This window comes from Electrona antarctica, assembly GCF_951216825.1.
Source record: "Electrona antarctica genome assembly, chromosome: 17".
NCBI lineage: Eukaryota > Metazoa > Chordata > Actinopteri > Myctophiformes > Myctophidae > Electrona > Electrona antarctica.
This window is the reverse complement of record NC_136798.1, coordinates 38,541,903-38,686,081: the sequence shown is the minus strand read 5'-3', so window position 1 is coordinate 38,686,081 and position 144,179 is coordinate 38,541,903. Positions and strand designations below refer to the sequence as shown.

Below are 144,179 nucleotides of genomic sequence, written 5' to 3'. Positions count from 1 at the left end.
GTACTCGACAAACTATACTACAAAACTGATCGAACATTGGCCAAATTGTCAAATAAATAAGAAACTTTTATTATTCTATGATGAATCCATATATTAACTAGAAATATGCAACTTGTAGTGTGGTTGCCTCTTGTGATACATTTTACCAGCATATAGTTTATATAAGTGGAGATGCTGATGTCATATCTCATACATCATCATAATGTAATTAATAAGTTATTCCCCCTCATAACTTCCACAAAGTTGTGTGTAAATCCCTAAACGACCAGCGGGAGGCAGCATGGCACCACCAATGCTCAAGCAGTATGTATGCTGTTTTTTAAAGCCACAGAAGAAGCAGAACCAGAAGTTGGAACAATAACAAACAAACAAACGACACAAACATGGACGCGGTGAGGAAGGTGCTCGTGCACGTCCTCTCCAAGGAGATCCGCGCGGCCCCGCAGCGCGCGCACTTTCTGCAAGTCAGTTTAAAATTGTGCATCTCAAAACCCAGGGGTTTTAGTAGTGTTGACATGTCTGCGTATTATAAGTGACTTTGGGGTTGTTTGGGCTGGTTGCCTGGTTTATAAAGTGTAGTTGTTAATTAGATTCCAATTTCCAACAATGTTGTTTACTTTAAACCAGTGGCTCTCAACCATTTTGTCAAGAACCCCCAAAATATTTTTGTATTTCTGCCCGTGTTGTGAACGCACCATTTGGACTTTAATGTTTGTATAGGGTAGTTTAGTTATGATGATGTAATTCTATGCCAGCTAAGTCTGTGGACTTTAATGTTTGTTTAGGACAGTAAATGACAACGTAACATAAGACATAATCTTGCTGATAATTCATCTTGTAATACATGTATTTAACTTTTCACTGACATGAGAACATCAACATTTGCCCCCAAACATCTGGACGCCCCTCACTTCACACGAGTGTTGTACTGCTATGATCATAATTATTGTATAATAATAACTAGGCTATCCTCCGTCCTTTTTTTGCAAACTGTTATTACAAGTAATGAACGAATGAATCAATCAATCAATGGTGAATGTTTTGTGGTTTCAGAGCATAACAGGGTACTTCAATAACAGTGTTGTGGTTTCAGAGCATCACAGGGTATCAATAACAGTGTTGTGGTTTCAGAGCATCACAGGGTATCAATAACAGTGTTGTGGTTTCAGAGCATCACAGGGTATCAATAACAGTGTTGTGGTTTCAGAGCATCACAGGGTACTTCAATAACAGTGTTGTGGTTTCAGAGCATCACAGGGTACTTCAATAACAGTGTTGTGGTTTCAGAGCATCACAGGGTATCAATAACAGTGTTGTGGTTTCAGAGCATCACAGGGTACTTCAATAACAGTGTTGTGGTTTCAGAGCATCACAGGGTACTTCAATAACAGTGTTGTGGTTTCAGAGCATCACAGGGTATCAATAACAGTGTTGTGGTTTCAGAGCATCACAGAGTACTTCAATAACAGTGTTGTGGTTTCAGAGCATCACAGGGTATACTTCAATAACAATGTTGTGGTTTCAGAGCATCACAGGGTATACTTCAATAACAATGTTGTGGTTTCAGAGCATCACAGGGTACTTCAACAACAGCATGGAGGACCAGGCGGTGGTCACATGTTCCCTGGAGGACAACCGCTTCATACTGTCTGCTGCCGGACAGACGTCTGGACCACTGGGAAGACACGTCCCGCTGAAGGTGAAAATAAATAAAAAATAATGATCAGATATACAACCTTGTTAAGACTGCTCTAAGATCACCTACACAGTGAATGAATGAAGGGCATCATGACACTCCTACAAAACAACAGTGGTGGAAACTGGACAATAACTAAGTACATTTACACATACTACTTTCTTTGGTAAAAAGGTTGTTAAAGCGCTATAGTCTATGGTTGTACAATTTTTAAGTATTTCCAATTTCCCCAAAAATTTGAGTATTCCACCACTGCAAAACAACCACTTTAGAAGATATGTAATATGTAAACATATCTAACAACATTAATATTTGCAGACACGTTAAAATGACTATTTACCTAATACTGGTTAAAACAGATGCAAGACATTCACAACAAAAGCTAAAAAATAAAACATAAAAACTCCAGTCACTCCTCCCTCTTCAATGGTCACTTTGTACAGTCTGATTATTAGGTGTTTGACAGTAACAAAGTGATTGCCATCAGCTGAAGGTCGTCTGACTAGAACTACAATAAACATGGGGGCTGTAGTCCATTATAGTCCAGGAAGAACTGACTCTGAAGGCGTCATGGTCGCCAAAATCATGTTCAATAGGAGGTGCAAAATCGGCAACATTGCCTTTGAACGGTTCCCTTGTTCCTTAACAGTTCCCTTAAAATCTACCATATTTTTATAATTTCTGATGAACACAAATGCAATCATACATACATACTGCATACATATTATTGTAGCAGTTCTCAAAGTGAGGTCCAGGGACTTTCTGGGTTCCTTGAGGGGGTTCCAAATGGACCCTTACAAGTCTGTAACTCTGAGAGTGTACAAATGGAACCAAATGGACTATTATGTCTAAAGTCTTTCTTCTTTAAAAAATAATCATTAATTAATTATTTGGAGTTTTGATTGGCCGGCTGGCTCTTTGTCGCACCCAGAGGGCGCCCTTCTGTCCCTTCAAGCACCTGTCAGTCACAGAGGCAGCCGCTATCCCATTGGACGTGCAGCAGCGGGGCGTGGACGTGGGTGTGGCTGTCCTCCTCCAGTCAGCCAATCAGAGAGTGCTGTTGACGAGACGGGCTGCTGGACTCCGAATCTTCCCAAATATCTGGGTTCCACCAGGTATGTTTTTAATACCGTATTATTAGTATTATTGTTGATAACTATTGTGGCCTCGAGAAGTGAGTCCACTATTGTTATCGTATATATATTGCCGGGGCTGTTTTCTCTCTGGGCTGTGACATCTCATGGGCTAACCAATAGGAAGACGGAGGGTGGGTGGTTACGCCGTTTTCATTGGCCACTGAGCTCTGACGTCATGTGGGTCAATTGCCACTCTTTATTCACGCTTTAGTTCCGTTTTATTATCCGCCCCCCTGTGATGTCACCAGGGCCGTTTTAACATCCCGAATGGGCCCAAGTTTTTATTTGTTGCTGAAACCTTCCATATATTTAGTCATAGTTTTAGTCATGAAAGCTTCACTTTTATTTTGTTTTTGTCAGTGAAAAAAGGTAGAAAAATCCCACTTCACACTGTGTGTGTGTGTGTGTGTGTGTGTGTGTGTGTGTGTGTGTGTGTGTGTGTGTGCGTGCGTGCGTGCGTGCGTGCGTGCGTGCGTGCGTGCGTGCGTGCGTGCGTGCGTGCGTGCGTGCGTGCGTGCGTGCGTGCGTGCGTGCGTGCGTGCGTGCGTGCGTGCGTGTTCTCTGCAGGTGGTCATATTGAACTGGATGAGCAGGTATGTGTTGTGTGTTGAACATCAGTGTAACTTCAGTGACATTTTCATTCATTGCCCCGCCCCCACCAGCGATTATTATTCTTTCTCACCGAGATGGCAGTAATAAGACTTCGTAGGGGTGCTCTTATCATCGTACATCATAGACACTGTCTATTTGCTCAGACACTATTATGTAGAATTCTCCATTCATTGTCAATGGGAATGTAATGTTTGTGTAGGACAAAGTTTGTGAACATACACTAAAAGCTGGATATAGGAGGAGCGCCCCTCAAAAATCACACTCGTGTGAAGTGAGGGGCACTCTTATCTTCAGACATCATCACATTACGTGGTACAAACACACACAAAACTGTGCATAGGAGGGGCTAGCACCCCTCAATGACCAAATGCGTATTAATGCGGGTTCGTTGACAAGGACATCATGGTTGTGATTGACAGCTGCTGGAGGCGGGGCTTAGAGAGCTGAGGGAGGAAACTGGAATCAAACTGGAACCCGAGGATGTTTCACCCGAATTACTGGGACTGTGGGAGGTACACGCTCGCACGCACGCACGCACGCACGCACACACGCACGCACGCACAAATATCCAAACCTGATACGAATCGATACGAAGTCACGTGAAACGATATATTATATGTTTGCATATCGTTATAGTTGGATCGTTGAAAATAAAATTCAAGCGTCGATACAGTTACTGTATCTGTTACTGTATATATTTATTATGTAATGTTTATCCTCCTGTCTCACACCTTGACATATATGATGTTTATAATATGATAAAAATGTATATTTATAATGATATTATAATAACGATGTGTTTTGTCTCCCTGACAGTCCGTCTACCCTGCCATGTTGTCCAGAGGAAAACCACATAGACACCACATAGTGACGTACATGTTACTACACACAAACTACACACACGTGCAACTACAGGTCTGTCTGTCTGTCTGTCTGTCTGTCTGTCTGTGTCTGTCTGTGTCTGTCTGTCTGTCTGTCTGTCTGTCTGTCTGTCTGTCTGTCTGTCTGTCTGTCTGTCTGTCTGTCTGTCTGTCTGTCTGTCTGTCTGTCTGGCTGTCTGTCTGACTGTCTGTCTCTCTACCTGTCTGACTGTCTGTCTCTCTACCTGTCTGTCTGTCTGACTATTTGTCTGTCTCTCTACCTGTCTGTCTTTCTAGGAACAGTTCTCTCCGTGTCCAGAAGAGGTCAGTGGATGTTTGTGGGCGGAGCCTCTTCTGGTCAGAGCGATGGTGTCGGCTGTAGACGGTGAAGAATCTGACGTTCTATTGGCTGGTCTACCTCCCTCTGTCAGGTAATGGCGTCCTATTGGCTGATCAATTGGCTGATTCTTCTGACCAATTTTATTAATAGTTGATGGGACACTTTTCCACTGGGGAGGCATTGGGGAGGCACTGGGGAGGCACTGGGGAGGGCACTGGGGACAGTGGGGAGGCACTGGTGGGGCACTGGTGGGCCATTTTTGAAACGAGCTCCTCACCACTCGCCCTACACACTTCCACTCAGTTTGAGCATAGCTATATAAATAATAGACGCAATGCAATGCAATGCAAGTGGATGAGAGGAGAATTCCGGTGCTGTCTCTATTATTTATATATCTACATTACATTACATTACAGTCATTTAGCAGACGCTTTTATCCAAAGCGACTTACAATAAGTGTATTCAACATAGGTAGGGAACAAAAACTACTAATCACCAGAAGTCTTTAGTGCATTTTCTGCAAAAACAAGCAACCAAGAGTATACCTAGCGCTAAGGTAAAAGTGCAATATATCAGCTACCTATTTCCTTAAACAGATGAGACAAAATAGCTAAATCAAATGAGCATGAGCTAAAACAATTAAGTGTATCGACTAAACAAGATCCAATAAACAATACAACAATAGAAAACAAGCGTTCGTACAACTAGTTAACAACAAGTAGGTCAGGCAGAGAGGAAGGGTAGTGTTTCCTGAAGAGGTGGGTTTTCAACCTGCGGCGAAATATGGGCAGTGACTCTGCTGTCCTAACTATGCTCAAACCAAGTGGAAGTGTGTAGGACGAGTGGCAAGGAGCTAGTTTCAAAAGGGGGGGGGCTATATCTTGTATCCCTTAACCCTTATCCCTAAACTAATTTGCCTTTTTTTACTATTTAAAAAAAACCTTTTTAAATAGTTCAAATAGCCGATCTACAAGCTCACAATGTCTCGACGGCTTTTGAACTATTTTAAAATGTTTTTCAAAATAGTAAAAAATGGCAAATACGTTTAGGGATAAGGGGATAAGGGTGGCGCAAGATGGAGCCCATATGTGTGTTTACCTTGTGTATTGTAAGTCACGCTTGATCAAAGAGCGCCTGATAGATGTTGTCCAGATTGTAAATTATATAATTTGTGCTACTCTATTGTCATTGTTGTGTGTGGTGCAGTATGTGGTCAGATGGTTCTCTCACACTCTCAGAGGTTCCAGTATCAATGTTGTGTAATGGGGGGCACATACTGTACGCTGGGCCGACGTAACAGTCCGAACATGCGGCAGACCGACAACATGCGTGGCTGGTTAAGACTCACCCGTGGCTTCCCTGTAAGGGTTAGGTTATGGTGTCGGACTAATGCTTGTCGGACTGTTAGTACATCGGACCAAACACATGCACCCGTGTAATGGTAACCTGTGTGTGTGCGTGCGTGCGTGCGTCTGCGCGTGCGTGTGCTGCAGTGTGTGTGAGGTCTCTCCAGACGGCTCTCTCGCCCTCTCAGAGCTTCCGGTGTCAGTGCTGTGTTCTCGGGTTCCCAGCAGTGGACCGGACGTAGAGCGGGTCAGCACCGGAACCAAGTTTGCCCTGGAACTGTGGCTGGAAACCCTGTAGGACCACCACCTCGTCTACAGGACCACCACCTCACCGCGGCGATGGGGGCCATGTTGGATTTGGAAATAAATATAAATATATAAATACATTCACTGATTCAGTCCCATTCCTTGAGCCCTAAAGCCTAGAGTTAAGGTGGCCTTACACTAGCCGATAATCGGGCATTTTTTGACGCTCGGGGGGTGCCCGACTCAATCGATCTGCTCGGGGCCGCTCAAAGCGCGATCGGGATCGGCCCGATCAACATCAAGAATGTTTGATATTTGCTCTGCCCCGCTCCGATTATCCTGTAGTGTGTATCAGATTTCAGATTGAAACAAATCGGCTAGTGTAAGGCCACCTTTAGACGACCAAACCACCTTCCAATTCTGGCGTGTGCTTATGGACCCCACCGCTTTTCGAGCGAGACCGGCTGCTGTGATTGGCCAGTATAGTTGCTGTGATTGACAGTTCTTCCTTCCTAGCCTTCCTAAACCTAACCTTAACCCTAACCTCAGTAGAAATATGCCTCAACCTCAAATAAACTATGCCTGTCAGGAAGCCACTCAGATAAAGCTGGTCTTCTGGCAGCCGTCTTGGATGCCATCTTGAACATGACGCCTTTAATTTTTCTAGAGTTTTTAGTATGTTCTTAAGCATGCCTATAGTGGCACCAGCATATCATTTGGAAAACCTTTTGTATCGATGTCTTTTGGGTTATGCATATAAGCCTATATATATGTCATATATTGACCAGTCTCATTTGCATATGGGCATGGGGGCTCAATTTGTTAGCCTATTTAAACCTTCATAGATAACAAATCCACTGAGAAACTGATCTCTCCACGATCCGGAAATAACCCAACAAGTATACTTTCCGTATACCAAAACATCTGTTTATTTCACTTCACCGTGACATTAATTACATTTTAAGTCACCTGATTATGAAGAATGATCTGCATTGATGTCGACCCGCTCCAAACTCACTAGATAAGTAAACCTTTTTAGATAGCTCGAGACTCCTAAATCCTATGTCTCCTTGGGCCAGGGATCGCATGTTGTGAGCTTGTAGATCAGCTATGTTCCCTACTTCTTAAAAGTATTTATTTTCCCTCTAATTAATGTTCATGGTATTTTATAGCAACCAGAGGCTCATGTATAATAGTTTATTGCACTCACCCAGCATTGGGGTTTATTACTGTACATTTCCCGTACACTACAGCATGCATGAGGCCTTGTGTGTGGGTGTTATATTTTAGTGGAAGCAACTTTTTATTTTTTTGTATTATATTAGTATTATTATTAATGCATTAGTACAATGAATGCATGTCAACCAAAAAAGGAAACACAGGAAATTACGTAATTTCAGTCAGACAACTCTTTGAAATTTAGAATATATATTTATTGAGCATATTTGAGCATAGATAGGCTGTCCCTATTCATTCCCTGTGACACTAACATTTTAGTTAAGTTATAAGCCAAATAGAATTACAAGGAATGAGTTAAGATCCCATTATCTAGAAACAGAGTCTACAGGTGGATGCTGGGGAGGCGGTGCGATTTGCAAAAACTTAACAGCAAGCTAGGCAGCAGCAGCGACGCACGTCCGCACAGCAGGAGGGAAGCCAGGAATGAGCAGTTAGGCAGAGAAGTTTAAATAGCCACTCTGATCAGGTAAAGAGTGCATCGATCAGGTATAGGCACGCTCATAAAAGTTGTATGCCTGAACTAGCTACGCAGGCTGCATCATTACACCAACAAGTAAAACATGGCTGATAAATGATGAGGGATCGATGATGCCGATGAACTATGATGGATGTGGTTTCATGGTCGCAACTTCACAGGGTTTTCATTGCTTGGCATTGATGATGTCAATGAACTCTGGCTTGAGGGACGCTCCGCCCACAAGGAAGCCATCGATGTCTTTCTGGCCACCGAGCTCCTTGCAGGTGCCACCGGTCACGGAACCTCCGTAGATGATCCTAACGGAGTCGCCCACGGCTTCAGACACGTTGGCTCTCAGCCATTCCCTCAGCTTCTCGTGAACCTCCTGCGCCTGCTGCGGGGAGGCTGTCCTGCCGGTGCCGATAGCCCACACGGGTTCATAGGCCAGCACGACCTTGCTCCAGTCCTTTACGTTGTCCGCGAAGAACTTGGTCTGAGCGAAGACCACCTTCTCCGTGATGCCGGCCTCTCTCTCTTCCAGCTTCTCGCCGACGCAGGCGACGACCCGGAGGCCGTTCTCCAGAACGTGGGCCGTCTTCTTACCGATGAGCTCGTCGCTCTCTCCGAAGACGTGGCGTCTCTCGGAGTGTCCCAGGATCACCCAGTGTGCTCCGCAGTCCTTGATCATCGCGGGGCTGATCTCCCCGGTGAAGGCACCCTTGGCGACTTTGTAGCAGTTCTGAGCGGCCACCCCGAATTTAGCGTCCAACGTAGACCTGACGAAGTCCAGATAGACGGCCGGAGAACCGCACACCACCTCGACGCTGGGGTCCACCTTGGTGCTGTTCAGGGTCTTCATGAGCTCGCCGAGGCTCGCCTTGTCGCCGTTCATCTTCCAGTTACCACATACGAAGAATTTCCTGCTCATGTTTGCGGTTTTGTGGATGATCTTGCACTGCTTAGTCCTTTTAGAATGGTGTTAACCGTTGATTCCAGGCTGTTGCCTGTCAGTGTATTTATCTGAAATGAAGGGTAACTTTATATGGAGCTTGGCTGGATGCCTGTCACGATGATGTCTACATTGGCATGATTTCAGCACTTAATGTCCCTGTCATCTCATATAGAGCTCTGGATCAGCCTGGTCCAAATATGGAGTTTGTGATGTCAGACATGGATATCATATGTTGGTAAGACGATGTCAGATATCTCCATATATGGAGTAGCAATATTCAGTGGGGTAATTCTGGCTACCTATCGAAGACCTATGTGAAAGCATTCGTTACAGTATTTATTGTAATACTCACAATACATTTATAATCTGAATTTGTAACAAGTAACACAAGTGTGATGGCTGCAGTCACACCGCAGACTGCGGCCATCACACATCACACATTTAGATTATTATTACTTTTCTTGTGCCCACCGTGCTCTGACTTATGGTGTGTTACCCGTTCAAATCACATTATAGAAATAAAGGTGATGGGTCTCACACATCGCATATCACACCCGATGTTGTGATGTGAGGTGATCAATGGTGATTGGGTGCACCTGCATCGTCACCACTCCTTAAAAGGGACATTTACAAACTCTCCACACTGATGATAGCCGAAACGTCTGTCATTCCATCATGCAAGAATAAAAACTAAAGCGCAAGATTATTATTACAAAATGTACATGAACAAATTAAGCCATATTTTATACTTCTATTGAAAAATAGCAGAACTTGCAGATTTTTTTAAATGTAATACTTTTGGTATGTAAGATATGTTGATGCCAATATCTAGTAACAAAGTTACAAAGTAACTTTTTGAATACAGTTTCTACATTGTAATATGGCTACTTTTACAGTAGGCTACTCGAGTAAAAACTTGAGCCGGTTCCAGCACCATGAGCTCCGTATTCGGGCATGCCTGACCTATGGTTGACTCAGCAGCTCAGGCCATAATTAAAGTAGAAATGCACTCTGTCGAGCTGCCAACTTGCGTTTGGCACACAAGCAGGCAATGAATGGCCTGCGTGTGCGCGAGCAGAGCGCACAACTTATGTGCAGTGCTTGAACGTTCTGTTTGCGCCCAGCTCTCCACCGCCAACTACTGTGCTATAAGCGGACCCCGATCAAGTTATTGAAACATCTGACATATTGGCCTATAGTTCATACTATAAACTTAAATTGGTTACGTCATCCACATACGTCTTTTTTTTTTTACATAAAAACACACAGTTGTGTCATCAGCCAATCCCTGATTGGCCGAGCAACGCCACCAACACAAGGAGGCAATCCAAAGGGTCAAAGGGACCACCCGACATACATAGCAAGCTGCCAACTCACGCTCTGATTGGTCGAGCCAGTCACAAGCGTACGCACGCAGTGCCCTGATTTAAGGTGTCACCGACTGTTCCGTCCGATCTAAAGTCGGTGGTTTGTTTCATAATAATTAATATCATTCTGTCGAAAGGACAGAGAGCAAGTGTCAATAAGTGACATCTCAAAGCGTAAGCTCAACCTATGTCAGGGGAGAAGATAGTCACATGACCTAATCACCATGCCTGATGATAAGGGTGTTTCCTCTCTCAGAATGAGAGGAAATAGCATGGAGTAAACCCCCCCAAACAGTTGATTGGATCAAGGCCGGTATAAACAAGAGGGCACTGTGAGACACAGAAAAGAGGGGGGATAAATTCCTCAAACTTTTTTTCTTTTATCCCACGTTTTTGTAACCCATTTTTCACCCCTGTGTCAATAAGGGCCTTTCTCAGCCCCACCCTTCTCCCATTGTTTATATTGTGTTTAGTTTCCAAGATGGCCGCAGCACCAAGAGGGGGTGAGGCGGAGGTGAGCGGGTGGGGACCTTACTGGGCTGCATTCACAAATTCAAGACACCCGTCTTGCGTTTGTCTTGTGTCTGTTTTTAATGGCTGCTCCAATGCATTTCCAATGGAAGCCCATATGGTTTGACCAAACATTTTGTTTGATGGGGGGCAGAACACATCCATCAAAGCTGTGTTCAGACACAAGTCAGGTGTCCGACACAAGGCAAGTGTCTTGAATGCAGCCCAGTAAGGGCATATGTCGACCCCGCCCGCTCACCTCCGCCCCACCCCCTCCTGGTGCTGTGGCCATCTTGTAAACGAAACACAATATAAACAATGGAAGAAGGGTGGGGCCGAAGAAAGGCCCTTATTATCTAATGTAATCCTGGGCTCTACACACCCTCCACCAACCTGGGGAGAGCAACGGACTTGAACTCATGTTTCCTTCATGCATGAGTGTCCAAGTTGCTCCTTTACACCTGACAGGGGGGAGTTTCCTTGGTTGGACGTAGCGTGTGGAAGGAACACGTTATTCCAACCAGTTCCTTTCCCCTCCATCAGGCGCACTGGCTGGCCAGGGGGAGGAAGTTTAGAGACCAGGATTACTGCATGTTTTTTCTGAGGGTACCTAACCTAGGGGACACGGGGAGAACATGCAAGCTCCACACAGAAGGGCCCTTTCGCCAACCCCACCTCGGGTATGGGCACTGATGCGGAGGAGAGAACACGCCGCCAGCACCCATGGCGTCCCCAGCGGGTATCGAACCCAGCTGTGGGGCGACAGCACTACCTAGTGTGCCACCGTGCGCCTTCAACCAATGATCTTGATAATCTTCAACAATCTCTGAACTCGTCTCTTCGACACAGACCTTTCAAGGCCGTTAGTGTGTGTGTGTGTGTGTGTCGCAAATATACCAAGATAATATGGACGTAGACATAGTCTGATGGTTTTTCTTTTTTTTCTCTATGTTTTTAATGGTGATTTCGATTGAAATCGTTGAGTTTATATGGTTCACAGTAACTTCACATTGTGAGCCGTGTGGCATTCCGTATTATTTGGGCAAGACTGATGTCACATTTGATGACGTGAGATTCAAGACGACACAAATTAAAAGCCGACTGCACAGAGTTTGAGGACAATAGAGGCTGGCTGCACAGAGTTTGAGGACGCAAAGAGAAATAAAGGTTCCAGATTGAAGGACATACCACTCGGAGCTTCTCAAACATCCCTGGATTGTGACATCAACCTCTGCAGTAGGTCAGTTTCCCATTTAAGCAGCTTAACATGTTTCACACTTTCACTTCATTCTCAGTGTGTAGAAATGGTGTCCGCCAGCATTGGCCTGTCTGAAGAGCTCTTCCTGTGTTCTATCTGTCTGGATGTGTACACCGACCCAGTCACCACTCCATGTGGACACAACTACTGCGAAAGCTGTATCACACATTACTGGGAGTGATGTGTGTCAGTGTCCACTGTGTAACGAAACCTTCTATAAAAGACCAAGATTGTCTGTTAACAAAGTTCTCCGAGATGGCGGACCAGTTCAGGAGTCACAGACTGAAATTAGAATACGAAGCAAAGACAGAGACTGAAGTTCAGCAGATGATACAGGAGAGACGAGTAAAGATTCAGGAGGTCAAAGACTCGGTAGCGCTCAGCAGGAAAGATGCAGACGCAGAAATAGCAGACAGTGTGCAGGTTTTCAATGTAATCATCAGCTGTATTGAGAGAAGCCAGGCTGAGGTCATTGGTGTGATTGAAGAGAAGCATAAAACAACAGAGGAACAGGCTGAATGTGTCATCAAAGAGCTGCAACAGGAAATCACTAATTTAGAGAAGAGAAGCTCTGAGCTGAAACAGATCTCGCACACTGAAGACCACCTCCACCTCATCCAGAACGTCACATCCATCAACACCCCTCCACCCATCAAGGACTGGACAAAGGTCAATGTCCATCGGCCTTCATATGTGGGGACTGCGAGGACAGCTGTATCTCAGCTGGAGAAGACACTCGGTCAAGAGAGGAAGAAGCTGTGTGATGCTGAGCTTAGAAGGATCCAGCAACATGCAATGGATGTAACTCTGGACCCTGACACAGCACACTCCCATCTCACCCTCTCTGAGGATGGAAAACAAGTGAATGATGGAAACGTATGGAAGAAACTCCCAGACAACAAAGAGAGATTCTCTACATCTGTCAGTGTGTTAGGAAAACAAAGATTGTCCTCAGGAAAGCTTTACTATGAGGTCCAGGTTAAAGGGAAGACTGCCTGGAGTTTAGGAGTGTCCAGAGAGTCCATCAACAGGAAGGGAACTATCACACTGATCCCTAACAATGGTTACTGGACGATATGGTTGAGGAATGGAAACGAGTACAAGGCCAATGCCGGCCATTATTCTGTCTTCCTCCCTGTAAGAGAGACGGTCCAGAAAGTGGGAGTGTTCGTGGACTATGAGGAGGGTCTGGTCTCCTTTTATGATGCGGAGGCAAGAGTTCATCTCTACTCTTTCACCGGCTGCACCTTCACCGAGAAACTCTGTCCATACTTCAGTCCATGTGCTAATAATGGCGGTAAAAACTCTTCTCCTTTGATCATCTCTCCTGTCATTCAGTAGCCGACGGCCGTATAGCCACTCAACTTGCTCAGTGGCTTTCACAGATGGATTTTATTGAGATGCAAGAAAGTGTTTTTTTTTTTTACAGTAATATTTTGAATTGAAGTTGCACAACTATTTTATATTTGTACTGTACAATTTACATTATTATTTGACCAACATGGAGCTTTAACTTTTATACAATATTATATTTTACTTTTTCCTACATCAGGACCCTCGTAACTCTGAGAATGACTCTTTAGTCTTTAGGGTGTTGAGTGTTATACAAATGACATTGTTCTGGTACTTTTAAATGTTGAGTTTCTTCAGTATTTCAATCATGGTGTCTAGTTATTAATTTGCCATATAGGCCTATTGTAGTGCATCTCTACATTGGATCTCAGGGTTTGGGGACCCCCAGGGGTTCTTGACTGCAGGTTCCAGCTAAATTATAAATTTATATCATTATATGCAAATCAATACAACAAGATAACTATTTTGCCTAAAGGTATCATGGACCGACAATATTCAACTGAACTGATCAAAATCAGCCTTAGATGTGGGTTCAAGAGATAAACATTGTGTGAAATGGAGAATGTGGTCTAGTGCAAATCTAATGTGGGGTCCTTGAAATGAGAGTTAAGACAACCATGAAATCTAGATACTAGAATGTGTATTGTGTAGGCTAAGTATATAGGGGGGTATTTGGAGACACACCTAAAGTGTATGTAGGTTATCTGTGCCCAGTGTTTTTAGAGAGACATAAACAACTATGAAAACAAACCCAAAATAAGCAACTTTTAACCTATTTAGGTTAAAATCTACAAGCTTTTAAATTGGCTATTAAAAATAAAATAAAAAGACGATTTTTGAAACCTGTGAGAACACAAATCTGACAGGTCCCTGGGTGCCATAACATTTTCAGATGGGGGAAGAGGGACACATTTTGGGGGGTCCTTACAGTGTGTGTGTGTGTGTGTGTGTGTGTGTGTGTGTGTGTGTGTGTGTGTGTGTGCGCGTGTGTGTGCGCGTGCGCGCGCGTGCCGCGTGTTAAGCTCTGCCCCCTCACCAGCCTCATCAGGGACAATAAAAGATTGAGCTTCAGTTCAGATCAAAGTCAAACACACACAACTTTGATTATTTATTAGTTTATTACGGATCCCCATTTAGTCAATCTCACTACGGTGAAGACTACTCTAACTGGGGTCCAAAGTATTGATTGAAGTATTGAACATGTTGAACAAGTATTTATTAACAGTTTTCTCAGAGTGAGGGAGGACTCACAGACAGTTAGGGAGGACAGACTGTAGGTCAGGAGGCTCTATCTTCACTTACACACCTCTTCCACGAGGGGGGCGAAGGCAACCGTTTCTGGATCGTGTAATGCGCATGTGTGAAACACGTTAGCCCGGAAGTACTAAGTGCGTGTGATGCGTTATTATTTATCCCACCCCAGTTCTAGGAAAGCCCTGCTGTGATTGGCCAGTAGTCGTTGTGATTGACAGTTGTCGTTTTTGCGACCAGTCATTATTCCTACAACTACAAGTACAACCTATCTCAAACCCTAACCCTAAACCTAACCCCCCACGGGGCAGCGCACACCTAAACCTAACCTTAACCCATGTCTAACCAATGACTAGTCTAAACTAAGTATGCACCCCCCTAAACCTAACCCGAACGGCCTAACCTCAGTAAAACGATGCCTTCCCGGGAGCCAATCAGACACATGGTGAGGCGGGTCTACCCTAGAACGCTGGTGGGATTCATAATCACGCGCGTGCGATAGGTAGTTGCTAGTTGTTCAGTGGCGGTCACCACGATATAACTCTATAATTATAACTCATAACTCAGATAGTATCTCGGTGAAAAACGTGTCATAAAGGAGGTAAAACGTGTAAAATGGAGTCTGTACGCCTGAAGATAAATGAACACATGACGTCGGTGGGAGAGGACATATTGTGTGTTTTGGACAAACAGCAGTGTGGTGCTGATGTTTGTTGTGTGAAGCTTGATGTCAGAGTGTTTGTGTTGGAGCGTCTCCGTGCTGTTGCAGAGTTCATGTGCAACCTCTTCCAGAGAGAGATGGAGACACTAGGAACTCTAGAGAAACAAAACAAACGGCTGGACATTGATTTTGATATGGACCTCGAGCTACACACTGCAGGTATGGCTAACTACACACTGTACACATGGTGCAGTAGCCGCAATTTGCAACTCTAGATTTTATTATAATGGGATGAATCTAGAGTTGCAATACCCTCCATTGACTCCCCATTCATCCAATTTGTGTTTGTGATCCACTGTAGACATGTTATGAGCTACTTTCTGTCAAGAAATTATCTGCAGGTGATTCTTTTTCTAAGTGTTGGAGTTTGGAAGCACTCGTCGTAAGTCACTGAAGGGCCCTGCGCACCACCTGTTTTGAATTTGCACATAATGCAGGAGGCAGCAGTGCAACCCGTTAATAAAAACAAGTGCTTCCAAACTCCAACACTCCATCACCTACAGAGAATTTGTTTGAGTGAGAGATCGTCATAATCATGAAATGAAATGAAATGATTACTATATTTACTCAGGGTATCTGGGCTAAGCTCAAGAACTTGTTTCCAGCCAGGCCCTGTTCATAGAACATTTCATCGTAGTGGTTCAATGCCTTGTTCAAGGGCACTTCAGCGGTGGTAATTTTAACGTGTCGGACCGCTGATTCGAACTGGCGACCTTCCGGTATCAAGACCGCTCCGCAATCCGTTCGGCCACCGCTGCCACTATCATGCTACCAGGCAGGCTACTAGTGGCCACATGGTCAAAGAAAAACCAGGGCAGGGCCGTGCTTAGCCCCTTTCGGGACCCTCGGTTAGCTTTTCTGAATTTTGGACGGCTACCCTAGGGTCCCTGATCGGCTGGGGGGTAGAAGACCCTCCGCTCCGCGTCGGGTCTGCCTACGCCCCCAGCCATTGTAAAATACCCGGTAACTCAGGTTACCTCTCGTGGCTTATTGCTTAAGTCTTATTGACACAGAGTATGCCTGACAGACACACTGCAGACAACCTGGCTAGTAGGTAAACTAAACGATGCAGTTGTGGAGGCTTGGTAGCCTAGCTGGCTTTGCCAGACAACGTGGATTCACTCACGCCTCCTCCATGCTACGAGAGTGAATCCACGTTATCAGTATGGTCAAAGCCAGGCTAGAGGCTTGGGGACTGAAGATGCGTTAAAACCTTACGATATGTATTTGTTTCCACTGTCGCTTCAATCGCTTCACTTTGGTCCCTTCGCTCCAGCTCACTCTTTTTCATGCACAATCTGTAGCTGTCTTCCCCCTCCCTCGAGTGGTGGATTGTTTTATTGATATAACAGATATAAAAAGTACACAGTAATTTAACATTGGGAGTGTAACCAAATGGACCCGGTCATTTTGTGGTCTCGAAACACCTTTAGGCTACCGGGAAAGTGTGTGCAACAGTGCATGTGTTCACGATAACGCACGTTAACGTTGGGGCTGCTAATTCCCCCGTCCGGGTGGACTGGGACTCGACAAACCCTGTTGTATTTGTCTTTTTTTAAAGGATAAAAATACCTGGTTAATAAAATCTCTCCATTTGGCTAGCCCTAATTATAACTACTTTTATTTGACGATCATAAATAAATCAAACTGATTGGCTGATTGAAATATGCAATGATAATGTGATAAATATCTTATAGTCCTATAGTCTCTATAGTCTAGTCCTTATTTTATGACACATATGCAAAATTATTATTAAAGTCCTTATTCATGTCCTTATTATTCCTTCATTCCAGACCAGTGTGTGGAGTCCAGTCTGCAGGTGAAGATCAGTTCTCCAGCCAGGACTATTAAACAGGAACCTGAAAACCACCTAGATCTCAGTAAGTCTCTGTCTTTACTTATTTTATTGGTTAAAGTGGACTGGTACTGAGATACTTCAAAAAGACAACAAGAAATCTCAAAACATAGTTACACAAATTAACTGCTTATGACGGAGTATTCCGGCATATAAAATCCAACCATCAGCTGCTTCTGACGCAATACTCCGTCATATAAGCTTTTATAATGATAGAAAATGGGAATGCTGTAATCCACATTATTTATTTATTTTGACTTCGCCTTTCCTTCTTCAGCACTCTTTGACCGGTTTCGCGCATGCGCCCTGTCGTTCACTTGTTGTTTACGTGGCGACTAAAGTTGCTCATAACTCTAAATCTATGGCGCTCTCCATGGTTTTGACCAAACGCCGATGTTCGGAGGTCCTTTCTGATCGCGATTGGAACATTAGCGTTTTCTAGAGCAAGGATGGCCTCATTACTACAGTATCGGCTTTATGCTTCAATAAACAAATGATACTACAGTAACTAAACAACAGTTCTCAAACAAAAACTGCTTAAACTAGATCACCTGAAACGGTAGTAAACAAATAAATTGGCCTGGGACATTCCATATTATCATCTATATGATAATGGCAGCCACACATTGCTATTTGCTACATTATAGTACAGTATAATAGATCTTGAACCTCGGTCCCAATATGAATTTAACTTCAAATTTATTTATTTTTTACAAGGTGCATCAACATTAAATGTGTGACTCGGTCACCCTGAACAGAGTTGAATTATCAGACTTATGGATTAAAGTTTTAAACTCTAAATTCAACATTTCAATTGTCAAAATAAAACCAATACCTGGAATATTTCAAAGGACTATAACAAAAAACAAAATATCTGAATTCCCTTCCAATCTTACGGTAAAGAGTAAACCGAAACTCAACATTCAAAACTCAAAAGCAAACGGTCAGTGTAATAAAATAAAACATCTGAACTGCACTGCAGTCCCAAAATCCCAATATCAATTCACATTTGACTTACCGGCAAACACATAAGGTGCATTTGCCCATCGGGTGCATTAAGAGAAAATCTGTTGCACAGTAGCACTTGCAATCAAAAATAAAATTTCAATGACATTCAATCACATTTGGACTTACCGGTAAATACACTTGACCTAAGGTGCATTCAATTAAAAAAAAAAAAAAAAAATATATATATATATATATATATATATATATATAAAATATATATATATATAAAAAAATGCAATGACATTCAAAGAAAATAAATAAATTAATACTCGCTGTCGCTTTCACTGATGCTGTCCTGAGTGTCCTCCTCTGTCTCCTCTTTGATTATTGTCACCGAGCCGTCTCTCTGGTTTGCATTGAGGAAGACTAGTGTATTAACATGGGAAGGATGCAGACTTGAACGCCGCTCGCTGGGAGTGCTGGTGGCTCGTTCTTTGCCCACCACGCCAGCGGGTTTTCCATTGTGGATATTTGGGGCAACAGTTGGTAGTCGCGCAGCTCTTCTGCAGCCGTGGTGGCTTTATTTTGTTCCATACTTTCGTAATTGGGCCCAAACTACTCTTCAAAGTCACTCTCCAGTCTATCCTTTTTTCGTGGGGTCTCCGGTTCCACTCCAGCACTGTCCTTGATGTCTGAGGTGGCATCATCATCTATGGTGAAAATTAAGAGACATTAATTGCGTTGTTTTATTTCTTTTTTAGCTACAATTATTTGCAATATAATAATATAGTAAGCAATGTAATATAGTGAGCAAATATAATATAGTGAGCAATATAATGCAATTTATAATAATAATAATAAAATATAGTGAGCATGAGCAATATAATATAGTGAGCAAATAGGAATACGGGATTTCATTGCTATTAGCTAACATTAGTGGGGTTTTGATTGGGATTAATTTAGTTAATGATCGATCATCACCTCTCGCTCCAGGATCGGGTTGTTTGTCTTCTCCCGGGACCAGGTCCTCCAGATGCGCCCAGGTGTCCTCTGATATTGGCTGGGAGGAATTTTAGTTGCTTAAACCGGGAGTCCAGCATGCATGCTGTGATTGGGATGGATTTTGCCAAACCATCAGTATCCAACTTGAAGCGTTTTATGAGCTGGTTCCTCACGGTGTCCTTGAATGTGCGGGTAATAACCAAATCGGTCTCTTTGGCCCTCAGCGTGTTTCCAACGAGGTTGAGTAGGACGGGATAGACAAACGACAGCCCGACGTGAGTCTGTCCGCACATTATGGTTGTTGCCTTGGCTAGAAGCCTCAGTACAGGTATCAACTGTTCCATTAATTCCCACTGGCCGCTTTTAAGGGACAGGGCCTTTTTCTGGGACGGCTTCGTTGTCCCCTCGTCGTTGAGAACCTCCTGTACTGGGATGCGCTGCTCAAACAGACATTCCACCATGGGGAACGTGGAATTCCAGCGAGTCGCACAATCGTTTTGGAGTTTGCAGGGATTCTTACCCAGACAAGGCGTCTTGTCGGAAATGTCCGACAAGATGGTAGTGCATGAAGCAGATCTTCCTGTGCAGTGGCATACAGCAAGCAGCACACTGGTATCTCGTCTCACTCCGCTTATTCCTCAGTTTGCAGACTCTGCATTCCCTCATTGGGTTCTGTTTTTTGGCACCGGATGTGGGTTGAATCTTCACCGGAACATGGTCTGTTGGCAGAGGTGTGATGCGTGCAGAGAACATGGTCCGAGGGTCACGCCCCCTTGGTGCCCTAGTTCGTTTCGTGGGGCTGGTCCACGCCTTGACCAGACTTTCTATGAAGGACATGTCTCGATCAGCTCCCTCAGGATTTTTCTTCTGGTATAGGTCGAAGGCATTGAAAATACAGATCTGCAACATATAGAACACGTACTTTTGTGCATTTGTAGGACTTCCTGATGAAGGGGTAGTAGGAAATCCATTGGTCAAGTTTATCCACGCCATTCATGCCGTTGTTGTATTCTTTCACACAGACCGGCTTGGCGGCCTTCCTTCTTCTTCCATCTGCAGATGTCAACCATCTCATCTGGGTGGAAGGTTGTCACCATGCGAACCACCTTGGTGTCTCTCCAATGCCAATGTCAGAACCGTGTGTCTCACGATTCTGTCCCCGACTGCCAGGTTGGAAGTGGATGCCTTTGCCACTTCCGGTGGCGCCCCTCTGTTTCCTCTGAGTGTTCGGCAGACATGGGTCTTCATCCCAAGCAGCAGGTTGCACATGGTGACAGAATTGTAAAGGTTATCCATGTACAATGTGTGGCCCTGGTGTTTTAGGAGCGAGGGAACTATCTCAACTAATGTGCCATTAGTTAACTTAGTTAACTTCCTCATGAGACAGTCGAAAACGGGGCGTATTTTGTAGAGCCTCTCATTTTTATCCACCTTGAAATGAACGAAGCGCAAGATGTTCTGAAATCTGTTGCGAGCCATGACCTTGGCGAAGTATGGTGTGGCGGTGATCTCGGGGGACCAGTAAAGTTCCAGAGCTGGTTTCCAAACTAGACTCGTCAGAAAAAACAGTCCAAGAAAGCTTTTAGTTCCTCCCTGGTGACAGGCACCCAGTCATGGGCTCTTGAGTGTGGCATAAATGGTATTTCGGCAATGGACTTCTCCGCATAGACGTTTGTCTGATAGACAATCATATCCAGGACATCATCCGCCACAAACAAGCTGAGGAAGTCCACTGGCTGGTCTGACTGTAGCTCTGCAGCACCGTTGATCGGCCCAGGTGTAGCAGTGAAAGGAAAGTAGGCTGCCACGGCACTTCCTCCATACCACGCCAGCCAGTAGACACTGGCTCCTCGCAGTCACAGCCCTTTCCCCGGCCTGTGAATCATAGAAATACAATATATACATTTAGAATAGGCCTACATGTACAATAAAATGCATTACTGGTGGAGCTCTTGCCCCTGTGACCCGAGTACAGATAAGCGGTCTACACATGCCTACATGTATTTAGAATAAATAAGAAGTAATCCAGAGATGGCCTCCTGGTGGATTACCATGGCACATCTGGTGTTCCATAACTTGTTGACCACAGTGCAAACAACCATCCAAAATAAATCCTGCATTTTATCAGTAAAAACCCCATACATTACTGCATTATGAGTGACATCTTCCCCCACATGTAACTAGACCTCTGGCAGTCTGCTCAATGGCAGGTGCTCAATGGTTTCATCAACATTGCAATTTGCCACAGGGCATTTTGTAGTTTTTACTAAACGTCTCCATTTTACCACCACCCTTAGGGCAGTATTATGCGTGTCTTAAGTACCAGGTCTTATGACTTAACTTAAGACCTGGAGGCGTGGTCAATGCCATTTGGCTATTCTGAGTGGCCAAATGGCATTGATCACGCCTCCAGGTCTTAAGTTAAGTCATAAGACCTAGTACTTAAGACACGCATAATACTGCCCAATGTCTTCTCACAGAGACCAGCCACATGACATCCCCCTTTTTTCTGATATTTCTTTACTATCTCCATCAAGCCGTTTGTAGGCGAAGATAACAAGGTAACAAGTCTCACCAATTACAACAGGCCTACATGTATTTAGAATAATAAATAAGAAGTAAAATAAATAATCTTACCTCTAGACACAACACCATCAGCAGCATCATCATCCACAATGTCACCATCCTCCTCCCCAGAGCCTAGAAAATAACACATTACATAAAAAAAGAACAAATACATTTTCACTTTTAGAAGACATTTTACCCAGTCAAAGATCATCCACATTCAGTCACAAGTGAATAAAGTGATATCACAATAAAAACTAAAACTTACTGGCAAATGCATCAGCTCACTGGCAGACAGGCTCACTCTGAAGGAGTGTCCTGTTCCTCTTCTGGCGGTGGCCTGAACGGTTTCCACGTCAAGTCCAAGGGATCGTCGACGTCAGATTCTGTAGAAAGTAACACACACAACACCACAATTCAAATAAGCTTTATTGGCGTATAATCGTTCAACATGCGAGTGTATAGAAACATACACACATCAATTAGCTTTATTGACAGGGACCGGGCTACCATCACGGCTGCGGCCAACTGAACGCCCGCTGGCTCCACGTCTGGGAGCCCGGCTGGGTGCAGGCCCAGGGACTGGAACGGAGGCACCTCGCCCAACATCACTCTGCCCAGGGACTGGGCTACCATCACGGCTGCAGGCCCAGGGACTGGAACGGAGGCACCTCGCCCAACACCACTCTGCCCAGGGACCGGGCTACCTTCACAGCTGCAGGCCCAGGGACTGGAACGGAGGCACCTCGCCCAACACCACTCTGCCCAGGGACCGGGCTACCTTCACAGCTGCAGGCCCAGGGACTGGAACGGAGGCACCTCGCCCAACACCACTCTGCCCAGGGACCGGGCTACCTTCACAGCTGCGGACAGCAAAACGTTCGCTGGCTCTTTTAGGGCGCTTTGGAGCAAAATAAACTATTGATAAACTAAACTAAAATAACTGGAAATAACTAACTATACTTACGATCTAACGACCGGACTAAACTACACAGGGAAACTATGCTTACTGGACGGCTATCAACAAACTACTAAATCTAAAGATAAATCTACTTACGGACTATACTTGGACACTATCAACACAACTATACTCTCTTCTCTCTCTCAAAATGCGACTTCTCAGTTCGTACCTACTCCCACTAAGAAAATGTGGGTCAAATTGCCTTTTTATATTGTTTGTGTTCTGATTACAAATTCCTTTCATGTGGTAGGGCTGTACTGCCTTGGGGATTCCAAATGCATTGTTTTGGGTTCCATTGTATGAGCCATCAGCGCCATCTCCTTTGATGGCGCTTTGGAAACATTTTTGCTTGAGTAGCTGTTGTTGTGATCACGTGGTCTATGGTTCCCTTTGATCGGCAGTTTATTTTGGTGTTGAGTTGGTGGGCACCACGACCCACTGCGGACCGCTGCTAGAGAAAAGCCTTTGATCAACCATTCCTTTGACCAAGTTTTTGAACACACTATTTCTGACTTATTTTTTTTCATCACAGAAGCATGAAGTTTGAGGGCGGGCTGGGGAAGGGTCCCATGTAATGTTCAAGTTCTTTATTAATGTCCCCGCGGGGCAATTTGGTTTACAGCAGGTCGTAGAGGTTTGAAACGTAAAAACAGTACAACACAGCAACAGACATGAGACAACACAGCATAGGACAACATGGCATGGGCACATCTGTGCAACTGATAAAAAGGACAAGAAAAAAAAAGAGAGCATCCAACTAAGTACAGTACAAAGTGACATCATCATAAAGTGCTAGGTACTAAAACATCATCGTCATCATCACTTTTCCTTTTTTTTGTACCTTCTTTCGGCAGCATTAACTGCTCGGATCGAGGCAGGGACAAAGGATAATTTGTACCTGTTTATTGTTGTCCTAGGGACACACAAGCGAAAGCCAGATGGCAGCAGCATATACTCTGAACTGAGTGGGTGGGCACTATTTGAGTGGATGGACAGGGCTTTTGTGAGCAGCTGTCTATTATTATAGAAGAAATACAGGCTCTCAAATTGGATGCCAGTAATTTTAGATGCAGTTTTCACAATTCTCCCAAGGGAATTTCTATCATTGATAACGAGGTTACCATACCAACAGATACAGGAGAAATAAATAACGGCATGTATGTAGGCACCAATTCTATAGAACAGTTTCATCAGGCTTTTGTCCACATTAAACCTAGCCAATTGTCTTAGGCAGTAAACGTGTTGCTGGCCCTTCTTGCATGTCAGTGTTTGCGTCAAATTTAAATGTATTATCGATGATTGTGCCAAGATACTTTCCACTGGCTGGCCTTGGATGACACTGTTCAGGGTAGGACGGGGGGTACGTCTAAAGTCGATACAGATCTTGTACAGATGTTAAGTTCAAGGAAGGCATCATTGCACCAGGACAGGAAATCATTCATAACCTGCCTATGGCCCTCCTCGTCATTGTTAAGCAGGCTGACGATGAAGGAGTCGTCAAAGTACTTGACGATTAACCTGTTATCGTGATTACTGTGACAGTCATTCGTATATAAAATATACAAGGGGGCAGAAAGAACGCAACCCTTAGGCGAACCAGTGGATGTGGACAGAAGGCTCGACAATGTCTCATTAACCCTTACACATTGGGATCTATTGGTAAAAAAGTCAAAAATCCAGCCCACCAGACATGGGTCTAGACTCTAGACCGAAGGTGTTCTCTACCAGAATGTGTGGCTGGATCGTATTGAACGCTGATGAAAAATTAATAAAGAGCAGCCTGGCATGTTTATACAGTAGGTTGAGTAGAGTGGCAGTTGCATCCTGGACGCCCCTGCCTTCCCAAACTGAAGAGGGTGTAGTAGGCTCTCAGTTTTAGACACAAGTTCTAGCTTGACTAGCTTTTCAAACTGTTCCATGATCAGGGAGGTGAGAGCCACCAGTCTGAAATAGTTGAGCGTTTTGGGTTGTTGCTCTTGGCAACACGTACAACAGTGGACTGCTTCCAGATGGACGGCACCATCTGCTGGCTAAGAGATAAGTTAAATATATAATGCAATTTCAGCCACCCTTTGGCCAATAGTTGTGGGCTTCGCGTCTTCACCGTTTGGTATATCGCTCTACCATATTGCCAAGTTTTGTGAAAACTGACAGCATGGTTAAGCCAGAACTGAACAGTTTGGCAGAAGAAGAAGAAGCATACAAACACATTGAGGGACCATAGGCCCTTCCCGCTTGTCCCCTCAAATATAATCCACCACTCGAGGGAGGGAGAAGATAGCTACAGATCTCGCATGGAAGACAGTGAGTGACTTGAGTGAAAGGATTGTTTTTTAAACCAACTCTGACCTTCGTGGTCAAAGTGAAGCTTTGAAGCAACTGGAAACAAATATATATCTTCAGGTCTGAATGCACCTAAAGATGGGTTTTGTACGGGTATGGTCCGTGATCTCTCTGTACTGCTTGGGGTCGGAACTCATATTTCTAATAATTGCCGGGTCCGTTCGCCTCCGGTTCCGACACCTTAGGAATTCTAATCCATTCGATTCTAGATTCAAGCCTTTTATAGAGTCTCATTGTATCTTCTCATTGTATCTCTTTCCTAGACTGTCTGCACGTCCCTGTGTGTAAAGAGGAGGTTTCCTCTGAAGAGGAGTGGAGCTCCATTCTGGTCCAGGAGGAACCACAACCTCCACAGATTAAAGAGGAACAAGAGGAGCTACTTGAAACACCAGAAGTTGCTGGTGGGTCAATGTTGACATTACTAGCAGTGAAAAGTGAAGATGATGAAAACAGAGGGACAGAGGCTGTAGCCAGCACCTCAACTGAACACATGAAAACACAAGTTGATTTAGAGCACTGTGGAACATCACAACCAATTAGTGATGACCAGCTCCTCTCTTCACACTGTTCTGAATCGGTCACTGAAGACAGTGATGAGTGGGAGGAGACTAGTGGAGATCAGTCAGCTGTAAAAACACTGAAATCCCAAAACACACGAAATGTGGGAGGACAGTGCAAGCTGTCCCAGGACCTGAAATCAAATGAACAAACTCACTCCATGAGGAGTCACACAGGGAAGAGAAGTTTTAGTTGTACAGAGTGTGGCAAAATGTTTAATCGAAAGCAACATCTGTCGTATCACACAATGATTCATACAGGCAAAATGCCATTTCCTTGTACAGTTTGTGGTAAAGGCTTCACTCACACAGGTAATCTAAAAACACACATGATAACTCATACAGGCGATAAGCCCATTTGTTGTACTGTTTGTGGTAAAGGCTTCACTCACACAGGTAATCTAAAAACACACATGATGACTCATACAGGCAAAAAGCCATTTTCTTGTACAGTATGTGGTAAAGGCAGTATTAGTGCAAGTCATCTAAAAAGACACATGATGACTCATGCAGGGAAAATGCAATGTTCTTGTACAGTTTGTGGTAAAGGCTTCACTCAGGAAAGTCATCTAAAAACACACATGATGACTCATACAGGCAAAAAGCCAGTTTGTTGTACTGTTTGTGGGAAAGGCTTCACTCACACAGGTAATCTAAAAACACACATGATGACTCATACAGGCAAAATGCCATTTTCTTGTACAGTGTGTGGAAAAGGCTTCACTCAGAAAGGTCATCTAAAAACACACATGATAACTCATACAGGCGAAAAGCCCATTTCTTGTACTGTTTGTGGTAAAGGCTTCACTCACACAGGTAATCTAAAAACACACATGATGACTCATACAGGCAAAAGGCCATTTTCTTGTACAGTATGTGGTAAAGGCAGTATTAGTGCAAGTCATCTAAAAACACACATGATGACTCATACAGGCAAAAGGCCATTTTCTTGTACAGTATGTGGTAAAGGCAGTATTAGTGCAAGTCATCTAAAAACACACATGATGACTCATACAGGCAAAATGCCATTTCCTTGTACAGTTTGTGGAAAAGGCTTCACTCAGAAAGGTCATCTAACAACACACATGATGACTCATACAGGTGAAAAGCTCTTTTAGTATAGTATGTGGCTGTAGTAGTAGGCTGTGTTAACACAGGTCATACAGGAGAAAAGCCTTTTTCTTGTACAGTTTGTGGTATTGGCTGTGTTGGCACAAGTCATCTAAAAGGATACCGGAGAACTCGCCAGTTTACCAACTCGCCGCAGCGAAAATTCTTCATCAATGTCTTCATCGTTATGCTAACATGCTGTCTTCATCAGTGTAGTATGTCAAACCCACAGCTGTTATAGTTCATTTCCAAAGTGATCAAATTATTTTGTGCAATTAAATGGTCAGCTCAATTATGATAAAAAGTTGAGTATGTGAATACCAATGATAGTAGACCTACCAATTCAGGATATTGTTTACTAATTAATTACATTGTTTCGGTACTTTGGTGTTTAAACGTTAGCATTCCTACTTCATCTAGTGTAAACTCTAAACAACTATCCTCTCTCTCTCTCTCTCTCTCTCTCTCTCTCTCTCTCTCTCTCTCTCTCTCTCAATCTCAATTCAATTTAAATAAAGGTGAAGTTAAAACTAAAATGCACTAAAATGCGGCGAGTCAGAAAACTGCCGAGTTCTCCGGATACCATAAATTACACACAAGGACTCATTTTCAAATACCCTAAGTATGAAACGGGTTAAAATAGTCATGATTTTTGATGCTATATGAATCACTTTGTTGACCTCCCCTTTTTTCTTGACAACATTGTGACCAACTTGTTGTAGATTGCCTATTTTCTGTGAATTACGACATGCCCAGAGCAGGGTTGCTATGGTTCATGTGGTCATCTTTCTGGGGTCCCTCTGAACACCCTAAAAGGGTGAATATCTGCAGACAGGGATTTTATTTGGAGGCTTTTTAGGGTGTTTACTAATGAATGACATTGTTACAGTACTTTTTAATGTTGAGTTTCTTCAGTATTTCAATGATGGTGTCTCTATTAACATTTGTCAGTTTGTCAGACTTGACATGTTTTGAGTTTCTAGATAAGGTTTGTTCAAATAGTGGATTTACAAGGATTAAGCTTACAATTATTTCTCTGAGATGAAGTTGAGTAATAGTTTAACAAGTGCTTCACAATTGTATAAAGACAGTACTTGAGTAAATGTACTTCATTATTTTCCACCAATCAATGCAGAGTTTTTGTATACTATTTAAATAGTCTTGAGAAGAAATGCTATTTGTCCCAAAAAAAGCTTTCTACCCTCTATAACAGGGGTTCTCAACATTTTTGGCTGGGGACCCCCGGAAATGTATCAACCCCCTCCCCACCCCCAATACAAACTGACTGCAAAAATAACCTTAATAATAGAGACAATATATAATAAATGAATACTGAAACCAGGTATAATCATTAAGGAATTGTATGCATGTACTCTATGTGTGTACTATGTAAACTCTTCATTTCCATTTTCCAGCCATTCATAGGAAAAACAAGTTTTCTTTTTCTTTTGAAAATAATTTGGGTACCCCCCAAAATAATGTGGCTACCCCCCGAGGGGTCGCGACCCACGGGTTGAGAACCCCTGCTCTATAACATGTATATAATGATGCAATGTGACAGCTCCATTTACAAAATGCTGTACCCCCTCCAACTGTTCTCTCATGCCAATAAAGGTCCTTTGAATTTGTGTGTGTGTGTGTGTGTGTGTGTGTGCGCGCGCGTGTGTGCGTCCTAGGGTCAGTCTGCAATTTAGGCATTTAGCAGAAGTTGCATACGTTGCCTTTGCATATATATGCCTGTAAGGTTGTTGAGGCTAGGGCAAGTGCTACGGGCTAAAATGGAGTCTGAAGAGGTGGGTTTTCAGCCTACGGCGGAAGATTGGGAGTGATTCTGCAGTTCTGATTGCAATGGTAAGTGTTTTGGAGCCAGAACGGAGAAGAGTTTGGGACTTGGGGAGCATTGTCCAGCTTCCCTGCATTGGCTGATCTGAGTGCGCGGGAGAGTTTGTAGGGTCCAATCAGACTTGCAAGATATTGGGGTGCAATACCTTTGGTTGCTTTGAAGGGCAGCATCAGAGTTTTGTACTCTGTGCGGGCATCGACCAGGTGCCAATGGAGGGAGCAGAGAAAGCGGGAGACGTGAGAATTTGGGCTGGTTGAAGACCAAGCAAGCTGCGACATTCTGGAGCAGCGGCAGTCTGACCAGGATACAATGTGTGATGTAAACAGTAACACCTCACTTTTGTCTTGGAGTGTAGAAACACCTCCCAGCTCTCCTCCAGTTAACTGCAGTCTCAGGGCCCATTTCAATTTGAAAGGCTCATAACAAAAGTCACCTAGATGATGATGATGATGCTGATGGGCCTTCATCAGAGATATATACATAGACACAAGTTTCATCAACACGTTGACTGTTTTGTCTTTGCCAAAGAAAGTAAACCCAGAGATGTTAATAGTTAATTTCCAAATTGATCAAATTATTTTGTGCATGGTCAGTTTAGAATGATTAAAAAGGTGAGTACTGGTTGTGTGTGAACACAAGAATGTGTTGTCCAGACTCCAGACTGATGCATCAGATGTGGGTATAGGAGCAGCGTTACTGCAAGCAGAAGCAGGTAACCTTCATCCCATCGTCTACATCAGCAGCAAACTCCTGAAGCATGAGCGACCATATTCTGTGGTCAAAAATACTAAAGCTGGGGAATCACACAATCTGACAATATCAACATAACTGAATGATATAAACTTATTTATTTTGTATAGATTTGTTTGTGTATGGATCTTATTTTGATTCAACATGATGGAATTTATTATCTATAATTATTCCATTATATATATTTTTGAGTGGTGTAAACCACTCCAACAACTGGCTTTGTTAGTTTACGTGTCCACGTGTTTGTTCGTACCAAAAAAATGAGCATGGTTGCTATGGTCACTCAGTTCACACAGGTGTGATTTCATTACGTCAGACATTACGTCAGACCACAGCTGATCAGGCTATATAATACCTTACACCACTCAGTTCACACAGGTGTGATTTTTATAAGAACAATTTGAGTAAGGCATGTTCATTATTATATCCATTCATATTCAATGCAATAATTATTATATCCATAGATACTGTATGCATGCAATAATGGTGCAGTAATTAATAGGGGTAATATGGGTACCTCACGATACCATATATATATATACCATATATATATGGTATATATATATATATATATATATATACCATATATATTGTGATATTAGGCCCTCGATAACGATAATATCACGATATTTGATATATTGCGATATATCGATATATTGTATGACATTTCATCAACGATATATCACGATATCTGCAACTACAAAATACTTGGAACTGAAAAAACCCTATTGTCGTGCTCGGACACAAGGAGGGACACACACATAGCTGTCTATAGTGGTTGCACCACTCAAACACTAAATGAATACTCAATAAACTCCCCATTTGCCTCATACCCTCATCATAATGCCTCACAAACACCACCAACTGACCATTATCACTGGTATCATCATAATACCTCACAAACACCACCAACTGACCATTATCACTGGTGTCATCATAATGCCTCACAAACACCACCAACTGACCATTATCACTGGTGTCATTGTGGCAGGATGGGCGTGAGCGTTCCCACGCTGTCACGACCCGTCCTCCGCCCACTAATTAATGGTTTGATTTGTAGTGGCATTTATAAGGCAGCGCGTCTTCCGGTTGCATTAGCTGTCTGTCTCTTCTCCACAGTTGGGAGATATTCCTCTTCATTTGAGGCATTCTGAAACGGCTGTTCTGTCGGGGAACAGTGCGTTCAAGTGACACTCTGTGAAGCCTCGGGGCTACACATTGAATACCTCCTTCTGGAGCTCTGTGTGAACGCCACCCCGTTCCTATTATCTACCTGGCTACCGCTGCGGTGAAGCACAACGGCAGTATACGTGTTGGCCTCATTTACAGCTGGGCCACCACCCTGCTGCTTTGCTGATACTTACCATTCCAACCATTCTCATGTACCACCGAGTCTGAGAACAATCACACAGCCACGAATGGTCCCAGTGGTTGGATTGCTGCTCGCCTGAGTCTGGGCCTGGTTCATTGTAACACTCTCGTTTAATTCCATTCCTCTATTATATTGTATTCATGCAGTGTCTGGGCTTGTATGTGTATATATAGATATATTGTGTATTATATCATACATACTTATATTTATATCGTGTACTATATGTGATATAGGTGATTTAGATACGACCGGCTGAAGAGAATACTGTCATTGTAGAATACCTCCCACTGTGAAGTGCTGATATATATATTTATCCTCCTTATCGGTCCGGTGCTGGGGATAAGCTACGCTGGAGCAGCTGACGGCCGTCCAGTGGTGGCGGTAATGCCCCTTTTCCCTTAGTTTACTTTTCCTTTGTGGTTTATTTTGAGTTGCTGTGTTGTGTTTTGTTTGTATATTGCCACCACCCTGGACCGGTGAGCCTGCCCAGCTCCCCTCCTCCCCCCAGTACTGGCTTGTAGTGGTGTGATATCCCTAGCTCTAGGCACTTTATAGTCACTTGCACTTTAACCCTGTTGGATATTGCTATATTTGCACCGTCATATTGATAAATGAAATGTCTTCTTGCTTGATGCCATGTTTTAATTAATTATATATATTGCTGACCAATTATTTAATAAAGTATTTTGTATATTGGTTACACACGTTTCTGCCTTGCCTTTATTGTTACTGAATCTGTGTTGGGGAGTCATTACGTGCTCCGGGTGTTCAGTATTAGTATAATATTCCTGGGGTGCAATTCCCCAGGTGCCGTAGTTGGCTACCTTAATCAATACCACCCGCCACATTTGGCGTATGTCGGCAGGACTTACAAATAAAAAATAGGCTTGGCAGAGACGTGTTTTTTTTTCCTTTTCCTCTTTTATTTAGCTAGGACAGTTGGTATCTGGTGTTTAAAAAAAGAAAAAAAAGAACTGTGGGAGTGTATATGGTGTGGATTTTGGTAATTTGTTCTTTTTCCAGTGTGCAGCAAAGCAGCAGTGTGTGGTGGTGGGACGTGAAAGGACCCCTTGGTCACCTGAATTGGCTCCCTGGTTTCTTCTGCAGGGGTTGGGTACTGCTTCAATTGGTCGTAAGTCTTGAAATGTCCCTGATCCCGTCATGGCTTCGGGGGCTGAGCTACAAGAGCTCTTTAGGTTCATCTTACGGTGGACATGTTTGCCTGAAAAGGAATCTTTGAAATGTTTCATCGTTTTAGAAATATAGTGCTTTTAAATTTGAGAAATTCAGAATGGGGGTCAATGGCAGATTTTGGCAAGTAAAATTTTGAGTGGGGTTTGAACCCACAACCTCCAGATCATGCAGCCAGTGTCTAAGTCACTGATCTACTTGCTACCTGCCACAATGCAGTCTGTTCTCTTTGAGTACAACATTGATACAAAAATAAAATACAAAAAATACAATAACAGGAGATTTGTCTATTGTTTCTTTTGCTGTTGTTTATCTCTAGACGTTCGAATGTTTATGAACCACAATGGAAACAAGTCTCTGGCTCTTCTGTCATTATCTATTCTATGCACAGTGGCTCACTGGGTACAGATCCTGCCTGGAAATCAGGAGGCTACAGGTTCAAGTCCTGGCTCTGACATAGTATCCCATAATCATGAAAATATGACATACTATAGTATGCCGTCCCAAACTATGGACTATAGTATGTCGTTTTTTCATGATTTTCATCTTTTTTTCAAATCCTCCAAAATCACGAAAAATGACATGCTATAGTATGCCGTCCGGAATAAAATCTAACTTTGGCATTCTACTAGTCCTACATACTTACACCTAGAATCCCCATTCAAACCTATTTAGGTTCATCTTATGGTGGACATGTTTGCCTGAAAAGGAATCTTTGAAATGTTTCATAGTTTTAGAAATATAGTGCTTTAAATTTGAGAAATGTATAATGGCAGATAGTGGCACATCAAAAAATCACTTTCACCTAGAAACTCCATTCACACATTTTATAATTCAGCTTACTGTGGAGACACATGCTGGAACTTTTTACTTTGAAATGTTTTGTAGTTTCTGAGTTATTTAACTTAAACGCCCAATGCATTCTCAATGACAATAGCACAAACTTTGGCATGCTACTAGTCCTAGAAACCCCATTCAAACCTATTTAGGTTCATCTTACGGTGGACATGTTTGCCAGAAAAGGAATCTTTGAAATGTTTCATCGTTTTAGAAATATAGTGCTTTTAAATTTGAGAAATTCAGAATGGGGGTCAATGGCAGATTTTGGCAAGTAAAGATTTGAGTGGGGTTTGAACCCACAATCTCCAGATCATGCAGCCAGTGTGCTAAGTCACTGATCTACTTGGTACCTACAACACAGTCTGCTGTTCCCTTTGAGTACAACATTGATACAAAAATAAAATACAAAAAATAAAATAACAGGAGATTTGTCTATTGTTTCTTTTGCTGTTGTTTATCTCTAGACGTTCGAATGTTTATGAACCACAATGGAAACAAGTCTCTGGCTCTTCTGTCATTATCTATTCGGCCTTTTAAGAACAGCATGCACAGTGGCTCACTGGTTACAGAGCCTGCCTGGGAATCAGGAGGCTGCAGGTTCAAGTCCTGGCTCTGACATAGTGTCCCAAAAGCATGAAAATATGACAAAATATATTATGCCGTCCCAAACCATGGACTATAGTATGTCGTTTTTTCATGATTTTCATCTTTTTTTCAAATCCTCCAAAATCATGAAAAACGACATGCTATAGTATGCCGTCCGAAGCCATGAACTATAGTATGTCGTTTTTTCATGATTTTCATCTTTTTTTCAAATAGTCCAAAATCACGAAAAACGGCATGCTATAGTATGCCGTCCGGAATAAAATATAACTTTGGCATTCTACTAGTCCTACATACTTACACCTAGAATCCCCATTCAAACCTATTTAGGTTCATCTTATGGTGGACATGTTTGCCTGAAAAGGAATCTTTGAAATGTTTCATAGTTTTAGAAATATAGTGCTTTAAATTTGAGAAATTTATAATGGCAGATAGTGGCACATCAAAAAATCACTTTCACCTAGAAACTCCATTCACACATTTTATAATTCAGCTTACTGTGGAGACACATGCTGGAACTTTTTACTTTGAAATGTTTTGTAGTTTCTGAGTTATTTAACTTAAACGCCCAATGCATTCTCAATGACAATAGCACAAACTTTGGCATGCTACTAGTCCTAGAAACCCCATTCAAACCTATTTAGGTTAATCTTACGGTGGACATGTTTGCCAGAAAAGGAATCTTTGAAAGGTTTCATAGTTTTAGAAATATAGTGCTTTCAAATTTGAGAAATCTATAATGGGGCTCAATGGCAGATAGTGGCACGTCAAAAAAATCACTTTCACCTAGAAACTCCATTCACACTTTTTATAATTCAGCTTTCTGTGGAGACACATGCTGGAACTTTTTACTTTGAAATGTTTTGTAGTTTCTGAGTTATTTAAGTTAAACGCCCAATGCATTCCCAATGGCAATAGCACAAACTTTGGCATGCTACTAGTCCTACATACTTACACCTAGAAACCCCATTCAAACCTATTTAGGTTCATCTTATGGTGGACATGTTTGCCTGAAAAGGAATCTTTGAAATGTTTCATCGTTTTAAAAATATAGTGCTTTTAAATTTGAGAAATTCAGAATGGGGGTCAATGGCAGATTTTGGCAAGTAACGATTTGAGTGGGGTTTGAACCCACAATCTCCAGATCATGCAGCCAGTGTGCTAAGTCACTGATCTACTTGGTACCTGCCACAACACAGTCTGCTGTTCCCTTTGAGTACAACATTGATACAAAAATAAAATACAAAAAATAAAATAACAGGAGATTTGTCTATTGTTTCTTTTGCTGTTGTTTATCTCTAGACGTTCGAATGTTTATGAACCACAATGGAAACAAGTCTCTGGCTCTTCTGTCATTATCTATTCGGCCTTTTAAGAACAGCATGCACAGTGGCTCACTGGTTACAGAGCCTGCCTGGGAATCAGGAGGCTGCAGGTTCAAGTCCTGGCTCTGACATAGTGTACCAAAATCATGAAAATATGACAAAATATATTATGCCGTCCCAAACCATGGACTATAGTATGTCGTTTTTTCATGATTTTCATCTTTTTTTCAAATCCTCCAAAATCATGAAAAACGACATGCTATAGTATGCCGTCCGAAGCCATGAACTATAGTATGTCGTTTTTTCATGATTTCATCTTTTTTTCAAATAGTCCAAAATCACGAAAAACGGCATGCTATAGTATGCCGTCCGAATAAAATTATAACTTTGGCATGCTACTAGTCCTACATACTTACACCTAGAATCCCCATTCAAACCTATTTAGGTTCATCTTACGGTGGACATGTTTGCCTGAAAAGGAATCTTTGAAATGTTTCATAGTTTTAGAAATATAGTGCTTTAAATTTGAGAAATCTATAATGGCAGATAGTGGCACGTCAAAAAATCATTCACCTAGAAACTCCATTCACACTTTTTATAATTCAGCTTTCTGTGGAGACACATGCTGGAACTTTTTACTTTGAAATGTTTTGTAGTTTCTGAGTTATTTAAGTTAAACGCCCAATGCATTCCCAATGGCAATAGCACAAACTTTGGCATGCTACTAGTCCTACATACTTACACCTAGAAACCCCATTCAAACCTATTTAGGTTCATCTTACGGTGGACATGTTTGCCTGAAAAGGAATCTTTGAAATGTTTCATCGTTTTAGAAATATAGTGCTTTTAAATTTGAGAAATTCAGAATGGGGGTCAATGGCAGATTTTGGCAAGTAAAGATTTGAGTGGGGTTTGAACCCACAATCTCCAGATGATGCAGCCAGTGTGCTAAGTCACTGATCTACTTGGTACCTACAACACAGTCTGCTGTTCCCTTTGAGTACAACATTGATACAAAAATAAAATACAAAAAATAAAATAACAGGAGATTTGTCTATTGTTTCTTTTGCTGTTGTTTATCTCTAGACGTTCGAATGTTTATGAACCACAATGGAAACAAGTCTCTGGCTCTTCTGTCATTATCTATTCAGCCTTTTAAGAACAGCATGCGCAGTGGCTCACTGGTTACAGAGCCTGCCTGGGAATCAGGAGGCTGCAGGTTCAAGTCCTGGCTCTGACATAGTGTCCCAAAAGCATGAAAATATGACAAAATATATTATGCCGTCCCAAATCATGGACTATAGTATGTCGTTTTTTCATGATTTTCATCTTTTTTTCAAATCCTCCAAAATCATGAAAAACGACATGCTATAGTATGCCGTCCGAAAAAAATTATAACTTTGGCATGCTACTAGTCCTACATACTTACACCTAGAATCCCCATTCAAACCTATTTAGGTTCATCTTACGGTTTTATTACGCAAATTACGAATGTAACTATGGTTATGTGAATTCCTGGTTGACTGCCAGTAATAACGGTCACTCTGAATCTTTCAGGGCGAGAAGATTCTTAAGAGGCCGGGTGTGGGCTGCCACGTGCTTATATAGCCTACCGGGACGCACGGGCAGCCTACACGTCACATGACTTTGTTTATATTAAGACTCGACCTGCGCGGAGCGCAAGAGGCATATTCACTATTGTTTACTGCCTACTGGCAGTCATCGTAACTTGCGTTTCTAGGTGTAAGTATGTAGGACTAGTAGCATGCCAAAGTTTGTGCTATTGCCATTGAGAATGCATTGGGCGTTTAAGTTAAATAACTCAGAAACTACAAAACATTTCAAAGTAAAAAGTTCCAGCATGTGTCTCCACAGTAAGCTGAATTATACAAAGTGTGAATGAAGTTTCTAGGTGAAAGTGCTTTTTTGACGTGCCATAGTCTGCCATTGAGCACCATTATACATTTCTCAAATTTGAAAGCACTATATTTCTAAATCTATGAAACATTTCAAAGATTCCTTTTCAGGCAAACATGTCCTCCGTAAGATGAACCTAAATAGGTCCGAATGGGGTTTCTAGGTGTAAGTATGTAGGACTAGTAGCATGCCAAAGTTTGTGCTATTGTCATTGAGAATGCATTGGGCGTTTAACTTCAATAACTCAGAAACTACAAAATATTTCAAAGTAAAAAGTTCCAGCATGTGTCTCCACAGTAAGCTGAATTATAATAAAACCCCGTGTGAACTGAGTGGTGTAAGGTATTATATAGCCTGATCAGCTCTGATCACCCGGATGTGATTTCACAACTGGCTTTTTTTGTGCAGAGAAAATGACCATGGTTGCTAAGGTCATCCAGTTCACCCGGGTGTGATTTAATTACGTCAGAAATTATTTTGAACATAGCAACCATGCTCATTTTTTTCTGCACACAAAAGCCAGTTGTAGGAGTGGTTTACACCACTCAAAAAGTGTGAATGGAGTTTCTAGGTGAAGGTGCTTTTTTGACGAGCCATAGTCTGCCATTGAACCCCATTATACATTTATCAAATTTGAAAGCACTGTATTTCTAAATCTATGAAACATTTCAAAGATTCCTTTTCAGGCAAACATGTCCACCGTAAGATGAACCTAAATAGGTCCAAATGGGGTTTCTAGGTGTAAGTATGTAGGACTAGTAGCATGCCAAAGTTTGTGCTATTGCCATTGAGAATGCATTGGGCGTTTAAGTTAAATAACTCAGAAACTACAAAACATTTCCAAGTAAAAAGTTCCAGCATGTGTCTCCACAGTAAGCTGAATTATAAAAAGTGTGAATGGAGTTTCTAGGTGAAAGTGCTTTTTTGACGTACCATAGTCTGCCATTGAGCCCCATTATAAATTTCTCAAATTTGAAAGCACTATATTTCTAAATCTATGAAACATTTCAAAGATTCCTTTTCAGGCAAACATGTCCACCGTAAGATGAACCTAAATAGGTCCGAATGGGGTTTCTAGGTAGGACTAGTAGCATGCCAAAAGTTTGTGCTATTGCCATTGAGAATGCATGATTGATTGATTGATTGAAGAATTTATGAACAGATTGGAGAATTACAGTACATTTCAAACACAACTCAATACAAAACTGCAAAAGTGTTAACTGTTGACAACACCATAAAGCATTACACTTGTGTACAATAGGGTCCACCATGTGCATTGGGCGTTTAAGTTAAAGAACAAAAAAACAACAAAACATTTCAAAGTAAAAAGTTCCAGCATGTGTTTCCACAGTAAGCTGAATTATAACAAGTGTGAATGGAGTTTCTAGATGAAAGTGATTTTTTGACGTGCCAAAATCTGCCATTGACCCGATTATAAATTACAAATTACAAATTTGAAAGCACTATTCTTTCTAAAACTATGAAACATTTCAAAGATTCATTTTCAGGCAAACATGTACGTCGTTTTCCATGGTTTTCGACAATAAAAAGGCGAAACTCATCGGAAACCATGAGAAATAACAAAAATGATTGAGCAAGAGCATTTTGAAACCGTAAACCTCCAGATATATTCTTCTCCAAATAACCATTAAACACTACGGTGGGACATTTGTTTTATTCTCATATTCACAACTAACACAGCAATGTACACATTGTCATATAGTGAATAAAGTATGGCAAAATTACAGAGAAATAATATATCATCAAATTATTGGCTTAGAAATGCGACAAAAAGAAAAGGAAAATCTCCAGGTCTTCGTGGGGTGTGTAATTGAAAATAAGTCATCTTTTGGGTGAATTTCTCCTTGTGTGTGTGTATGTGTGTGTGTGTGCGCGTGCGTGCGTGCGTGCGTGCGAGCATGTGTTTGCTGTACTGTACGAGTAGCATGTAGACATGTGTTTGCTGTATTGCTGCACCAGAGGCACTAGGCAGTCGGGTCCGTGCGTGTGTGCGTGCTAGCATGTGGACATGTGTTTGCGGTACTGCTGCACCAGTGGCACCAGGCAGTCGGGTGCGTGCGTGCGTGCGTGCGTGCGTGCGTGCGTGCGTGCGTGCGTGCGTGCGTGCTAGCATGTGGACATGCGTTTGCAGTACTGCTGCACCAGAGGCAACAGGCAGTCGGGTACGTGCGTGTGTGTGTGTGTGTGTGTGTGTGCGTGCGTGCGTGTGTGCTAGCATGTGGACATGCGTTTGCGGTACTGCTGCACCAGAGGCACCAGGCAGTCGGGTGAGGCTGCCTGCAGGAGGAAGGGATGCTGGAGCAAAGACACTGCGCTGGAGCGCCCCCTGGTGTCCCTCATCAACATGCACGACAGGAAGTCCTTTAGTACCGGAGATATCTGGCCACGCAGACAGACAGACAGACAGACAGACAGACAGACAGACAGACAGACAGGTGTTAGATTCACTCATGTGATATTCTTGGCTCACTTGTCTGAAAGCTCACAACGCGTCGTAGTGAGACATTTTTCGCCATAGTTTTGGTCGAGAAAATCAACACTGGACTGTGCATGTCGAGTATACCTTGTTTGGGATCCGTACAGTAGGGAGTGGGCTCATACCTTATATGGGTTCTGACAGTAGGGGGCGGGCTCATACCTTATATGGGTTCTGACAGTAGGGGCGGGCTCATACCTTCTGTGAGTGGGTTGCTGTCGGTAGGGGTGGGCTCATACCTTATATGGGTTAATGGCAGTAGGGGGGGGGGGGGGGGGTGTCATACCTTATGTAGGTTCCTGACGGTAGGGGGTGGGGTCATACTTTATGTGGGTTCTTGATGGTAGGGGGGGGCATACCTTATGTGGGTTCCTGACATCAGGGGCGAGGTCATACCTTATATGGTTTCCTGACAGTAGGGGCGGGGTCATACCTTATATGGTTTCCTGACAGTAGGGGCGGGGTCATACCTTATATGGGTTCTGGGCAGGGGATCATACCTATTATGTGGGTTCCTGACGGTAGGGGCGGGCTCATACCTTCTAGGGGGCGGGGTCATACCTTATGTGGGTTCCTGACGGTAGGGGCGGGCTCATACCTTCTAGGGGGCGGGGTCATACCTTATGTGGGTTCCTGACGGTAGGGGCGGGCTCATACCTTCTAGGGGGCGGGGTCATACCTTATGTGGGTTCCTGACGGTAGGGGCGGGCTCATACCTTCTAGGGGCGGGGCCATACCTTATGTGGGTTCCTGACGGTAGGGGCGGGCTCGTCTCTCAGTCTCTTCATGGCCGCCACGGGAGTCTCGCTGAAGTACGGAGGTTCTCCGTCCACCATCTCTACCACCATGATGCCCAGAGACCACACGTCCACCTGCAAAACATGAACTCATTCAATGCCAGACAAATGGACATTTAAATCGCCCAGTGCCACGGTCTTGTCAGAGTTTCCATACAGTGGGTCGGGGACCTATTTGTGGGTCGCGGACACATTTTTATGGGTTCCTTAATTTTTTGTTTCCTACATTTTGTTTTGAATTATAATTTCAAAACATTTTCAAAAAACATTCCCCAAAAAGCAAAAAGTTCAAAATTCAAATCAAAATCAATGATTTTCTTTTCAGTAATTTCATGGAGAAACAAAAGAAAAATCTAAGAAATTAGAAAACAAATATTAAGGAGTGGTGAAAATAGCCGAGCTTGTAGATCGGCTATTTTCACTAGTTTGTGCACCAGTTTTGCTACTAGTTTGGGCAAACGGCTAATCTCTCTTTTGGGTCTCGGCCTGAAAAGTCTGGGAACCACTGGGTCCTAGACCATACATGGGCAACTGGCGGCCCGGGGGCCACATGCGGCCTTCACCTTCACTTAATGTGGCCCTGAGGTTAATATCAGAATATTGATTAATTATTGATTTCAGCTACAGTACAGTTACAGTTACAATTCCAAACATGACCCGCTTTAATTACTTCAGTCTATAGTAGCTTAATGACTAGTATTAAAATGTTAGTCTTTTTTTTTTTATGTCCAATGAATTTGTATTCAGTTCATAAAGTTAACATAATAAAGAGCATTTGAAATTAAATTAGAAAAATACTTTTCAGGATTCCAATTCAAATACCGCAAAACAATTATTCAGGATTTCAATTCAAATATAGCAAAAACATCTGTCAAAACGCGTCGCACCGCTTGTAGATCGGCTATTTTTGCTACGACAGTAATATGCAATGTGGGCCCTCTGGAGTGAGTGTGGAATTATAGTGGCCCTCTGGAGTGAGTGTGGAATTATAGTGGCCCTCTGGAGTGAGTGTGGAACAATAGTGGCCCTCTGGAGTGAGTGTGGAATTATAGTGGCCCTCTGGAGTGAGTGTGGAACAATAGTGGCCCTCTGGAGTGAGTGTGGAATTATAGTGGCCCTCTGGAGTGAGTGTGGAACTATAGTGGCCCTCTGGAGTGAGTGTGGAACAATAGTGGCCCTCTGGAGTGAGTGTGGAACAATAGTGGCCCTCTGGAGTGAGTGTGGAACTATAGTGGCCCTCTGGAGTGAGTGTGGAACAATAGTGGCCCTCTGGAGTGAGTGTGGAACAATAGTGGCCCTCTGGAGTGAGTGTGGAACTATAGTGGCCCTCTGGAGTGAGTGTGGAACAATAGTGGCCCTCTGGAGTGAGTGTGGAACAATAGTGGCCCTCTGGAGTGAGTGTGGAACAATAGTGGCCCTCTGGAGTGAGTGTGGAACTATAGTGGCCCTCTGGAGTGAGTGTGGAACTATAGTGGCCCTCTGGAGTGAGTGTGGAACTATAGTGGCCCTCTGGAGTGAGTGTGGAACTATAGTGGCCCTCTGGAGTGAGTGTGGAGCAATAGTGGCCCTCTGGAGTGAGTGTGGAACTATAGTGGCCCTCTGGAGTGAGTGTGGAACAATAGTGGCCCTCTGGAGTGAGTGTGGAACAATAGTGGCCCTCTGGAGTGAGTGTGGAACTATAGTGGCCCTCTGGAGTGAGTGTGGAACAATAGTGGCCCTCTGGAGTGAGTGTGGAACAATAGTGGCCCTCTGGAGTGAGTGTGGAACTATAGTGGCCCTCTGGAGTGAGTGTGGAACTATAGTGGCCCTCTGGAGTGAGTGTGGATGTGGAACTATAGTAGCCCTCTGGAGTGAGTGTGGAACTATAGTGGCCCTCTGGAGTGAGTGTGGAACTATAGTGGCCCTCTGGAGTGAGTGTGGAACTATAGTAGCCCTCTGGAGTGAGTGTGGAACAATAGTGGCCCTCTGGAGTGAGTGTGGAACAATAGTGGCCCTCTGGAGTGAGTGTGGAACTATAGTGGCCCTCTGGAGTGAGTGTGGAACTATAGTGGCCCTCTGGAGTGAGTGTGGATGTGGAACTATAGTAGCCCTCTGGAGTGAGTGTGGAACTATAGTGGCCCTCTGGAGTGAGTGTGGAACTATAGTGGCCCTCTGGAGTGAGTGTGGAACTATAGTAGCCCTCTGGAGTGAGTGTGGAACTATAGTGGCCCTCTGGAGTGAGTGTGGATGTGGAACTATAGTGGCCCTCTGGAGTGAGTATGGAACTATAGTGGCCCTCTGGAGTGAGTGTGGAACTATAGTGGCCCTCTGGAGTGAGTGTGGAACAATAGCGGCCCTCTGGAGTGAGTGTGGAACTATAGTGGCCCTCTGGAGTGAGTGTGGAACTATAGTGGCCCTCTGGAGTGAGTGTGGAACTATAGTGGCCCTCTGGAGTGAGTGTGGAACAATAGCGGCCCTCTGGAGTGAGTGTGGAACAATAGCGACCCTCTGGAGTGAGTGTGGAACTATAGTGGCCCTCTGGAGTGAGTATGTGGAACTATAGTGGCCCTCTGGAGTGAGTGTGGAACTATAGTGGCCCTCTGGAGTGAGTGTGGAACAATAGCGACCCAGTGAGTGTGGAACTATAGTGGCCCTCTGGAGTGAGTATGTGGAACTATAGTGGCCCTCTGGAGTGAGTGTGGAACTATAGTGGCCCTCTAGAGTGAGTGTGGAACTATAGTGGCCCTCTGGAGTGAGTATGGAACTATAGTGGCCCTCTGGACTGAGTGTGGAACTATAGTGGCCCTCTGGAGTGAGTGTGGAACTATAGTGGCCCTCTGGAGTGAGTGTGGAACTATAGTGGCCCTCTGGAGTGAGTGTGGAACTATAGTGGCCCTCTGGAGTGAGTGTGGAACTATAGTGGCCCTCTGGAGTGAGTGTGGAACTATAGTGGCCCTCTGGAGTGAGTGTGGATGTGGAACTATAGTGGCCCTCTGGAGTGAGTGTGGAACTATAGTGGCCCTCTGGAGTGAGTGTGGAACAATAGTGGCCCTCTGGAGTGAGTGTGGAACTATAGTGGCCCTCTGGAGTGAGTGTGGAACAATAGTGGCCCTCTGGAGTGAGTGTGGAACAATAGTGGCCCTCTGGAGTGAGTGTGGAACTATAGTGGCCCTCTGGAGTGAGTGTGGAACTATAGTGGCCCTCTGGAGTGAGTGTGGATGTGGAACTATAGTAGCCCTCTGGAGTGAGTGTGGAACTATAGTGGCCCTCTGGAGTGAGTGTGGAACTATAGTGGCCCTCTGGAGTGAGTGTGGAACTATAGTAGCCCTCTGGAGTGAGTGTGGAACAATAGTGGCCCTCTGGAGTGAGTGTGGAACAATAGTGGCCCTCTGGAGTGAGTGTGGAACTATAGTGGCCCTCTGGAGTGAGTGTGGAACTATAGTGGCCCTCTGGAGTGAGTGTGGATGTGGAACTATAGTAGCCCTCTGGAGTGAGTGTGGAACTATAGTGGCCCTCTGGAGTGAGTGTGGAACTATAGTGGCCCTCTGGAGTGAGTGTGGAACTATAGTAGCCCTCTGGAGTGAGTGTGGAACTATAGTGGCCCTCTGGAGTGAGTGTGGATGTGGAACTATAGTGGCCCTCTGGAGTGAGTATGGAACTATAGTGGCCCTCTGGAGTGAGTGTGGAACTATAGTGGCCCTCTGGAGTGAGTGTGGAACAATAGCGGCCCTCTGGAGTGAGTGTGGAACTATAGTGGCCCTCTGGAGTGAGTGTGGAACTATAGTGGCCCTCTGGAGTGAGTGTGGAACTATAGTGGCCCTCTGGAGTGAGTGTGGAACAATAGCGGCCCTCTGGAGTGAGTGTGGAACAATAGCGACCCTCTGGAGTGAGTGTGGAACTATAGTGGCCCTCTGGAGTGAGTATGTGGAACTATAGTGGCCCTCTGGAGTGAGTGTGGAACTATAGTGGCCCTCTGGAGTGAGTGTGGAACAATAGCGACCCAGTGAGTGTGGAACTATAGTGGCCCTCTGGAGTGAGTATGTGGAACTATAGTGGCCCTCTGGAGTGAGTGTGGAACTATAGTGGCCCTCTAGAGTGAGTGTGGAACTATAGTGGCCCTCTGGAGTGAGTATGGAACTATAGTGGCCCTCTGGACTGAGTGTGGAACTATAGTGGCCCTCTGGAGTGAGTGTGGAACTATAGTGGCCCTCTGGAGTGAGTGTGGAACTATAGTGGCCCTCTGGAGTGAGTGTGGAACTATAGTGGCCCTCTGGAGTGAGTGTGGAACTATAGTGGCCCTCTGGAGTGAGTGTGGAACTATAGTGGCCCTCTGGAGTGAGTGTGGAACTATAGTGGCCCTCTGGAGTGAGTGTGGATGTGGAACTATAGTGGCCCTCTGGAGTGAGTGTGGAACTATAGTGGCCCTCTGGAGTGAGTGTGGAACTATAGTGGCCCTCTGGAGTGAGTGTGGAACTATAGTGGCCCTCTGGAGTGAGTGTGGAACTATAGTGGCCCTCTGGAGTGAGTGTGGAACTATAGTGGCCCTCTGGAGTGAGTGTGGAACTATAGTGGCCCTCTGGAGTGAGTGTGGAACTATAGTGGCCCTCTGGAGTGAGTGTGGATGTGGAACTATAGTGGCCCTCTGGAGTGAGTGTGGAACTATAGTGGCCCTCTGGAGTGAGTGTGGAACTATAGTGGCCCTCTGGAGTGAGTGTGGATGTGGAACTATAGTGGCCCTCTGGAGTGAGTGTGGAACTATAGTGGCCCTCTGGAGTGAGTGTGGAACTATAGTGGCCCTCTGGAGTGAGTGTGGAACTATAGTGGCCCTCTGGAGTGAGTGTGGAACTATAGTGGCCCTCTGGAGTGAGTGTGGAACTATAGTGGCCCTCTGGAGTGAGTGTGGAACTATAGTGGCCCTCTCCATCGTCAAAGTTGCCCACCCCGGTCCTATAGACAGTCTGGGCAGTATTATGCGTGTCTTAAGTACCAGGTCTTATTACTTAACTTAAGACCTGGAGGCGTGGTCAATGCTGTTTGGCCACTCAGAATAGCCAAATGGCATTGATCACGCCTCCAGGTCTTATAAGACCTGGTATTTAAGACACGCATAATACTGCCCTCTGTCTGCATGGTTACCTCGGTTCCGTACGGCGTCTTGGCGATGACCTCGGGAGCCATCCAGTAGGGCGTGCCGACCAGAGACTTCCTCTTGGACACCTCGGCGCTGATCTGAGCACAGAAGCCAAAATCTGACAGCTTGATCTGAGGAGTCGGTTAGAGCGAAGGAGCAGGAAGAGTAAAAGGAAGATGATTTTTGTTATCATTTGTGCCAAAAGGTAAATCTTTATCCGATTTAGACCCGAGTTAAAAACGTTCGCTCTGAAAGAATATACATTCAAAGATTTGCGCCACATTTTTACGATAAAAAAAGAAATAGCAGACCTACAAGCTCATAGCGCGGCGCGCTATGAGCTTGTAGATCTGCTATTTTTCAATATAATCTTCAAATAACTGTTCAGAATCTAACAGCTTGGTATAGAGCGTCACATATAGTCCCGCGCCCGACGACAGAACTCGGAAGAGAATTTCCCATTCATTTTTCCCATAGACGTTTCAAAAAGTATGTATTTAAAGACCTTTTCTAAGCCTCGGACAAAGCCAATTCTTGGGCCGATCAAATAATGATAGAAAGAAGAAAAATCACACCCATGTGAAGTGAGTGGTGCAACTCCGTGTGGGGGTTCCCAGGGGGGGGGGGGGGGGGAGTTCCAGACCCCCAGGAACGCGCCCAGGGGGCTGGGCCGGTTCCAGCGTGCCGCCCCGCGTCCGAAACGGTTGAGAAATGACCGTGTGCCGGTCCCTCTACTGTACCCTCTACAGCAGGGGTTCTCAACCTTTTTGGCCGGGGACCCCCGGAAATGCTTTGGTAATGTCTCGGGACCCCCGCCCCGCCCCCTCCCGACCCCCAATATAATTTGACTGCTACAATAACCTTAATAATAGAGACAATACACCATAAATAAATACTGAAACCAGATATAATCATTACGGAAGGTGTATGCACGTACTATGTGTACTCTTCATTTCCATTTTCCAGCCATTCAGTTGCAAAAAAAAAAGTAAAAAATAATAATAATTTGGGGACCCCCCAAAATAATTTGGCGACCCCCCGAGGGGTCGCGACCCACGGGTTGAGAACCCCTGCTCTACTGTACTGTCACTGTACTGTACTGGCACACCCGACATCATATACAGTTAATATGTGCGTGTGTGTGTTTGTGTGTGTTAGGTTGCGCACAGGTGGTGAGTGTGTGTGTGTGTGTGTGTGTGTGTGTGTGTGTGTGTGTGTGTGGCATTACCCTGCCGTCCAGCGTCAGCAGAATGGAGTCACTCTTGATGTCTCTATGGATCACTCCCTGAGAGTGAAGATACGCCAGCGCTTGAAGGACAGCCTCGCACACCGTGGCTATCTGCTCCTCGTCCAACCTAACACACACACACACGCACACACACACACACACACACACACACACACACACGCACAGACACACACACACGTGTGCGCACACACGGTGGCAGAAGTACGTACATTTGTATTAAATGTTTAGGACATCTTCACCCATTGTCAACATTAATTTCAAATGAAATGGTTCTCACTAATGCTCATTATAAGATGTCTATTCACTGTGTTTCAGAGGGGGGGCTGTGGACACTAACCTGCACCAGTTACATTACATCGGTAGGCATTGTTCTGCATCAGTATGATTCAATCACCTGAGGAAGAACTCTCTGTGACAATACCATTAACAACCTATATAAGGCAAAAATGTCAAAACTTCATTATGCTTTAACCCATTACCCGCCGGAGGTTTTTCAAAACCTACTGTTGGTATGCCAATGCAGATTGGCATACCAACCTTTTTATTTATAGAATATTCTCTGGTGGGTCTATTAGGACACGGAATATATCAAAGAAAGAAGAATACAGTTTTCTTTCATAGAAAAAATAAACTGAGTTGATATAACTCTGTCATGTTGCAGGAAACACTTGAATACATTGTGGGGTTTTTTGCATATTTTTCAAAATAAAAAGTTACAAGCATCTAAAGTTTCAGTTAGTTTCAGTTAGCTATAGGCTAGGTTCTATTATGGCTACATACCCATGCCATATATCAAATGAAAGATAATGTTGTCTACTTTACTGTGAAAAAAAGAAAACTATTCCATTATGTTCCATTATGTACATAGCAGGCTCAGAATACAGCATGGTATTTCAAGAGTGACAGAACGAGTGACACCAAATTATTTTTGACAGCTTATAATTTCACATGGTACATGCTAGAAACTCGTGCTTTTTTTTGTATTCAAGTGGACATCCTAATCTTTCATTTGATATATGGCATGTTCACAAAATGAGTTTCTACCATGCTCCATTATGTAATTATTCACAGTTGAATACCGCTTCGTCCAATAACATGGGAATAACATGGGAATAGGGAATAGAATAGACAGCACTGTGATCTGACAGTGACCCTTTTATTGTAGCCACACACACACATATCACACTTCAACTTTACTATACATATATAAAAATATATATATATATATATATATATATATATATATATATATAGTTTTACATTCAAAGTCATGTATTATATATAACTAGCATACTGTACTCTACCATACTGTGCTGTTCTGTGCAATACTGTACCGTATTGTACTGTGCCATACTGTACTGTACTGTACTGTACCATACCATACCATACCGTACCGTACCGTACCGTACTGTACTGTACTGTACTGTACTGTACTGTACTGTACCGTACCGTACTGTGTCATACTGTACCGTACCATACTGTACTGTACCGTACCGTACCGTACCGTACTGTACTGTAATGTGCTGTACTGTACCGTGCCATACTGTACCGTACCATACTGTACCGTACCATACTGTACTGTACTGTACTGTACTGTACTGTACCGTACTGCAATGCTGTGGCCTGTATTTATACAGTACCAACAAAAATACAGCATGGAATTGATTGTGAAGAATGTGACACCAGCTTCCCAGCTTCCCCATCAGCACACTCATCATCTGAAATAAAAAAAAGGCCTGCCCGGTGTTGCCAGGTTTTGTGAGAGAAATAAGCAACCAGGTCCAGGAAAGCGAGACCAGAATAAACAACTATGCATTGCATTATATAGGGTGCGTGGCCAGTATAATTGAATTACATCAGCTATTTGAAAATAGCAGATCTACAAGCTCACAACGTGACGCGTCGTGACGTGTTGTGAGGAGAGGATAGGAGAGCTGTGGTCCTTGACGTGAAAATAAATAAAACAAGCCCAAAGGTAGCTTATAAATAAGCAGACATGGCAACCCTGGTATAAATTATACTGTGTGTGTGATATAACCTGACTCCGCCAGATGGCGATGATAGACAACCCTGTGAAATGAAGACATTCCGTTTATTCATGAGATGGCCATCTCATGAATAAACCGTTTATTCATGAGATGGCCATCTCATGAATAAACGGAATGTCTTCATTTCACAGGGTTGTCTATCATCGCCATCTGGCGGAGTCAGGTTATATCACACACACAGTATAATTTATACCAGGGTTGCCATGTCTGCTTATTTATAAGCTACCTTTGGGCTTGTTTTATTTATTTTCACGTCAAGGACCACAGCTCTCCTATCCTCTCCTCACAACACGTCACGACGCGTCGCGTTGTGAGCTTGTAGATCTGCTATTTTCAAATAGCTGATGTAATTCAATTATACTGGCCACGCACCCTATATAATGCAATGCATAGTTGTTTATTCTGGTCTCGCTTTCCTGGACCTGGTTGCTTATTTCTCTCACAAAACCTGGCAACACCGGGCAGGCCTTTTTCTAGTGTAGGTTTACATTGTATTTTCATGTAACACAAAATAAAAAAACATTGATTGATCGTTTCATTTCACAGTAAGTATAATCAGTACATTTCAGACAAAAGCACAGGTCAATACAAAAAAATTGATATCTCTCATTGCTTGAGTAGGAATGTCTCACTGAATGTCCTCATTCTACGGTCTCTCACCCATTATTCACACAGTGAATACCAGGGTTGCCATGTCCGCGTATTTATAAGCTACCTTTGGGCTTGTTTTAGTTATTTTCATTTCAAGGACCCCACAATTATTTCCTTGCCTAAAGGGGTGCTCTCGTCTCCTCTCCTCACAACACGTCACGACGCGACACGCTGTAAGCTTGTAGATCTGCTATTTTCAAATAGCTGATGTATCTAGGCACTCGACCTATATATTGTATATTTCCATATGCTGGACTTGCTTTCCTGGACATAGTTGCGTATTTCTCTCACAAACCCTGGCAACACCGAGCAGGCTAATCTAATCCCATTGCTTGGCAGGGTTAGTGGAGCTGAATGGTTACCATGCCGTGCCGTCGGCATGGTAACCGATCTGGGAACCAATGGGTGCAGACCGGTTACCTGCCGACGAACCCCCAGACATGGGATCTGATTCTGTTCAGTCGTCAGAGGAGGCGGATAGGCGAGTGAAAGGAGAGAGATGCACACACAGGCTGCGCGCGTTTTGAGGATACTTTTACTTTATAAGATAAACAAATTATACATACCAGTGTTGTACATCGATGGGCATGGAGGCCTGGGGCTTGGAATCTAGGTGGTCGATGTGTCAGCATCAGGGTCCCGGACTCCCGGTCACTGTCCAAATCGCTCTCGGTTTCTTCATGATCAACAACGTAACGGGGGACTTTTGTTTTCCGAGTCGTTCTCCGGAGCCCCTTTGTGGACAGATTGGCGCTGGGCACATCCACAGGTAAGGGACTAACCTCTTGCTCAACTCCCGACGCCGATGGGGGAAATCGGGGGCCGATCGGGGACGGTTTGATCACTTTCTTTTTTTTTTGTGGACGCGCGGGTAAGGGACTCACAACCGCTTGCTGTGGTTGCTCAACTCCCGACACCGGTGGGGGTAATCGGGGGGCGACCGGGACGTTTTGGTCACTTTCTTCTTTGGTGGACGCTCAGGACGGGGTCTCTTCGCTGGACTCGGGGATGTTTTTTTTTCTGGAGGACTCGGTAGGGCAATCTCTTGACTCTCTTCTTTCTTTTGTTGGGTGGGGGCGGGGGGGGCAGGCTCACTTATCTTCTCCGGAGGCCGGTTCACCAGTTTCATCACATCGTGGATGGTTCTCTGCCGTGGATCCACATTCTTGAGCTTGGCAGTATGTTTCCCCATGGCCTGCGCCTCTCTCTCTCTATCTCGCTCTCTCGCTCTCTCTCCCCTGTGCTAACACGGCAGTGCTTGCGGGCGCAAACACAACACCTCTGTCTGTCTAAATAAATATAATATAAATAGTCAACTTTACTACACTACACTAGTGTGTAAAACGTGTGTGTGTGTGTGTGTGTGTGTGTGTGTGTGTGTGTGTGTGTGTGTGTGTGTGTGACTGTGTGTGTGTGACTGTGTGTGTGAGATCAGAGGTAGCCGGCGCTCTTCTCCTCTCTCCTCTCTTCTCCGACACCTATACTATACTATACTATAAACTAAACTGAAAACTATATAAACTAAAGCTAAACTGTAATTACTCACTAACTACCTAACACTAAATAAAACGCTAAAAAAAACTGTCAGTATATCTTTTCACTGCTCTGATCTCTTTTCCATGTGAGCACACGGAAGAGAGAGAAAGGGAGCGCACTGCACTCTCTTTCTCTCTCGCTGTTTGTTTTGACTTTTCCTCGATACAATTGGCTACTTTGGGCATGGTGTTTTTGATCACGTGCTGTGGCGGTGTCTTTTCATGTAGACGTTCGGGGTTTACAGCGATGGGTGCCCAAGGGTTGAAATTGACATATAAGAGGGGAATCCCCCGTTCGCGACTAAGGCGCGTTTGGCAGGCAGATCAATTAAAACTAGAAAGGTCGCAATTTTAAAAAATTGCAAAGTGTGGTTGCCGCAGTGGCTTACATATGCCCCTCCCACTGATATTGCCAGCCAATTACAATGTCACGTCACCCCTGCGATCATGTGTAAGTAATTCGGAGGGGATTTATCCCCCAAAAATAATGTTTTTGCACCATACGGTGACACTTTTTGGCATTTGCGGCGCCCCCTATGGATGAAAATAGAATTGCTTTTGGAACTTGGTTGATTGAACCACCCGCGACATGTGATTACAATTTGGGATGGATGGGACATTCTGTTCGTGATTTATGGCATTTTTTGTAAAATAGGCCCCTCCTACTATCTTCGGACGACGATTACGGCCGAACGACACGCACTACCAAAATTCTGCAGTTGGTGTTGTAATCGGATGGGTCCGGAGATCATGTGTGCTGATTTTTGTGAGATTTGGACAAAATCTGTAGGAGGAGGAGCCAAAAGTGTGTTTTGGAGAAAATTCAAAATGGCGGAAAATCTATCATGACGCAAATGGGCGTGGCCTATATGGGGAGATGCGTCATGACCCAAGGAAGCCAGGGAAAAAATAATTTAGATTTTACGACCTACGGTTCAAGAGTTATAAGCCAAAACGTAAAGTGGGCTGTTATAGCGCCACCATGAGGCCGACCGATAACATTATACGTTGATTAATTTTAGTAATTATTATGAACCTACCCTCCAAGTTTTGTAACTATAGTGCTTACAGTCTCTGAGGAAAAAATACTTGAATGTGAGAAAATGCGAAAAATCGCATTTTCCCATTCATGTCAATGGGGAAATTCTATTCACTAATAAATTCATATCAATTAAACTATACAACATTTCTCTTAAAAAAATACAAGCACATCCTTCCCGATGAAGCCGGTCAATTTGAGATATGGCTCAAGTGCGTACAGTCAAAACAGTGGGTGGAGTAGTGCGTCAAAAAAAAGGTTACTCCAGTAAAAAGAAATAAAGTGTTACGATTACAATAGTCTGGTTGCCCTGTTAGGGCAACCACACTAATAAAAAGTCGCGATCTCTGCGTTCGGCGGGGGGTGGGTTAAGTAGCATGTGACTTGTCCAACTAGGGGGTTCTGAATACATTCCAAGCACACAAAAAACACTCCTTGGGCTAAAAACAGCCATGGTTAGGGTCCGGGATACATATGGTTAGGCTTAGGGTGGGATTAGTCGCAAACAAATCTGTCAGCTCCATATATGGGCACAAAAGGGCATATATTGTTAAAGAAAAAACGGCCATGTCAATAACCATGACAACATAACATAAACAAACTACGTCACCATGACAACATAAACAAACTACATCACTATGACAACATCAACAAACTACACCACGTCACTATGGCAACACAAGCATAAACAAACCACGAATCAGCTCCATATATGGGCATGCCCAAATATGGGCACATACTGATGACATCAGGGCTCTCCATATATGGACAAAAAAGGGACAAGGACTGACAGATACAGCTGATCTCCATATATGGATATAGGAGGGATGCAGGTAGACAGACAATTTGTTGACTGATTTGTGTGGGTCTGATGTCATGCTGACACAGTTAGTTTAGATTATATGGTGATGGCTGTGTCACAGTGACATCATTGGGATGACATGGGCACAGTTTTATACCAAGTGGGGGAGCGCAGTCACACAACCACTACATCTCTCTGACGTCACACTAGCACAGCGACCGACTATCTTTCGACAGAGAAGAAAGGCAGAACTGAAACGTCTTACGAAGAAATGGCTACCATGGAGCATACATTCAAGCTGAGCGACGCTCTGGAGGACTCGAAGATGTTTCTCTCACACCTTCGGAAGAAGATGGAAGAGATCCAGCCGAGACTAGAGCGACTGGACAAGAGGAACTACCGGCGGAAGATGGTTCATTCCCTTCAGTCCTCCGTGTGGAACTACGAGAAAATGGTCCATTCCCTACGTTCCTCTCTGGGGAATTACCAGACAATCGTCGACTCCATTCGGTCGTCGGTGAGGAGCTACCGAGGCACGGCGGAGTCCCTGCGGTCCTCCCTGGAGGCAGAGGCCAGGAGGGTGAAGAAGACGATGGAGGGCGACCTCGACGAGATGGAGATCCAGCTGAGCCGAGCCGAGCGGCAGGCGGTCGACGCCCAGAAGCAGCTGAAGAGCCTCCGGGCATTCCTGAGCGATCCGTCGGTGTTGGACGATACCGACGAGGACCTGAAGGAGAACGTGGCTCTGCTGGAACGTCGCTTCGACTCGGTCCAGGCGGAGCTGGAGCTGCTGAGGGCGGCGCTGGAGCGGACGGAGCGCGGCAGGAAGCAGGCGGAGCGGGAGCTGACCGCAGCCGCCGCAGAGTGCACGCAGAACACCTGCAGCATCGTCGAGCAGAGGAAGAAGCACGAGGACGACCTGCGCCACCTGCAGGCCGAGGTGGAGAAGGCCATACGGGAGAACCGCAAGGCCCAGGAGCAGGCCGAGCAGGCCATCACTCACAGTGCCACCATTAGGCTCCGGATCCTTCTAGAACTGTCTTCTTGAAACAGAAAACTGTTTTCTGAAAAAACTATTTTTCTATTTCGTGGTTTCTTAAACTATTTCATGTCAAGGACTTCAAAAATTATATTTAATCGGCCGCCAACCCCCATCTGAAAATAATATATATATTTAAAGATTTGCACACATTTTCTCGATTTTTCAAAAACAGCAGATCTACAAGTCGTAGGGTGGTGCTCGGTGCCGCAATATGAGCTTGTAGATCTGTTATTTTTCAATAGAATAATGGTTAAAGTGGTTAAAAGCTACGGTGACACAGATGCGTTCCAGGTCTTAATGGATTAAATTAAATCTATGGAACTTTTTCAATTAAACAAATGTTATTTTTGTTATGATCTTTAACTGGTATATTATCCACTGTCCACATTGGTGGTGCCACCTCTGTTTATGTAAACACAACTGAAGTATTTAACGATGTCATAAAGCACCAAAATAAATTATATTAACTATATTCATAGTGTAAATGTGTTTTTTGGCAAAAATGGGTTGACAAACGGATGCCCGACTGCCCGCGTGGCAAGCCAATAAAACGTTTGCGCAGGTGGAGTTTGCTTTCAGGTTGCCCGACGGGCAAGTGTGTTTGAGTGTGGGGAAAAACTGCCCTCCGACATATCATTTGCCGATTTGCTCAGACACATATGACATAAATTCTCCAATCATTGTCAATGGCATTTAGTGTTTGTGTTCAGACAGAATCTACACTAGAGCTGTTTATAGGAGGGGCTAGCACCCCTCAACAATATATATTCATGAATTCAATTCTCCATGTGATTTTGGGAGTGAACTATCCCTTTAAGAGAGGACAGGCGGGTGGGCGGACCACGTCGTCACAGCTCATGTCACCATGACTCCACCAAAGGAGTTCCCAATGCAGCTACGCCCACATATGGAGTGGGTAGTCCAACATGAATGTGTCGTCATGGCATCAGTCGCAAACAAATCAGTCAGCTCCATATATGGGGACAAAAGGGAACATACCCATATAAGGGCATATACATCACCATGACAACATAAACAAACTATGTCACCATGACAACATAACTAAACTACGTAACTATGACAACATAAACAAACTACATACAAATTACAACCAACAAACTACGGTCACATCACTATGACAACACAACCATAAACAAACCACGAATCAGCTCCATATATGGGCATGCCCAAATATGGGCACATACTGATGACATCAGGGATCTCCATATATGGACATAAAAGGGACAATGACTGAAAGATACAGACATCTACATATGTGGGCTGATGACATCATGGATCTCTATATATGGGAATAAAAGGAACACATGGTAGACTGGAGGTCATGGCTCTAATTTGGTTACTGGGGACTGGTGGACATGGCTCTAACGCCACCTGCTGGTGACTGGAGGTCATGGCTCTAACGCCACCTGCTGGTGACTGGAGGTCATGGCTCTAACACCACCTTGTGGTGACTGGTGGACATGGCTCTAACGCCACCTACTGGTGACTGGTGGACATGGCTCTAACGCCACCTACTGGTGACTGGTGGTCATGGCTCTAACGCCACCTGTTGGTGACTGGAGGTCATGGCTCTAACACCACCTAGTGGTGACTGGTGGACATGGCTCTAACGCCACCTGCTAGTGACTGGTGGTCATGGCTCTAACGCCACCTACTGGTGACTGGTGGTCATGGCTCTAACGCCACCTACTGGTGACTGGTGGTCATGGCTCTAACGCCACCTGCTGGTGACTGGAGGTCATGGCTCTAACCTGCTTACTGGTGACTGGAGGTCATGGCTCTAACCTGGTTACTGGTGACTGGAGGTCATGGCTCTAGCCACCTACTGGTGACTGGTGGTCATGGCTGTAACGCCACCTAGTGGTGACTGGAGGTCATGGCTCTAACCTGGTTACTGGTGACTGGTGGTCATGGCTCTATCGCCACCTGCTGGTGACTGGTGGTAATGGCTCTAACCTGGTTTCGTTGACGATGTTGGTGAGCGCCCCGCCCTGCAGATACTCCATGATTACCCAGAGTTCCTCTCCGACCAGAGCACTGCGGAACATCTGCACCACGTTGACGTGTCTGTAGTCCCGCATGATTACCACCTGGAATAAACACACAACATTTGTATTAGTGTACTTCATATATCTGCCAACATCAGACCGTCAGATAAAAGGGGGGGTGCAGGGGTGAGGGTGACACTGACCATGCCCCCAAGCGGGGGTCTAATTAATGACCCATGTATCACTCAGCCAAACCGATTGGCTCTACAGAAATATAGTAGGCCTACTGTACAGTACTGTATACTGTAGGCTACCACCAGCTGCTATGCTCACACACTTGTTTGAATGGATATGCTATGTGTAAATATGTGTAAATATGTTTTATTTTATTTTGATGTTTTTCTACTTGCTAGCTAGGCCTTCAGCTAGGGCTATTTGTATATATACAGTATATAGGCTGTGTGTGTGTGTGTGTGTGTGTGTGTGTGTGTGTGTGTGTGTGTGCGTGCGTGCGTGCGTGCGTGCGTGCGTGCGCCATTTTAATAGCAGACATATGCATTATATTAAAGTGGTTAGACTGTAAAACTGATCTCAAGGCCCCTCGGGGAAAGGGTGTGTAGTAAATCTGCTTGGCCACCAGATGGGGTGATTTCCTAACCTCAGTAGTATGTCCAAAGTGAAAGCTTTAGCAGATAGGGGTGGGAAACTTTAATGATGGAGAGGGCCACTATATTTCCACACTCACTCCAGAGGGCCACTATATTTCCACACTCACTCCAGAGGGCCACAACACCCTTACTGGGGACCACATGTAATTCCGACAGAGCATTAGTCCGACATGCGTCCATATGTCAGACTAGCGTCTGCTCCCGTGCTTGCGGTTATGGTTAGGTTAGGGTTAGGGGATGAGGTGGGTTGTCGTTTGCAAAAAGGAAATCTACAAGCTCAAAAGCTTGTAGATCTGCTATTGTTTTTCTATATTTGAATTGAAATCCGGAATTATTGTTTGCAATTTTTTAAATGGTATCCTGAGAATTAGCATTGTTATTTAATTTCAAATGCCTTTAATTATAGACGTTAACTTTATTAACTAAATACAAATACATTGGACATAAAAAAAGACAATAACATTTTAATACTAGTCATCAAGTAATTAAAGCGGGTCATGTTTGCATTAACTCAATATGTGCCAGAATGAGATAATGAGATTACGAGATTTGATTAAGCATTAAATCCTGAATTTTTATTTTTATTTAAAATGTAGGCTATTTATTATTTACTCACTTGGTAAAACCTACATCCAATCCATCCGTGCTTATTAGTCCTTTTTCTGCTCAAAATGGGCCAAACTACGATGTTTAGGAGCTTATAAAACATTAAAACCAGCTTGCACCGATCAAAACAATCCCCTGGGTGATGTTACTCCTCCTAGAGCGAGGCTACACTACAGCTGTGCAGGGCTACACTTCCTGGTTGGTCACAAGGATAGTCTAAGAAGGATGAGACGCGAAGACCGTACGGGCGACGCCATGTTGCTTTGGAAGGAAAGAAACATGCGCAATGGGCTATATGCAGCCAACACTTCCGCGTTCAGCTTCCTTGGTCTCAACTGCGCATGTTTCTTTCCTTCCATGGAGCACCATAAGCAACATGGCGTCGCCCGTACGGTCTTCGCGTCTCATCCTTCTTAGACTATCCTTGGTTGGTCAGCGGGCTCTTCTTCTTTGGTTTTTCGCGCATTTCTCTGGCACTGGCGCCACAATCTCCCCTAGAGCAGCTCCTCCCATCCCTGCCTAACCTTGTTAAAGATCATCTCCCCTCCCTGTCTAACCTCGTTAAAGAGCAGCCCCTCCCTGTCTAACCTCGTTAAAGAACAGCCCCTCCCCTGTCTAACCTCGTTAAAGAGCAGCCCCTCCCTGTCTAACCTCGTTAAAGAGCAGCTCCCCTCCCTGTCTAACCTCGTTAAAGAACAGCCCCTCCCTGTCTAACCTCGTTAAAGAGCAGCTCCCCTCCCTGACTAACCTCGTTAAAGAGCAGCTCCCCTCCCTGTCTAACCTCGTTAAAGAGCAGCCCCTCCCTGTCTAACCTCGTTAAAGAACAGCCCCTCCCTGTCTAACCTCGTTAAAGAGCAGCTCCCCTCCCTGTCTAACCTCGTTAAAGAACAGCCCCTCCCTGTCTAACCTCGTTAAAGAGCAGCTCCTCCCTGTCTAACCTCGTTAAAGAACAGCCCCTCCCTGTCTAACCTCGTTAAAGAGCAGCCCCTCCCTGTCTAACCTCGTTAAAGAGCAGCCCCTCCCTGTCTAACCTCGTTAAAGAACAGCACCTCCCTGTCTAACCTCGTTAAAGAGCAGCTCCCATCCCTGTCTAACCTCGTTAAAGAACAGCCCCTCCCTGTCTAACCTCGTTAAAGAGAAGCCCCTCCCTGTCTAACCTCGTTAAAGAGCAGCTCCTCCCTGTCTAACCTCGTTAAAGAAGAGCACCTCCCTGTCTAACCTCGTTAAAGAGCAGCCCCTCCCTGTCTAACCTCGTTAAAGAGCAGCCCCTCCCTGTCTAACCTCGTTAAAGAACAGCACCTCCCTGTCTAACCTCGTTAAAGTGCAGCTCCCCTCCCTGTCTAACCTCGTTAAAGAACAGCCCCTCCCTGTCTAACCTCGTTAAAGAGCAGCCCCTCCCTGTCTAACCTCGTTAAAGAGCAGCCCCTCCCTGTCTAACCTCGTTAAAGAACAGCACCTCCCTGTCTAACCTCGTTAAAGAGCAGCTCCCCTCCCTGTCTAACCTCGTTAAAGAGCAGTCCCTCCCTGTCTAACCTCGTTAAAGAGCAGCTCACCTCCCTGTCTAACCTCGTTAAAGAGCAGCCCCTCCCTGTCTAACCTCGTTAAAGAACAGCCCCTCCCTGTCTAACCTCGTTAAAGAGCAGCTCCCCTCCCTGTCTAACCTCGCAGCCCCTCCCTGTCTAACCTCGTTAAAGAGCAGCTCCCCTCCCTGTCTAACCTCGTTAAAGAGCAGCCCCTCCCTGTCTAACCTCGTTAAAGAGCAGCTCCCGCCGCTGCTGTTTCTTCAGGTCCATCATCTTCACGGCCACCTGGCGGCCGCTCTGCTTCTCCCGGGCGATGCAGACCACCCCCGTGGACCCCTCGCCGATCTTCACAAAGTTCTCCAGGCTCGTCCGGGGGTCCCCCTTGTCCACCACCATCTGCAGCGCCGCCTTGAACTGCTCATGGGTCACCTTGCCGGGAGGGTCCCCCGTGGCGGGGGTCTTCTCCGGGGGCCTGGAGGTCTGCTCTGGAGGTTTGGAGGTGTCGTCCGGAGGTCTGGCCGCGTGGTCTGGAAGTCTGGGGATGTGGTCTGGAACAGGGTTACATTAGTTGAGTACCACAGACGATAAAACAGTCTAAGTCCAAATTTCAGACTGACCCCTCCACGAAAAGGCCTCGTTGTCCTGAACCCTTATCTATCATTTATATATTATGGATCAATAGTGTGGACTTAGACTGTTATAAAGGTTTGTAACTTTAAGCCTGATCTGCTGTTTTCACAACGTTTCTGAGCTTTTTGAACCTCACCGCTGTCCGACTATCCACTCAAGCCAAATGTAATTAAAACAAAATCTTTTCACAACATAAAAATCACACCCGTGTGAACTGAGTGGTGTAAGGTCTTATATAGCCTGTCTGACGTAATGAAATCATGTCTGACGTAATGAAATCACACCCGGGTGAACAGGGTGAACATAGCAACCATGCTCATTTTTTCTGCACAGACTAACAAAGCCAGTTGTAGGAGTGGTTTACACCACTCAAAAAAAACAAATCTAGCAAACCCACTTCAAAACTAAACTTTAAATTAAATTAAAAACAAAAAGTGAAAACAAAGTGGAGAAAAAAAATGCAAAACATATGATAACCTTGGTCTGGAAGTCTGGAGAGCGGATCTGTAGGTCTGGATGTGTGGTCTGTGGGTCTGGATGTGTGGTCTGTGGGTCTGGATGTGTGGTCTGTGGGTCTGGATGTGTGTTCTGTGGGTCTGGATGTGTGTTCTGTGGGTCTGGGGGTCTGCAGGTCTGACAGTCTAGAGAGCTGGTCGGAGGTTCTGGGGGTCTGGGTGGATCTGGCCGCCGTCGACGCAGAGCAGGTGGAGGAGCCGGTGGGGGAGGGGCGCAACGTGGGGGAGGGGCTGGGCGGTTTGTTGTTGGGGGCGGAGCTGTGAGGCTGGGGGGCGGGGCGCGTCAGGATGGGAGAGATTCCGGCGGCGAAGGTGGAGGAGGAGGAGCGCGGTGGAGGTCGCCCTACGATGGGACTGCTGGTGCCGTTGGGGAGAGGAAGACCACTGGGCGTCATGGAGGACATCTGAGGGACAGAGACATTATAAGGACGTCTGAGGGACACAGACAGATGTTATGGAGACATCTGAGGGACAGAGATGTTATGGAGACATCTGAGGGACAGAGACATTATGGAGACATCTGAGGGACAGAGACGTTATGGAGACATCTGAGGGACAGAGACAGAGACATTATGGAGACATCTGAGGGACAGAGACGTTATGGAGACATCTGAGGGACAGAAACGTTATGGAGACATCTGAGGGACAGAGACGTTATGGAGACATCTGAGGGACAGAAACGTTATGGAGACATCTGAGAGACACAGACAGAGACGTTATGGAGTCATCTGAGGGACAGAGACAGAGACGTTATGAAGACATCTGAGGGACAGAGACATTATCGAGACATCTGAGGGACAGAGACAGAGACATTATGGAGACATCTGAGGGACAGAGACGTTATGGAGACATCTGAGGGACACAGACAGAGACGTTATGGAGACATCTGAGGGACAGAGACAGAGACGTTATGGAGACATCTGAGGGACACAGACAGAGACGTTATGGAGACATCTGAGAGACACAGACAGAGACGTTATGGAGACATCTGAGAGACACAGACAGAGACGTTATGAAGACATCTGAGAGACAGAGACGTTATGGAGACATCTGAGAGACAGAGACGTTATGGAGACATCTGAGAGACAGAGACATTATGAATAGGGACAATATAATCGGTAGCATATATTGGCCATAAAAATGCCATATCGGTATCGGATTGGTCTCAAAATAATACAGATTATTTTGCGATATTGATGACGCAATAATAATGTGACCGTCAATGGCTTTGTACTCACAGGTCAGTTTTCACCAGCAAAACAAAAATGAAAAATGTAAAAACTCATCAATGAGTTCAATACAAAACAAAAGTGTCTAGTACCTCTAGTCTAGAACAAAAGCCAAATCATATGACGTATGATCCTAAGTAAAAATAAACTTTTAAAACTTTTGCTACATTTAATTTGTGTACTCATCTGTCATCTCATTCAGTAGTCATTCAGTTGTGAAAACAGATACTTGGAAAAGAGTATACGCTATTTATTGATTATCGATTGAATACTTTATTAACACAGTCATTGCGGGAGAAGGATTTCTACGTGGTTCAAATCCCAGCGGTCCGATGTGGGAAAGGGATTTCTACGTTTACCGCATGTTTTTATTGATTACTTTCAATCGTCTTTCTACACACCCGGGCACTTTACCAACTAGCATTGGATGATAGCACAACACTCCGATCACGTGATCCCAAAAAAAAGAAAAAAATGCCTCTCCCCCTCCCTTCCTGAAAACAGGATGGGAGGCAACCCCCGTATTGTCACGTAATGGCTGAGAACATTTACTGTCGGCTTAGGAAAAGTTTGTTCGTCCAATGCTATCATGTAGCAGCGAGGGCCATGCAGTTAATTAGAATGGTCAGCAAGCTAAGTGTTAACAGGCTTTTGGGCCAAGCACCTATAGGGCCTAGGCTTGTTTCCATTGTGGTCCTCTGTATAATATCGGCATCGGTCAGAATCGGTATCGGCAGATATGACCCTGCAAATAATCGGAGATCGGATATCGGTCATAATTTCATAACGTGCACCCCTAGTTATGAAGACATCTACAGAGATGAAATTGAAGACATCTGAGGGACAGAGACTTTATATGGAAGACAATAACGATCTGCATTCCTCACCTTCAGGTCGTAAGTGGAGTGCGGCCTCCTGCCGCCGCCCCCGCCGGCGTTCCGGGACGCAGAGGTCAAGAGGTCGGGCAGTTGATTGACAGGTGGCCTGACGGCCCTGGCGTTGAGCCGCTGGGCGTTGGTCTCCAGAGTCTGCAGGTTGTTGTAGTAACAGGAGGCGGGCCGCTGCTGTTGTTGTTGTTGCTGCCGAGACATCCTGTCTGTCGCACTGACGCTACCGCTCATCCCGCCGTGGGCGTGGCCTGTCACAACGACGACATTTTACGTTATGTTACGACGATATTTAACGATTAATGGCAGTGGTGGAAAAAGTGTGCACCTTATTTTTGTACTCTTAGGGCTCCATTCTCGTCACCGCTAAACCCCTTATCCCTAAACTTCTTTGCCTTTTTTTTTACTATTTTGAAAAACATTTTTGAATAGTTCAACTAGCCAATCTACATTGACACGTTGTGAGCTTGTAGACTGGCCATTTTAACTATTCAACTATTCAAAAACAAAATTCAAAATAGTAAAAAAAAGGCAAAGAAGTTTAGGGATAAGGGGTTTAGTGGTGACGAAAATGGAGCCCTTAGTCTTAATTTGAACAGCACATTCTGACACAAAGGGTCTAGATGAGACGAGACGTTTTTCTTTTAAGGTCAACCACACCAATGCTCATTGAGTTGCAATGAGTTGCATTGGTGTGGTCTACCTTAAAACGGTTTTGTCCCAAGGAGTCCCTACCGTAGTGGTTTGGGCTTTATAGTCTTGTCTTTTGAATTCACCATTTAATTTTAGTCTTATTTTTAGTCATCTGAAATTGTTTAGTCTTAGTCTAGTCTTAGTCGACTAAATATCAAACACCTTAGCCTTTTAGTCTTAATTATTCAACAAAATTAACACTGCTCAAAAACACTTTGCGATGCAACATATTGTGAGCTTGTAGATGAATTTGTACATAACATAATGATCGGAGAAGCAAATTGTGCAAAACAAAATGGCCGATTATCAAATTATTGTGATTTAGGCGATTATGAAATAATGTTGACAGGCCTACTGTGGGTGTGCTGTCCGGACACGCTGGCGGTCCTCTGTGGGCCCCTAGGGGCCCCCGACGTCCTCATCTCATAGGTGGAGGTGGCCCTCGTAAGAGCTCTGCTGTCCGGCACCGGGGTGGTCCTCGGTGCCAGTTTAGGGCTCCCACTCTCGCTGCGTACCTGTTAGAGGTGAAAACCGCTTAATCATACAGGTCAAATGAATTGATGATAAAAAATAAAAATAAAAAAAAATATTTGATTTTAACAAAAATGATTGATTTTCTATCTGGACGGAACTATAAAATAGAGCTTAATATCAGACTAATTCATTTAGTTTATTATAGAAAAGATATATATCTTAAAAAAAAATATATATATATATATCCCTTATCCTATTTTTTGTTTTGTTTTTTAGTTTTTTTTTGCATTCAACATTGGAACATTGGGACAAAACAAAAAAACATTTCTGAATATTGTAATATTTAAGAATTTAAATATACAAATAAATAACTGACAATGTTTTCTCAACTCACTGTTTTCTGCAAAACATTACTCTATAAGCCATATCTCCAAAACTGGTGGGCCAAACTGAACCAATATGTCAATTTGAAGCTATGATTCCCTACTTTCATATGACATGAAAAAACGAAAATTAAAAAAAATCCAATGGCAGTCCCTCAGTCAAATTTAGTCACAAATGTCTCTGTATGTGTGTGTGTGTGTGTGTGTGTGTGTGTGTGTGTGTGTGTGTGTGTGTACGTACGTTTGAAATCCACGTAACTCAAGAACTGTTTGCCCCACCGACTTCACATTGGACACACGCGTTGCCCGGCCTTGAGTCGGTGGGATACACCGTTGTCCAGAACCGCCACAAAAAGGCCCCTGCCCAGGCTCTGGACAGGGCCCCTGCCCAAGCTCTGGACAGGGCCCAAATTAGCCAATTGATCACACCTGATCACCCCTAGATCCCCATATATGGAGCTGGCCTGTTCTGACATCACAATGATGTCCTGACACCTGCATAGACTCCATTTATATTTGAGTATGCCTGACAAAGAACTCCATATATGGGCACAAAAGGGACACAGACAATGCATTTCCAACTTGCATCGTTCCAAGTAGGCCAGTGCACAACGGGCACCGCTCTAGTTCTAAATAAACCAGGACAGGCCACGGATTTGAATACGTAATACCTCCCGAAATGTCTTACCAAAATAAGCGGAAACAGATCGGCTATGGGACAAAAACTATTCATTTTTGGCCGAATCATTCGCTCATAGCCGATATATTTACAGTATTTATCGTAGCGATTGTTCTATATTGTTTAACCAGATTTGACTGAGAGACTGCCATCGCGCAAATTACAGCTTTTCACCAGAAGAGAAAAACTTTTTTTTCATGTCCTGCCAGTAGGTGCCGCCCTCGCTCCTCTTGCGGTGGCAATAAATAATGGCATTCCCCTACTACAGTAGTACCTGTCGTATCCTGTCCTGCCAGTAGGTGCCGCCTTCGCTCCTCTTGTGGTGGCAATAAATAATCGCATTCCCCTATACTAGTAGTACCTGTCGTATCCTGTCCTGCCAGTAGGTGCCGTCTTCGCTCCTCTTGAGGTGGCAATAAATAATCGCATTACCCTAGTAATACCTGTCGGATCCTGTCCTGCCAGTAGGTGCCGCCCTCGCTCCTCTTGCGGTGGCGGCTGTGGTGATGGTGTTGGTCGCTGAGCTCCATGTACTGGTACTCTGCCCCTCCCCCCTCGGCCATGTCGGCCAATCGGCCCATGGACTGAGCGCGGCGGCGCGCCGACGGGCTGCTCCTCCGCAGGGTGTTGGAGCCACTGACCGACACGCGCGTCATCTCCGCGATGACGTGCGAGATGTAGTCGCCATGTCCGATGACGCTGCCCCGCACGATGCTCTGGAAGGAAAGGACGGGACACGAAGGATCAGAGGTTATAATTGAGACACCGAGGCCAGATTCTATACAAAATGTCTTTCTAAATCGTGACATTTCTGGGAAGAAAAAAACACCTATGTTTCTATTTCTATATCAGTGGTTCTCAAACTATTAAACTGTCGAAGACCCCCAAAATTGTATGTAATTGGCCGCCGACCCCCATCTGAAAATATGTTGTTCCAGGGACCCCACCCCCAGAAGCAAATAATATATGAGTTAAAAATGTTTGCTGCGAAAAAATATATATGATTTGCATACGTTTTCAGGATTTTTCAAAAATAGCAGATATACAAGCTTGTAGCGTGGCTATTTTTCAATAGCTAAAGTTTAAAATAATGGTTAAAGTGGTTAAACGCTAAGCAAGGTGACACAGATGAGTTCCAGATCTACAAGCTCCCAACGCTATTTTCACAATATTGTTGCCTCTTTCTTGCATTATTTGACAATTTGGCCAATGTTTGACAAGTAGTATCGTTTGTTATTATGCAGTAATATTTGTTTTCCTTTTTTGAGTGGTGCAAAGCACTCCAACAACTGGCTTTGTACCCGTGTACCCGTGTTTGTTCGTACCAAAAAAACGAGCATGGTTGCTATGGTTAGCAGCCAAAAAAACGAGCATGGTTGCTATGGTTAGTATGTGACGTCACTATAACTATAACAATAAATGTGTAGTTGCACCACTCAGTTCACACGGGTGTGATTTTTTGTATTAAAAAGGTCATTAAGTCCTTAAATGATCACTACAGTGTCATCTTGGGAGTAGGGCAACACGCAGAGGGGTCAACAAAAATGTGTCAAAAAGTGCCACGCACTAGGTAGGTATACCCTCACAAAAAACATGCAGTAATATCTCTCTCTCCGTTTCTGGCACAACAGCGCCCCTACTGGTACTCATTGGTACTCGTGCTCATGGTCACATAGTCACATAGGTGGGTGAACGTCACGGACATTGCTGTTCCTTGGAGTGGTTGCACCACTCAAAAAGTACAATTCACCCTTTGTCAGCCTTCTGATTGGTCCCTGACTGACTAACCAGCAGGCTCTTTCTGCTAGTTCTGCCGTGTTTATGTTGAATTTGCTAGAACATCTTTTTTGGAAAAAACTAAAAACAAACATGATATGCCCAGTCACCGTGCTGCACCTGTGATGTTCCTTTTTACTGACACCAAGTTTAAAATAATAAGAATTGAATGCACAGAATATCAATACGAAGCAACTGAAAAACATGTTATTTCAATGGTAGTGGATATGGACCACGAAACGGCAACCAATGGGTGCGAAGAGGGGCACAACCATGGGCGGGACATGACAAAGGGTGAATCGTGTGAGAAGCAGCTTTAGGAGACATGGAAGCAGGTTGGAGTCAAGGGGCCAGTGAGGCTATTCAACGTTGAAGCTCTTGGCCCTAGTGGTAGGAGGAGGGACTACAGGCGGACCCGTGGATTCATGACCGGGAAACCCCGTGCAGCTGGGCTTTAACATTGAGCGCTCGGTTGCACTTCTGCATTTGACCACCAAAATTTGGTGGTCAAATGCGGAAGTAGACGTTCTGAGATGGTACTTCCGGCAGTCTTCCGGGTGCTTCAAAACGCCACTGAGCAACTTCCACTGACATGAATAGCTGGGGGGGCGGAGCTTCACGCCAGTTCAGTCTCTATCCTTTTATATACTCTATGGTTGGAGTCCATACCATTCCAATGGAAGAGTGAACATGCCTCTGAGCCAATCAGGTTGGAGTCCATACCATTCCAATGGAAGAGTGAACATGCCTCTGAGCCAATCAGGTTGGAGTCCATACCATTCCAATGGAAGAGTGAACATGCCTCTGAGCCAATCTTTGGCCCCAAATGCATGGCCAAATATTTCAACTAATAATAGCCGCGAGCCACACAATTTTCCCCAACATAGAAAACTAATAGTGAAAAATAGAAAATAGATAACCTTTTGTACACGCAAATACGGCATTATAATATGACTGTTGATACAGCGAAACAGCCTGCAGCTTCTGCTCTCTCTCTCCCTGCGTGCGTGCGTGCGTGCGTGCGTGCGTGCGTGCGTGCGTGCGTGCGTGCGTGCGTGCGTGCCGTGCCGTGCCGTGCGTGCGTGCAAACAAAAACAGGCTCTTCTGGTTAAATGCGGTGGCAGACACACACACACACACATGACATTCAATGACTTCCTGCAACAACACCACACAGCTTACATTACACATGTCATATTACATTACTGTCGGGCAGGAAAACCCGTATCTCCACATCTCAAAAACGTCATGTTCCCTTTCCATGAAATTAATGGCGTCCTTTGATGTATGACAGGGTCGATCAAAAGCTGTGAAAATATAGCCAGCTCGGCTAAGTGAGTTTAATGTTGTTTAATGCAATGCAATCAGATCTGACTTTTCTGTTTGGATGTATGTATGGACCGTCAAGGCCAGAAAGTCGGGGTTTTTTGCCACTCAATAGGTCCCGCATAACGTCCGGCAGTGTTGATTTCGTCGACTACCTTTTTCCACTGACGAAAACTACATGGAAGGGAATGTTAGGAAGGGACTAGTGGACAAGAGATCCAGTATAAGTCAGTTTTACAATTAGTTGCATGCTGAAAATACATTGCAGCGCGTCGCGTTGTGGGCTTGTAGATCGGCTATTTTCAGCAAGTGTAAAATCAGCCATTACGACGGCATCAAGGTCAAAATTGCCAAAATGTAGTCGACTCAAACTAGACTAACACTAAAACATTCCAGGTGACTAAAATGTGACGTTAATATTGAACCGATGAAAAGTTCTAACAAGAGCTGGATCCATTGAGAACACAGGTTATTTTGTATTTCCATTTTCTAAAAAAAAAATAAAAAAAAAGTTAAAGTCCTACTATTTGTCACATACATTTGCTGTTATGTGAAATTTGTTTTGCGCATTATTCGACCCATCTCTTGGAGCGGTGAGCCGCAGGGCCGAAACATTTGTAGTTGATCCGACCCTTGATGCTGAGTGGCAAGCGGAGAGGTCCCATTTTTTACAGTTTTTGGTATGACCCGGGCCAAGGGATGGAACCCCCGACCTCCCAGTCCAGTCTCAGGGCGGACCTTCTAAAACACAAGGCCACACTGAGCTGGTATACAAACAGGACATGGCAGTAACGAGGTTCCCAGACGACAGAGACCATGTGCCGTATTGCGTTACACGAGGAGGAGGCATTGTTGTGGGTTTGTTGTACTCAGCACTATTAGAACTACAAAAGCAGGTTTCATTTCAGGGCTGTCGTTTTGGCGTCCGGGGGGGGGGGGGTCATCCCCTCAAATTCACCTGGTGAATTTGGCAGTGGAGGTCGATGGCAGATTTTTTTTTTTTTATATTTGTGACCAGATTTGACTGAGAGCCTGCCATCGCGGAAATTCCAGCTTTTCACCAGAGGAGAAAAACTATATAGCCTATAGGCCTATATTATATATATATTTTAAGAAAATCTCTCCAAAATGAGTTAATAGCACAGGCAGACTCTTCACATACTAGAGCATGTCTGAAATAAGTGTCAGAGCTGAAATCGACATGTAAATATGAAATAAATGCTTAAACATGTAGCTAGGTGTAATGTTAGAGTCCACAGAAGTGAACCTTTCAAGCCTGTTTTCTCAACTCGCTGTTTTCTGCAAGACATTACTCTATAAGCCATATCTCCAAAACTGGTGGGTCAACCTGAACAACCAATAATATGTCAATTTTAAGCTATGATTCCCTGCTTTCATATGACATGAAAAATTTGGTCACATTTTATTTTGTACTTTTTACTCAACCCTAGAACACTAACGTTTGTAATTGTGTAATTTTCATAATGTTGCTGATGTCTGAGGTGGGGCGGGTTCTTTGGTACCTATACAGGATGCTCAATGAACTAGTGGAAGGAGGGTTTGTTTCTAGAGCACGGCCTGACGTGACGCGCTATGAGCATAATTGTATATGTGCTATTTTTGAAAAGCCAACCAATATATACAGGTCAAATCTAAAATGACACGCCGATGCTTTCCCAGTTTTAATGGGTTAATACTAATAATATATAACTTTACAGCTTACAGAATGCGACACATCTACTAATGTTTTCACTTGAGTAAATGCTACACTAGTATTGTGCAGTCCAAGTCGGGAACGAGGCTTTGCTCCGCAGGGGAAGGAGTTTAAGTATCCCGACCCGGGGTCTTTTTCACGAGTGAGTGGAGGACCGAGAAGGAGATCAGCCAGAGAATCGGAGCGGCAGGGGCGGTATTGCAGTCGCTTTTCCGCAATGTTGTGACGAAAAACAATTTAGTTCCTATACTCTCGTCTAATATGGTCATGATGTGTGGGTCATAATAACCGAAAGAATGAAGTCGTGGATACAAGCGGCCAAAATGAGTTTTCTCCCGACAGGTGGCTGGCATCTCCCTTAGAGATAGGGTGAGAGGTTCAGTCACCCGAGAGAGACTCGGAGTAGAGTCGCCACTCCTTCACTCATAAAACCTCAAAGTCTTTGGGCAGTATTATGCATGTCTTAAAGGGTAAGACCACTTTTGTAGAGGTTTGGGTTGTGTAGTTACCTTGCCATGATGTAACTCCAAATGTGGACAAGAAATCAAAAATAATTTCTCCAGTGATTAGAAATTGATAATTCAAAATATGCTCCTCATTGACTTACATTGTACGCTGAAACAGCTCTCAAAGTCACTCTTTTAGTACGTAAACAAACACAAACAAAGTTGTTTCAGACAATATAGAGCAACACCAAAACTCATGTGGTTTTATTTCTTCATAAAAATGTTAACTTCCTGTTGATTTGTCCATTTTTATTCAGAAGAAAACCCGGACTGGATCCATGGATCCGGATCCAGATCTTCATATAGTAAAATCAACAGGAAGTTACCATTTTTATGAAGAAATAAAACCACATGAGTTTTGGTGTTGCTCTATATTGTCTGAAACAACTTTGTTTGTGTTTGTTTACATACTAAAAGAGTGACTTTGAGAGCTGTTTCAGCGTACAATGTAAGTCAATGAGGAGCATATTTTGAATTATCAATTTCTAATCACTGGAGAAATTATTTTTGATTTCTTGTCCACATTTGGAGTTACATCATGGCAAGGTAACTACACAACCCAAACCTCTACAAAAGTGGTCTTACCCTTTAAGTACCAGGTCTTATTACTTAACTTAAGACCTGGAGGCGTGATCAATGCCATTTGGCTATTCTGAGTGGCCACACAGCATTGACCACGCCTCCAGGTCTTAAGTTAAGTAATAAGACCTGGTACTTAAGACACGCATAATACTGTGTTCAGTTGTTTTCCCTCTACACCAAACGTCTTTGGTATTTTTGAAAAAACGTGAAAATGTGCCGCAAATCTTTGAATATATATTGTTACAGGGCAGGTTTTTAACTCAAATCTTTGCTTCTGGGGAGGTCCCATGACACAACGTATTTTCAGATGGGGGTCTGCAGCCAAATACATATAATTCTTGGGGTCCTTGACATGAAATAGTTTGAGAACCACTGACATAGAAACATTGACAGAAAACTATCAGGATTTGTAGAATCATGCTCAGGTCTAAATGGGTTTAGTAAATGCATTTAGTTACTTTACACCACTGGAATTAAGGATGTGTGTGCACGCACGCGCGTGTGTGTGTGTGTGTGTGTGTGTGTGTGTGTGTGTGTGTGTGTGTGTGTGTGTGTGTGTGTGTGTGTGTGTGTGTGTGTGTGTGTGTGTGTGCTATTTATCCGGCTTGACAAGTTACTTTTAGACACATATCACATAGCTGCAGGGGGTGGATGTTCTTTTAAAAGGACAATTTCACACGCTTTGTTGAACATATCACCCTCTCCATGGTAGACTCACACACACACACGCACGCATGCATGCAGACACACACACACACACGTGTGCACGTACACACGCATGCATACACACCCACACACACACACACACACACAGTTCGTCGGGTGCACAACGTAGGTGTGAATTTTCCCACGTGGCATTTACTGTCAACATTAAAAACATGCAGTCAGCTACATTCACACGCACGTACGCACGCACACAGTTGACATACTGTATTGTCTATGACACTGTTTCTTAATGTCTGTCTGTCAGTCACTGTCTGTTTTTTTAGGTTTTCTGAGCTCAATTGCACCCCAAAAACCTGAACTTTTAACATTCAGTAGATTTTCTGTGGTCTTGGGTTTTCTGGCTCAAACAAGTGCTCTGATTTTCCTGCTGTTTGTGATGTCACAGCCTGCAAATCCCATATAAGTCAATGGGATTTGCCAGCAGATGTCACTGTTTTCACTGGTTTGCCGGTTTTCATTGCAGCTCAAAAGGCTTCCAAACCCGAGAGACAACTCCAGCTCACAGAAAATCCACTGAATGTTCAAAGTTCGGCTTGTGTGGGTGTAATTGAGGTCATACAAAAAAAAAAAAAAAAAAACGAAAAAGAAAACTAAATGAAAATTAATGCCATGAAACCCATTTAGAACTGACAGTTTTCTGAAAAACTCTATGTTTCTATATCAGTCGTTCTCAAACATTTTCAAGTCAAGGACCCCCAGAATTATCTGTAATTGGCCCCGGACCCCAATGTCAAAATATGTTGTTCCAGGGACCTCCCCAGAAACAAAGATTTGAGTTAAAAACGTTCGCTCTGAAGGAATATAATATTCAAAGATTTGCGCCTACATTTTCATGATTAAAAAAAAATAGCAGACCTACAAAGCTCGTAGCGCGGCACTCGGTGCCACGCTACGAGCTTGTAGATCTGCTATTTTTCAATAGCTAAAGTGTAACAAAATGCTTAACCCATTTTTGGCGGAAACCCCTTTTGGTGTTTTAAACTTTAAAGTAAAGTATAACATAATGCTTTAAATTTTAAAGCATTATGTTATACTTTAGCTATTGAAAAATAGCAGATCTACAAGCTATGAACTTGTAGGTCTGCTATTTTTGAATTTTTTTGAAAATGTGCCTCAAATCTTTGAATATATATTATTACAGAGTGAACATTTTAACTCAAATCTTTGCTTCTCTTCTGGGGAGGTCCCTGGAACAACATATTTTCAGATGGGGGGGGGGGGGGGGGAGGCATATTACATATAATTTTTGGGGTCCTTGACATGAAATATTGAGCACCACTGATACAGAAACATACGTTTTTTTCAGAAAACTGTCAGGATTTTGAAGAAACCTTTTGAAATTTCGACGTCAGTGCCTAAAATGGGTTAAAACACCAAAAGGCGTTCCCGTCCAGAATGGGTTTCAAATCCCCCTCATTACCTTCTTGGGTCCCAGCTCGACGTCGGTGATCCTGGAGGGGTCCACCACGGGCTTGGGCCTCCGCAGGGTGTCTATGATGCTCTGCCACTGGGAGGGCAGGCCCACGTAGCAGCCGCGCAGAGGGTCGAAGGACGTGTGCACGCGGTGCTCGAAGTCTCGCGGCGTGGAGATGTCCGGCCGCCGCCGCCGCCGCTCTTGCTGCTGCTGCTGCTTCTTCCTGCGGAACATCCCGAGGCCGGCAGGGGAGGAGGAGGAGAAGAAGACGGCGCTCTGGCGGAGACGACACGCGGCGTCAGCTAGAGGGACGAGAGGAACAGTGGTGGAGAAAAAGTAGGCTACTCAAATCCTGTACTTAAAGGACCACTTCACCACTTTTCAACATCTCTTCATATAATTGGTCCTCACTAATGTTCATGATAAAACACCACCATTTTTTCCTACTCAGTCTGTGTCTCATAGGAGGGCTTTGGGCAGTTCGGACACCCGTCCACCAGTGACATCATCGATGGTGAATCCAAGCTAATAGAAACGGCAGGCTTTCTTTTCCTGAAAAGTTGCAATGCAAAAGTGTGACGAATGCGCTCTTTAAAGGTCAGTTTGTTTTTTATCAACTACATGTTTAGGCCTGACGTCGAAATAAAAACAACGTTCGCTCTGAAAGAATATATATTCAAAGATTTGTGCCGCATTTTTACGATTTTTCAAAAATAGCAGACCTACAAGCTCGTAGCTTGTAGATCTGCTATTTTTCAATAGCTAAAGTATAACATAATGCTTATTAAAACACAAAAAGGGCTTCCCGCCCAAAATGGGTATAAGTGGTACTGAATTTGCAGCTCATTAATTCATATAGTGTATGACGATTTCACGACAATTTCACGATCAATTAAAATCTGGGCAAAAAACAATTAGCGGTCCCAATCCTACCTTCAGCACAATGCCCAGGCCTCCAGCACGCCATTGTGGGGACGGACACACACACACACGAAAACAAAAAAACGAAAATGCTGGATACGACACCAACACACAAACACTCCCGCACACACACACACACACACACACACACACACACACACACACACACACACACACACACACACACACACACACACACACACACACACACACACACACACACACACACACACACACACACACACACACACACACACACACACACACACACACACACACACACGCTAGATGCACGACACCAACACACAAACACGGACATACAAACACTCACGCCCGCCCGTGCTCGCACACACACACATATAGGCATTAGCTCATGTTTCTTTGCCAATACATGTCCACCCGCGCACACGATAGCACACGCACAGAAACACACTGACCACAATCACTCCCGCCAACTCTAAACAGATGGTCATCCAGTGGTCGTCGTCCATGTCTGGTTTAACAGCTGCGTAAGGTCCAGTTAGCTAATTAAGGTCTGGTTCAAGTCTATAGTTGAGGTCTATGTAGTTCAAGTTGAGTTAAAGTCTAGGTAAGGTCTAGTTCAGACTGTGCTCTGTACAGAAGGCTAAGTGTGGTACGGCTTAACTCCTCAGTAAATAGTTGTTGTCTCTCCAGCTCCGCCTCCATGATCAAATACAAACAAACCTAACCAGCTCTCTACCTATAACTATATACTCTCTACACGTGGTTGACACTCCTCACCTCCTCCCCTGAGGCCCCTGGGACCTAACCTAACCTCACAGGGAAGCCAAGGGTGAGTTTTAAGCGGCCACGCATGTGTTGGACCAACGTATGCAGCTCTCAAAAAACGCCCACAAAAACAGAAGGACTTGGCCCAGCAGTTGTATGAGGACAAGGAAGGCCTGTCCCTCGGATAAGATTAGTCGAATGGCCCCTTAATTAATGGCCTAGAGGTCTGTTAAGGTCCTTCCTGCTGTGTTGATCTTTTGGTAAAAGAAAAAGTAAAACATCAGAAAGAACCGCAGCAGCCAGTCTGCAAGGACCTTTAGAGTGGGATCCTATGGGGAGACACAGAGCCCCGCATATGTCTATGTGTACACCATTTTCATCCTATCGTCATACACTATAGCAGGGGTGCCCAAAAGGTAGATCGCGATCTACCAGTAGATCACAAGGGCTGTGCAGGTAGATCACATGACATGCCCCTTAAAACCCTCTTATTGCTATACCTAATTAACAGTGGATTGATTCTTCAGCCAGCATTTTTCAAATGTTTAATTTGTCATTTTAATGCCAATAGAAAAATCCGCGATATACACACTATATCTCATTCTGACGGGGCAAGACCATAGTATTGGGACAATCAGTCCTGATGGTGGCGGTAACGTCACCATTTTGCCGATTCTGACCAAAAGGAGCGAGTGAACGATGACCACATCCGGTTAGGATCAAAATATCCGGCAGTAGCTTTGCTAGTGTGCCACAATGAAAGATGTCCGGAATGCTAAGCTATCAACGTATTTTTCATAACTAAGTCAAATTAAGCTCTAATCAAGCCCAAAACATCGCATTTTACGCAGCGATGCATGCGCGATCACGCGCGTGCGCGATCGACCGTGCACACGCGGATTTTCGGCCGGTTTTAGGAAGATTACATCGGCCGTTAGCCAAATTAGCTAAAAAATGCTAAATTTTGCGACAATAAGCTCCCGATTATTGGGAATCAATCGATTACGTCAATTACGTCAGTGGCCATAAGGGATTTATTGATTTCATTACGTCAATTACGTCAATGGCCATAAACCAGTTAAGGCGACTTGATTGATTGACATCAAAAAGGGCCTGTCAGCTCAAACCCACTATTTTGTTTTCAAGAGTGTTGCTGGGCACAAACGCCAGTGGCATTACAGATTAAATACAACAAACTCTACCTATTCCATTTCTCCCCCTCTATTTCCAATTCCAAGTGTATTTGTCTTATATGTAACGCCAGCTCTGCTATTCCATATTTAAACTATTTTCAGCAATGGTACAATATTCTTTTTGTCGGCGGGTAGATCTTGTTGAGCTTGTCATTTTGAAAGTAGCTCTCAAGTCAAAAAATCACACCCGTGTGAACTGAGCGGTGTAAGGTCTTATATAGACTGATCAGCTGTGGTCTGACGTAATGTCTGACGTAATGAAATCACACCCGTGTGAACTGGGTGACCATAGCAACCATGCTAATATTTTGGTACGAACAGACAGACAGACAAACAGACAGACACGTAAACTAACAAAGCCAGTTGTAGGAGTGGTTTACACCACTCAAAAAGTGTGGGAACCCCTGCACTATAGTATAGTGAACAATTAGCGGTCCCAATCCTACCTTCAGCACAATGCCCAGGCCTCCAGCACGCCATCGTGGACTCTCTCAAACACGCGAAAACAAAAAAACTCACATGCTAGATGCACGACACCAACAAACACACACACACAGTACCCCCGCCGCCACACACACACACACACACACACACACACACACACACACACACACACACACACACACACACACACACACACACACACACACACACACACACACACACACACACACACACACACACACACACACACACACACACACACACACACACACAGTCACACACACACACACACACACACACACACACACACACAGGCATTAGCTCATGTTTTTTTGCCAATACATGTCCACCCGCGCACACGATAGCACACGCACAGAAACACACTGAACACAATCACTCCCGCCAACACTAAACAGATGGTCATCCAGTGGTCGTCCTCCATGTCTGATTTAACAGCTGCGTAAGGTCCAGTTAGCTAATTAAGGTCTGGTTCAAGTCTATAGTTGAGGTCTAGTTCAAGTTGAGTTAAAGTCTAGGTAAGGTCTAGTTCAGACTGTGCTCTGTACAGAAGGTTAAGTGTGGTATACGGCTTAACTCCTCAGTAAATAGTTGTTGTCTCTCCAGCTCCGCCTCCATGATCAAATACAAAGAAACCTAACCAGCTCTCTACCTATAACTCTATACTCTCTACACGTGATTGACACCACCTCACCTCCTCCCCTGAGGCCCCTGGGACAGAGGAATGTTTGAGACCCACCCCCCGGGGCCCTTACGGCCACGCGGGAAGCCGTGCGGGCGTTCGTTTTGGCCGAAACATGCCGCTTTGGCCGAAACGGCAAAATCACCCTAATGAAACCAAATATACAACTCTGTCGAGTGCCTACTTGCACGTTGCACACAAGTAGGCCATAAATGGCCTACTAGTGCGCAAGCAGAGCGCGCAAGTACTGTCGACCGCTATACGAACTTTCAAATACCAGCCTCTCTGTAAAACATTGACATTAAATACTAAAGTCGGGTTATAACTGGCTGTCAATGGTGACGTAAAATTACGATATGTTTCAATATTGGTTGGGTAACAGGTAAGGTAACGTATGTACAGTGGTGTCATGCTCGTAGAACGCAGTACCACGCCGTGGTGGCAGTAACTTTTTGACGTGCACGCGCAGGGACGGAACGGGACGGTGCAGTGCGTGCACGCTAGAACGTGTCCCCCTAGATTCAAGAGAAAACGCACCAACCTCGCGTCACCAGAATTTCCAAGACGCACCAAGTACCCAGTGGTCTATAGGTTTACTGGCGCCCCCCAACCCCCCCCCCCCCCCCCCCCCTATTTTCACAAGTGTCAAGTACCGTGCCGAATCCAAATGGATACTACTTTGCATAACAACAGCTTCAACTGTTTACCTGAGCGCACGTAGCCTATACGGTATAAGCATGCATACTTAGTGGTGTTCAGCACAAGAAGAATGCCTCTTATTCCATCAAACAACAGATTCATTCGTGATTCGTCCAAAGCAAACGTTTTAGTGTCGCTAGTGTGCAGTCAAAATGGTTGTCTGACTATTTTAAGTCTACTTTTGTGTTTGAGTGTCTAAAACTCCCATACACTATTTAACAATAGGCTTAGGCCTATGCAGCCGTTCTGTGTGCATGCCGTGATGCACACGCATGCACGTGCGTGGACGTGCGTGCGTGTGCGTGCGCGTGACGTTCCGTGGTACCAGTAAAACAATCACCATGACACCACTGCGTATGTATGTGCTCGGATACTGGCTGTCGATGGTGACGTAATTAAGATATGTTGCAATGTCGGGTGAATTAAAGGTAATGTCTGTATGTATAGATGTATGTAATCTGAAACCTATATCTTTATCTGTATGTATGACGATTTCACGACAATTTCACGATCAATTCAAATCCCTGTGAGTGTTTTTTTATCATGATAAACGATACAAATCACACCCGCGTGAAGTGAGGCGCGCTCTTATCATCATCTCATTCTGGCCAATCACAATTTGCATCCTCACTTTACTGTCCTCACTTTTTACGTACTTTGGTCAGCCAATCAAAGCATCGCTTATGGGGTGATCGGCCAATCAAATCATCGCTAATATTCACACAAACACACAAATCTGGGCATTAAACAATTAGCGGTCCCAATCCTACCTTCAGCACAATGCCCAGGCCTCCAGCACGCCATCGTGGACACACACACACCCACACGAAAACAAAAGAACTCACATGCTAGATGCCAAGTTGCGCACGCACGCACGCACGCACGCACGCACGCACGCACGCACACACGCACACACGCACACACGCACACACACACACACACACACACACACACACACACACACACACACACACACACAAAGAAAAAAAAAACTCACATGCTAGATGCACACCAACACGCAAGCACAGACATACAAACACTCCCGCGCATGCGAAAGCACATGCACAGAAACAGACCGGCCAAAATCACTCCCGCCAACACTAAACAGTTGGTCATCCAGTGGTCGTCGTCCATGTCTGGTTTAACAGCTGCGTAAGGTCCAGTTAGCTAATTAAGGTCTGGTTCAAGTCTATAGTTGAGGTCTATGTAGTTCAAGTTGAGTTAAAGTCTAGGTAAGGTCTAGTTCAGACTGTGCTCTGTACAGAAGGCTAAGTGTGGTACGGCTTAACTCCTCAGTAAATAGTTGTTGTCTCTCCAGCTCCGCCTCCATGATCAAATACAAACAAACCTAACCAGCTCTCTACCTATACTATATCTATCTATACTCTCTACACGTGGTTGACACTCCTCACCTCCTCCCCTGAGGTAGCCTGGCTAATAAGCCAGACCGAATCAGCCGTTGGCAAAAAAAAACTTGCCTGCCGGCGGATTACGGTCTGGAGAGGCTCAATTGTACGCCCATTTCCTACACCAGAGAACTGGTGTGGCCAATCGGGACACGGTATGCAATATGGGCGGGCTTTGGTACAGTGACGTTCAATGCTTGAGACCTTTGACTGACAGTAGCTCTAACAAATTGCGTCAAAGAGAAAATGTTTGAACCCGCCCCCCGGGAAACAAGCTCCATACACAGCATCTCCAGGCTCAAATACCACACGACAGTGTGGTATTGTCCACCTTCTCGGGTCGGTATAGGCCTACTTGACTGTTTTTTAACATGCAGCGCGATAGCCGATCTACAAGCTCACAACACATTGCACTGCGAGTATAGAAGGCTGCCGATAATGAGCAGCGCAATCGCGCATGCTAGAAATATCCTAATAAATAAATGAAAAGGTGTCGGGCTTGCGGGGGCAGTTTCTGTATAGGATCATAGGTTAACTTGAACTCTAGAATGCATTCATAGGCATACAAGTGATACTCGGCTTTTATATAGGCTATCATTTTTTTATGTGCTGACCAATGTTGGGGAAACATGCCTACATATTTTATCTGAGGTTTGGGAACTATTTATTGATTCAGCATGAAGACTAAAGCCTTCTAAATAAATATACGCAAGCCGTATGCCCTATACACCACCCTGGAGCTGATGCTGATATCAGCGGAGTTTACGACCAACGGAAGTCAACGTCACGGCCAAGTCCGCTCACGTTCCGCTCACGATATGAGCGTAAACGCCGTTGTGAATGAGGTCCATAGACTGTGTTTGGTCCGACCGGCATTAGTCCGACACCCTTATACGCCAAACCCTAACCTAACCCTAACCTAACCTAACCCTAACCTAACATCACAGGGAAGCCACGGGTGAGTTTTAAGCGGCCACGCATGTGTCGGACCAACATACATGTATGCAGCCCTCAAAAAACTTCCATAAAAACAGAGGGACTTGGCTCAGCAGTTGTATGAGGATAAGGAAGACCTGTCCCTCGGATAAGATTAGTAGAATGGCCCCTTGATGGCCTGGAGGTCTGTTAAGGTCCTTGCAGATCGACTGCTGTGTTGTTTTTTTTCGGTGAAAGAAAAAGTAAAACATCCGAAAACACTGCAGCAGCCAGTCTGCAAGGACATTTAGAGTGGGATCCTATGGGGAGACACAGAGCCCCCTGTGTACACCGTTTTCATCCTATCGTCACCATAGTATAGTGTATGACGATTTCACGACAATTTCACGATCAATTAAAATCCCAGTGTTTTTTATCATGATAAACGATACAAATCACACCCGTGCTCTTATCATCATACATCATCTCATTCTGGCCAATCACAATTTGCATCCTCTCTTTTCTGTCCTCCTTATCCTCAATACGTACTTTGCTCAGCCAATCAAAGCATCGCTTCTGGGGTGATCGGCCAATCAAATCATCGCTAATATTCATGCAAACACAAAAATCTGGGCAAAAACAATTAGCGGTCCCAATCCTACCTTCAGCACAATGCCCAGGCCTCCAGCACGCCATCGTGGACACACACACACACACACACACACACACACACACACACACACACACACACACACACACACACACACACACACACACACACACACACACACACACACACACACACACACACACACACACACACACACACACACACACACACACACACACACACACACACACACACACACACACACACACACACACACACACACACACACACACACACACACACACACACACAACAAAAACTCACATGCTAGATGCACGACACCAACACGCAAACACAGACATATAAACATTCACGCCTGCCCGTGCACGCACACACACACAGGCATTAGATCATGTTTTTTTGCTCATAGTCATACATGTACACCCGTACACGCAATAGCACGCACACAGACAGAAACACACCGACCACAATCACTCCCGACACCACCAGCCAGATGGCCAACCAGGTGTCATCCATGTCTGGTTTAACAGCTGCGTAAGGTCCAGTTAGCTAATTAAGGTCTGGCTCAAGTCTATAGTTGAGGTCTATGTAGTTCAAGTTGAGTTAAAGTCTAGGTAAGGTCTAGTTCAGACTGTGCTCTGTACAGAAGGCTAAGTGTGGTACGGCATGTGTCTCTCTTGACTCCTCAGTAGTTTGTGTCTCTCCAGCTCTGCCTCCATGATCAAATACAAAGAAACCTAACCAGCTCTCTACCTATAACTATATACTCTCTACACGTGGTTGACACTCCTCACCTCCTCCCCTGAGGCCCCTGGGACAGAGTCATTTTTGACCCACCCTCACTGGGGCGAGTGAGGGTGGGTGAGTTTTAAGCGGCCACGCATGTGTCGGACCAACGTATGCAGCCCTCAAAAAAACGTATAAAAACACCCCCCCATGGGGTTTCTGCTACAGTACGGCAGAAGTTGCAAAACAGCAAACACTGGAGAGTCACTGACTTCACAAGGTCACTCAGTTCGATGTAGCTTGCCGTTATAAGGCCCCGAGGTGATGTTGGGGTGTGTGTGTGTGTGCGTGCGTGCGTCTGTGCGTAGCAGACTGGCAGTCAGGTGACTGTATAAGGAAGCATTCTATTTAAGCTGGCCTGAGGTCAGTGCTGTGCAATTAAACACGATGGTATGGAGTTCACAGTATATGCTGCTGCTCAAATAAATTAAGACCTGAGGCTGATTCTACTGTTTCTAGTGTTGCACTGTTGACAGCTAAAACGTGGGGGTGGTTATGGTGGTCATTATAGGTGGAGTTAGGTACCTATTGTCCCTCCCATTCCCATTGTCACACCCACTTCTGTCCAGCTCTAGGTGTTAAAATGTTCAAAGGGCCTTTTCTCAGGTTTGGGTACAATCATTTTAAAATGGTCATATCTCCTTCAAATGTTTTCCAATTTCATTGAATGATACATCATATGAAAGCTTACATTCTGTACTTTAATAAATCTGTAAAAAACAGAAAAATACTCTGGTCGAAATGAGGGCCTTTTTTTGCCAGATCCAGTCACAAATGTCCTGTCTGTCTGTCTGTCTGTCTGTCTGTCTGTCAGCCAGCCGCCATGGTGACACGTAGCCCCGTTTGGAACCTCACCCTCCGCCATTATCTCAGAGAACATGTTCCGTGTCAGGATCTCCCTGCATGGCATGGGTCAATGAAGCCCTCCAAGGGCAGTGGAGAAAACCCTTTTTCGCAGTATCGCATCCAAAAAGGTAAATTTTTTTGGAGCGGGGTTAAACAACGTTTTTACATACAAATATATAGAAGTCCATCCATCTTCAACCACGTATCCGTAGTCGGGTCGCGGCGGCAACAGATCCAGATGTTCTCGGCTCCATCCACGAAAACCTTTTATTTGGGGAATTTTTAAGTGATTTTAATACAAACAATAATATTTAGCCTGGGCCAGCCGAGCTGTCCGGGCGCCTGGGCTGGTAAAGATCCTGACGACCTTTGCTGTGCGTCTTATCCCCCCATCTCTCTCCCCCTTTCCTGTCACTACTGTAAATCAATCAATACAAATAAAGATATTTAATACTTTTTAATTCTTTCATTGGTTTTTCTATTCTTTCCAATCATAATTTTTTTGGGTTTTTTTTTGTTTTAAAGAAAAATATTTTTTTTTTGTTTTTGTTTTCGACCAAAGTACTTTCCTGAAGTGTTCATGATGATTCATGTATGATGAGGACTGATTACATCATACAGCAATCCTCATGCACTGGGAGAGCTGTTTTCTTTGACTGATACCTGTCCATTTAAACTCTAGACGGGCCTGCCCCAAAGTTATTAGTGCTGCCGCGCCCGGCAGCTGGCGGAAACTAGAGTTCTCAACAGGCCCGAAAATGAAGGCCTGGCCCAGTACCTAGGCCCTCATAAAACCCTGTACAGTGTACACTCAAGGCACTGCCCCCGCTGCCACCCTTAGATCTCCATATATGGAGCTGACTAGTTCTGACATTCAGGCCTCAGGCTGAGGAAGGTCGCAAGACCGAAACGTTGCTTTAATAAAATGCTCTGAACGCAGCAAGTGGCAGTGTGCGGGTGTCTCTCCTTTCACATTGTATATGCCTCGTCATCATCGCACCTGCTCCAAACCTACCGGGTGTGAGGAAGTCATCTCTCTATAAGACATTTCTATGAGGAAAATGCATTAGGAATTATTTCCTGGGCCTGGCGTCGTCATGAAAGGGGGCGGGACTGCGACGCTCTATAGTTGTACCCTTGTTTAGAAACACTACTCTAACACTTTCACTCGCAACGCGCACATGATGTGCACACACACACACACACACACACACACACACACACACACACACACACACACACACACACACACACACACACACACACACACACACACACACACACACACACACACACACACACACACACACACACACACACACACACACACACACACACACACACAGAGTCCCTTCCTTCCAGGATGTATGCGTCATATCATATGCCAGCCAGCGTGTTTGTTCTGTTTTACAACAGTGTGTCTGTATAGATTATGGACCTTTTAGTATCATGATGACAAACACCATTATTTATTATCTTTACATAACTGTAGATGATGAAACGATTGTGTACATTATAGCTTGTCTTTAGTTAGTGTGTGTGTGAGTGTGTGTGTGTGTGTGTGTGTGTGTGTGCGTGCGTGCATGTGTGCGCATATATATATGAATAAAGTCAGATTTAATTACTCAGGTTGGGGAAGTCTAGCATGCTCGTATATAAAATAATATAGAGCACCGAAGTCCTGACGTCACTGTCAGTAGAGGGCGTCAGTCCACAGAGTAACAAAATAAGCGTTAGAAACGAGTCAAACAACCCAGAGACTACATTTCCGGGTAGGGGGGGTGGCTGCATCTGCCCGTCGCACAACAGAAACTGAATGTCAATTACGTTTATTTTTATTTTATTGATATTTAATGTATCGTGGTTAGTACGAGTCGAGTCACCACCAGCTGAGCTTACGTCAACGAGGAATCTCAGGAACGCAATGTGTTGACAGCTGGGCGTATATTAGCAGCGACATTGCCTTCATATGTAGTTTCAAGGCTTTTGCGGCCACATTAATTCCATTTTCTCCAGAAACTGGCTGTATCAAATATGAATGGACATCATTAACGACGCACAGCCACTCCCCTGACAGAAAGGCCGGGGTGGTCGGTTTATTTTTCAAACACAGTTCTTATATGAAGCGACCTAAAATCGCCCTATGGAGATTTCAATGCAAATAAAAAAATACATGAACCTGTGTGTTGGTGCCCTCTATTGAAAGTGACGTCAGACTTCGGTGCTCCACACACACGCGCACACACACACACACACACACACACACACACACACACACACACACACACACACACACACACACACACACACACACACACACACACACACACACACACACACACACACACACACACACACACACACACACACACACACACACACACACACACACACACACACACACACACACACACACACACACACACACACACACACACACAATATATATATATATATATAGATAGATAGATAGATAGTTTATTGTTGTAAGGAGATGTATAATAGAGCAGCTGAGGGAATATATACAGCAGCTGCATGTCTCAGTGCAGTGGCATTCTGTGATTATTTGCCATAATCATCATTTTCAGCCAAATACAACGAGACTGAGCGTTGGGGAGGTGCGTCAGCTATACTTTAGGTCAGGAGATAACAGGGGGTACACAGTCAAAAACGAGGAGTGGGACTGCTGTCGTACAGTATAAAGAGGTTTACAGTATTGGGTCACGCATCACAAAACAATTATTGTGACAGACTGTGGATAGTTCTCTTCAATGGTGGAAAGTAACTAAGTATTTACTTATAGGTACTGTACTTAAGTAAAGTTTTGAGGTATTTGTACTCTACTTGAGTATTTCCAATATCCAATACTTTTACTTCTACTCCACTACAACTTTTCCTCCGGACAGCAACAATATACACATTTCAGCCATTTGAAAATAGCCGACCTACAAGCTCACAATGCAGCGTATTGTGAGCTTGTAGAATGTAGATCTGCTATTTTCAACAGATTTTTTTTACACATTTTAAAACTTGAATTGGGACATTACGCATAATGAGCACTTTCTACCTTTTGGTACTGTACGTACATTTTGATGCCGATACTTTTGTACTCGCAACAGAGTATTTCTACATCGCAGACAGTGTCTGATACGTTTACATTAAGTAAAACGTTTTCCACCACTTCATGTGTACTGTAGTTCTCTCTCACCTGTCCAGGTGTGTTATATGTCTCTCCACTGTTGACTCGCCCCCCCCTCTCTCTCTCTCTCTAATCCGACATTACCATGTACTCATCAGTGTGATCAGATATTGTTTCCCAGGTGCCATAGTGTCTGCCTTTCCGTCTGTCTCCCTTAATAGGCCTATCTCACAGCCCGCTTTTCACGCCCACTTCCGGTAAATAGTGGTGTCTTTAACATTAGCATTTACACGTTTTTTTCTCTGGAGAATCTAAGTACATTTTCTAATGTAAAAATGTGACAGACCAATATTATTATGAAGCAAACAAGATGGTAAATCAGCTCAAACAGATAGAACAAACCTTACCTTGAGAAAACAAAAGTTGTAGACTTCTTAAATTACCTCTGTTAACATGTAGCGTCTTTGGAGTGACGTCACGCTATCACCACTAACCCCAAAAGGGGGCGTATTAAGGGGGGCGGGGAAATTCTGTGAGATAGGCCTATTCCTCTCGGTGCAGGACAGACAAACGTGCATCTCCTCCATACTTTTCTAACTCCTTCTCCTACATCCTTCCACTCTGCCCCCGTTTGATTCACTATAGACTCGAACAGGATCCGTCTCCTATTTTCCTCTCAATCCCCTTCTTCCCTCCCCTCTCCTGCTCTCCTCTCCTGTTTGTCTTTAAGGAGCGGTGATGTTTGTTGTAATGCGTTTTGTTTAAGCAATTAAGCCATGAACATCACGTTATACATTCAGCATTGCTTCACCGCGTCGCACGGCAAGTATAGCCGATCCACAAGGTCACGACATGTCACAACGCAACTCATTGTGTGGTTATAGATCTGCTATTTTCACTATAAAATATTGAAATAGGGCTTAAGTGGTTAATTCATAATGCTGGATCGGACACTGTCCTTCAGACAACACCTCAAAGTCAAGGCCAAAGTAGACTGGACCCACCTATGCTTTCTATGGCATAGGCAGTTCCTGGGAGGATCCGCCGGGAGAAACTAGACGCAGCTACGCAACATGATGAGACTAATTAATTAGAGCGACAGAGAGAGAGGGGAGTGTGTATGTGTGTACGTGTGTGCGTCAATTTAACAAAGGTGCAGACGATCAGAAATCAGCAGAGAGTGAGTGACGTTTGTGCTACTATTATGCCGAATTGAAGTGGACTCGGCCCCAGACTTTTTCTTCTTCTGCCTGGAAATAAAAACGCCTGGGTTTCCGAGGCTAAGGCCAAGGTGACATCCAGGGTCGCGCTGATACACAGCATATAGCTGGAACCTGGGGAGCTCTGCGAGTATCTACCCAAGCCCGGCCGGCCTGGTCTTCTCTGCAGCGGAATACTGTACGGCCCAGTCTGGAGCAAAAGCCCTCATGCGAGTGTGTCATATTAAAGCAGCATATTAAACACCACTTCACTAACCAACCAACCAGAGAAATGGAGTTCTCAAAGTTGAATCTAGATAACAGGCAATGACCAATTGCTCATTAATTGTCCAAAGATAGCCTCAGGGTGTCCCACTGACTGTGTCTTCCTTCGTGTTATAGCCTAAAGATGTTTGCATTTAGGGGTGTTTAGGGGGCTGTGTTGTGATAAACCAGTCAGAAATATATGTATGTGTGTTAGTGTCCCCCGAGCTGAGAGGCTGTCGGACTGGCCAGCCATGGCTGTTGGGTTGTAGCCTACATTGTCTGCTGAAAATAAATGGAACTCTGCATCAAGAAACATCTGTCTGCCTGCGCCTCATTCTAGTATTTTCAAGTCTCATATTGTGTGAGAGAGAAAAGTTCTCCCGCTTAGTAACTGGCCAACAACAATGCCCTCCGAATTATAACTGGATGCTTGAAGCCTATGTGTCCCTCTTGCCAGTCCTCGCTGGAATAGCACCGGGCGGCCTCAGACGGGAGGCTGCTGCCACCCTCGCCCTGGCCAGGAATGCACAAAAGCATGACTGGCACATCCTGCACAACACCACAACAACAACCACACCATGCAGCGCCTCCAAGCAGTCTCAAACTCCCGCCAACGCCTACAACAAGGCAGCAGAAGAGAGAGATTCCACCTCTGAGGAGTGGACATCTCCAGAGATGCATGGTTGGTTGGCATATAATTGTGGGGGACGTTGACACAAAAAGGTTTTGAGCACCACTGAGCACCACTTTTTCCAGAAACATTGTTAGAATTTAGAAGACATTTTGTAGAATCGACCTCAGGTCGGTTAAGTAGACCTAGTAGGCTACAGGAGTGGTTCCCAAACATGTTAGCTCAAGACCCAAAGAAAAAATTTAAGACGTTTGCCCGAGATCTAGTGAAAATAGCTGATCTACAAGCTTTGTTTCATTTCATTTTTTTGAAAATGTTTTGAAACGACAATAATCAAAAACAAAATGTAGGAAACCAACAATAAAGGGACCAGTGTCTGCGACCCACACATGGGTCCCGTGCCACTGTTTGGGAAACAGTACTCAAGTCCACACTCCTCAGAGGAAAGGAGAGCAGAGCTCCGAGCATCACACCCAAAGACCTGATTAGAGGAGAATGGACCATCAGCATCAATTAAGACTGATTAGGTCCAATTAGCTGCATGGGAACGACGTGATGTCACCGAGTGGAACTATACAGTATAGGATCACAGAGAGAGAGAGAGAGAGAGAGAGAGAGAGAGAGAGAGAGAGAGAGAGAGAGAGAGAGAGAGAGAGAGAGAGAGAGAGAGAGAGAGAGAGAGAGAGAGAGAGAGAGCGAGGGGGGCAGAGAGAAAGACGCAGACAGACAGACAGACAGACAGACAGACAGACAGACAGACAGACAGACAAGACAGAATCTGGGAACCCATTAGTAAAATAAATAATGAAAGAAAGTGCAGAGTCTGTCTTGACAGATTATTGTACCAAGGGAGTGCAGAACACTGACATTTCTGCCATTCGTTTCAAACGTGTATCCTAAGCTGACCTTTCCTATGTGTATTATGTGTAACTACTTCTGACAGCACATGCACTATTCTTATGGCTTTGTGAACTACTTCCTTCTAAGCTGCAATTGCCCGTTTCAATTGAACACGCATTGTTTTTGTTTCATTGCACGGCTGTTTGGTTGAATGCTCGATTGTGTTTGTGGCCAATCACTGGATTCATCGGTCTGTTCGTTTTCGAGGGGCGCTATAGCCTAGTTGAGAAACAGTGAACTGAATGACCTGGTGACCTATGATGATGACCGTCCATTAAGTCATTTACTGACAACTATTTGAAATTCAACAGAAAAAATGGAGTTACAGTCTCAAGAGGGGGAATTAAGTGCACCGGATTGTCTGGTTGAGTCATTATTATTATTAGGACATTATTAGTAGTCATACTAGTCAATGACCATTGGTTGAGAAACAAATGAGTCAGGGTGGTGGTCCCCAGGTTGATTCTAAGTCAGGGTGGTGGTCCCCGGGTTGATTCTAAGTCAGGGTGGTGGTCCCCGGGTTGATTCTAAGTCAGGGTGGTGGTCCCCGGGTTGATTCTAAGTCAGGGTGGTGGTCCCCGGGTTGATTCTAAGTCAGGGTGGTGGTCCCCAGGTTGATTCTAAGTCAGGGTGGTGGTCCCCAGGTTGATTCTAAGTCAGGGTGGTGGTCCCCAGGTTGATTCTAAGTCAGGGTGGTGGTCCCCAGGTTGATTCTAAGTCAGGGTGGTGGTCCCCGGGTTGATTCTAAGTCAGGGTGGTGGTCCCCAGGTTGATTCTAAGTCAGGGTGGTGGTCCCCAGGTTGATTCTAAGTCAGGGTGGTGGTCCCCAGGTTGATTCTAAGTCAGGGTGGTGGTTCCCAGGTTGATTCTAAGTCAGGGTGGTGGTCCCCGGGTTGATTCTAAGTCAGGGTGGCGGTCCCCAGGTTGATTCTAAGTCAGGGTGGTGGTCCCCAGGTTGATTCTAAGTCAGGGTGGTAGTCCCCAGGTTGATTCTAAGTCAGGGTGGTGGTCCCCAGGTTGATTCTAAGTCAGGGTGGTGGTCCCCAGGTTGATTCTAAGTCAGGGTGGTGGTCCCCGGGTTGATTCTAAGTCAGGGTGGTGGTCCCCTGGTTGATTCTAAGTCAGGGTGGTGGTCCCCAGGTTGATTCTAAGTCAGGGTGGTGGTCCCCAGGTTGATTCTAAGTCAGGGTGGTGGTCCCCGGGTTGATTCTAAGTCAGGGTGGTGGTCCCCAGGTTGATTCTAAGTCAGGGTGGTGGTTCCCAGGTTGATTCTAAGTCAGGGTGGTGGTCCCCGGGTTGATTCTAAGTCAGGGTGGTGGTCCCCGGGTTGATTCTAAGTCAGGGTGGAGGTCCCCAGGTTGATTCTAAGTCAGGGTGGTGGTCCCCGGGTTGAATCTAAGTCAGGGTGGTGGTCGCCGGGTTGATTCTAAGTCAGGGTGGTGGTCCCCGGGTTGATTCTAAGTCAGGGTGGTGGTCCCCAGGTTGATTCTAAGTCAAGGTGGTGGTCCCCGGGTTGATTCTAAGTCAGGGTGGTGGTCCCCGGGTTGATTCTAAGTCAGGGTGGTGGTCCCCAGGTTGATTCTAAGTCAGGGTGGTGGTCCCCAGGTTGATTCTAAGTCAGGGTGGTGGTCCCCGGGTTGATTCTAAGTCAGGGTGGTGGTCCCCGGGTTGATTCTAAGTCAGGGTGGTGGTCCCCAGGTTGATTCTAAGTCAGGGTGGTGGTCCCCGGGTTGATTCTAAGTCAGGGTGGAGGTCCCCGGGTGGATTCTAAGTCAGGGTGGTGGTCCCCGGGTGGATTCTAAGTCAGGGTGGCGGTCCCCGGGTTGATTCTAAGTCAGGGTGGTGGTCCCCGGGTTGATTCTAAGTCAGGGTGGTGGTCCCCGGGTTGATTCTAAGTCAGGGTGGTGGTCCCCGGGTTGATTCTAAGTCAGGGTGGTGGTCCCCAGGTTGATTCTAAGTCAGGGTGGTGGTCCCCAGGTTGATTCTAAGTCAGGGTGGTAGTCCCCGGGTTGATTCTAAGTCAGGGTGGTGGTCGCCGGGTTGATTCTAAGTCAGGGTGGTGGTCCCCGGGTTGATTCTAAGTCAGGGTGGTGGTCCCCAGGTTGATTCTAAGTCAAGGTGGTGGTCCCCGGGTTGATTCTAAGTCAGGGTGGTGGTCCCCGGGTTGATTCTAAGTCAGGGTGGTGGTCCCTCGTTCACAATCAGTTGAAAACCCCTGGACCCCCAAATGTGCCCAAATGTGACCTCATCACATTATACACTTTCATCACCGTAAGCAATGGAATCCTTTCCAGATCAATCAAATGGATGAAGACCCCTCCGCTTGTTAGTGCCAGGGTCTATAATCACCCTGTCGGGCTTATTTTTCAATAATGACCGCGCCCCCCTGTCGATTATCCTATGTACGTCGTTGCTTGATTGGTTTGTTCCAGTCTTGCTTTGGCAATGTATAGCAAGAGAGAGAGAGAGAGAGAGAGAGAGAGAGAGAGAGAGAGAGAGAGAGAGAGAGAGAGAGAGAGAGAGAGAGAGAGAGAGAGAGAGACACAGAGAGAGAGAGACAGAGAGAGAGAGAGAGAGAGAGAGAGAGAGAGACAGAGAGAGAGAGAGAGAGAGAGAGAGAGAGAGAGAGACAGAGAGAGAGAGAGCCAGAGAGAGAGACAGAGAGAGAGACAGAGAGAGAGAGAGAGAGAGAGAAAGAGACAGAGAGAGAGACAGAGACAGAGAGAGAGACAGAGACAGAGAGAGAGACAGAGAGAGAGACAGAGACAGAGAGAGAGAGACAGAGAGAGAGACAGAGACAGAGACAGAGACAGAGAGACAGAGACAGAGACAGAGACAGAGACAGAGAGAGAGAGAGAGAGAGACAGAGACAGAGATAGAGAGAGAGACAGAGACAGAGAGAGAGAGAGAGACAGAGACAGAGACAGAGACAGAGACAGAGAGAGAGAGAGATAGAGAGAGAGACAGAGAGAGAGAGAGAGACAGAGAGACAGAGACAGAGACAGAGACAGAGAGACAGAGAGAGAGAGACAGAGAGACAGAGACAGAGAGAGATAGAGAGAGAGAGACAGAGAGAGACAGAGAGACAGAGACAGAGAGATAGAGAGAGAGACAGAGAGACAGAGAGACAGAGAGAGAGAGAGAGAGAGAGAGAGAGAGACAGAGACAGAGAGAGAGAGTTGTAGAAACAGCAGCAGCATGTGAGTTGTGGCGACAGGTTGACACCCAATGGAGCACAGCCACCATACAGGCTGTCAATCATGATGTGTATTCCTGCATACATTTTAAGGTTATTTTTGTTTATGTATATATGTATATATATATATATAATTATATATATATATATATATATATATAGCACCATATAGCACCTGACGAAGCTCACGGCGAAACGCGTCGTGCTAATAAATAAGTTGATCCGTCTTTGTTAAGTGTGCAGTCCCTTCCTTGGAAGGTTTTTCCCTTTTTGATATATATATATATATATATATATATATATATAGTATTTTCCAAGCGCAAAAGCAAAACAAAAACGCATAGATAAATTGGGTTGTATTTTTAGCCGACCTACAAGCTCACGTGTTGCGCTAAACAGCTCTGTTGGCACGTCTCTTAGTTATTTGTGCGCACATTGCGCATCCTATTATTATTAATTTGGTTTGATTTAATCAGTTTTAAAATAAAAAAATAAATCAAGGATTATAGGATTAGCATCAAGACCTGTCGAGTAAATCAACTGCAGATTTAGTTGACTAAAATATTATATTTAGTCAACTAAAGCTAGACTAGAACAGATAGTGTTCAACACTGCTGTGTAGTCTACTGAAAGAGAATGTTCTGCTAAATATAGACAAAGCTTCCCATTTCAACAAGACATTGGATTCCAAGCACTGAATCAAGGAATAAGTCAATTTAAACACCTGTTTTAACGGCTGGCCGAGATTTGTGCGCTCAGTCTCTCTCTGGGTGTGTGACTACTTGTGAGGCCTAATTGTCCCCACAAGCATAGTAATAGAATATGATGAATAGATGTTTTCATGTTTTTTCTGGTACCCGCCTGAAGAATATTTAATATCACATTTAAATATATACAAATGCAATTATTAGTAAGTAATGTATACATATTACAAAGAAGCAGTATATATAGGGTCTGAGTCTTATCATTCCATACACAAACTCAATGTGCAAACTGTATATGACCACTTATCGATTCTCCACCTAGTGGTGTAGCTAGTGTGGTGCAGCTTGATGGCAATACTTCCATATTGTCACGCTGCAACGGACCATATTGACAACTAATAATGTATGAGGTTTGAGTTTTCTGTTACTCTTCTTTTTTTACTTATTTCATTATTATTATTATTATGTTATTTTCTTAGTTTACTGTCTGACAGTTTTGTCAGCTTTATTATTATTATTTCCTTTTTATTTGGTTCTGTAAACCAATAGGGTAGGCAATTATAAGCTTTTAGCTTCAGCCTACACCTTTTCGGGCCACTCAAGTGTATAATGTATTATGTATTGTTGTACATGTGAAAGGTTCGAAATAAACTAAACTAAACTAAAACTAAGAATGGTTGCTTTATGTCTGGAAAATAAAAAAATACAAATACATAGAGATACATGTACAGATTTACATGTGTGTTTGTAGATGTGCAATTTTTCACATTTCACAGGGATTACGATACAAAAATGAATCATAAATGTGTGTGTGTGTGTGTGTGTGTGTGCGTGTGAAAGAGAGATAAAGAGAGAAAGAGAGACAGAGACAGAGAGAGAGAGAGAGAGAGAGACAGAATTAGGTGACTAACATACCTGGAATCAATCAGTAGCAGTTCTACATGACCAGACAGCTACCTGACACGCTGCTTGCACTCTACTGTTACTAATATTACTGCTACACATTACTACTATTAAATTAATAGTAGGCCTACTACTAGGGATGATAGGATTCTTTACCTTCCCTCAAAACCCCTCTAAAAAGTGTATTGTAACTGGCCCCTGTAAAAAGTAAAAAAATCAGACCAGTCTGAAGCGGGTGGTGCAACAGCACCCCCTATTGGTACTCTAAACATGGGGCCATAGTCACATAGGTTAGGACATAGGGACATTGCTGTTCCTTGGAGTGGTTGCACCACTCAAAAACACTGTATCACCGGGTCGGTCTCCTCACTGGTAGCTGAGTCAGAACAGCAGTGACAACACAGGAATGTGTGTGGGGAGGCATCAATTGACATAACGACTAAATTGGAGGAGAAGAAAAAGGAGTTAAAGGAGCATTCAGTGATTAGGCTGATTTGGAAACCCCGCCGCCCTGGTAACAAGATGTGCACATGCACACGCTCTACAGTGGGGGGATTGACGGAAGGCCCCTCTCTATGCTGATTGGATGAAGGCTGGGCTACCTAGCCAAAAACGAAACCTACGTTTTTTTGATCCCCAGGGGTTAACCGGGGACAGGGAGGAACTCCTTATATGGTCAGCACACACTATAGTAGGGGGGATTATCACAACAAAACAAAACAAAACAAAAGTGATATTTGAATATATTTGAAATCAAAGGATTCAATTTCCCATAGTTATATCAACAGCCACTTTCCGATGAATTTAATATGCAGGACCCCAATGGAAACGAGCCATAGTGCTTTCTTGGGTTTTAAATCCTCTTACCAGACCTTGTATTGTACTTTCCTGTGCTTTTTCCTGCAAACTGTTAATAAAGTAATCAATCAATCAATCAATCAATCAAAGGTGGACCTCTGGTACGCAAGGTGGTCTACTGGACTTGGAATGAACGTGCTTGGCCTGGAGATCCATATTACCAGATTACTGTGAAAACCTGCAAAACCTGTCTGTCTGTCCGTCCGTCAGTGAGTCACGCCACCATATGGTCCACGGTAAAACGGTATACCGTTACAATTACATGCCTAGCCTTGACTAACCAACATCAGGAGAAATAAATCTGTCAACGAAATAATAAATGCAATAACATGCTGGTAATGAAATAACATAAACGTAATGAAATATAAAGACTCAAAAGGACACCACCACAGCTGTTCTGGGTTCCAATCTACCGTTGTGCAACCGGCTCTGTCGGGCGGAGTATGCCAAAGGCACTACATCCTCCCGGTGGGGGCTCCTCACTGGTAAGGTGAGTCAGTAGAATACAACAGTACGTCCTCCCAGTGGGGGCTCCTCACTGGCAGGTGAGCCAGTAGGATACAACAGTGTGTCCTCCCAGTGGGGGCTCCTCACTGGCAGGTGAGCCAGTAGGATACAACAGTGTGTCCTCCCAGTGGGGGCTCCTCACAGGTAAGGTGAGTCCCGGTGGGAGGACGTACTACTGTATCGATTCCGATGACACACACACGCACACAGAGGACCACAATGGAAACAACCCTAGGCCCGAGGGGTTTGGCATTTAATCAATCAAAAAATAGCCTATACAAGTGTCTGTTTTCACAACTGAATGACTACTGAATGAGTTGAGTACACAAATTAAATGTAGAAAATGTAAAGATTATTTTTACTTGACTTTTCTTCTAGACTAGAGGTACTAGTCACATTTGATTTATATTGAACTCATTGATGAATCTTTCCATTTTTCATTTTTCTGGTGAAAACCAGATGAAATAATCTGGATTATTTTGAGACCGTTCCGATACGGCATGTTTATGGCTTTCCGATTATATCCTGTATCACTAATTGTGTTCCCAGGTTTTGGAACAACTTGCCGGGGAATTAGCAGGTCTCTGAATCTGTGTATCTGTATATCTTTAAAAGAAAATGTTGAAGACGCATCATTTTAGCATTGCTTTTACCTAGATTTCTGCATTTATGGTCTTTTATTTATTTTTTCTTTCTTTTAATACGTTTATTTGTCCTGTGAAGCACATTAAACTGCACTTGTTGAATTGTGCACAATTATACATTGATTGCGAGTGCTTTTCCACATTGGTATTCCTACCCATTACGTTTTTTCAAACCAGACAACTACTGTACAATCATTGAATGCTACAGTGCCTCGCGTCTGGAGCTATACGCCTCCTGAAAGTTGCGAACAGACGTTGTCATCCGTCATTTCTGTCAAATATTATGTTAAAATGTCTCTGAAATAAGCAGCAAAAGCTGGATAGTATACAGTCGGCCTATGCTTTGACTAAATTGATTTAGCATTGGTTTTCCAGAAGGAGCAACTGCAAAGACACAATCTCTGAGTGTGGGGTGTTGTGCTAATTCGCTTATTTCCATCGCTCAAAAAAATTTTTTTGTATATATCCTCTCTTCATAATGTAAATAATATCCCAAGCGGCACACTTTACTACTTATTTCGATGGAAATTAGCACCCCATAGCCCCATTCAATTCCCATTCAATTCAATGCAATTCATTGAGGGCTTATGGTAGGGGAAATAGCCAATAAGGAGTTTTTGCACACTTTTATAAAAGCAGGGCTTAAAGCCAAAAAAAAAATCCCAAGACTGAAAATGATTTTTTGCAAATCTGCACTGATCTCGTTAAATGAAATCCTCAGGATTGAAATCCGTCCCCAGGACTGAGAACTTTAATCCCTGTAAAAGTCTATAAAAACTGGTCAAACATTGGCCAAATAATACAAGAAAGAGGCATACATGGAGAAAATAGCCTCGCGTTGGAGCCATTGTGTAGATCTGCTATTTTCACAATATTCATCTGTGGAACCGAGTCAAACCAAATGTAATGCCTCAACTCCTACAATTCAAGTGCTTGTCAGGGTGAGGGAGTCCCCTGTTCAAATGTGATTATTTTGGGGGGTCCCCAGTTCAAATGTGATTTTTTTGGGGGGTCCCCAGTTCAAATGTGATTATTTTGGGGGGTCCCCAGTTCAAATGTGATTATTTTGGGGGGTCCCCAGTTCAAATGTGATTCTTTGGGGCCTGAAATGGTTGAGAACCATTGATGTAATCACAAGCCAAGGCGAGTTTATTTGCACAGCACATTTCAACAACATGGCAATTCAGGACTGAAATCAGCCAATAGTAAGCACTGCACGTGCATGCACTCACACAAATGCATGTGCGTATGTATGTGTGCGCGCGCACACACACACACACACGCACACACATAAACAGGTTGTTGTGGTGTCCCACTTATCGGCTGTATGTTTTGTGTCAAAAAAACTGCCTGTGTGAATCCTCCATAGAAATCCCATGTATCAGTTTACACACGCACGCACGCACGCACGCGCGCGCGCGCGCGCACGCACGCACGCACGCACGCACGCACGCACGCACGCACTCACTATTTAGTTTCAACCCCATTCAGCCTGTCTAAACGTCTCAAATCTTAACTATATTATTATGCTTTTGTGCATTTCAAACACTTTAACCCAGATATACTGGGTCGACCGGAGTCCCCCCAGGGCTCGGTGCAAAGCTCCCTCCCGTTTTTGCTCAACAATACATATCCTAGCCAAAAAACTGTCCGAATGTCAATGTACGAGCTCGCAACGAGTTGTAAGCTTGTAGCCTACATCGGCTGTCTTCGCTGAAGGTTTGTCCGAGAATAGGGACACTAGAGGTCAAGTGGCTAAAGGTCAGAGGTCAGGGCTAGACAGACAGCGCCATGTCTCTGCATAGCACACAGATGTTAAAGCTGCAACACGTAACCTTTTTTTGTAGTGGTTACCACGATATTTTGTCCAATCTCTTATGGTATTATAGAGTAACTATATGTTGATACAATGTGAATGCACACAACATGGGCTGGTTGTAGAACTGGTCTCCCCGCTCTTCAATTGAGGCATCAGATCCTGTGGTGTACTGCCAAATAATATTACATTTCTCCCCTGAGCAAGCAACTAGGCTATACTATTAGATCAGTGGTACAAAAGACAAAAGGCAACACTAAAGGTGGTTGCGCACTGGACGCGTTTTTCGGAAAACCGATGTAGAAACGCCGCTAAAAATCCCCAAAAAAAGGTTAAAATCTGGGGTTTGAACAGGAAAGTTACAGAGGAAGTTGTAATCACTGAAACAAGCACACCGAATACGGCGGCGAAATGTCCGCGCAGGAGAAACACGCACGCCGTCGACTATTTCAGACGGCAATGCTATACGGTTTGACAATTTATTACACAGAGCTGACAGGAAAGCATTCCCAACTCACCTGGTGTTAATGAGTGTCCAGGACCAGGTGAACTGGGAGACCACTGGTGTCACCGGGTAGGTTAGCAGCACTGGGTCGTCTCTCTCTCCCTCCTCGCTCTGTCGTGCCACACACACCGCATGTCTCTCTCTCTCTCCTTTCCGTTTCTTTCTTACTTTATTTCCTTCAGCTTCTCTTGCTGTTCTTGTGCAGTTGGAAGTGTTTCTCTTCCCTCTCTCTCTCTCTCTCTCTCCTCCCCCGCTCAGCGCATGTCTCACCTTGTCCCACTGAGACAAGCCTCTCTTCTCAATCGCTCTGTCTGACCCCCCCCCCCCCCCACACACACACACACACACACACACACACACACACACACACACCTCTCTCTCTCTCCGCTTTCCCTCTATGTCACCCTCTCCGACTCTCTCCCTATCTCTCTTTCCCTCTCTCTCTATCTTGGGCTCTCTCTCTCTCTCCAACTCTGACAATCTCTCTCGCTCTCTGACACTGCGTCTCTCCCTGTGTCTGTTTCTCTCTCTCTCTCCCTGTGTCTGTTTCTCTCTCTCTCTGTGTGTGTGTGTGTGTGTGTGTGTGTGTGTGTGTGCAGACAGGCTCATGCATGTCTCGTTGGCTGTGTCTTCGGGGCGTAGCTTCACACTGACTCATCTTCAGGACACAAAAGCTATAGACTGGAGATAACACAGATTATAAATCATCCCGTTTCATTTCAAGGGCCCCCAGACCATGGGCGGACCCCCTCTCATTGATATGCTCTAATTAGAGTCACAGACCAGTAAGGTTCATTTGGTTTCATTTGTACTTTCATTGAGTTACGGACCGGTAAGGGTCTACTTAGGGTCTACTTAATTTGTACGCTCTCAGAGTTACAAACCGTAAGGGTCTACTTGTACGCTCTCAGAATTACAGACCTGTAAGGGTCCATTTGGTTTCATTGTGTACACTCAGTTACAGACCTGTAAGGGTCCATTTGGTACACTCAAGAATAGCCTACAGACCTGTAAGAGTCCATTTGTACGCTCTGTTACAGCCCTGTATGTATATAAGTTTGGTTCCATTTGTTGTCCGAGTTACAGTACCGTAAGGGTCCATTTGGTTAGAGTTACAGACCCACTGGAACTCCCTCAAAGAATAGCAGAACTACTTTATATATTTGAAACTTTTAGATATTCCTCAACATGGAAACAATTAGGAAAAATAATTGCGATTAGGCCAATTGTGAAAGGCCTAATATTGAGATCACGATTATTCACGTTTTAGTGACTTGCATAACTTTAGTGACTTGCATAACTTGTGTTTCCACAAGCAGGGATTTCACATTGATGTACATTCCTGCTAATGTAGGTTTGAGTCCAAATAAAACCTCTCCCCGTAATGAACAGTAAATACATTAAATCAACAGAGCAATGCTTTTACTTTGTACACATTTCCTGCTAATAAACACTTACTTGCAGACTTAAGGCCATTTGTATTCACTTCAGTGCATCTCCCATCAGCAAAATAGTAAGTCTTCCACTACATTCATTGTACCTGAATGATGGACGACGGACGCGAAGAAAACTGCTGAGCCTCCCAAGTTGACATCAGATACTTTGGCGTACGACCCTGGGGGTCCCCGGACCACACTTTGAGAACCAATGGCCTTACGCTCCCCAAAAGCGCAAAAAAAGGGTTTAAGTCAAGTTAGTCAGACTGGCAATTTTGGATACATGACACCACAGTATGAGGGAGCAAAACTTATAGTCATAAGAGACGGTTGACTGGCTGCCTAGATATGTTCCAAACCGCCACCTCACGTCTTCTACTGCTGTCCTGCTCCAAGTGCCTACAGCGGCATCCCAAAAGAATACGGTGAAGCAGCTTTCCGCTTCTACGGGCCGACTGCTTGGAAATTGGAATATACTCCCATTACACCTTAGCCTCTGTCAAGACCCATTTCTTCACTCTTGCTTTTAGGTCGATTTTTGAATCCATTATGTCCTCACCGTTTTGCCTGGTTCATTGCCTTTTTGCTAGCTTGTTATTGTTATTATGCGATGGCTTTTTTCCTCTGTAGGCCTATTGCTCTGTAAAACACTTTGAGCTGCAGTCCATGTCATGAAAGGTGCTTTTAGGCCGACGTCGAAATTTAAGAGTTTTATGAAAAACCTTATGTTTCTGTATCAGTGGTGCTCAATATTTCATGTCAAGGACCCAAAAAATCATAATGTAGTATGCCTCCGCCCCCATCTGAAAATATGTTGTTCCAGGGACCTCCCCCCAGAAGCAAAGATTTGAGTTAAAATGTTCACTATATATAATAATATATATATTCAAAGATTTGAGGCACAATTTCTCAAAAATAGCTAAAGTATAACAATGCTTTAAAACACCAAAAGGGGTTCCTGCCCAAAATGGGTTAATAAAGTTTGTTATAGAGCACCGAAGTCTGACGTCAATATCGGTAGAGGGCGCCAAGTCCACTGGTTCATGTACTTTTTATTTGCATTGTAATCCCCATAGGATATGAACGATCAACTGAAAACACCAATGTTACTGCTGCCAAATTAGTTATATTTCCACTAGAAACACTGTATGAAATATGAGTGACTGACTTATACGATACAGAGACACCTCCCCAACAATATCGGCAAGACCGTTTGTTTATTTTTGGACCACGATTCTTACATGAGACGATTTTAAGATAACAGGATGACATGTTATTCTCCATAGAGAAAAACTTCCGTGAACCAGGGGATGAGCGAGTCAGGACTTTGTTGCTCTAATGAAAACAAAGGAGCACCACCAAAACAGGGCTGAAGGCCTGACATCCGGTCTCTACACTAGTTGGCCTACAGCAGGGTTCCCCAATTAATTTTCCTTGAGGGCCATATTTTGACTAGGGTACCAGGCTGGGGGCCGAGTCCGCACGCGTGAGGTCGAGGTCTTGCCCTGAAAATTCATTTTTAGGGCAGGACCCCATTTGAAAAGGATGCCCAGTTTGACATGCACAGGCTACTAACCCCCATGTAATGCCATTTATATTTTTGTTTTGAATTCTTCCGCGGGCCGCAAGGGGGCGCTCCGCGGGCCACAAATGGCCCGCGGGCCGCCTATTGGGGAACCCTGGCCTACAGAGTGTCCTTTTACGCATGTCCACTCATCTTCTCTCTCCACACAATTCCTGCTTTTAAAGCAACCTGAATAAACAATGCGAAAATGCTGTCACGATTTTATGTCACACACAGTTTTTATTTGCGTTAAAGAGAACAGTGAATAAAATTAACACTATAGTAATGACTAATAGCATTGTTTAAAAATGTTTTTTTTGCAGCTTTTATGTCATAGTTTTTATTTGCGTTAAAGAGAACAGTGAATACAATTAACACTATAGTAATGACTAATAGGAGCATTGTTTAAAAATGTTTTTTTTGCAGCTTTTATGTCACATAGTTTTTATTTGCGTTAAAGAGAACAGTGAATAAAATGAACACTGTAGTAATGACTAATAAGAGCATCGTTTAAAAATGTTTTTTTAACAGCATGCCGAGACTCAAACTGTTATAATTCTATTAGAAGCTATCAGGTCCAGTATCTCTGACAGGACGGTGACCGATGACTTCTGTCCTTCGGGGTTCAGAAGCTTTCGAAACATCTTGTCCCACATCCCGCATCTAAAAGATTAAAAAAAAAAAAAAAAAAAACAGGCACACAAAACCAGTGTTAATTTAGCCAGCAATTGTATTTATTTTAGCCTAGTTTTAGATGACCAAATATCACAAGATTTTAGTCAACTAAATCTCAAGTTGATTTAAGAAGAGCAATACTCCGTTTAGTACAGTGGGAAGAGGGGGGTATCATGCACCCCCCGGAAATATACTTCTAATCAGTGTTTTCTTATTGGAAAAAAATGTGCTGAAAATGATGAGCTATGATAAAAAGTTGTCAAAATGTCCCACCTACCTCAAAACCCCCTTTTTGGTATATGGCTCTGGCGAAATTGTGTAAAGGCAAATATTAATTCACTAAAATTACATAAATAGACATGGAAGTCTGAAATTTGTCATGGAGTATCCTGACACATAGGGGTAAGTAGAAGAATAGGATTTGGGGGGTTGCTACCATTATATTTTTAAATATGACCTACATTATCCCCAGAAAAACAAAATAATATGCTGTCCGCTTGACTAATAATAACAAAGATGGTTATTTTTCTCACATTATGGTGAGAATCACTGCCTCACTTGTATATAGAAAACTTCCCATATCCCTAAGCTTCAATTTGAGCCCAAGATAACCTTTCTATCTTGAAAATTACTCTTTCTGTAGCCAAAACTCTGAACGATACCTCAAATCGGTGAAAATTGTATATTCAGTCAGTATCAGCTATACATTTGGAATAAATTAATGAATGACTGAGTTTGAACTGACTCCACATTATGGAATATTTCTTACTTGAATAAGCTATGTTAAAAAGTTGGAAAAGTGTCCTTATTCTTATGCAAATGAGTGCCTCCATTATCAAAATAATCGATTTTCACTATATCTCAGCCAATATTGCACTTAAATGAACAAATAAGGTGTGTAGACCTATGTTTTGAGGGTTGAGGATCTCAGTGAAACTATTTTAAAGTGATCACATGTGCCCGTGGCATGCTGGTGTGCAAATCAGTGCCGATGAAATCAATTCCTCTATCTCGTCGGCTTCTTGTCCATGCTTTCCAGTGTCAAGGAGATCAAGCAGTGAGATTGATATAGGACTGCACCACAGGACACACTGGATTAAAAAACTATTTGGTTTTCAACCATCCCTGCCCTTCATCATAGGGTTTTGGTTTTTCCACCATAGCTTCATCAGCTCGCTTGTATAAGGCAACGGTGGCTCTCTTCAGAGCAGAGTAGCATGTAGAAAGGCGAGCCAGGTCAACTTTAGATTTAGAAATGATTTTGTCATCGGCCCCCACCACTCTTTCACTGAAGACTCACAATTTAAATAGCATATATTCTGAGCCTAGCCAAGCCATATGGCCCATAGGGCATGCAGGAGCCTAACAAGTACACTCCCTGCCATGACTAGTATGTCGCAGGGATTTACCCCAATCCAACCCTTTGGTATTCCCCGGCTGGGGATCAAACCCCTGACCATCCAGTCTCAGGACGGACGCTCTAACTACAAGGCCACTGAGCTGTTGATGATATCCAGAGCTTCTTACGGGTGTGTAACTCTAGAGTGTACAAAATGGAACCAAATGGACCTGTAAGTAAGCCTTGTGTAGCCATGAGGCCCATAGGGCAGAAGCCTATCTCCTGTTTCTGTAGTATGAGGCAGCTTGATGTACAAGTACACCCCCCCTGGACATGACACTAGTATGTAGCAGGGATATGTCCGACTTACCGACTGAGTCTTTGCTATGACCCGGGCCGGGGATCGAACCCCGACCTCCCAGTCTCAGGGCGAACACTCTGACTACAAGGCCACTGAGCTGTTGATATCTTACTGGTGTGCAATTCTGAACGTACAAAATGGAACCAAATGGACCCGTAAGGGTTATGGGGGACTGGGGGTCCTTGAAATGTGCCTTGTGCTACACTATAGACCGATTCAGAATCGGGTCTCATGGTCGCAGGCAACGTATTTCTCTCCTAAGTTGAACGTTGCCACCACTGTTGGAGCAGCCATGAACTACACAGGTTCATCCTGATGTTCTGGGCATCTTTGTAAAGTTAGTGTTATTAAAAAGCAGGTAAAAGAGTAACGTTTGAGCACTCTATTGGTCACTCTATCCATTAAATGTAGTAGAAGAGCCGACTGTTTACACCGCAGATATATCGTCTCCGTCCACAGGAAATACGTTGCCTGCGACCATGAGACCAGTTTCTGAATCGGTCTATATGGAACAGATCCTTAATTAGTATAGTTGCAGCAATTCATCTGTCTGCTGTATGGGCTGCGAGTTGCAAGTCTTCACTGTGGTAAATGGTGCATTCATATAGCGCCGCCGCCTTTATCCAAGGCGCTTTACATAGATTGTGCATTACATTCACCCATCCAAACACATTCATACACCGATGGCGGCGGAAACCATGCAAGGCACCAACCAGCACATCAGGAGCAATTAGGGGTTCAGTGTCTTGCTCAGGGACACTTCGACACTAACTCTGGGGGAGCCCGGGTTTGAACTGGCAACCTTGCGGTTACCATCCGGCCACTCTACCGCTGAGCCACTGCTGCCCCAGTGGACCTCACCCGTGCCAAGTTGCTGCGGACAATGGTGGGGGCAAATGACAAACTCACTTCTTAAATCTAAACCTGGCTCGTCTTCCTCCATGCTACTCTGCTCTGAAGAGAACCACCGTGTTGCCTTATAGAAGCGAGCTGATGAAGCAATTGTGGAAAAAAACAAAACCCTATGAAGGGCAGGGATGGTTGAAAATCGAAGGGTCCAGTCCTACCAACCTTTGATCTCCTTGACTCCTTGTCATTGGAGACCATGGACTAGAAGACGAAGAAGACTGACGAGTTCTAACACGATGACTGATTAATGTGACTGTGCATTTTGTTCTTTATGGTGCAGGCTAGTGTATAGGGTGGTCACTGTTGCTTACATGTTTGCCTTTGAGTGTGTATATGATAGAATACTGTTACAGGATTGTGTGACTGTTTGTATTTTGTACTGCATAGTGCAGGCCATTCTATAGTGTGTATACTGCCGCCTAGTATTGTTCATACTGAGGATGTTTTTTGTGTGTGATGTTATGCTACAGTATATATATTCTAAATTATAAAGCTAGCATAAAAACACAGCACCTGTCTAGATACCTTATTTGTAAAGTTATATGCAATATTGGTATCTCTTTATAAATGTGACTTTATTGTAATGGCAGCACTGATTTGCACACCAGCATGCCACGTGCACATGTGGTCACTTTAGGAATAGTTTCACTGAGATCCTTGACCCTCAAAACAAAGGTCTAGACAACGTATTTGTTCATTTAAGTGCAATATTGGCTGAGATATAGTAAACATCGATTGTTTTGATAATGGTGACACTCATTTGCATAAAAATGGTAGATTGGACACTTTGCCAACTTTTTAACATAGCTTATTCAAGCAAGAAATATTCCATAATGTGGAGTCAGTTCAAACGCAGTTATTCATTCATTCATTCCAAATGTATAGCTGATACAGACTGAATATACAATTTTCACCGATTTGAGGTATAGTTCAGAGTTTTGGCTACAGAAATAGTAATTTTCAAGATAGAAAGGTTATATTGGGCTCAAAATGAAGCTTAGTGATATGGGAAGTTTTCTATATACAAGTGAGGCAGTGATTTTCACCATAATGTGTTGGAAAATAACCATCTTTGTAGTTATTAGTCAAGCGGACAGCATCTTTTTATTTAAAAATATAATGGTAGCAACCCCCCAAATCCTATTCTTCTACTTACCCCTATGTGTCAGGATACTCCATGACAAATTTCAGACTTCCATGTCTATTTATGTAATTTTAGTGAATTAATATTTGCCTTTACACAATTTCGCCAGAGCCATATACCAAAAAGGGGGTTTTGAGGTAGGTGGGACATTTTGACAACTTTTTATCATAGCTCATCCTTTTCAGCACATTTTTTCCAATAAGAAAACACTGATTAGAAGTATATTTCCGGGGGGTGCATGATACCCCCCTCTTCCCACTAGACTAGTTACTCTGTTTAAAACATTCACTTCTAACCTGGACAGTAGACGACCTTCCTGGGTTACAATGACGTTGTTTAAATACCTTTTATAGTTTTGCCTTAGCCTCCAATTTAGTTAAATTCAAATAAATACTACTACTAATAATAATAATAATAATAATAATAATAATAATAATAATAATAATAATAATAATAATAATAATAATAATAATAATAACAATAGTTTCCATGAACTCAAGGCTTCATGGGGTGCGGGTTACACAAAATCATGGTTGCATCCCTAATAGAGCGAAAGAAAATAAACTAATAAAAAGCCTTTTTTCTTCTAATTATTTGTTGGGGCCAACATTTTTTGTTTATTGTCACGATTTGTCAGGAGCCTAGTTGGCTTTGTCCGAGGCTTAAAGACCTAGTGAAATAAAAAATACGTTTTTCACACTTTTAGACCAAAACAAAACAATTTACATAATCATGTATTTTTATATCAAAAGTCAAAAGCCTTAATGAAAACGTGATGTGTGATGACGTGTCAAGTCTCGCATGAATACAAATCAATCTTGATTTCATTCACCTGTTTTATAACCATTGCTGCGTCGTCCTCCAAACACAGCTGCTTCTGATTACAGAACTACTCCGTTTTTAATCCCATTGAAGATGACACCCAGACAGTGAGTGTATCACTCGTTTTAAACCTAATCATCATGCTAATATATGTATCTGAAAGCATTATAGGTTAGACAAAAGCCACGAGCTTTGCTGCCCGTCTGTCACTTTGTAAAACAAACAATATGCATGTGTGTGCCCGCGTCGCGCATGTAACGGAGCTACGTCCCATAGCATGGAGGGATGCGACGTTCCGATTGGTTCAAAAACCCACGGGTTTCCGTTTCAGCATGAAACTACAAAATAAAATGCCTGTATGTTTCATTTCACTAGGTCTGTAAAAAAGGTCTTTAAATAAATACTTTCTGAAACGTCTATGGAGAAATTATCTTCTCTTTGTCGTTCTGAAAGGGCTCTATGGTGTTTAGTTTAGGCTGTTCTGGGACCAGTGGTCGGTACCTGTGGTTCGTATGGATCTAGCTTTGGGGCTGTTCTGGGACCAGTGGTCGGAACCTGGGGTCGTATGGATCTAGCTTTGGGGCTGTTCTGGGACCAGTGGTCGGTACCTGTGGTTGTATGGATCTAGCTTTGGGGCTGTTCTGGGACCAATGGTCGGTACCTGGGGTCGTATGGATCTAGCTTTGGGGCTGTTCTGGGACCAGTGGTCGGTACCTGGGGTCGTATGGTTCTAGCTTTGGGGCTGTTCTGGGACCAGTGGTCAGTACCTGGGGTTGTATGGATCTAGCTTTGGGGCTGTTCTGGGACCAGTGGTCGGTACCTGGGTTCGTATGGATCTAGCTTTGGGGCTGTTCTGGGACCAGTGGTCGGTACCTGGGGTCGTATGGATCTAGCTTTGGGGCTGTTCTGGGACCAGTGGTCGGTACCTGTGGTCGTATGGATCCAGTCCGCCCACGGTCCATCCACGCTGGTCCTGGATCAGATCCATCTGGTGCTTTCTGGTCAGCATGGTGTTGACAGTCTCAGCCACTATGACCAGATCCACCTGAAAAACAAACACACACACACACACACACACACACACACACACACACACACACACACACACACACACACACACACACACACACACACACACACACACACACACACACACACACACACACACACACACACACACACACACACACACACACACACACACACACACACACACACACACACACACACACACACACACACACACACACACACACACACACACACACACTTTAGAGTTAAGGTATTCGCATGGTCTCTAGAGTCTAGACTCTAGCATAGACAGTCTAATTCCAGTCTGCTTTGCGGCCCGCGAAAACAAAAAGTAGCCTAACTTTTCAACACCCAGCAAGTTCAGTCCATTTCAATTGCTTTGGAGAGAGAGAGAGGGGAGGGGGCAGGGACGTGCAGAGGTCGCTCGTTATGAGAGAGAGAGAGAGAGAGAGGGGTGACGTTGTGTCGTCGTCCCCCTTTCCTGTGTGAGTCGTAACAAATTATTTGAATTAACAGTATAACACTTACACATATGTGACATGACATACGATTCTGTCTCGGATCGTTTGGGTTGTGCATATGTGCGCATGCAGCAGTGTAGCTCTCCGCTCCAAATGAAATGTCATGAGCTCATTTTAGTTTGGATTGTGTATAGCCTACTTCAACTTTGTTGCGCGGCGGCGGTACCGCACACCCAAAATAGCCGCTCTACAAGCTCACAACGCGTCGTCTGCGACGCGTTGTGAGCTTGTAGATCTGCTATAATTCTGTGCGTGCACACTGTGCAGAGCTGCGCAGCACCGTGCTCAATTAAGACAGATTTGGTGCAGATGTGCTCATTGCGCTGATGACGGTCAGGTTCAGAGGGCACTTTTCTCCAATGGTCAACAATATGGCAGGGGCTAAAGTGCCCTTTCATAAGCAAAACATTCATGAACAGCAGAACAAGCTGATCATTTCAGCAGGGGGAGTAGACTGTATAGACACATTTTTGGGATGTCGCGCTGAAAATCTTGAGCGGGCGACGGGCTGGCCCGCGCATCACTACTGACTACATATATGGAGATCGAAAGGGCAGTGTCTTGAGTGTACAGGGTTTGATGAGGGCCCAGGTAGGGCGGGGCCTTTACATTTTCAGGTTTCAGTTGAGAACTTCCAGGCGCGGCTCCACTAATAACTTTGGGGTGCGGGCCCGTCTAGAGGTTGAATGACACAGGTATCATGTCGTGTTATGTGCACGCATGCATGCATACCTGGTAAGGCGAGTCCGATGGTCGTATCAGACCCTGGGTGATGTAGGGCAGTGCGTACCGCACTTGCCGTGCTGATGTCACTTCCTGCTGGCTCAGGAGGTCCAATGAGGAGGCCAGATCAACAGGAAGTAAGCAGTCCACAGCCTGTGTCGTGCTGCAGGGCACACGTCACATTCATCATCACATGCATTGGCTTCAGTATTTAGACGGGAAAAACTATGATGAAAAATGGCCGTTGACTACCTTTGTTCCACTTTAGAAAGCTAAGCTATGATGACTAAAACCAAACGATTAAAGGCCAGCCTCTACCTAAATAACATTCTGTACATTTGAGATCACAAAACAAAAACTGTAGAAATTACTCAGAATAAGAATGTAGAAACCACACACACACACACACACACACACACACACACACACACACACACACACACACACACACACACACACACACACACACACACACACACACACACACACACACACACACACACACACACACACACACACACACACACACACACACACACACACACACACACACACACACACACACACACACACACACACACACACACACACGGGGGTATTACCGGTCGACACAGAAGTGCATGTGCGAGTGTGGCCGTCCTTGCAGCAGATGGGAGGCATGCAGACTTCTGGTCAGTTTGAGCACACAGGCCACCCGCTGAGGAACACAGTCCTCATCCTCCTGGGACATGCTCTCCTGCACAGGAGGGGCAAAGGTTACAGTTCAGAGGTCACACTGAGCTTGTAGATCTTCCGCATGTTTTGGAAAGAAATAAAAGTGTCAGTGATTTCTCTATCCTGTGTAATTGGAACTGTCTGTCTGATGAAAAAAAATTAATCGTATTCCGTCAAGTGGAACTCACGTGCTCCAGTGTGTGTTGCGGGGGGAGCTTGTACACGGTGACACAGCCGTCCCGGAAGAGGAAACAGCCGACGTCGGGGAGGGGTGGGGCCTGGGGGTCGCCGGACTGTCTGTCTCTCAGGCGGCTGACCATGTAGAAATCCCACGGCACGCCGCAACGGTCTACCTGCAAGACAGACAGACAGACTGTTAGGAGGTTCCTGGTGGTTGTTTTTACCTTTAAAGCCCAAACCACACCAAAGGGTCGGGTCGGGACAAAACGTTTTTTAAGGTCAACCACACCATGCAACTCAATGAGTTGCATGTGGAAATGTGGTTTACCTTTAAAAAAAACGTTTTGTCCTGACCCTTTGGTGTGGTTTGGGCTTAAGAGCACGAGAGGACACTGGGCTCACTTCCTTCCTGGAATACAATTCCCATAATGCTTTGGTGCACTGCTCCTCCTTGTGGATAGGGGGAGGGCTGTCTTACTGAGACAACATGTAGTCCAGGAAGTAAGTGAGCCCAGAGCCCTCATGGCATCATGGACACTTTCCCCCTTTCTGAAACCAGCTCCTCGCCACTCGCTCTACACACTTGCCCTTGATATGCGCGTTCACGCGAGGCTGCGCCATATTAAGTGTCGTCCGAAACCCTCAAGAGCGAGTCTGTGCCGATCTAGACTCGATTGCCTTGTGCAGCCCTGTTCTCTGTCTGCATGGAAACCGCGACCTACAAATGTAAGTACCACCACAAATAAATGATAAATAAACTGCTCCTAAACAATCTTCATCTGATGCAGAATAGACAACGCTCCAACTGATGTTCACAAGGGCTCGTTATTTACCCCACCGTGAAAAACTATAAATGAAACCACACAAACAAAACAACTTTGAACACAATGATTTATAAACACCATGGATGTATATGACATGTCATTTTTGACAGTCACGCTGTATTTCCTTTTTCCATATTAATGAAATCCACATGTCACACAAACATACACGATGCAACGCAATATAACTGTACAAACAAAACAACAGGTAACACAATTGCATGATGGTAACCATGGCAACGAATGGTGTCTGTTTCCTGTTTCTGCACAAGGAGGGCGAGTGTATTTCAAACTTTTTTATACCCAGCACCCTAATCAAGGGAACTTGATTCAGCTGGAGGGGCACTTCCTGACGAGGGAACCTCCCGAGAGCACTTCAAGTCAAGGGACTGGTTTCAGAAAGGGCCTAAGAAATACCAAAATATCTATCTATATAATAGTATATAATAGTTTTTTTTCTAATAAAGTTGTCCTTTTTCTTGTCCCCCCCCCCCCTGGCCCCCAACACATGTAAAGCGTCTTTGAGTGTCATGAAAAGCGCTATATAAGTCCCAGATATTATTAAAATCACAAGGTCTCATGCTAGCTTTATACCTTTATTTGGGCGGGAACCCCTTTTGGTGTTGGCATTATGTTACACTTTAGCTTTTGAAAAATCGAAGAACGGCTGACAGAAACATAGCTTTTTCAGAAAACTGTCATTTTCAAACAGACATTTTTTTAGAATCTGATCTCAGGTCAAAAATGGGTTAAAAGCACAAGGTCTCAAAGCAAAGCAAAGTCACTATATTTACCCAGGGTATCTGGGCTAAGCTCAAGAACTGGTTTCCAGCCAGGCCCTGCTCATAGAACATTTCATGGTAGTGGTTCAATGCCTTGCTCAAGGGCACTTCAGCGGTGGTCATTTTAACGTGTCGGACCGCTGATTCGAACTGGCGACCTTCCGGTATCAAGACCGCTCCGCGTTCCGTTCGGCCACCGCTGCCTCATGGTAGTCCTTACCTTCAGGAGTACATTGTCGGACATGCCCCGGTCGTTGGTGCACGCCAGGTAGACGGCGGCGCTGCCAGAATCACACAGCTTCACAGAGATGTAGAAGCCGTGCTGAAGCTCTCCTTGAGAGAAACAGAAACACCACACATTAGAATTAATACTACCAGCAGAGCACTTAACCTCGCCTCACCAGGCTTTCCACCACCTCGGAGGAAAGCCTGGTCTCCGTTTCAAAAGTCCGTATGATCCGGTCGGGAGCGGATGATATCGTTACGTCCTGTTGTGGTATTGTTTTGTAGTCGACAGGCAGGAACAACGGGGCGGCAACTTCCTTTTCCCTCAAACCGATTTCTCAATAAAAGCTCTCGTAGCCTGTAGCTTTTATTGAGAAAAATCGTTTTGAGGGAAAAGGAAGTTGCCGCCCCTGTTGTTCCTGCCTGTCGATATCATCCGCTCCCGACATCATATACCCTAAATGAAATGGTGCCCAGGCTAACCAGCACTAGTATTGATACTAAATGCTAGCTAGCTACTACTGTACGCTAGCAACAGCATCAAAATAATACTTTTTGCGATTTGTCAAACAGTGTCCAAGGAGCCCCATCACACTATTTAAAGGGTATGTAAAACGAGGACGTTTTAGTGATGTCGTTCCTGCTCATTCTACACACTGCCAACCAGGTGAAGAGATCACAGATTGAGGCTTTAATCTTTGTTTGCTTTTATGGAAGATGCTTCCGAACTAGTTTTGAACACCTCGAATGCTCTAAACTTAAAATAACGGAAATTGGCCGAGTGCCGCGCTACGAGCTTGTAGATCTGCTTGTTGTAGATCTGCTATTTTTCAATAGCTAAAGTATAACATAATGCTTTAAAACACTAAAAGGGGTCCCCGCCCAGAATGGGTTAATAACAGAGACATGCGATAGTTGTAATAATAATTACCTAGGGATAGTTGACCATTCTGTATTTTAGGCATGGCAGCGTTCTCAGAATAGAAGTGTGGGGAGGAAGTGATGTCACTTTGGTCCAGTATGCGCTTCCTCACGTCCACACTGCAGGGGTCAACAGCTGGAGAGACACACACACACACACACACACACACACACACACACACACACACACACACGTTTGTATTACTATATTTGTGAGCATAGACCTGGAACGGTAGAGGCCTCCTTCGGCTCTGGGGCCGTCTACATCTGGGGCAGGGCTCCAGCGTGCGACTTAATAGGTCGCATATGATACTTAATTTGAGTAAAGTGCGAGTTAAAATATAACGAGGTCGCACGGGTGCGACTTGCTGGAAGGATGAGTGGGGGGGGAAAAAAACATCCCGTAGTGCTTGCCCGTTCCATTGATAAAAACATTGGACGTTCACCTGACGACCAGTGTTCAAAGAACGATCGTTCACAAAAACCCACCAATAAGCCCTTCAGACTTAGCCTGGCTAATAAGCCAGACTAATATCACACAACACTGTCGCGGTATATCAGTCTGGGCTGGCTCCACTTGGATTTCATTTCCCGGGGAACATTTTCTCTTTGACGCAATTGGTCAGAGCTACTGTCAGTCAAAAGTCTCAAGCATTGAACGTCACTGTACCAAAGCCCGCCTATATTGCATACCGTGTCCCGATTGGTCCGACCTGTTCTCTGCTGTAGGAAAGAGGCGTGCTACTGAGCCTCGCCAGACCGTAATCCGCTGGTAGGCAACTTTTTTTTGCCAACGGCTGATTCGGTCTGGTTTATTAACCAGGCTACTTCAGACTTGGATGGTCAGAGCGGCGCGATTACATACAAAGTCAATGCAAAGACGAGAATTGCGCAAACGGGCACGGCGCGACCTGCCGCGGTACAAACTGGACGAACCGAGGCGAATATATATTCAGGTCTGAACGCAGCTTATCCGACACAAATTAACTAATCTTTCTCAGCTGTACAATTTCACTGGAGCGCGCAGCGCGCATATCTAACTGCATGATGATCAGTCATGATCTACACAGACAGCCGACTCCCGACCCAAACACTGAGTGAGGAGGTAAACTTGTTGTTTGATTAAACATGTGCCACGACAAATAGCTTCCAAAGCTTGTTATGTTTGCATCGAGGAGGTAGCCTATGTGTCCATACATGATGATCGGCCAACAAAAGACATTAATCTCCCTCCCAGTGAGTGAAGAGCACTGATGCCTGATTTATTATTCGTCGTACAAAGTGTTCCGTGCTGAAAATAGCTGATCTACAAGCTCACAACGCGTCGCGTCCGCGACGTGTTGTGAGCTTGTAGATCAGCTATTTTCAGCACGCGGAGATATGTAGGCTCTGAGAGCATTCAGAAAATTTTGCCTTCACAATAAAAGCATGCAGCTTTCACAAGTTGGCCCATGAAGACAAGGAAAATGATTAAGAATTCGGTGGCATTTCACATTGCAAAAGATTTTTTCCAAAATGTAAAAATATTATAATAAGGAATTCATTTGGATAATGGTAATGGAGATATTGTACAAATTGTCACTTTATTAATCCCAAAGGTTTGGACCGCATTTAATTTTCAACTCAAAACCTTAAACTGACTTTCTGTGTGTGGAATATAAATAGGTATTGCCTTTATTGACTGAGTGACTTTGGGTTGGGTTGAAACCATCTACAGTGTTTTGAAGTATAACCAGGTAGGTTGCTGTTTTTTACACAGTGACCTTTGTAGGGGGTTTTATGATTCAAACCTTTAATGGTGGAAACCACTACATAAATAAATGGCGCCCGATGTGGGGGCATGATAAGATCATGTATTAATACCACGCTATACAAAGAAAAAAATGGTGCTACCTAATTCGTGGTGGCGCTACCAAATGAAAAGGTAGGTGGCACCAGTGCTACCTGTGAAAAGGTTAGTCTGGAGCCCTGATCTGGGGATATAGACAATATAGATCCGGGGATGTTCGCTAGGCCAATTAGGCGCAACGTAAACATGTGCTTTCTCATGCCAAAAAAGCTTGTTACTTGCGCAAGCAGAGCACGCAAGTACTGTAATCAGCAAGTAGGCCATGTATTGCCTACTTGTGTGCAACGCGCAAGTTGGCACCTCCACAGAGTGCATTTCTAGTTTGACTTGATAAGTCCCGGAAAAGACAAGCTGTGGTTGGCCAGTAGTCACTCGACGTCCGCCTTCCCTGTGATACATGCCGCTCCAATGAACTGCAGCGGCCAATGAGGCATCTAGGCTGGGATCCGCGAGTAATTTCCGACGGAGCATTAGTCCGACATGATGCGCTGCTCCCGTGCTTGCGGTTATGGTTAGGTTAGCGTTTGAGGTAGGTTGTCGTCTGTCGGACCAATGACTAGTCTGAACTAAGTACTGCACCCATTTTGTGAGGACGTCAACATTTTAGGACTTTATGAATGACAAAACAACAAAACATTATGATTAACCCTATGTCAATGAGAAGGGGGGGGGGGGGGGGGAATCACACCCGTGTCATTCTGGCCAATGACAATTTGCGTCCTCACCGTCGTCTAATGTTTGTGTTTACACAAACACTAAGCTGAACACTAAGCCGGCATTCAAAAACACTCAAAGCTGGCCATTCATTGTCAATGGCCTTCAATGTTTGTGTCACAATGTTTGTGTTTACACAAACCCTCAAAGCTTGACATAGCGCCCCTCAAAAATAAGAAAAAGCGACTCAAAACGGCAGTGCCAATCCAATCCATTGTTATGCAACATTGAAAATCCCATAATGGCGACCAGGGAGGGAGACGCTCTCCAGTCGAGCTCTAAAGTATGCGTGAAAACAAGCTGTAGAATTGGAAAAGACGGCAGAATTGGAAGGCGGCCCCCCCTTTCCATATATGGCTGAGGGGCCAAGAGCCCCATCTAGTGTCAAACAACGGAAAACGGCCATGACGTACAATTTGCCAAGTGGCACTCTGGACATCAAAGCGTTTGTACGGCATTGGCTCCAAATTAGTCAATTTCTCTTTGTAATGCATTATTTGACTATTTGTTATGCCGTTCGTTTTGTTTTTTCTTTTCTTCTTGTTTTTCCTTTTGTTTTTGAGAGGCGATAGCCCCTCCTATGCCCAATGTGTGTTTGTGTGTACCCCATAGCGATGATTTGAGTAGCTGAGCACGGAATGCGAGGGCAAAAAGTGAAGACAGAAAAGTGCGGACGCCAACCATGATTGTCTGGAATGTGATGATGTATGATGATAAGCGCACACCTTACTTCACACAAGTGTGATTTGTTTTAACATGTACAGACAGTACAGCACTTTGGTGGACCTTTGGTCATTGTAATGTGCTTTATATATAAATAACGTTTGAGTTGAGAACCCCGTTGCAGATTCCTGTATCCGTGTCTATATCTATATGCCCACATAGTTCTGAGTCAACCGGATCTCCCTGTATTGTAGGTCTGCATTTGGCGGGTTGGCAGTTGGCGCTTCTCCGAGGCCGGACACGAACGGTTCTCAAAATATGTGAACTACGGACCGACACAGACGAGCAATAACCTCACCTTATCTCTCAAGACCCCCTTCCCAGTCAGATGGACAATTTTGAGTGTCTTCAATTTTGAGTGTCTCCAATTTTGAGTGTCTTCAATGTTTGTGTTAAATGGTAAATGGTAAATGGTGCATTTATATAGCGCCTTTATCCAAGGCGCTGTTACGCAATGTTTGTGTGAACACAAACATTGCGTAACACAAACAATGAAGACAAAGGTGAGGACGCAATTTGTGATTGGCCGGAATGAGATGATGTACGATGATAAGAGCACCCCTCACTTCACACGTGTGTGATTTAATTTGAAAAGAAAACGACTCTCACATGTGTGTGGAATTCTCTTGGGGTTTGAGAAAACGGCGACGTCACATTCCAAGAAGACAGCAGCCATGTTGCAGGGTGGAGGTGTGCTCTTGTTCGTCGCGTTGCAAACCGGACACTTCTTCTTTGCCTTGCGTCGCCACCACTTCTGCAGACAGGCTTTGCAGAAGCTGTGGCCACACGACAGCAGCACGGGATGCTTGAATAAGTCGTGGCACACGGAACAGGAGAAATCCTCTTCTGAAAAGGACACCTGGGAAGCCATGGTGGGTCTCCCGAGGTCGAGCTACTATAATTTCATAATTTTAAGAAAGAGCGGCAATAGATACTTTTCAAATGCTACGCAACTGTTACACTCATAAATTACACGCACGCATTTGTATTGACAACTGGACACAGAGGGCATGCGCAATGCGCATGCATAAAATGAGTAAATAGAGTGGCAAAGTGAGTTTAACGTTGTTGTTGTTCAATACAATCAGCGCCGGGATTCCTTCAAAATAGAAGCTTGGGGGGCCGGCCAACGTCAGGACTGGGTACAATACTATAGGATTACCGTGTTAACCCATTCAGGCCTGACGTCGAAATTAAAAAACAAATGTTTTCTAAATCATGACAATTTTCTGACAGATTTGAGGCACATTTTAACCATTTTTCAAAAATAGCAGACCTACAAGTTCATCTGGCGAGGGGGGAGGGGTTTACCCAGGCTACATATTAACTGTATATATGGTGATTTCGGGTGTGACAGTACAGTACAGTGACAGTACAGTACAGTAGAGGGTACAGTAGAGGGACCCCCACACGGTAACTGTCATTTCTCAACCGTTTCAGACTCGGGGCGGCTCGCCGGAATCGGGCCGGCACCCTGGGTGCGTTCCTGTGGGTCAGTACAGTGACAGTACAGTACAGTAGAGGGTACAGTAGAGGGACCCCCACACGGTAACTGTCATTTCTCACCCGTTTCGGACGCTGGGTGGCTCGCCGGAATCGGCCCGGCACCCTGGGTGCGTTCCTGTGGGTGTGGAACTTCCGCCCCACCCCCACACGGAGTTGCACCACCCACTTCGCACGGGTGTGATTTTCTATTGGCATTAAAATGAGGAATTAAACATATGAATAGTGCAGGTAGAAGGCACAATCCACTGTTAATTAGGGTGGCCATAAGTAGCCTGGTTAATAAACCAGACCGAATCAGCCGTTGGCAAAAAAAAATTGCCTACCAGCGGATTACGGTCTGGCGAGGCTCAGTAGCACGCCTCTTTCCTACAACCGAGAACAGGTCGGACCAATCGGGACACGGTATGCAATATGGGCGGGCTTTGGTACAGTGACGTTCAATGCTTGAGACTTTTGACTGACAGTAGCTCTGACCAATTGCGTCAAAGAGAAAATGTTTGAACCCGCCCCCCGGGAAATGAAATCCAAGTGGAGCCAGCCCAGACTAATATACCGCGACAGTGTTGTGTGATATTAGTCTGGTTTATTAGCCAGGCTAGGCCATAAGAGGGTTAAGTTCGCTATAAACACAACACGAGATATCCGTCTAAACACCTGAACGTGGCCAGAGCGCTCCGTCTCACACACACACACACACACACACAACATTCAGTGGCTCTTGTGAGCTCCGGAGAAACTACAAGTTCAAAAAGCTTCATTCAAGCATTCTCTCTCTCAGTAGAAAGAAAACGTTGCGACTATGATAACTCATATGCCCACATATGAAGTTCTGAGTCAACCGGATCTCAGGCGCGCGTGAAGAGCACTGTCGCATCCCGCCCGCAAGATAGATAAGAGCACTGTCGCATCCCGCCCGCAAGATAGATAAGAGCACCGTCGCATCCCGCCCGCAAGATAGATAAGAGCACTGTCGCATCCCGCCCGCAAGATAGATAAGAGCACTGTCGCATCCCGCCCGCAAGATAGATAAGAGCACTGTCGCATCCCGCCCGCAAGATAGATAAGAGCACCGTCGCATCCCGCCCGCAAGATAGATAAGAGCACTGTCGCATCCCGCCCGCAAGATAGATAAGAGCACCGTCGCATCCCGCCCGCAAGATAGATAAGAGCACTGTCGCATCCCGCCCGCAAGATAGATAAGAGCACTGTCGCATCCCGCCCGCAAGATAGATAAGAGCACCGTCGCATCCCACCCGCAAGATAGATAAGAGCACTGTCGCATCCCGCCCGCAAGATAGATAAGAGCACTGTCGCATCCCGCCCGCAAGATAGATAAGAGCACTGCCGCATCCCGCCCGCAAGATAGATAAGAGCACTGTCGCATCCCGCCCGCAAGATAGATAAGAGCACTGTCGCATCCCGCCCGCAAGATAGATAAGAGCACTGTCGCATCCCGCCCGCAAGATAGATAAGAGCACCGTCGCATCCCGCCCGCAAGATAGATAAGAGCACCGTCGCATCCCGCCAGCAAGATAGATAAGAGCACTGTCGCATCCCACCCGCAAGATAGATAAGAGCACTGTCGCATCCCGCCCGCAAGATGGATAAGAGCACTGTCGCATCCCACCCGCAAGATAGATAAGAGCACTGTCGCATCCCGCCCGCAAGATAGATAAGAGCACCGTCGCATCCCGCCCGCAAGATAGATAAGAGCACTGTCGCATCCCGCCCGCAAGATAGATAAGAGCACTGTCGCATCCCGCCCACAAGATAGATAAGAGCACCGTCGCATCCCGCCCGCAAGATAGATAAGAGCACTGTCGCATCCCGCCCGCAAGATAGATAAGAGCACTGTCGCATCCCGCCCGCAAGATAGATAAGAGCACCGTCGCATCCCGCCCGCAAGATAGATAAGAGCACCGTCGCATCCCGCCCGCAAGATAGATAAGAGCACTGTCGCATCCCGCCAGCAAGATAGATAAGAGCACCGTCGCATCCCGCCCGCAAGATAGATAAGAGCACTGTCGCATCCCGCCCGCAAGATAGATAAGAGCACCGTCGCATCCCGCCCGCAAGATAGATAAGAGCACTGTCGCATCCCGCCCGCAAGATAGATAAGAGCACTGTCGCATCCCGCCCGCAAGATAGATAAGAGCACTGTCGCATCCCGCCCGCAAGATAGATAAGAGCACTGTCGCATCCCGCCCGCAAGATAGATAAGAGCACCGTCGCATCCCGCCCGCAAGATAGATAAGAGCACTGCCGCATCCCGCCCGCAAGATAGATAAGAGCACCGTCGCATCCCGCCCGCAAGATAGATAAGAGCACTGTCGCATCCCGCCCGCAAGATAGATAAGAGCACTGTCGCATCCCGCCCGCAAGATAGATAAGAGCACTGTCGCATCCCGCCCGCAAGATAGATAAGAGCACCGTCGCATCCCGCCAGCAAGATAGATAAGAGCACTGCCGCATCCCGCCCGCAAGATAGATAAGAGCACCGTCGCATCCCGCCCGCAAGATAGATAAGAGCACTGCCGCATCCCGCCCGCAAGATAGATAAGAGCACCGTCGCATCCCGCCCGCAAGATAGATAAGAGCACCGTCGCATCCCGCCCGCAAGATAGATAAGAGCACCGTCGCATCCCGCCCGCAAGATAGATAAGAGCACTGTCGCATCCCGCCCGCAAGATAGATAAGAGCACCGTCGCATCCCGCCCGCAAGATAGATAAGAGAATTGTAAAACATCCGCTGACTTTTGTCGCATGTGCTGCGTTTCCCTATTACGCCAGGGCTCCACCGGACGCGTTGCGTCTCCGTCGCGTGCGTCAAAAAACGCACCGGTTCAATTTTAATGCACGCGTCTCGCGTCTCCGTCAACGCAACGCGGGCAGTGGAGCCACCCTTCATTGATTAAAAAGGGAACATTCCCTGACGGTGACGGAGACGCAACGCTGACGCGCCCGGTGGAGCCCTGGTGTAAGTCGCTGACCGAACGCTGGAAGGAGACCTTCGAATTATCAGGTTGTGCGCTCGTCTGCAGCTTTCTGGTGGAGCCGTTGCCCCCGCAACAAGACTACAGATAAGCGGTTGAAGATGGATGGATGGATTAACACTGGCATGTGTGCATTGGCCTTCAGTGGGTTTACCAGTAGAGTGGGCGTGGCCTTTAGTGTGTTTACCAGTAGAGTGGGCGTGTCTTTTAGTGTGTTTACCAGTAGAGTGGGCGTGGCCTTTAGTGTGACAGTTTACCGGTAGAGTGGCCGTGGTCAGTTGGCTCCTCCTTCACTCGGGTGGCGGCAGGCGCGATCATCGATGACGACAGCGAGGAGGCGGGGCCAGAGGAGGAGGCGGAGCTGCTCCAGCCCTCCCGCGACGTCTCGTAGATGGGGCTCAGCTGGGGCGTGGCGCCGCCAGCGGGGGCGGAGCCAGGCTGAGGAGGCGGAGTCTTCTTGTCGCAGGGAGGTTGGCTCGCCGCTGCATGCGAGCTGTGGCTCTCCGTCAGCCCTCCCTGGGAAGCTACGCACAAAGACAAAAACACCTTATATATTACCTCCATATTCCAACTTTTGGCGGGTTTGTTTTGAGCTTGTAGATCTGCAACTTTTTGAATTTGAATCCGGAAAAGTTTTCTGTGGGGACTGCGGATGTAAATTAGCATCATTGCATCGGTGCATTTACATTGCATTGTTAAATGGCGGACACCTTTAGAGTTTGAAAGCCAGAGAAGCAAGAAGTGAATATTTGCTATGCAACGGTTCCCGCAAATGTTATTTAATTCACCCAAATCGTTTTCGCGATATGCGGTGCAAATCAAGCTCGTTTTGAGCCAAAAAGAAGGATCCGAGATGTTACGATTCTAAATACTGCGTTCCCATAGACAGCATAAACCAGGGGAATGTTCATTTCTGGGGGTTTTTCGAACCTCTCTCTCTACTGGTACTCATGAGTCACACACAAACATAGGTTAACACGGACATTGCTGTTCCTTGGAGTGGTTGCACCACTCAAAAAAAAAGGCATCAAAAAGGCGAAGTCGGCGCAGAGGGCGTCTGGACCAAGAGGCGCTAAAAGGCGATATTGGCAGAAAATGAGTAAACCTGTTGTGTGTGGCGTGCGGGCTGGCCTCTGGCTTGCAGCCCTGCTGCATGGAGTCGACGCCATCTTGGCAGCCGCGGCGAAGTCGCAGGTGTTGTCAGGAATGGAGAACACGGTCTTGTTCTGGTAGCTGTTCACCGTCATCTCCTCACTCAGAGACTCTGTCCTCTCTGGAAAACTCTGGAGGGAGAGAGAGAGAGAGAGAGAGAGATCAATGTGTATTGATCACTGCGACTTATCAAGACTATCTTATCGACCTACTAATGCAGGGTAGTCTGGGAGCCTACTGGCTGTGATTAGGAAACACGGAAGTGGCCGCGCTGCTCCGTGCTTGCGGTTACGTTTAGGGTTAGGGTATGAGGAGGGTTGTCGTTCTCAGTAGGCTCCCAGCATGTGCAGTAGGTCGATAAGATAGTCTTGAAAAGTAACCTACTGGTGATTATCGGTTGATTTTCACTCGAAACCGCTAGTAAAAAGAAAGAAAGCCCCGGGGCTTCCCCTCCCCTACTGGCCTTCGGGGCGAGGCTTCCCTCTAGGGCTGACACGATTAATCGACGATCGATCGATATGCACGGGAAATAAAAAATCGAATAGTCTTTTTTTTTTTTAAGCGGACGCTTTTGGTCCGCGAGCCATGCTGCATGTTGGCGCCTCGCAGACCTCGCAACGCCTCCTCCCCTCTCCCCCCCTCACTCGTGGTAACAACAAGGAAGTCAACAAGAACAGCTGCAGCCTGCAGTCATGCCGCGCCCAAAATAAATCAAAAGTGTAGAATCCCTGATTCTGGATAGAATCAGGGATTCTATCCATCCCTGATTCCCTGCCACTACAACCCCTTCGGAACGCATCTTCTCCAAAGCGGGATTTATTGTCTCTTTTCTGCACTAATCTGTACGGTAACTAACTATAATATTGCACTCTCAGAGACGCTTTTTAGGTTGTGCGAACGGCCAGGGCCTCACGGAGTCTCTCTCTCGCAAATTAAGAAGGTTGATCACAAAGTTAGTGTGCTACTTTGATGGGAATGCGACGCGACCTGCCTGGGTGCTGTGCGAACAGTGAATCATTATATAGTTTCTTACCTTGTGGCTCGTGCTGGTTTGAAGAAAGAAGAATTATAGGCATAATCCAATTATAATCCAAGGTTATGTCATATTATTAAAGTAGGCTAAGTAAACTTTAAGAAGAGCTGGTCAGTGAGAAGCTGCTCCGCTCTGCGAATTGATCTGACCTATATTTGCGCAACTGACTGGCATTTGGTAGCCTAGTAATTATACTTATTTGGCAGCACCTGCAATTCAGTAACCTACAGGCCTACACATTTCAAAAGGCTTTCATATGCTATTAATATTTTTTCTAATAAGGTTTGTCCATAGATAGAAATGTGATAATCTTTGTATAGTTTTGGATATTAATTAATTAATTATTAAAGCACAGGGCCTCGCACACTTGCGTGTGCTGTTTTCACAAAGCCTCTGAGTTTATTTCAGTTATAAATGCAAAATGCCGTTCGTCGTCTGTGTGCTGTGCTGCTTTGGATTATATCTTTTTTATTTGAGAGGTAATGCCTGTGTCAGGCAGTTTTATTTAATGTTGACTTGTCGGATGTTTTATTGTAAGCCTAATTATTTGTGCGTCACTGCTTTCATGAAGGCTGCTACAATGGGGCGGATTGGGTGAAAGCAACAATTGTTGCTTATTGTTAAATAAAATATTTGAGACCAATCCAAGCATGCGTTTCTCTCTGCTATATCGTTGTTTTATTTATTTTAAGCCGGGGCTCCACCGGGCGCGTCAGCGTCGCGTCTCCGTCACCGTCAGAGAATGTTCCACGCGACGGAGACGCAACGCGTCCGGTGGAGCCCTGGCGTAATTCATTGTGCGTCACTGCTCGCCTCGCACGCACCCACCCCCCCCCCCCCCCCGCGTAATTCATTGTGCGTCACTGCTCGCCTCGCCTCGGACCCCCAACCACCACCCCTCCCCCCCCCCCCCCCGATGAAGCGTCGACGATTGATCGTGATTCGTTTCGAAGCGTCGTCAGCCCTACTTCCCTCCCCACATTTCTGGCAGAAGCCAATAAGCCATTGACGGCTGTTTTGACCCATCTTCTCCGGAAGCTTGCCTTACATGTTGCCTCCCCCCCCCTTTTTTTTACTGACGCCCCATAGCCGGAGGGGGCGGTCCCGGGTGGGAGTCTACTACGTACCTGTGGGAGGTGCTGCGGGGTGGGACCGGCTGCGCCCGCCTGCTGGGACCTCCTGAGCAGCATCACTTGCATCTCCTGCTCCACCTGAGCTTGTCTCTCTGAGGAGGGAACACACACACACACACACACACACACACACACACACACACACACACACACACACACACACACACACACACACACACACACACACACACACACACACACACACACACACACACACACACACACACACACACACACACACACACACACACACACACACACACACACACACACACACACACACACACACACACACACAAAGTCTATTTCAGAATGCTTTATTGACATGATAAAATATGTTAAACATTGGTAAAGCGTACATGTAGCGTAAAACAAGTCGTACCATTACGTATACAGGTGAATAAACGCAGTTTATAGTTAAGGGACGCAATAAAGCAACGACCTCTGCATCCACGGGATGCACTACTGTGCTCAGCATGTACAGTAAAAATAATACCCGTAAAAAAAATAATCTTCTTCTGTTTTCTACATGAATATAACCACATTATAACCATATAAAATGGGATTTAAATGCTGCAATTTGTAAGAATGACAAAATATGACTCTTAACGTCGCTGAAGTGGGACTCATCAAAATGTCCCTGGGACTCATCTAAAATACCATCCCTGCATCCCGGGACTCATTACATTGAAAACCTATTTATATCACTGTACATCCTAACAATAACGAACAAACAAACAATGCAAATAAGTGAATAACAGACAATGAAGTCAGATATATCCCGACTCTGATATTTCAAACTTATCGGAAGGCTTGCGTCACAGCAGGGGACGTTTGGTAGGCCATTCAGAGCGAGACTCACAGAGGGAATTGCTTTTGCAATGTAAATGTTTGTTTCCACATGCCAATAAAGCTCCTTTGAATTGAATTTAAGTCAAGGGAAAAGACGCGCTGCGATTGGCCTTCAGCACTTCAGCCTCCCTGGCGGAAATAACCTGGCTAAACTCAGGCTACAGTAGTATACCTGCCACTTGGCGATTCTTTCCGTCAAAGAAGCGCTGGGCTCTCAGCTCCTCGAAGCTGACCTCCCCCGCCACGTCCTTCAGCTGCCCCCTGCAGTACATGGAGCGCTCGTTGTCTCCGCCCCTTTCCTCAAGCCCCGCCTCCTCGAGCCCCACCTCCTCCAAGGAACTGCGGCAGACAAAGTGCATTACGTTGCAGTCGAGTGGGGAAAACCTTCTACAAGCTCATAACGGGACGCATTTGCAACGCGTTGTGAGCTTGTAGATCTGCCGTTCTCACTACTGTCGCATGACGGTAGGGCATTGATTTACAAAATATGGATAAAAAAAAATGGATACACGAGATTTCTGCCTGATACTGACAATATCATCTATGTTGGTTGTGTGACATTGACGCATGATTAAACTCAGGGCTTTAAGGAGAGAAAAAAAAAAAGGACAGTCAAAATTATATTTACAAGATTACTGTCCTAAAATGGTTACATTATCACAATTCAAATGTAGTCGAGCAAGATGTGTACACCTGTACGGTAGGCCGGGGAACTTCAACTCACTTTGTGTGTGTGTGTGTGTGTGTGTGTGTGTGTGTGTGTGTGTGTGTGTGTGCGCACAGCTATAAAAAACACCAGATGATGTTGTTGAGGACAGTAGAGAAGTGACCATTTTGGTAAGTGGCAGCATGTAGATTTGACCACAGTCTGGAAGATTACCTTTGTTTGTTTTCGAGAATTTCGTGTTAAATGTGAACGCAAATAAAGATTATAAATGCATGGATTAAAGCAAAAATGCAATATTACGAAAAAAAGGGTGTACGGCCAAGATCTAATGTGCGATAGTTATGCTTTAGCTATTGAAAAATTGCAGATCTACAAGCTCGTAGCGCGCCACCGAGTGGCGCGCTACGAGCTTGTAGGTCTGCTATTTTTTAAAAACCGAAGAACGACTGACATAGAAACATAGCTTTTTCAGAAAACTGTCAGGATGTAGAAGACATTTTTAGAATCTGATCTCAGGTCAAAATGGGTTAACACAATGTAAAATGACGTTTTAGGAATTTCTTTGTTCCTGATGTTCTACATACAGTACAGCCAACCAGGTGAAGAAATCACACATTGAGGCTTTAACTAGGGATGTCCCGATATATCGTTTCCGATTCGATCCCGCTACCACAATCTCTGTGTTAGCCGATACCGAATACCGATACCAGTGTTGTGATCTCGTGTTGTGTTTATAGCTATCTAGCTAGCTATATATCTCGTGTTGTGTTTATAGCTATCTAGCTAGCTATATATATATATATCTCGTGTTGTGTTTATAGCTATCTAGCTAGCTATATATATTAGAGCTGGGACTCGATTAAAAATTTTAATCTAATTAATCAGAGGCTTTGTAGTTAATTAATCTCGATTAATCGCATTTTAATCGCATATCATTATTTGACCCGAGAACAGTGAGAAAGCTATTTTTTAAATGGATTTTGGTATACTAGTGAATCAATGAATAGTGAATACATAAGTTTAAGCAATAAAACATTGTTTTTGTAGTAATAATAGGGGTAATAAATTATAATAATATCTCAAATGTAATAATTTATATAAAGCTTTTCTGAGTACAAAAAAATGCTTTACAAGGGGGACATGATAAATCAAAAACAACTTTATTAGAGGAAAAACACTAAGGAATTAAATAGATGAAATAGCTGGGGAAAGCAATATTGAAGGTTTGGATGGTGGGGGCATGTCTCTGAGTGTTTGGGGAATGCATTCCACAGGGTTGGGGGGGGGGGGCTTGGTGCAGCAAAGTGACATGACCATAACAAAGCACCTCTGTGTTTCTTCCGTGGACATACAGTAACAGCCATTAACAGATTTTACATTTTATTTGGCCATAACCGTTTAGTTAGAAACCATGTCATCTGGTCGGGTCCTTGAATTGCTACTGGTAGTTGGAATGACGTTAGCTCTGATCCATAGTGTTAGAAGGAGGAAAGTAGGCTTTCACATATTTTTTTGTGCTAAAAACGAGGGGCTGCACAGCCTGCACTTCCGTGGGTGTGAGGGGAAAGGATCAAATTAAGTACCATAGAACTCCTGAGTCCTAACTACGCTAAGGACCAGAGCTACTGTTGTTGACGTTAGCTTCCAGGCTAGGCTCGGTGCAACATGTTTCGCATCGAGCCGATACTGGAGGCTTGACGAGGTGCGGTCTTCGGTGATATGCGAATTCTTTATTGAATAATTGCACACAACTGTGCTGTAATCCACGCTATCATCGGATAGCCTTTTAAATCCTATTTCCAATCCACGGGGACAAGCAAAGTGATCTCAGCGGCTTCCCCCGGTCTGGTGAACTATCTGGTGGTGTTATTGTTCCCCCAATGCTGCTGGGGCATACCATTCTAAAGGGGGGTGGTTTCCACTCCCTGTAACAACGGACACTTCACTCGGTGAACTGGGTGGTGCGCCGGTCCATCTGAAAACTGTCCAGTGACAACGTTCCGCGGTGAAAAAAATAGTGCGATTAAAATGCGTTAATTTTTTTAACGCGTTAATTTTTCTGTAGTTAATTAATCTCAATTAACGCGTTAAAGTCCCGGCCCTAATATATATATATATATCTCGTGTTGTGTTTATAGCAGACTCCTCACTGAAATGTGCACTTGGAGTTTGGGCAACTCCAAAGCAAACTCCACATGCCCCAACATTGTATTTACCTGCCATAGTGTCAACCCCTTACCCCTGTGCCGGGGTAAATAACCAAAAATGGCTTGTACTAGATGGGCTATTTTCTCAGCAAGATGCTTCCATAGAAGACATGCTGGCTTCTATGGGACTCAAATGACTGAAATCAGTCGTGGCGACTGAGAACTTCAATCCATGTAAGTGTGTGTGTGTGTGTGTGTGTGTGTGTGTGTGTTACCCAGCAGGTTGTGTGTATGTAGACTCCGGCCTCATGTCTTCATACACTGTAAAAGGAACCGACAGCCGCTCCTCCATCTCAATGCTCCCCCCGCTGGACGCCTGCAGAACAACAACGGCACAACTCATTTAAACACATTGGTCCTCATTCACAACGGCGTTTACGCTCATAAAGTGACGTTACGTGAGCGGACAGGCATTTACGTGGATTCCCACATTACGTGGGAAGTCATGAACTTGAACGTGAACTTGACGGTGACGTTGTTTGGTCGGAAACTCCACTAAAAGCTGCGCCAGCTCAGAGGGTCGTGTACTGCTTGCGTAGATTTATTCAGAAGGCTTTAGTCTTCATGCTGACTCAATTAAAAGACCCCAAATCTCAGATAAAATATGTAGGCATGTGTCCAAAACATTGGTCAGCACATAAAACATGATAGCTTATATAAAAGCCAAGTATCACTTGTATGCCTAAATGCATGCATTCTAGAGGCAGGTTAGCCTAGAGTCCCATACAGAAACTGCCCCTGCAAGCCTGACACCTTTTTATTTATTTATTAGGATATTTCTAGCATGCGCGATTGCGCTGCTCACTTGACAGCTTTCTACTCGCAGTGCAACGCGTCGTGAGCTTGTAGATTGGCTCTCGCGGACTCGCGCTGCATGTTAAAAAACAAACTCACAATTATAATAAGAACATACACTTATCTGCATTCTGCACTGTACGAATCCAACGTTGTTTAGTGTAGTAATGTCTGCAGTATAGGCCTATTTAAATTGTTTCGTTATGGAGCTCCTTTGAGTCAGTCTGACTGTCGGTGTGTGTGCATGTGTGTGTGTGTGTGTGTGCGTGTGTGGGGGTAATTAGCCCTATATAAAAAAATAGAAGACCACATTAGCCTATTTGAATGAATGGCATCAGCGTGTTTGAAAGTCGGCCAGTCATATCATAGTTTTAAGCCAGCTCACCTCCACTCGCGCTTGTTCACAAACATGACGGACAGACAGACAAGAAAGGCTGTTGATGATGATTATTATTACCACCACTGTAACTCGCTGATCAGCATGTTGACAGAGACTCGGCCAATTCAAGTTTCACGTAGGCCTAAATGCCTTTGCTGCAAGCACCTATCTGCCTCCATTTGCGTCGTGGTATTAATTTATAATAATGTACCTATATTGATCACATGCGGACGCCACACAGAATAGCCAACTCTTACCTGCAGCTGAGGAAACATACAACGTAGTTGGATCGGATGAAATATAGCCTTTAGTCCAAACCCCACAAGAAAAAAAAGAAAGAAAATATGTCCTCTGTCCATACATGTCCATATATTTGCTTTCCAAATCCGACAGTGCAGTAGACTAATCAATAGGGCCTTTTATCATTGCCGAGTTTTAATATAGCATTTGGTCGTGTGGTGAACAGTACAAATTAACTTCTTTCTCATTATGTGAAAGTAACTGTAACATCAGTTAACTTATTAACGTTCTGACATTTAACAAGGAGTGAAGCAATGCGTGCCAAGTTTCGTTTATAATTATATACATAAACTCGCGCTGTTTGCTTGAAGATCTGTCCGTGCAGAGACCCGCCTGTCAAAATTAACTGCTCTACAAGCTCATCGCAGCTGTTGTATATAATTTAAAACTTGGGAATCCTCTGTGCAGTCTATGATGACGTATTTCGATATTTCCTGTTGCCTTATATGGTCGTGGATGTTCCATCAAACCAGGCGACACCAGGCGAATCGCTTGGAAAAAATGCGGAAAGGATACACTTGGCGATACGCACAAATGAAGTGATTACACCTGGTTCTCTGAATAACACGGGACTTAACCGTAGTGTGATCGGACGGATTTTCCGCTATCTATACGCATGACCTTTACGCTTCCGTTACACTATGGCGTGTTTCTCCTTTGTGAATGAGGACCATACAGTATGAGACCTGGAATGCATCCGTGTCACTTTAGCTTTAAGTTTGACCACTTTTAACCATGATTTTAAACGTTAGCTATTGAAAAATGGCAGATGTACAAGCTCATGAGCTCTGCTGTTTTGGAACAATCGTGAAAATGTGTGCAAAACTTTTAATACATTCTTTCACAACAAACGATTTTAACTCATATCTTTGCTTCGTCCCTGGAACAGAGTATTTTGAAATGGGGGGGGGTCTGCAGCGAAATACATATCATTCTGGGGGTCCTTGACATGAACAAGTTTGAGAACCACTGACATAGAAACATACGTTTCAGAAAACTGAATCTGGTCTTAGGTCTCTGTTTTAAACCACAATTCAGATGGGGGGGGGGGGGGGGGGGGGGGTGACGAGAACAGATCAATGGAAGGTTGCTTGACATGACATTTTGAGAATTACTGGCTCTACGTACCTGTGGACAGTGCCTGGGAGCACTGGATGGAACGTCCAGAGTATTCGCAGTCTGCGAAAACACAAGAGGAAAGGACGTTTAAACTAAACTGCCATGGGGACGCGGCTCATCCTTTTTTTTTCTCCCCAGATTGTGACTGACTGACTGACTGACGATTGATTGTATTTGTCACAACGTATTACTTCTGGGACAGTCAATCAACTTTATTGTGAGGTGAGAAAGAAGTTTATGCACGCTATGTGTTTGCAGCTCGAGGAGCAAAAAGAAAATGGAAAACAAAAAAAAACAAAAAAAAGAGCACAAAAAAGCCTGGAAATGGCAGCATTACAATCTATATCCCGTCATTTAAGGAGGTCCTAGATCATATTATTAAGGACCCGTTAAGTGCAAAACTTTAACAGGGAGCTCGACGGACTGATGGAGCTAGATGTCTTCCGTGTGTGTATGTGTGTGTGTGCGTGCGTGCGTGCGTGCTACGACGCCATCAACGCCTGCCAAAATACACTTTAGTCGACAAACTCATCTGTAGATTTAGTCATCAAACGAAATCTTATCATATTTAGCCAACTAAAACTAGACACTAAAACATCTCAGATGACTAGTAAAATGGGACTAAAACTATATGAAAATGTATTCAAAAGGACCATGACTAAAACCAAAATCAACAGCATCCTGACCTGTTCTGGGGCCGTAGCTCGTCGTCGTGCCGAGTCCCCGTCGCGCGTCGTGACGGTTCTGCCGGGGCTTACACTCCTCGAACCTGACACCATGAGTAGGACACATACACAGGGCTGTCACCATGAGTAGGACACATACACAGGGCTGTCACCATGAGTAGGACACATACACAGGGCTGTCACCATGAGTAGGACACATACACAGGGCTGTCACCATGAGTAGGACACGTACACAGGGCTGTCACCATGAGTAGGACACGTACACAGGGCTGTCACCATGAGTAGGACACATACACAGGGCTGTCACCATGAGTAGGACACATACACAGGGCTGTCACCATGAGTAGGACACATACACAGGGCTGTCACCATGAGTAGGACACATACACAGGGCTGTCACCATGAGTAGGACACGTACACAGGGCTGTCACCATGAGTAGGACACATACACAGGGCTGTCACCATGAGTAGGACACATACACAGGGCTGTCACCATGAGTAGGACACATACACAGGGCTGTCACCATGAGTAGGACACATACACAGGGCTGTCACCATGAGTAGGACACGTACACAGGGCTGTCACCATGAGTAGGACACGTACACAGGGCTGTCACCATGAGTAGGACACATACACAGGGCTGTCACCATGAGTAGGACACATACACAGGGCTGTCACCATGAGTAGGACACATACACAGGGCTGTCACCATGAGTAGGACACATACACAGGGCTGTCACCATGAGTAGGACACGTACACAGGGCTGTCACCATGAGTAGGACACATACACAGGGCTGTCACCATGAGTAGGACACGTACACAGGGCTGTCACCATGAGTAGGACACATACACAGGGCTGTCACCATGAGTAGGACACATACACAGGGCTGTCACCATGAGTAGGACACATACACAGGGCTGTCACCATGAGTAGGACACATACACAGGGCTGTCACCATGAGTAGGACACATACACAGGGCTGTCACCATGAGTAGGACACGTACACAGGGCTGTCACCATGAGTAGGACACATACACAGGGCTGTCACCATGAGTAGGACACATACACAGGGCTGTCACCATGAGTAGGACACGTACACAGGGCTGTCACCATGAGTAGGACACATACACAGGGCTGTCACCATGAGTAGGACACATACACAGGGCTGTCACCATGAGTAGGACACATACACAGGGCTGTCACCATGAGTAGGACACATACACAGGGCTGTCACCATGAGTAGGACACGTACTGTATGCACATTTAAGGTGGCCTTACACTAGCCGATTTTTTTCAATCTGAAATCTGATAGCACCACACACTACAGGATAATCGGAGCGGGGCAGAGCAAATATCAAACAGTCTTGATGTTGATCGGGCCGATCCCGATCGCGCTTTGAGCGGTCGGGCACCCCCCGAGCGTCAAAAATGCCCGATTATCGGCTAGTGTAAGGCCACCTTTAGGGGAGAATATCTCAACTGTTGTTGGCTAATATGACCCCAGGGAACAACTTGGGAACTATGAGAAATTCTCTATCCGGGGTGAAATACCCCCAAAAAATGACCACGGCCTTTTTAACCCATTTTGACCTCACGTCAAAAAGAATATATATATATATATATATATATATATATATATATATCTTCTGATATATTCAAAGATTTGTGCCGCATTTTTACGATTTTTCAAAAATAGCAGACCTACAAGCTCGTAGCGCGCCACTCGGTGGCACGCTATGAGCTTGTAGATCTGCTATTTTTCAATAGCTAAAGTATAACATAAATTAGGCGGGAACCAAAAGGGGTTCCCGCCTAAAATGGGTTAAAATAACCGCAACTTCAAACATGGCTCCATCTTCTAAACCGTTGGTGGTACAGAAGTTCTGAGGTGCTCAGAAGACTCATGTTTGAATACTCAATAGACCATATATGCACACGGCGGTCATCTTGTCATTAAGTAAATGGCAAGTTGGCAACTTGCTGCAATTTACCATTGACAGCACATACATCCTGACAGAAAAGTCCTATCTGACTGTATTAAATGACGTCAAACTCACCAACATTGCCGCTGTATGAAAAGCTTGACTTATCCTCTTTCTATCTGCAAAGTGTTTGCTTCATAGAAATCCACTGTAGACATGTTATGAGCTACTAGAAATTTGAGTTATGAGCTACAAGAAATTCTTTGTAGCTGCAGTAAAGCATTTCCGGGGCTGCCACTACAGTACCGCGATGTCGCTGGGATTTCTTTTTTTATTGAGCGTGTGCGTGGGGGGGGGGGGGGTCCTACCTGTGGGTGTGTGCGTGGGGGGGGGTCCTACCTGTGGGTGTGTGCGTGGGGTCCTACCTGTAGGTGTGTGCGTGGGGGGGGGGTCCTACCTGTGGGTGTGTGCGAGGCAGACGTGTTCAGATCTCTCCTCATTCGACGGCGAGCCACACTGCTGCCACTGAGAGGAGGCGTGTCTGGTGCTGCCAAGACTCCCAGGGCTGGACCCACGCCAGACTGACTCTGCAGAACCCTGACACATAAGGCAAGGTTATTATACCATTTTGACCTGAGATCAGATACTAAAAAATGTCTTCTAAAATCCTGACAGTTTTCTGAAAAAGCTATGTTTCTATGTCAGTCGTTCTTCGATTTTTCAAAAATAGCAGACCTACAAGCTCGTAGCGCGCCACTCGGTGGCGCGCTATGAGCTGGTAGATCTGCTATTTTTCAATAGCTAAAGCATAACATAATGCTAACACCAAAAGGGGTTCCCGCCCAAAATGGGTTAAAACTAATTGGGGAAAAATTGGAGATTACTATCACTACAGATGAACTGGAAAATGTGTAAAAAACCATGTACGTCCACTAACTCAAGAATGTGGAGAGAATTCTGTTGGAAGAACCTAATGAGATTTGACTTAGAACACCTACAATTACATCAAGGCAACTACCAACAGAACAGCCATGCTGGAGACCGTGTGGCCACAAGGAGGCAGGCCACGCTCATATTCTGGACTAAAATTCAGAAATATTGGCAGGATATCCATTCCATTTTACGTATCTTATTTTTTTATTTTTAGGGAATATTTCTGAAGAGTTTCTAACACATGACAAAATATTTAATCAAGATTATTTTAGCAACAAGTAAGAAAGCGATCACACAACGCTGGTACTAACAGAACCCACCAACCAAAGATAATTGGATGGACATAACTGGGGAAAAACTAACAGTCATACTCGGGACGACAAGAGCATAATATCCTCTTATAAGATACGTAAAATGGAATGGATATCCTGCCAATATTTCTGAATTTTAGTCCAGAATATGAGCGTGGCCTGCCTCCTTGTGGCCACACGGTCTCCAGCATGGCTGTTCTGTTATTACGGTAGTTGCCTTGATGTAATTGTAGGTGTTCTAAGTCAAATCTCATTAGGTTCTTCCAACAGAATTCTCTCCACATTCTTGAGTTAGTGCAGGGGTTCTCAACCCGTGGGTCGCGACCCCTCGGGGGGTCGCCAAATTATTTTGGGGGGGTCCCCAAATTATTTTCCAAAAAAAAAAGAAAAATGGAAATGAAGAGTTTACATAGTACACATAGTACATGCATACACCTTCCATAATGATTATATCTGGTTTCAGTATTTATTTATGGTGTATTGTCTCTATTATTAAGGTTATTGTAGCAGTCAATTTATATTGGGGGTCGGGAGGGGGCGGGGCGGGGGTCCCGAGACATTGCCAAAGCATTTCCGGGGGTCCCCGGCCAAAAACGTTGAGAACCCCTGAGTTAGTGGACGTACATGGTTTTTTTACACATTTTCCCATTCATCTGTAGCGATAGTAATCTCCAACTCTTTTTTTCCCCAATTAGTTTTAACCCATTTTGGGGCAGGAACCTCTTTTGGTGTTAGCATTATGTTATGCTTTAGCTATTGAAAAATAGCAGATCTACGAGCTCATAGCGCGCCACCGAGTGGCGCGCTACGAGCTTGTAGGTCTGCTATTTAAAAAAAATCAAAGAACGACTGACATAGAAACATATTATGTTTTACAAAAAGTAGGAAAAGTGGGATCTCTTCCTCCAGCCCATTACCATGTATGAGGAATTCAAATATTGTATTTATAGATTGTGTTGATCTGTAATATATGGAAAATGCAGCCCTTCGTTTCTTTTTTTGTTGTGGTAAAGTTTGTCTTTTGTTTGTTTTGTACTTGTTTGTTTCTTCCTATGTCCTTTTCTTTCCGTCCTTGTATCCTTCTTTCATCTACAAGCTCGTAGAGCTCGTATGAGCTTGTAGATCTGCTATTTTCCAACAGCTAAAGTTTAAAATAATGGTTAAATGGTTAATGTGATTTCATTTGATTCAAATATCTTTTTTTGTTTTGTTGTGATAAGCCTCCCTACTATAGAGTGTGCTGACCATATAAGGAGTTCCTCCCTGTCCCCAGTTAACCCCTGGGGGTCAAAAAAACCTTAGGTTTTGTTTTTGGCTAGGTGGCCCAGCCTTCATCAAATCAGGATAGAGAGGGGCCTTCCGCCAATCATGATCGAGCGGGGGCGGGCCTTGGTGTGTGTGCTGTTGGCCTGTCGCGTGTCCCCCCACTGTAGAGTGTGCATGTGCACATCTTGTTACCGGGGAGGTTTTCAAAATCACCCAAATAACTGAATGTTCTTTTAACACAGCCGACGCGAATCGCGTATCAATACGTTATCAATTAATCAAACGTCGGGTGCGGATCACGTATCAATACGTTTCAATCACTTTTTTATAGCATACTTTCATTCATCTTTTTACCCACCCGGACAATGAAGAACCATCGCCCTATCATTGCTGCTTAGTCCCGCTCACGTGATCAGAAAAAAAAACCAAAAAAAAAAAAACCCCTCCCCTCCTGAAAACAGGAGGGCGGGCCGCTTTACGTGTATAAACCAGTGTAGAATGGATGCGCCCATGCCGATGTAGCCCGTGTGTGAAAAGAATCAAATTTCACCTAACCTCGCCTCACCAGGCTTTCCTCCACCTATTGGCTTTTATACTCGATTCCCTCCTCCCCTCCTGTTTCTCCTGCAGGAGGAGGGCCTTGCGAGATGGGGGCTCATGTCTCGGAAAAAACCATACGGAACGCTGTTACGCTGCCTAACACATGATCTGCAGATTCTGCACCAGATCGGCAACACACATGGACAGATGCATGTTTACTTCTTCATACTGTAGCGACCAAACGATCCCCGAGCCTACAATACTACGAACTAACAAACGAACTACAGTATCGAGAGGGGCCGCCATGACAACAGACAGTCTACCGTTGGTGGATCACGTATCGCCATGCAGAGCCGTCATAATCGGAGATCGCTCAGACGTGTGATTGTAACGCTTTTTTATTCATTATAATTGTAGTGATAAGACCGCAATGAACGCGTCGGGGACGTAATCGACCCGGGTGTAATGTATAACGAACTTTTCCGCGTCCTAAACCATGCATGCCCAGGCATGTTCCCTATACTAGCTTGAAAAACAAAATCAGCTCATGATGACAACGCGTCTCACCGTTATACTATAGTTCTGAACCGAACGGTGGAATGGGACTTTTTATAGCCGTACGATCAAGACTTTTGCTGCCCAATGTGCCCATGACCCCCCCCCCCCCCCCCCCCCCCAATGTTACTGCGATCAAAACAATGATAGCAGTGAATCATCATCATCTAAAGGATGCAGAGTTATGAAGGTTTATAGTCAGACATTGACAGGCAGATATAACAATAAACACAATAAATATGCTATACATCCTATACACCGAATGAAAGCCCTGAATGTGTACTTTTACGAGGAAAAGAGTAAACATTGATCCCATGTACAGTCTGTCATAAATTGGTTACTGGGTGGATGCACATTGCGCCCACCAGATATAACTGCAGAGAAGACATGGACCCGTACTCAATATTCACAAAATAAGGCCTATAGCGACATATAAATACTATATACCGTATGAAACAGAAGACTCTCTGCTTTCATAAGAAAAAAACTTCTACTGTAGTAATAATAAAAATCACACCCATGTGAAGTGAGTGGTGCAACTCTGTCCCATATTCTGTTCTCTGCTTATTCAATACAGCTCGCTATATACGGACTGAGGCAGAAAGTCATGTAAACCTTTTATTTACAGTTTGGTCTGTAAACTTCTACTGTAATAATAAAAATCACACCCCTGTGAAGTGAGCGTTGCAACTGTTCTGTACTTATTCACTACAGCTCGCTATATACGGACTGAGGCAGAAAGTCATGTAAACCTTTTATTTACAGTTTGGTCTGTAAACTTCTACTGTAATAATAAAAATCACACCCCTGTGAAGTGAGCGGTGCAACTGTTCTCTACAGTTGCGCGGTGCAACTGTAGAGAACAGTTGCACCGCTCACTTCACAGGGGTGTGATTTTTATTACATTTTGCTGTGGGCCCCCGAACAAGGCCTTTGTGCAATGTTAAACGGTAGCAACATCCAAATAGGCCTGTCGAGATCTTGTAGCAATCAAAGTGTTAATGTGGTTAAAAGTTGGAAAAAGTAAGCTGACACAGATGCGTCCTCGGGTCAAAATGGGTTAACTTAAAACAAAAAAAAGCCCTCGAATATGACACGACAATGTTTACTGTGATTATGGTACGCTCACATTTCATATCGCAAACACCATAGAGTAAAAAAACTCCTGTAACTATTGACCGACACCGATATGCTTGCCGATGTATCCGTGTATACCTAATACAAAATAAATAAAGCTAAAAATAAATGGATACACGAGGTTTAATTTCTGCCTGGCGTCGAGGTACCTCTGGTAGTGGAGGAGTTGTTCGGCAGGCTGAGCGTTGGCACTCAGTCCCTGCTGGGTGACACTCAGCGCCATCTGGTGGTCACCCTGGGACTGGCGGTACTTGGCCCAGGACAGGTAGAAGTCAGAGCGGGTGAGGCCAATGCCCTCCACCTGCATGTAGCTGAACATGTCCCCCGGCGACGTGCTCTGCTGGGCCTGCAATGGGGACAACAAAAAGAAATAACGGTGGGAAAAATAAGCGGTGGAAAAATGCTCACTTTTTTTTTTGTTAACCCATTTAGACCCGAGACCAGATTCTACAAATGTCTTCTAAATCATGTTTTCTGAAAAAAACCCACGTTTCTATGTCAGTGGTTCTCAAAGTTTTCATCTCAAGGACCCCAAAAACTATATGTAATAGGCCACCGACCCCCATCTTAAAATATGTTGTTCCAGGGGACCCCCCCCTCCACCCCGCCAGAAGCAAAGATTTGAGTTAAAAACATTCGCTGTGCAAGAATATATATTCAAAGATTTACGCCACAATTTTTCAAAAATAGCAGATCTACAAGCTCGTAGCGCTGCTAAAGTACAACATAATACTTTAAACACCAACAGGGGTTCCCGCCCAGACTAAAAGTATGAATACTGCATTGCAGAAATACTCTAGCACTCAAAAGTACAATGGTATTGGCATCAAAAGCGGACCTGTGACGGTATTGAGAGCTTGTAGATCAGCTCCTTTTTGCTGTGCCACATGCTTCCATAGAAGACTTAAATGTTAACACTTTGCAGAGGGATTTTTCGACGATTGTTGGACCGTAAACCAAGGACTATTAAAAGAGGACAGGAAGCGAAGACCGTACGGTGGACTCCATTGTTGCTCCCCGGAAGGAAAGAAACATGCGCAATGGGCTATATGCAGCCAACACTTCCGCGTTCAGCTTCCTTGGTCTCAACTGCGCATGTTTCTTTCCTTCCAGGGAGCAACATGGAGTCCACCGTACGGTCTTCGCTTCCTAACCTTAACCTTGCTGTAAACCAAGGACTGTCTAAAGAGGACGAGACGCAAAGACCGTACGGGCGACGCCATGTTGCTCCATGGAATGAAAGAAACATGCGCAATGGGCTATATGCAGCCAACACTTCCGCGAGTGGCGCGCTATGAGCTTGTAGGTCTGCTATTTTTGAAAAGTCCTTAAAATGTGGCGCAAATCATTGAATATTTATTTCAGAGCGAACATTTTTAACTAAAATATTGTCTTCTGGGGAGGTCCCTGGAACTACATATTTTGAGATGGGGGTCCGTGGCCCAATAGAGATAATTCTGGGGGTCCTTGACATGAAAAAGGTTGAGCACCACATGTTGACATAGAAACATAGGTTTTTCAGAAAAATGTTTTGATTTAGAAGCCTTTTTTTTATCGACCTCAGTCCAAAATGGGTTAATCCATGCGTGTGGTTTACCAGCTGAATCCAGATGCTGACGTATCGCGGGTCGTTGTTATACTTGTGCTGGTTGGCGAACTCGATGACGGCCCTCTCCAGCAGCTCGTTGACTTTACTGCCCTTCCCCCCTTCCGGGAACACCTGCCACGCCCATTGGATGTACCTGAATGGGAAGACGCAAGTTGGTTAGTGGCAAGACAAGCTGCGCCTTGTAGTGGGGCTGTCAGAATTATTACATACGTCGTCAAATCGCAATTATTAGAGATAATCACGTCCCATGTTGATAAAACTTTTTTTTTTTTTAAGTTGAAATAGCAGATATACAAGCTTACAACGTGTCACTTCGTGACTTACATCCCCTAGAATGTGCATGCAATTAATGTGTAATCAGACATAGGCCCAAGAATGTCACTATCGTGCATCCCTGGTCCTTGATGAATTGTGCATCGGTGGATAATATTAGTCTCACCTCTCCCAGACATCCAGCAGAGCGTCTCCAGTCTGCGTGCCAAGTTTCGCTTCAAATGACCTGAAGGAAATAAAAGAATGACATACAATCCATTTTATTTTAGCCAAGTGAAATTGACCCAGTGCTGTCCAGTACACCTATTCTACCGAGTGTAGAACACTACTTAGAATGTTTAAGTAGTGAACAAAGACGATAGCCTTTTCAGAGATATCGTGTGTGTGTGTGTGTGTGTGTATATATTAGGGCATTCACTTCTAGTCATTTTTACTAGTTGACTAGTTGCCTAGTTTACTAGTCGACTAGTTGTTTAACTACCTATTATGTAAAAAATAAAATAAATTAAAAAAATAAACTTTTTTTTTTTAAATAAATATTTGTACATTGAAATACTGTGTACATGGTGACTATAACTATAATCTACCTGATCTTGAGGCCTACAAAATCGGGGGAAAAATAAAAAAATATATATATTTTTTTCCTTATCAACTAGTCAACTAGTACCAACAAGGTCGACTAGTGGATTTACTAGTCGACTAGTTGCTTAATGCCCTAGTATATATATATATATATATATATATATATATATATATATATATATATATATATATATATCATGATACAGTGGATGGACATTATATGATTTGCAGTTCTACTGTCTATATCTATACCTTATTTCAGGGGTTCCCAAACTGTGGCGCATGCACGCCCTCTAGGGGGTGCGTGACATGAAAAGGCTAATAGTGCCATGGTCATATTTGAATTAAACCAATGAAAATATATGCCAATATATGGCAAGTATATACAGAATGTATGCTGCATACAAGTGCATATGGGTATGATGAATTATTATATATCTCGTATATAGCTTATATGTCCACCTAAATATGTTCATACATTTCCTTTCCGTCTAAGTGTGTGCATCAGCTAGGTTTTGGAACCACTGCCTTAACCCAATTTGGTTGGGAACCCCTTTTGGTGTTAGCATTATGTTATGCTTTAGCTATTGAAAAACAGCAGATCTACAAGCTCGTAGCGCGCCACCGAGTGGCGCGCTACGAGCTTGTAGGTCTGCTATTTTAGAAAAATCGAAGAACGACTGACATAGAAACATAGCTTTTTCAGAAAACCGTCCGGATGTAGAAGACATTTTTAGAATCTGATCTCAGGTCAAAATGGGTTAATGTATACGGTAGACGGTAGAACTAACCCTAACCCAAAAATAATTATTTCGGTCAGAATGGTATTTTTCTTTTAGTTTTTGTTACCTTGTAGGAGGTTGTACTGTTAACTTGAAAAAGAATCGTGATAGTATCGTGGATCGTGATACGATATATTTTCCATAGCCCACTCCTACTCTCGCAATGCAGGGTATCTGCACATTTCTAAAGTGATCATTTAAGGACTTTATAGACCCTTTTAATAAGTCTAAAGTACAAAATAAAGATGTAAAAGGAAAAATAAGACCAATACTGCATCAAAAGTACTTACTACTATTACAAACGGTCAACATAACAAATTATCAAACATTACATGTTGGCAGATCTACAAGATCACATTGTGAGCTTGTAGATCCCTGTCGGATGGAAACCTTGTATGTCCAAAAGGACTTTATCATGTTCGAAAATGTATGAACATTTCTCGACATGGAAAACGATCGTGTTGTTTATGCAAAAATAATATCAAATAACTGTGATTAGGTGAACGACTGTTAACAATTAATACAGGCCTACATAGCGGTTACCGTATGTGGAAGATAGTCATTCCAATGAAGTGTGTGTCTACGGTATTTTAGTTATTGGTACTTAAAACAAATGTTTTGGTACAAATGCCAGGCCAGTAGGGCTCCAAATGGACCCTTCTGCCCTTCTGGGGCTATAACTCTGAGAGCGGGTCACGGGTACCATCATGTAATATCAGTGGCGTGCACAGATATTTAGAGGGGCAGGTGCTCAAGTTAAAAAAGGGCACCTTGTGCAGCGCGTGGAACCGGCCGGTTGCCTTAATCCATTTTGGGCGGGAACCCCTTTTGGTGTTATGCTTTAGCTATTGAAAAATAGCAGATCTACAAGCTCATAGCGCGCCACCGAGTGGCGCTCTACGAGCTTGTAGGTCTGCTATTTTTGAAAAATCAAAAAAAAAAGTTTTTTTTTTCTTTTTTTTTCAAAAGGGCACATTGCCAAAAGGGCAGGGGGTGCTCTAGCACCCCCTAGTGTCTATCTGTGCACGCCACTGTGTAATATAATGGTGGTGGTCCATGCATGGTCTTTCTAACGTGTACCAAACTGGGGCTTGAAAGTCACTGAAGTGTAATACATACTGGCGCTGCTGCTGGATGTCAGCTGATGGGTCAGATCCAGATGGTTTAGATGTGGCCATGGCTGAAGGTCACTGGTACGCGGGTTTCTGAACAGTCCACAGAACTCCTCGGGTTTCTGAACGGTACACAGCACTCCTCTGAGTCAAAAAATAAATGGGCTGTATGCACGCACGCACGCACGCCATTTTGGAAAGAACTTGGGCTGCCCCCTTCCTTTGTTCCTTCACAGGTGTTTCAGATGATGCTAATGAAGGTTCTGTTCCATTCTGGTCAAACGGAGATCAGGGTGCTGCTATTGTGCACGGTTGGCTCACTGGAAACACTCTGCTACACCAGTGGGTCTCAAAGTGACCTTGAACTCTCAGTTATGGGGGTCCTTGAAATTAAAACATTTGAGAACCACTATACAGTAAATGGAACAGAGGCTTAATTAGAATCATCAGTAACACCTGTGAAGGAAGTAGGGAAGGAGCCTGGAAGTAGGAAGAGTAGAGCCTGACTCACACGTGCACAACAGATTGATGTATAGCTGATGCATGAGACTTATTGACTGATGCAAGCTCGCAATGCATTTCCAATGGGAGTCACATGGTTTGACACAACATTTGTGTTGTATGAGGGGGTGGGGGGCAGTCAAAACACAGCCGAAAGCCGTACAACACAAATGTTGTGTCAAACCATGTGACTTCCGTTGGAAATGCATTGGGGCAAGATGTAAACAAACCCTTTCTTTACATCTAGCATGCATCAATGTTGTATGCTAGATGTAAAGGTGTGAGTCAGGCCTTATTCTGTGTGCATAGAGCCCATCGACAGGTTATATTCGGATAGCAAGTTACATTGCAATAGAGCGTCACAGTCCCGCCCCCTACCATGGCCCAGGAAATGAATCCCAATGCATTTTTCCCATAGACATTTCAAAAAGTATTTATTTAAAGACGGTTACGCCGCGGACAAAGCCAACTCGAGTCGTGACAACTCATGACAACACAAACAATATTTTGGACCAAACAAATAATTACAAAGAAGAAAAACAACAAAAAAAGTGTTGTAACCTGCCGTTTTTTTCTTCTTTCTAATTATTTGTTCGGCCCAAAAAATTGTGTTTGTTGTCATGATTTGTCACGACTCGAGTTGGCTTTGTCCGCGGCGTAAACGACTTTAAATAAATACTTTCTGAAATGTCTATGAGGAAAATGAACGGAGAATCATTTCCTGGGCCATGGTAGGGGGCGGGACTGCGATGCTCTATAGAGCAGGGGTCTTCCTCAACAGGTGTTCAGGGATCCTTTCTTACTCTATTGGTCCTCAGTGTGGAGAAAAGAAAAAAGCTTTGGCAGCCTCCCCTGTAGTAACTCTAACCATTTGAACCATAGAAAATAGAAGATCTACAAGCACAAAACGCCTCGTTGATGTAGTTGATCGGTGGGATTTCTGAAAAAATTTGATTGTCAGAGGCATTTTGGGGTAAGAGTTGGGAACCTGACATAATTCAATGACATAATTCAAGGGTGCTGAATTCAGTTTTTAACCTTATAATTTGCATAACAAAATGGCTACAGATTTTGAACCATTTCAAACAATGTGATAACAAAGCAAGCAAAACTAACAAATAAAGTGAATATAACACAATGTGTGTGTGCAAGGTATTTGTAATGTAATTAGTGGTAAGCTAAGTTTACTCCTAAATATGCAAATGATATGCCTCCATTTATAGAAAATGCTGCATGTGCATCCCCCTGATTTTATTTTCTACTTATCTGTATTTTCGGCATCCTTATAACATCCTAAGATTAGAATTAGATAGATGCAGATTTAGATGATCCCATGTAAAAATCCTGGGCAAAGTTGTAGCCCCATATGTGCCCTCTCCCTACGCTCATTCTGTAGCCTAATGCTTCTATGATTCTGCCAGAAGCATTAGGCTATGGACCAGAGCTAGGGGCTAGGCAAAGTAGTATACATTTGGCCAGTAGATTTCAGTTATTTACTGGATGTCATTTCAACCGCCGATCTACAAGCTCACCATAACTCTGGTCCATATGCCTTTGCAAAGGCATTATGGACCAGAGCTACAAGCTCACCGCGTTGATCGGCTATTTCCGAAAAGGAAAACACACCGAATATGAACATTTTCGTCGTGGCCAAGCCCAAAACACAACAACACACAAACCCCAGGCGAATGAACATGTCATTGTTAAACAAAACCACGGATTTGATGAATAACTATGTCAATATGTTGCTATCCTTACCGTTCGTTCGGACGAGGGTAAAAATATGTGTTATATTGACGTTTTTTAACATTCAAAGTTCTGTGTAAAACGACTTTCAAAACAAACCGCTGCCTGGCCAAACAAACGTTTGAACTGACGACGCGGTGACGTAGGCTAACTCCATAGCGTAATGACGTCACGACGGGGATCCCTTTCTTCTTCTTCTTCTTCTTCTTCGTGGGTCTTTTTGGCGGTTGGCATCCATCCAAATAGTTGCTTTACCGCCCCTTCTGTTACTCTCAGTTTTCTTATAATCTTTTGATTGATTGATTGATTGATTGATTGATTGATTGATTGATTGATTGATTGATTGAAGAATTTATTAACAGTTTGCAGAATTACAGTACATTTCAAGCACAAACTCAATACAAAGGCTGTTAACTGTGAGTGGACGACCCAATTAAGCATTACACTTGTTTCCAACAGGGTCCACCATGTTCAAATCATCAAAACATTTAGAGACGTACAAATAGACACTTCTATAGACAGAACAGGAATTCATCAAAAAAGAATTCATCAAAAAGGAGGTAAAAAGGGAAAAGAAATATATACAGTGAGGGGAAAAAAGGGGGGGGGCGGGGGGGGGGATTCAGATTTTACGGGGGCCAGTTTCGAATTGCAGCCATCCGTAGGTGCCCTTTGAGAGCGGTTTTGAAGGAGTCAAGGGATTCGCATGTCTTAATGACAGTTGGTAGGGCGTTCCACATTTTGGTGGCATAGGAGCGAAAAGAATTTAGACCCTTGTTTGTGCCGAATCTGGGTTGTACATGGTTCGTTGCACTCCCTCTGGTGTTGTGGGTGTGGACTTCGTTAACATTAAGGAAGTATCTAGACAGGTACATGGGTATCTTGGTGGTGTATCGAATCTTGTGGACCAGACCCATTGCAAGATGCTGTACTCTGTCGTCGACCCTAAGCCATTCCAGCCTGTCGAAGTGGGCAGGGGTGAGGTGGGTTCGGGGGGCTAGATCAAGTAGGAGCCTGACCAGTTTGTTTTGGGAAGTCTGGAGCCTGGTTTTAAGGGCCTTTGAGGTGCTGTGGTACCAGGAGGTGCATGCATAGTCAAAGAAACCCTGTACAAGGGCTCCTGTTAAGGTCTTCAAGGTGTTTTTGTTGACCAGTGAGGAGATCCTGTAGAGGAATCTTGTTCTATGGTTGACTTTTTTGATTACGTTGGTGGCCATTTTATCACCGGAAAGATTAGCCTCCAGGATGGAACCTAGGTAGGTAATTTCATCTTTACGTGTGATAACATTGTCACCCACTCTAACCGAGAAGCCATTTGCCTTGCTGAGATTACTAATAGAGCCAAAGAGAATGGATTCAGTTTTTCCCAGGTGTAAAGATAGTTTGTTATCAGCGAGCCAGGTGCAGATTCTACCGAGTTCAGAGCTGAGGGCATTTTCAACCTGCAGTTTGTCCCTGTCCGAGACCAGCAGTGCTGAGTCATCTGCGAACAGGAACAAGTTGCAGTCACAGGCTGAAGTCATGTCGTTTACATATATTAGGAACAGTAGAGGCCCTAGTATGCTTCCTTGTGGAACGCCACAGCTCACTGGGAGGGGGGGGGACAGTGTTCCGTTCACTTCCACCATCTGTTCTCTCCCCTCCAGGTAGGATTGCATCCAGCTCACTGATGTGCTATCGAAACCAATTGCTTTTAGCTTGTTAACCAGTATGGAGTGGTTCACGGTGTCAAAAGCCTTTTGGAGGTCCAGCATGACCATGCCGCAGTATTTGCCAGCGTCCACCTCTTGTTTGATGTGGTCGCTCAAATAGAGGAGGCATGTGTCAGTGGAGTGGGATGTTCTGAAGCCAGATTGGAACTCGTACAATAATTTATTAGTGGCAAGATACTTTTCAACCTGTTCATAGACTATTTTTTCCATCACTTTCGAGATGGAACTAAGAATAGAAATAGGGCGGTAGTTGCCGGGGTCTAATTTACTCCCTTTCTTGTGCAAGGGGGTTACTTTGGCCAGTTTGAAATCTTGGGGGACCTGTCCCTGTTTGATGGAGAGGTTTACTATGTGGGTGATGATTGGAGCTATAGAGATGGCTGAGTCTCTGAGAAATTTGGAGGGAATGTTGTCATGGCCTGTGGCCTTGTGGGGTTGGAGGGCACTCAGTTTCTTAATTACCTCATCAGTTGTTACCATAACTAGTTTAAAATCGTCTTTACAAACACCTAGGTTTTTGTAGAAGGTTGTAATGTGCTCTACACCAAAGAGCCCAGAGTGGGAGGGCAGTTTGTTAACCAGAGTTGTTGATATGTTTGTAAAGAAGATATTCAAGTAGTTGGCCACATCAAGGTTGTCAGTGATGAGAGTGTTGTCAGATTTGATGTTTATGTTCGAAAATCTGGTTTTTAGTTTCTGACCATAGCTTAGTGTATTGTTTA

At 44.6% G+C, this 144,179-nt stretch overlaps 4 protein-coding genes and 1 long non-coding RNA gene across 6 annotated transcripts; 2 read left to right on the top strand and 3 right to left on the bottom strand.

Moving 5' to 3' along the window:
- The first annotated feature begins 346 nt into the window (after positions 1-346).
- nudt17 (nudix (nucleoside diphosphate linked moiety X)-type motif 17) lies at positions 347-6,376 on the top strand. The gene is made up of 8 exons (XM_079525970.1): positions 347-464; positions 1,568-1,699; positions 2,628-2,811; positions 3,400-3,425; positions 3,864-3,956; positions 4,261-4,359; positions 4,602-4,735; positions 6,138-6,376. The coding sequence occupies exons 1-8, from the start codon at positions 384-386 to the stop codon at positions 6,286-6,288; spliced, it is 900 nt and encodes a 299-aa protein (XP_079382096.1). The 5' UTR covers positions 347-383; the 3' UTR covers positions 6,289-6,376.
- Positions 6,377-8,085: 1,709 nt separating this feature from the next.
- Positions 8,086-8,860, bottom strand: LOC306940919 (triosephosphate isomerase B-like; the record flags this gene model as incomplete). The annotated part of the gene is made up of 1 exon (XM_079526183.1): positions 8,086-8,860. The coding sequence occupies one exon, from the start codon at positions 8,858-8,860 to the stop codon at positions 8,117-8,119; it is 744 nt and encodes a 247-aa protein (XP_079382309.1). The 3' UTR covers positions 8,086-8,116.
- A 6,299-nt stretch (positions 8,861-15,159) lies between these two features.
- Positions 15,160-28,313, top strand: LOC306940677. The gene is made up of 3 exons (XR_013792032.1): positions 15,160-15,503; positions 17,138-17,224; positions 25,282-28,313. It is a non-coding gene; the product is annotated as an uncharacterized lncRNA (long non-coding RNA).
- Positions 28,314-38,182: 9,869 nt separating this feature from the next.
- Positions 38,183-96,472, bottom strand: LOC306940665 (serine/threonine-protein kinase PAK 6-like). Its single transcript, XM_079525772.1, has 12 exons — positions 96,210-96,472; positions 71,643-71,938; positions 64,036-64,308; positions 62,412-62,571; positions 61,364-61,614; positions 59,210-59,651; positions 58,328-58,650; positions 55,274-55,407; positions 46,159-46,285; positions 44,936-45,061; positions 39,761-39,895; positions 38,183-38,926 (listed from the first exon to the last, which is right to left on the bottom strand). The coding sequence occupies exons 2-12, from the start codon at positions 71,868-71,870 to the stop codon at positions 38,759-38,761; spliced, it is 2,367 nt and encodes a 788-aa protein (XP_079381898.1). The 5' UTR covers positions 71,871-71,938; positions 96,210-96,472; the 3' UTR covers positions 38,183-38,758.
- A 3,138-nt stretch (positions 96,473-99,610) lies between these two features.
- LOC306940815 (mitotic checkpoint serine/threonine-protein kinase BUB1 beta-like) lies at positions 99,611-141,898 on the bottom strand. 2 transcript variants are annotated; one of them, XM_079526027.1, is made up of 20 exons: positions 141,758-141,898; positions 139,506-139,620; positions 137,189-137,248; positions 136,738-136,882; positions 135,290-135,486; positions 130,856-130,995; positions 128,474-128,556; positions 127,797-127,847; positions 125,410-125,510; positions 122,493-122,659; positions 121,463-121,560; positions 119,256-119,433; positions 118,408-118,674; positions 110,376-110,501; positions 109,440-109,552; positions 107,625-107,789; positions 107,325-107,458; positions 106,732-106,885; positions 105,373-105,491; positions 99,611-99,859 (listed from the first exon to the last, which is right to left on the bottom strand). In XM_079526027.1, the coding sequence occupies exons 2-20, from the start codon at positions 139,562-139,564 to the stop codon at positions 99,739-99,741; spliced, it is 2,478 nt and encodes an 825-aa protein (XP_079382153.1). In that variant the 5' UTR covers positions 139,565-139,620; positions 141,758-141,898; the 3' UTR covers positions 99,611-99,738. The 2 variants fall into 2 exon arrangements, with proteins under 2 accessions (XP_079382153.1, XP_079382154.1); XM_079526028.1 differs by having other exon boundaries at positions 139,506-139,642; positions 141,758-141,897.
- Between the last annotated feature and the right edge of the window lie 2,281 nt (positions 141,899-144,179).

Excerpts from the sequence above, each read along its gene's own strand:
- nudt17 (XM_079525970.1), top strand. The coding sequence starts at position 384 with ATGGACGCGGTGAGGAAGGTGCTCGTGCACGTCCTCTCCAAGGAGATC. Across the intron at positions 3,957-4,260 it reads AATTACTGGGACTGTGGGAG|TCCGTCTACCCTGCCATGTT; the intron begins GTACACGCTCGC and ends TCTCCCTGACAG. Across the intron at positions 4,736-6,137 it reads GGTCTACCTCCCTCTGTCAG|TGTGTGTGAGGTCTCTCCAG; the intron begins GTAATGGCGTCC and ends CGTGTGCTGCAG.
- LOC306940665 (XM_079525772.1), bottom strand. The coding sequence starts at position 71,870 with ATGTTCCGCAGGAAGAAGCAGCAGCAGCAGCAAGAGCGGCGGCGGCGG. Across the intron at positions 64,309-71,642 it reads TCGAGCTGGGACCCAAGAAG|AGCATCGTGCGGGGCAGCGT; the intron begins GTAATGAGGGGG and ends CTTTCCTTCCAG. Across the intron at positions 61,615-62,411 it reads GTCCGGACAGCACACCCACA|GCCACGCCCACGGCGGGATG; the intron begins GTAGGCCTGTCA and ends TCGTTGTGACAG.
- LOC306940815 (XM_079526027.1), bottom strand. The coding sequence starts at position 139,564 with ATGGCCACATCTAAACCATCTGGATCTGACCCATCAGCTGACATCCAG. Across the intron at positions 127,848-128,473 it reads GAGCTACGGCCCCAGAACAG|ACTGCGAATACTCTGGACGT; the intron begins GTCAGGATGCTG and ends GTGTTTTCGCAG. Across the intron at positions 107,790-109,439 it reads CCGACAATGTACTCCTGAAG|GTAGACCGTTGCGGCGTGCC; the intron begins GTAAGGACTACC and ends TCTGTCTTGCAG.